This window comes from Staurois parvus, unplaced genomic scaffold (assembly GCF_062004578.1).
Source record: "Staurois parvus isolate SC_StPar_1 unplaced genomic scaffold, SC_StPar_1.0 ptg002113l, whole genome shotgun sequence".
Classification (NCBI taxonomy): Eukaryota; Metazoa; Chordata; class Amphibia; order Anura; family Ranidae; genus Staurois; species Staurois parvus.
This window is the reverse complement of record NW_028319909.1, coordinates 4,869,115-5,005,000: the sequence shown is the minus strand read 5'-3', so window position 1 is coordinate 5,005,000 and position 135,886 is coordinate 4,869,115. Positions and strand designations below refer to the sequence as shown.

Genomic DNA, 135,886 nt, shown 5'->3' with positions numbered 1-135,886 from the left:
CATGTTTAATAGCCAAATGTCAAAAATATTGTTTTTTTTCTCAAAATAGTCAGTAAAAAACGCACAGGCGATCAAATACCACCAAAAAAAAAAGCTCAATTCGTGGGAAATAAGGATGGACGTAAATTTCATTTGGGTGCAGCGTTGCATGACCATGCAATTGTCAGTTAAAGTAACGCAGCGCCGTAACACAAAAAATGGCCTGGTCAGGAAGGGGGGGGGGGGAATCCTCTGGAGGACAAGTGGTTAATAATGTGCTAGTATGCAATGCATACCGACACATTATGCCTTTACCTTGCAAGGGTTTTTTTTTCCTTTTTTTTATTGGATGTGGTTTACTACCTCTTTAAGCTGGACATATTTGAATGGTTGACATTGAAAAACATGGGGTGCGACTTGCCATGCAGCTTTAGTGTCCAAAGTCATATGTCAAATTGCACAAATGTGAATAGAGCCTAAATCAATCTAATACATTTGTAGTTTTCATTTATACTGTGCTCAGCAAAATATATAAATATTTGTCTATATTTTATATATATACTGTATATGTATATATATATTTATATATATATTTGTATATAGTCCATATATATAATATAATCTGTCTGCATAAATCATCCTTTTTGTATTTGTCTTTATTTTATATATATATATATATATATATATATATATATATATATATATATATATATATATATACACACATATATACAGTGGGGCAAAAAAGTATTTAGTCAGCCACCAATTGTACAAGTTCTCCCACTTACAAAGATGAGAGAGGCCTGTAATTGGCATCATAGGGAGACCTCAACTATGAGAGACAAAATGAGAAAACAAATCCAGACAATCACATTGGCTGATCTGGAAAGAATTTATTTGCAAATTATGGTGGAAAATAAGTATTTGGTCAATATCAAAAGTTCATCTCAATACTTTGTTATATATCCTTTGTTGGCAATGACAGAGGTCAGACGTTTCCTGTAAGTCTTCACAAGGTTGGCACACACTGTTGCTGGTATGTTGGCCCATCCTCCATGCAGATTTCCTCTACAGCAGTGATGTTTTGGGCTGTCGCTGGGCAATATGGACTTTCAACTCCCTCCAAAGGTTTTCTATGGGGTTAAGATCTGGAGACTGGCTAGGCCACTCCAGGACCTTGAAATGCTTCTTACGAAGCCACTCCTTCGTTGCCCGGGCGGTATGTTTAGGATCATTGTCATGTTGGAAGACCCAGCCACGTTTCATCTTCAATGCCCTTGCTGATGGAAGGAGGTTTGCACTCAAAATCTCACGATACATGGCCCCATTTATTCTGTCCTGTACATGGATCAGTCGTCCTGGTCCCTTTGCGGAGAAACAGCCCCAAAGCATGATGTTGCCACCCCCATGCTTCACAGTAGGTATGGTGTTCTTTGGATGCAACTCAGCATTCTCTCTCCTCCAAACACGACGAGTTGTGTTTCTACCAAACAGTTCTATTTTGGTTTCATCTGACCATATGACATTCTCCCAATCCTCTTCTGGATCATCCAAATGCTCTCTAGCAAACTTCAGATGGGCCCGGACATGTACTGGCTTAAGCAGGGGGACACGTCTGGCACTGCAGGATCTGAGTCCCTGGCGGCGTAGTGTGTTACTGATGGTAGCCTTTGTTATGTTGGTCCCAGCTCTCTGCAGGTCATTCACTAGGTCCCCCCGTGTGGTCCTGGGATTTTTGCTCACCGTTCTTGTGATCATTTTGACCCCACGGGGTGAGATCTTGTGTGGAGCCCCAGATCGAGGGAGATTATCAGTGGTCTTGTATGTCTTCCATTTTCTAATTATTTCTCCCACAGTTGATTTGTTCACACCAAGTTGCTTGCCTATTGCAGATTCAGTCTTCCCAGCCTGGTGCAGGTCTACAGTTTTGTTTCTGGTGTCTTTCGACAGCTCTTTGGTCTTCACCATAGTGGAGTTTGGAGTGTGACTGTTTGAGGTTGTGGACAGGTGTCTTTTATACTGATAACAAGTTCAAACAGGTGCCATTGATACAGGTAATGAGTGCAGGACAGAGGAGCCTCTTAAAGAAGAAGGTACAGGTCTGTGAGAGCCAGAAATCTTGCTTGTTTGTAGGTGACCAAATACTTATTTTCCACCATAATTTGCAAATAAATTCTTTCCAAATCAGCCAATGTGATTGTCTGGATTTTGTTTCTCATTTTGTCTCTCATAGTTGATGCCAATTACAGGCCTCTCTCATCTTTTTAAGTGGGAGAACTTGCACAATTGGTGGCTGACTAAATACTTTTTTGCCCCACTGTATATATACCGGTAATTATATATATATATACACACACAGTATATTTGTCTATATTTTATATATATACTGTATATATATATATATATTTGTATATAGTCTAGAAGACTTTTTTTTTTTTTTTTAGACATTTCAAATCAATAACTTTAAAAAGAAAATACAAATCAAAGCTGGGAGGCAGAAGTCGTTGTGCAGTCCAATACTACCACTATTACAGGTATATTTAACATCTATCGTTACTCCTTGGGCGCTATGAGTTTGGCTGCCAAAATCGCAGATGCTTTTTGTGGCACAACCACGTGATGCTGTAAAAAAAATAAATACATGATAAAGTTTGTGAAATTTACATTTTCCAACAAATATTTAAAAAAAATAAAACTGTAATGGCAATTTCATCTTAGTAGCACCAACACATATCAATGTGGTTTAAAATATGGCTCTATATCCTCTTGAAGACTGAAATACGTACTTTTACGTCGGTGCTTCAAATGGTTATACTGGGATGATGTACAGGCATCAGCCAGATATAGTTTTTTCCAGGAGGCGTTCAGCTTTTTTTTTGTAAAAGCCATCCAAGTGGCTGATTAGCTTTTACAGGTAGCGGAAAGGGTTGCACCCACCACCCGCCAGTGCCTCTCTGGGCTCTACATCTCACTAGTTCCATTGGCTTACCATAGAGCTTTTTGTGGAGCGGAAGGTCCCAGATAAGATCTATGCAATGGAACAGTGGTCTCCAAACTGAGGCCCAGGGACCGGATATGGAACTTTGCTTGCCTTTATCTGGCCCTTGGGGAACTATTCCTCCCTCTGACATTAACAATGGGGCATAATTCCTCCCGCTGGCACCAATGACCGGACACTATTCCTCCCACTGAAACCAATGATGGGATACAGTTCATCCGAATGACTCTAATAATGGTGCAGCATTACTCCCACTGACACCAATGATGGGGCACTATTCCACTCATTGATACCATTAAAGGGACACTATTCCTCCCACTGACTAAAATGCTGTGGCACTATACCTCCTACTGACTTAAATGATAGGGCACTATTCCTCCCAATGACACCAATGATGGGGCACTATTCCTCCCAATGACACCAATGATGGGGCACTAGACCTCTTACTGACTGAAGTGATAGGGCACTATTCCTCCCAATGACACCAATGATGGGGCACTATTCCTCCCAATGACACCAATGATGGGGCACTATTTCTCCCAATGACACCAATGATGGGAAACTATTACTCTCACTGACACCAACAATGGGACTTTGTCACCAACGCCAGGAATTTTCTACTCTAACCGGCCACAGTCTGGCCCCTCTGAAGTCTGAAGGATAATAAACTTTTAGAAAGTTTGGAGACCCCTGCTATAGGAAACTGGAAGCAACCTGCACTTTGTCACTTGCGGTTCCCCCGGAAGTGAACTGCCCCATTTTACAAAAATTTAAAGTAAGGGCCCGGAGCAATAAAAAAAAAATAGTGGAGGGCAGACATGACAGGGTGAATGGGTTAAGGATAGGTTAGCAGCAGCAGATACAAGTATACCTGATTGGGTGGTTGGTTCGGTGCTGAGTGGGGTCTTGGGTACTATAGGGAGTGGTGCCGGGTCACATGTTTCCAGTGGAGATCGTCGGATGGAGGAAGAAACTTCTGCTGTCTCCACGTAGACCCTCTTTAGTGAAGATGTATTATTTGGACCAACTGCTGGCCCAGCTGCGGGCTGCTGCTGCTAAGAGGGGCACTGCTTGGCTGTAGGAACATGTCTCCTCTGTGCTGGGGGACCGGGGATGGCAGCAGGGGGGCAGGAGTTCCTGAATGCTCTGAGGTCTAGGCCTCTGGACCATATTAGCTCAGAATCTGCCCCCAGAGCTTTGCACCAGGTTTGGAGCCCTGACAGGGACCCTTCAGGCCTGCCAGCAAGACTCTCATCCACCTCGGCCGGCACTGTGCCTGGGAGGAATCCTCTTCATAGGTGGAGCTCAACAGGTGGGGGGCCTCGGTTAGCCTTTGCCTCTCCCCTGCCCACTCAGCAGCATTTGTGGGACCATCCAGACTATTCCCCTGATGAGGTGCCTGTCAGGGAGGAGGTTCAACGTGGGAGGCAGCCTGCTGCGGCTACTGGGCTGTCACCACCTGCGGTCAGCAGTTCCCCTACCCCTCTGAGTTCCCGCTGGAGCGGTTGAGCAGAGGAGCAGCTCTGGGCTGAGAACGTCACGTGGCCAGGACACTGGGCGCTCTACCAAGAGGAAGGCCAGGATGTCAGTGGGAGGGTCTGGTGTCAGGAAGAGGGGACATATCCTCAGCATCCAGGTCTTGTTTTGGTTCATTCCTGTGGTTTCTTGTTCTTCTTTTTCAGATGGTGCGGCTTGCCGCGTCTGGATACTTGGTCACTAGTACGTGTTTTGGGGGGCCAGGTGAGCGGATGTTCTGCCCAATGGCAGGCAGCTCGGTTTCTCCAGGCAGTCGGCTTGTGTCCGCTGGATTGGCGTACCAGGAATGATGTGGAGCAGGGTCCTCCAGGAGGTGCATCGTTTTGCACGCCTGACATTTTGTTGCTGCACGTCAAATGATCTAGGGGTCAGGTCCATGCGGGAGCTGATTTGGGACGTCAAATTTGATTTCCTTCAGTTACGCATGGCATTTCCTGATATACTTGTATTGTGGTCCGACATTGTTGCCAGCACATCCTGGCATATCATTATTATACAGGATTTATATAGCGCCAACAGTTTGCTCAGCGCTTCACAATATAAAGAGAGACAATACAGCAACAATACAGTTCAATACAAGAGGGTTAGGAGGGCCCTGCTCCTTGGAGATTACAATCTAAGAGGTATATGGCTAGGTCTGTGGAGCAGCTTAATAAGGCCCACATAAAGGTTAACAAGGAGGTTGACAGATGATTCGTAACGGGGGGGGGGGGTTATTATCCGGCACTTGGAATTAGAGACCAACACTTGGTGCTATCTGGGTGGCAACAGTGTACACCTCAATGCAGTGGAGACAGACATGCGGTCTTTGGGTTTGCAGGATGGAATACAGTGAGCATTGAGGGTATGGAGGGGCACACATGGGTAAGGGTTCACCCTGGCATGCTGTGGTGGTTCTTGGTCTTGGGAGATGGAAAAGTTTTGGGTTAAGAGAATGGTCGGGACCCATCGGTGGTATGGTGTCCTCGGGTGCATTCCTATTAACAAAGGTTTAACTGGAATGTGGAGGTAGCTCACTGAAGGTAGAGTGTCTTGTCTCCAAGCCGGTGTGTTGCGGCTGGAGGCCTATTATGGTTAAGGTTCCACAGGGAATAATGGAATGTGTTTTGTGCCTTCCAACACCAACAGGTTATCTGTTTCTGTGTTAAGGAATGTTTCGCGTTAATTTCAGTTGAATTGTTAATAATGGCCATTTTACTCCACTTATGGTTTGGTCTTCTTTATTTGCAAAATGAAGAGGTGAGGGGTGCTGAGTTTTGGGAGTATTGCCTAGCAGTCATCTGCTAGAGCTTGGGGGGACATCTATTCTACCATTGTAACGGACCGCCTGACAGCACCTCTATCAGTCCCCCGGTAGAACCTCCCCAGAGTGCGGAGTCTAAGCACCGGAGCACTTGTTCACCAGGGCCCCTGATGGTGGGGATGGACTTGGAGCACTCCGGTACCAGGTCGCAACTACCAGGTATCTCCAACAGGGGTAGAGGAGTCTGACAGGGGCTCCAGAGAGCTAGGAGTCTGATGTAAGGGAGCCTAGTGATCCCTGCGGGGTGGGTGGATGGATGAGCTAAATCAGAGTCATGCAGGCCGGGTCGGTAACTAGCGGATCGGTAAGGTACAAAACGGTAGGCAAAGGATAGTCGGGTCACACGCAGGGTCAATACCAGGAGGTCAGATCTAAACGGGAACATCCAGGAGCAGAGTCAGGCAAGCCAAGGGGTCAGGACGGGAGAAGGCAACAAGGTCAAAACAATCCAGATCAGAAGTACTCACACACAGGTAACAGGATACAAAGACCATTCGGCAACAAGTGTCTGTGCAGGGCTAGTTTAAATAGCCCACCCTGCACCTGACAGGCGTAGCCTGGGTCCCAGTGCCTGCCTAGTACTGTCCAGACGACGGGTGCGCCTGGGTCCTAGTGCCCTGCCACCTATACGTCTCGGCAGACATCTACGCATGTGTAGACCCATGCGTCGCGATGGTTCCTGACAACCATAGTCAAGGATATGATTACACTGATCTTGGTGCGATCAGATGCTTTTAAGGGCACAGGAGACATCTGGGGTCTAATAGGCCCCAGATCCCTCCATAAAGAGTACCTGCCATGTGCCTATTGCTGTCACAAGAGATGTTTACATTCCTTGTGACAGCAATAAAAATGATTACAAATTTAAAGAAACAGTGTAGAAAAATAAGTAAATAATACATGTTTTTAAAAAATTGTCTGTATTACTGACCTGATGTTTTTGTGGTCTGGAGAAGGCACATGTTCTCATCCCCCTTACACTTCATCGTATCTGAAGTGTAACACCAGGTAGAGTCAGCAGAAATGCAGGATAGGCATGTCAATCCATTGGATTCTGAGCTGTCCTTTGGTACTAAGGTAAAAAAATATAACAAAGATATACTAGTATCTGATTATAAAACACCTATTTTACTGTAATAAACAAAGGGTCGCCACACTTGGTCCTTGTGACAATGAAGATGAAAAACTAAGGCCTACTTCAACCTTTAGTGCTTCCATGTTGTTTGCTGCCACGGGTGGTATGGCAATGATATTAGTTTGTGGCTAATCTCTTTCACGTACCTGGTGGGGACCAAACTAATAAGGGATCTTCTGTTGCACCTCTTGTCCAAAACCCCTGGAATTGGTCATTGGGAGTATAGGGACACGGAGTTGTACGAGTGCTGGTGTAGCAGTGGCAGTTTGTGACTGTCGGGCACATAGGCCAGATGACTGAGGACCACCTGGTCTGGAACCAACTACAAGAACACTAGGGTAACAGAGCAAGAGACAGGAACATAACCAAGACCAGGGACTTGTTTAACGTGGGACAAATGAATCAGCTGCCCCAGGCCCAGTCATAGTTGATAAGTGGAATTGGCTACCACTCAGAAGATGAGGGAAGAACTGAATGTTGGGGGCACTGGTGATTGATTGGGTGTTATGTCTACAGCCTGTGTGGTGATTAGCCAGCTTGGTAAGGTAAACCACACTGACCATTCTCCCTCACCATGTCCGATAAGCCTCAGACCATCGGCCTGCTGGAGAACTTCTTCACCAGAGGGTTTGGCGGGGCGTACCTGACATCCTCTGAACACTATCAAGGTGAAACCACTGGGTGGGGGGCAATGCAGGGGTTTGTGGATGGAGGGGAGGAGTACATTCTCTATGGCTAATCCCTTTGAAAATACTACAGTAACAGAAAAATACCTGTTGATCTGCCAAAAATCCAGTGTGCTCCTAACTTCCTGTCTTCTAGGCTCACAGCATAGTGCTTCTGCGGTACGCAAATCCCAACCAGCATTGTCAGCCTTGTCTACCCTGAAGTCCTACTAAACAGACCCATCCCCAACATTTCCAGCGTAGCAAATAGGCATGCCAGCTATATATGTAGAGGGACCAAGCCATAGCTCACTCATGGAAATCTCCCACAAAAACTTTCTCGGGTCAAAAAACAGAGCAAATGGTGCCATGGTCAACTACAAATTGATTTCAGTTGCACAATTCCTGAAAAAGTGGTCCCCACGGATGCATCACACTAGGGAAACACGTATGCTAAATTAATTGCTATCCTCATGATCCTTTCATTCCTTTACACCCTTAGCAATCCACCCCAATATGTCTCACTGTGTTCATTTATAACTGCAGCACAGGAAACTGTGTGTGGTGTGTTTCTTTGGTTCTTTTTTTCCTTTTTTTGGTGGGGGGGGGGCTGTCAAGCTGGCTGCATGGAGCCCCGTGGTTTCTAACAGCAACCTTGAGATCCGTGAGGACTGTGGTTTGTGGAAGAGCTGTGTAAATCTCAGAACTGGATGGACAGGAGTAAGTAAATCAGCCTTGTACAACATGTGTCAAGCTGTTTATAGGAAGGCAGCAGATAGAGCCACTTACGGGAAGGACGAGGCGGGGTGCAGTTTTCGCTTCTACAACACGATGTACCCGTCTTCATTCTCATATTCTGGGGAAGGGTGACACTTCCTGAGAGGTCACACTTGTCCTGCTTTACACATGACATCACATATACTTTTGCAAAGGTGGCACCTACAAGTACATTTTAAAAACATTGTATCATATTCTACAATGAAAATATGCAATATCATTGAATATTTTACCCCCCCCCCCACACACACACACACACACACCCCAAGATAAACCATGCCACTTCCCCAATTGGAAGCATTTAACAAAACCGATTTCGAATGGGACTTTTAAGGCACAGATATCAATACACAGATGATAAAATTCAGACAATATTTCAACAAATCTCATTTCTTGCCCTCCTGAGGATTTATCCCCTTTCCTGCACATGGAAGAAAAATATATTTGAAATATATTGAAAAAATATTCTTCCCAAATATATTGACATATATTTGAAATACTACAATTTTGGCCATATTCAATATATTTCAAAATATATTTCAATATATATATATATATATATATATATATATATATATATATATATATACTGCATGTTGAAATGCATTTTTATATATTACAAAATATATGAAAAATGTAGATTTGTATTTTTAAAGACATACAGTATGTTTGAAATGTATTTTTAAAAATAGTTTTCATATATTTTGTAATAAAAACGCATTACAACATACAGTATATATCAGGGGCGGACTGACAACTCATGGGACCCCTGGGCAATAGGGGATCATGGGGCCCCTGTGTCCTTGCCCACACTCAAAGCACACCCAAAAAAGCCTATAAAAAGGTACCAGGGGCATTTCATGGGGCCCCCTACTTACCCCGGGCCCTCAGGCAGTGGTCGAGTGCTTGAATGGTCAGTCCGCCCCTGGTATATATATATATATATATATATATAAATATATATATACTGTATGTTGAAATGCGTTTTTATAAAAATACATTTCAAATATACTGTATGTCTTTAAAAATACAAATCTACATTTTTGGAATGCATTTACAAATATATATAACAATTTATGTTAAAATGGCTCTTTTATATGGTAAAATCTGAAGAATATATTTTAAAAAATATATTTTTAAAAATATTTTTCATATATTTTGTAATATACATAAAACGCATTTCAACATTCAGTATATATATATATAGTTTTTTTTTAAATATATTGAATATGGCCAAAATTTTAGTATTTCAAGTATATGTCAATATATTTGGGAAGAATATTTTTAAAATATATTTCAAATATATTTTTTCTTCCATGTGGTTGACCAGGACACTTTTTGTGATACGGTGCTGCGTTACTTAAACTGACAATTGAACGGTCATGCAACGCTGCACCCAAATGAAATTTGCATCCTTTTTTTCCCACAAATTGAGCTTTCTTTTGGTGGTATTTGATCGCCTGTGCGGTTTTTAATTTTTTGAGCTATTAAAAAAAAAAAAGACAATTTTGAGAACAAAAAAAACAATATTTTTGACTTTCTACTATTAAACATGTCCAGTAAAAAAATTTTAAAAATCAATTTTGTCATAAATTTAGGCCACAATGTATTCTGCTGCATGCCTTTGGTAGAAAAAAAAGAAGAAAAATCCAAATACGTGTAAATTAATTGGTTTACGTGAAAGTTATAGTGTTTGCAAATGGCGATAGATATACACTGGGATTTTTTTTTTTACTAGTAATGGCAGTGATCAGCAACTTATAGAGGGAGGACTGCGGCGGGCATTCTGACACTGGGGGGAACTGACTGGGTGTCACTGACATCCCCAGTGCCACCAATACAGCGATCAGTGCTAATAAAAAGCACTGACATGGTACTAATGGCACTGGGCAGGAAGGGGCGATCAAAGGGCTAACTGTGTGCTGGGTGTGTTTTACTAGGGAGAGGGGGGGGTGCTTTACTGTAAGCACACTGCTTTGCATGGCTATGCTATGCAGAGCCATACAAAGCAGTGTGCAGGAGCTGACAGGGAGAACTGTTTTGTTTACAAACAATTCTCCCCCCCGTTGGAGATCCTCGGCAATCACCAGCCGCCGATGAGTAATCAATGGCCGGGACCCTGTGATTGACAGCCACGGCCGCAAATGGCAGCGCAGGTAGGGCGCGTGCGTGCCTCATGCACTCCCCCTACCTGGAGTTGCAAAATCACGTGTATATATATATGTGATTTTGCGCACCCGTGCCTCCCTGTAGCAGTGTATCTGCTATAGAGTGGACAAGAAGCGGTTAAAATCACAATAAAACAGGAGAACAGATATTTATAGCGTCCGTGATGCAATTTGGGTCTCTCATGTCCAACGCGTTTCGGCATATTCTCTTCTCCAGAGAAACGGAGCAAAATGCATTTCAGATTTGTTTGCAATGTTAGTCATTTTGTTTTGTCATATTTTTTATGTTAGAATCATTTTGGAATTTGTTTTGTATATTTGTTTTTTTTTTTTCAAATCGATTCGAAGTTTGAATTTCAGAAAATGGCTATATTTTTTTTATTCTATTCTATTCTATTGTTTTTTTTCTATTCTATTCTTTTGTTTTCTATTTCTTTCTATTTTATTCTGTGGCCAGCCTCAGAGGTGATTTGTGGTGGCAAGCAGGTGGGCCGTTGTAGGACGCTTTGACAGGATGCAGAGTGGACCGGACGGAGGTATGTCATCAAATACACATAGCATTTTTTAATTGGACATCTTACCCCGAGCCCAGGTTTCTGTATATTGAGCACCACACACAGAACCGGAAGGACAAGAGATGCTGGGGCCGGTACATGAGTCTGATAAAGAAGCGCACTCCATACAAGAGAGGGAGGAGCCTAAAGAGAGAGGAAACAAAGCACAGGATGAGTATCAACCATAGCAGCCCTGTAATATTTTACTGAATTGAGAACCCCATTTATCATTCATTTTACAGCAGTTTTAGTGCGAATTTAACATATACGTCAAACAATTTGACAATTTGTTCCCTTTTAATTGTTACACATAACAGTGCAAATTTTTAAAATCTATCTATCTACTATATTACCAAATGTATTGGGCCACCCCTTCAAATCATGTGATTCAGGTGTTCCAATCCCCTCCATGGACACAGGTGTATACAATCAAGCCCCTAGGCATGCAGACGGCTTCTACAAACATTGGTGAAAGAATGGGTCGCTCTCAGGAGCTCAGTGACTCCAAGCGTGGTCCCGTGATAGGTGGCCACCTGGGCAATAAGTCCATCCGGGACATTTCCTGGCTACTAAATATTCCACGCTCAACTGTTAGTGGGATTATTACAAAGTGGAAGCAACTGGGAACAACAGACACTCAGCCACCAAGTGGTAGGCCACGTTACATGACAGAGCGGGGTCAGCGCATGCTGAAGCGCACAGTGCACAGAAGTCGCCAACTGTCTGCAGAGTCAATAGCTAAAGACCTCCAAACTTGGTGTGGCCTTCAGATGAGCCCAACAACAGTGCGTAGAGAGCTTCATGGAATGGGTTTCCATGGCCGAGCAGCTGCATCCAAGCCTTCCATCACCAAGTGCAATGCAAAGCGTCGGATGCCGTGGTATAAAGCACGCCGTCACTGGACACTACACCAGGGGAGACGTGTTCTCTGGAGTGACAAATCCCATTTCTCTGTCTAGCAATCTGATGGATGTGTCTGGGTTTGGTGATTGCCAGGAGAACAGTACTTGCCTGACTGCATTGTGCCAAGTGTAAAGTTTGGTGGGGGGGGGATTATGGTGTGGGGTTGTTTTTCAGGGGTTGGGCTTGGCCCCCTAGTTCCAGTGAAGGGAACTCTTAAGGCGTCAGCATACCAAGACAGTTTGGACAATTTCATGCTCCCGACTTTGTGGGAAGATTTTGGGGACGGCCCTTCCTGTTCCATCATGACTGTTCCCAATACTTTTGGCAATATAGTCAGTGCGCAGAATCTATCTATCTATCTATCTATCTATCTATCTATCTATCTATCTATCTATCTATCTATCCATCCATCCATCTATCTATCTATCTGTCTATCTATTATCTGTCTATCTATCTATCTATCTATCTATCTATCTATCTCATATCTATCTATCTATCTATCTATCTATCTATCTATCTATTATCTATCTATCTATCTATCTATCTATCTATCTATCTATCTATCTATCTATCATCTATCTATCTATCTATCTATCTATCTATCTATCTATCTATTATCTATCTATCTATTATCTATCTATCTATCTATCTATCTATCTATCTAGTATCTATCTATCTATCTATTATCTATCTATCTATCTATCTATCTATCTATCTATCTATCTATCTATCTATCTATCTATCTATCTATCGATCAGTCAGCCATAACCGTATGACCACTGACAGGTTAAATGAATAATATTAATTAATTCTTTACAATTGCATCTGAAATGGGTGGGATAAGTTAGGCAGCAAGTAAACATATTGTCTTTGAAGCTTATGTGTTGAAAGCAAAAACAAATCAGTTTGTTGTGTATGGGGCTGCGTAGCCGCAGGTTGGTCAAATTGTCCATGTTGACCTACAGTGCTGCTCTAATGAGTCAAGTTTCCTTTTTCATCATGTGGATGGATGGCTGGTGTGTGCGCGTCACGTACCTGGGCAAGAGATGGCACCATGATGCAGTATGGGATATAGGCAAGCCGGTGGAGGCAGTGAGATGCTTTAGGTAATGCTCTGCTGGGAAACCTTGAGTCCTGCTATTCACGTGGAGATTGCTTGACACGTACCACCTACCTGAACATTTTTGCTGACCAAGTACACCCCTTCATGTAAGTGGTATTCCCTAATGGCCGTGACCTCTTTCAGCCACACAACAAAAATGGTTCAAGAATGGTTTGAGGAACACAACAAGGAGTTTGAGGTTGTCAGGGATCACCGCGACGCATGAGTCTGCACATGCGTAGGTGTCCGACAAGACATGCAGGTAGGCGGGCACTAGGACCCAGGCACGCCTGTCAGTGCCGGGCGGGCTATTTAAACCAGCCCTGCACAGACACAAGTTGCTGTATGGTCTTCTTACCCTGTTCCTGCTAGTGTGTTTCCTGGCTGATTGATTCGTTGCTGACCCTGCTGGATCCTGACTTCGCTGACTTCTCCTGCTCTGACCCCTGGCTCGTTTGACTACTCTTCTGGACAATTCTACTGATCTGAACTCCTAATACCGAACCCGGCGAGTGACTTGACTATTCTTTGTCTGCTGCCTTGTACCACGCTGATCCCACTGTTACCGAACCGGCCTGTCTGACCACGACTATTGCCCTGCTATCCATCCGGTCACCACTGCTCAGGCCCATCCGCCTCTTCACGTCAGGCTCTCCACCTGTACACACTTCTGGCGGATCCCTCTACCACAGGTGGGCGTACTCAGGGGCCGTGACCTGGTCTCAGTCTTCTCCAAGTCCATCCTCACCATCAGGGGCCCTGGTGAACAGCAGACTGGGGCTTAGATTCTGCGCTCTGGGGAATCCTGTTCTGTGGAGTGCTAGAGGTACCGCCAGGCGGTATCTGACAGAGGTATTGACTTAGCCTGTAAATTCTCCAGATCTAAATCCTATTTAGCATCTGGGGAATGTGCAGGAAAAACAAGTCTGATCTGTGGAGGCTCCACCTCGCAACATACAGGACCTAAAGGAACTGCTACTGAAGGCTTGGTGCAGCATACCTTCAGAGGTCTAGTGCCACGACAGGTCAGGGCTGTTTTGGTGGCAAAAGTGGGACCTACATTTTATTAGGTGGATAGTCATACAGTTACGGCTGATCAGAACATATAACAAATCCCCTGTGAGACTGTATCATAACACTTAAGCATGCCTCCAGACCTACCTCAAAGTGTTGGGATTTGTCCAGACGTTGATAGCATCCATCAAAGGTTTAATTGAACAATGTAATTAGTGTGCATGGAAGGGCGGGAGGGGAAATAGTTGTCAATTAAGCTTTAGCATTAAAAGGTCTGTTTGCCTAATGGAAGGTATTATTTATTGAAAAGGATTTATGCTTAAATGATGATTTGGCAGTGAGATTTTTGCAGCTGAGATCCTATCCCTGACCACTCATCATTACAATGCAGTTTTGCTGGGGATAATTGGTTACAGCTAGTGATTTTCCATAAGAATGGGACGAGAAGATATGTGGTGGTGTAAATGGATTTGCCACTTTGCTAAGTGTCAGAATGGTTGTAGCTTTGTTTTTTATAAAGACCTGAGGACGTTTGCGCAACTGGTTTCTCAAAGAGATAGGGGACTGAGTGGGTAGAATGAAGATTGGCAACCCTTGGCTTGAGAGACAAAGACAAACACAGTTGGTTGCACCCTGGACCATGGTAAGAGTAACCTTTCAAGAGCAACCAGGTATACTGGAGATCTTTGGTTGCACACTATGAGCAGACAATTTGATGCCATGGAAGCGAGGTTCTGATGTTCGAACAGTAAGTACTCCTCCTTATGGTGAGAATATTTTGACTCTGAGGCTATAAAGTGTGGCATGAAGCCTTAGTGTTGATAACAGAGTATTTAACGAAGGCGTGGTCCAGTGCGTTTCTTCTGCCCGTGGTGGGGGTGCTTTAGAACTACTATTTTGGATTGTTAAGCTATCTGCTTCTCCCTGGGGTTCATTGCTGTCTCAATGCATGAGCACCCCTGGGCAGTGCCCAAGGGCCCCAGGTGCATGAGGGTCCTAGGTGCATGGGGGCCGCATGATAATCTTGCAGTACATCAAACTTGCTAACTGTCCAGGATTTGCCGGAACAGTCACCCTTTTTACTAAGCTGTTCCAGGATGGCTGTGTCCTGAGCAGCAACCCACAACCTGTATTGTGCCCTCCTGATCTCATTACTGTGCCCCACTGACCCCCTCCCCCAGTACTGTGCCCTCCTGATCTCTGTATTGTGCACCACTGACTCCCTCCCCCAGTACTGTGCCCTCCTGATCTCAGTATTGTGCCCCCCGACTACCTTCCCCTGTACTTTGCACTACTGATCACAGTATTGTGCCCCCCCCGACTCTCTTCCCCTGTACTGTGCCCTCCTGATCTCAGTATTGTGCCCCCCTGACTCCCTTCCCCTGTACTGTGCCCTCCTGATCTCAGTATTGTGCCCCCCTGACTCCCTTCCCCTGTACTGTGCCCTCCTGATCTCAGTATTGTGCCCCCCCGACTCCCCTCCCCTGTACTGTGCCCTCCTGATCTCAGTATTGTGCCCCCCTGACTCCCTTCCCCTGTACTGTGTCCTCCTGATCTCAGTATTGTGCCCCCCCCCGACTCCCCTCCCCTGTACTGTGCCCTCCTGATCTCAGTATGGTGCCCCCCGACTCCCTTCCCCTGTACTGTGCCCTCTTGATCTCAGTATTGTGCCCCCCTGACTCTCTCCCACTGTACTGTGCCCTCCTGATCTCAGTATTGTGCCCCCCGACTCCCTTCCCCTGTACTGTGCCCTCCTGATCTCAGTATTGTGCCCCCCTGACTAACTCCCTCCCCCTTTACTGTGCACTCCTGATCTCAGTATTGTGCCCCCCTTGACTCCCTCCCCCTTTACTGTGCACTCCTGATCTCAGTATTGTGCCCCCTGACTCCCTTCCCCTGTACTGTGCCCTCCTGATCTCAGTATTGTGCCCCCCTGACTCCCTCCCCCCGTACTGTGCCCTCCTGATCTCAGTATTGTGCCCCCCTGACTCCCTCCCCCTGTACTGTGCCCTCATGATCTCAGTATTGTGCCCCCCTGACTCCCTCCCCCCGTACTGTGCCCTCCTAATCTCAGTATTGTGCCCCCCCCGACTCCCTTCCCCTGTACTGTGCCCTCCTGATCTCAGTATTGTGCCCCCCTGACTCCCTCCCCCCGTACTGTGCCCTCCTAATTTCAGTATTGTGCCCTCTGACTCCCTTCCCCTGTACTGTGCCCTCCTGATCTCAGTATTGTGCCCCCCCAACTCCCTTCCCCTTTACTGTGTCCTCCTGATCTCAGTATTGTGCCCCCCTGACTCCCTCCCCCTTTACTGTGCACTCCTGATCTCAGTATTGTGCCCCCCGACTCTCTTCCCCTGTACTGTGCCCTCCTGATCTCAGTATTGTGCCCCCCTGACTCCCTTCCCCTGTACTGTGCCCTCCTGATCTCAGAATTGTGCCCCCCTGACTCCCTTCCCCTGTACTGTGCCCTCCTGATCTCAGAATTGTGCCCCCCTGACTCCCTTCCCCTGTACTGTGTCCTCCTGATCTCAGTATTGTGCCCCCCCCGACTCCCTTCCTCTGTACTGTGTCCTCCTGATCTCAGTATTGTGCCCCCCTGACTAACTCCTCCTGTACTGTGCCCTCCTGATTTCAATATTGTGCCCCCCTGACTCCCTTCCCCTATACTGTGCCCTCCTGATCTCAGTATTGTGCCCACTGACTCCCCCTGCACTGTGCCCTCCTGATCTCAGTATTGTGCCCACCTGAGTCCCTCCCCCTGTACTGTGCCCTCCTGATCTCAGTATTGTGCCCACCTGAGTCCCTCCCCCTGTACTGTTTCCTCCTGATCTCAGTATTGTGCCCCCCAGCTCCCTTCCCTTGTACTGTGCCCTTCTGCCTCACACCATACTCGGCCCTTCGGGTTGATTAGTGTTTGATTTATGGCATATTTTCTTATTGTTTCAAATTTTTAATGAAAGTACTAACAAATATATTTTTAATTATTGTAAAATAATAAAAAATGTTATTACTGTAAAAAAATTGTAAATTTGATTGAATTGATTTGAGTTGCGCTTCAAAATCCCCACTTTTGATCTTTTCTGTAATATGGCTGTTATGTTAGGGCTGCGGCACATTTCAGGCAAACATGGCGAGCATTCCACAAACAGTCATTACATCCTCCCCATCTAAGGACTGGCTTGCTGCAATTTATTACATTTTCATTCTTGGGTTTAAATATAGTTTAAAAAGTCATAAAAAGCTAGAGGAATGCCTGGTTTGCACTGGGCGTTGCCTTGGTTTATAAAGCTCTGAGTTTTGTTGTATCACATATGTCAGTCTAGTCTTCTGTTTTCCTCATATGCCAGGATAGGACTCCATTTATGTTACAAAAAAAGTCGTTTTTTTTTAACGCACCAAACTTGCGTTCAGGAGTAAATTTTATTGGCGTTTCAAAAGCCAAACACTTGTTGTGACGGGAGTCACTTTGGGTGGGGGGCCCATGGAACACAGCCCCCTATCCCTATTATGTGTAAGTCACCCTATGCTTGTTAGGGGTACAGGGTGAAATGTTCTAATATTGGGGTGGGGGTTGTTCATTGTTTACTGCCATGTGGTCCCATTGTTCTATTGTGTGTCTGGCTTGAGAGCAAACTATTATGGGATGTACGTGTATTGGCTTGGTGGGGGGTGTTTCCAGCAGCCCTCCTGATGGGATTGTCTGTTGGTGTGTATCTCTTGCTATAGATTGCCCCGCCCTGTGTCATTATGCAGGGAGGGGGGATTTGTCCCCTGAGTGTATAAAAAGCCAGTTCGAGTTTCAAATAAAGAGTTCCATGTTTATACAGACTGGCGCTGTCTCGCCTTGTATGGCCAGCGGTGGGGTCCGTGGTTGGTGTTCGGACAGGTAAGCGGGAGTCTAACGGAAATACCCTAGTGCAGTCGGGGTCTGGTTCCGTTACACTTGTAAACGCGGCTAACCGAGCCCCCTCTTTTTTTTTTTTTTGGAACCCCGAAGCCCACTTGAAGAAACGCGTTGGGATCCAACACCTTCCACCAGCTACCGATTCCCTTTGTGTTCACGGAGGCCCCCCTTTTTTATTTGGAACCCCGAAGCCCCATTGAAGAAACGCGTTAGGATCCACCACCTTCCACCAGCTACCGATTCCCTTTGTGTTCACAGAGCCCCCCCTCTTTTTTTTTGAAACCCTGAAGCCCACTTGAAGAAACGAGTTCGGATCCACCACCTTCCACCAGCTACCGATTCCCTTTGTGCTCACAGAGGCCACCCCATTTTTTATTTGGAACCCCGAAGCCCACTTGAAGAAACGCGTTGGGATTCCACCACCTTCCACCAGCTACCGATTCCCATTGTGTTCATAGCGCCCCCCCTCTTTTTTTTTTGGAACCCCGAAGCCCACTTGAAGAAACGCGTTGGGATCCACCACCTTCCACCAGCTACCAATTCCCATTGTGTTCACAGCACCCCCCCCCTCTTTTTTTTTTGGAACCCCAAAGCCCACTTGAAGAAACGCGTTGGGATCCACCACCTTCCACCAGCTACCAATTCCCTTTGTGTTCACAGCCCCCCCCCTTTTTTTTTTTTAAACCCCAAAACCCACTTGAAGAAATGCGTTGGGATCCACCACCTTCCACCAGCTACCTTGTGATACAAACTATATCTTTGATTAAGGAGGGTGAATTACATAGTTACATATTTAGTCTGGCTGGAACTATATCCTATACCCACAGTTAACCCAGAGAAAGGCACCCCCCCCCCCAGCAAAGCATGATCCAATTTGCTTTAGCAGGAGAAAAAATTCCTTCCTGATCCCCCGAGAGGCAATCGGATATTCCCTGGATCAACTTTACCCATAAATGTTAGTCTCCAGTTATATTGGGGTTCACTGTACTGAAGGGTCGAGGTTTTTATGGGGGGAGGGGGTTCAACAAACCCCCTTTTTTTATTGGATCACTTTTTAGATATATTTGTGTATGAGTATATTTTCTTCAGGGCATTAGATCACCTTAAAGGTCCATTATACTTTTTCTTCTTTCTTTTTGGAATATTTAGTATATATACTTTATTATGCTCTTTGGACAATTTATTGTTTTTAGCGTATTTATTGTATATCTTTTCAATTACAAGTGCTATATGTATATTTAGCTCTGCCTATTGCCATTTTTTTTTTTTTTTTTTTTTTGCAAAATGCATTCCAATGGGAAAGTTAAAATTATTTATTTTTTTTTGTGCTTTTAAAGGTTTCAGTGGGCTTTAAATAGTTCCTGAGGGTTACAGGAAGCCCCTTTGGAAAACATTGGTCCTGTTCTTGTGCCAATAAATACTTCTTATTAGACCTTTTTTTTTTCTTCTTCTTCTTTTTGCAAAATGCATTCCAATGGGGAAAGTAAAATTATTTTTTTTTTTGTGCTTTTAAAGGTTTCAGTGGGCTTTAAATAGCTCCTGAGGGTTACAGGAAGCCCCTTTGGAAAACCTTGGTCCTGTTCTTGTGCCAATAAATTACTTCTTATTAGTCCTTTTTTTTTTTTTTTTTCTTTTTGCAAAATGCATTCCAATGGGAAAGTTAAAATTATTATTTTTTTGTGCTTTTAAAGGTTTCAGTGGGCTTTAAATAGCTCCTGAGGGTTACAGGAAGCCCTTTTGGAAAACATCGGTCCTGTCCAAAAAATTACTTCATATTAGACCTTTATTTATTTATTTATTTTCATGGAAAAGAAAAGAAAAAAAAGACATTGAAAATGACAGTAAATAACAATTGATTTAAAAAAAAAAAAACACAAATATATACTGTACATTTTGCCATTTTTTGCAAAATGTATTCCAATGGGGAAGGTAATTTGTTTATTTTTTGTGCTTTTAAAGGTTTCAGCAGGCTTCAAATAGTTAGTGAAAAACCTTGGGCCAATAAATGACTTGTTATTAGACCTTTTTTTTTTTTTTTTCACAGAAAAGAAAAAAAAAACATTGAAAATGACAGTACATAACAATTGATTAAAAAAAAAAAACACACACACACACAAACAAAAATATATAAATACTACAATTTTATGCAAAATGAATTCCAATGGGGAAGGTAATGTTTTGTTTTGTTTTTTGTGCTTTTATAGGTTTCAGCAGGCTTCAAATAGTTCTTGAGGGTTACAGGAAGCCCCTTTGGAAGACCTTGTGCCAAAAAATGACTTGTTATTAGACCATTTATTTTTTGACAGAAAAGAAAAAAAACATTGAAAATGACAGTACATAACAATTGATTAAAAAAAACACACACACAAACAAAAATATATAAATACTACCATTTTATGCAAAATGCATTACAATGGGGAAGGTATTTTTTTTTTGTGCTTTTAAAGTTTTCAGTGGGCTTTAAATAGTTTCTGAGGGTTACAGGAAGCCCATTTGGAAAACCTTGGTCCAGTTCGTATGCCAAAAAATGACTTATTAGACCATTTTTTTTCACGGAAAAAAAAAAACATTGAAAATGACAGTACATAACAATTGATTCAATTTTTTTAAAAAAACGAAACAAACAAAAAGATATACATACTGCCATTTTTTTGCAAAATGCATTCCAATGGGGAAGGTAACATTATTTTTTTGTGCACTTAAAGGCTTCAGCAGGCTTTCAAATCAAAAGAAAAAAAAAACATTCAAAATAACAGTACATAACAATCGATTGGCATATAGGTAGGGGTAAGAGGGGGGGCACAGGGAGGGAAAGGGATGAAAAGATAAATGTCTGGATGATATGCTAAGGTTTTAATGAGTATGTTTGCGTAACTTGTTTATCTGAAAAATTAATAAATATTTAAATTTTTAAAATTTAAAAAAATAACAATCGATTACAAATATATATATATATATATATATATATATATATATATATACATATATATATATATATATATATATATATATATATATATATATATATATATATATTTAATAAAAAGTTCAGGCTTTTCTGTTTTTAATAAATTGGTTCATTGTAGCTATATTAGTGCACACGTAAAAAGAGCAACTGGGTACTGCCCCTGATACTTTTTTTTTTTTTTAATTTGCATTAACATCCACATTTTCAGGACAAGAATTCATGGTGCGTCCTTTTTCTCAAGGTCCAACCAGACTACTAAAAAGGGGGACACACTTTGAAAGCTTGTCCTGAAAATTTGGATATAAATTAAAAAAAAGTATCATGAACAGTTCTTAATTGTTCTTTTAGTAAATTGAGTTAACCAATGTAGATCAGTTTTATTTATGTTGACATACTTTACTGCTGTTAATTTTACGAGAGGTTATACTTGTGAAAATTAAAAAAAAAGACAAAAATTAAATAAAAAAATCTATACATGTTATGCATAAAATATTTAATAAACTAAATTAAATTAAATTAAAAAAGTATCATGGACAGTTCTTAATTGTTCTTTTAGCAAATAGAGTTAACCAATTTAGATCAGTTTAATTTATGTTGACATACTTTACTGCTATTGATTTTACGAGAGGTTATACTTGTGAAAATTAAAATTAAAAAAAAAAAAAAAAAAGATAAAAATTAAATAAAAAAATCTATACATGATATGCATAAAATATTTAATAAACTAAATTAATTAAAAAAAGTATCAGACAGTTCTTAATTGTTCTTTTTGTAAATAGAGTTAACCAATTTAGATCAGTTTAATTTATGTTGACATACTTTACTGCTCTTGATTTTACGAGAGGTTATACTTGTGAAAATAAAAAAAAAAAAAGACAAAAATTAAATAAAAAAATCTATAGATGATGTGCATTAAATATTTAATAAACACTTACCAGATGCTACCAAAGCCAAGAGCACGCCAAAAACATGTAAGAGTGATGACATTATGAGAGCCTGAAGTACATCTATGTCTCTGTGTTTGCTGGAGAACGTCTTATTTATGCTTTTTTTTTCTCTGGATTTTGGGTGTGGTAATGTTTGGACCAGTTGGAGAAATTATTTCTACATTACAAACATTACTGACCATGTTTTTTTTTTTTTCTCCCTTGAGTTCCATTACTCTAAATGATTCCTGGATTGCCAAGTGTGAGAAGTGCATTAAACAGAGATATCCTATTACCGTTTCTTGTTTCTGGGAGACGAAAATGTAATATTCTCATCCATTAATGTTTTTATGCAGATCTAATTGTGTCCTGGGTTCGTTTTAAAACAACTAGCGTCCATGTGCTTGCAATTTGATTCTGTTACAAAAGCATGGTGAAGCAATTTACAAAATAAACAAATGTTTTTGTTCTTCCTTTTTGTTTTTTTTTGTTTTTAAAGCATTTTCTTAAAGAAAAGTATGGCAGTGCTTCTTTTCTGGGTCACAGGCAGGGGCGGACTGACCATTTGGAAACTCGGGAACTGCCCGAGGGCCCGGGATCAGTAGGGGGCCCCATGAAATGTCCCTGGTACCTTTTTCATAGGCTTTTTTGAGTTTGGGCAAGGACACAGGGGCCCCATGATCCCCTATTACCTGGGGGCCCCATGAGTTGTCGGTCCGCCCCTGGTTACTTGTGCTCAACTGTGACTCAGAGTCAGCCGACAGTGTGCTAAAGTCCACCTAGTCATTTCAGGATCTGGAAGAATCCCAACCATATTGTCAGGATCCACCCAGATACCTAGTTGACAGGCTGTTCTTATTGTGCAATGTTGGGAGCTAATCGTTGTGTAATTTGGGGGGGGGTTATTTGTTGTGCATGTTGAGGGATAATTGTTGTGCAATGTTGGGGGTTAACTGTTGTACTGTGCAATGTTGGGGGCTAATTGTTGTGTAATTTGGGGGGGTTATTTGTTGTGCAATGTTGAGGGATAATTGTTCTGCAATGTTGGAGGTTAACTGTTGTGCAATGCTGGGGGTGAAGTATTGTGCAATGTTCGGGGCTAATTATTGTGTAATTTGGGGGTTTTTTTTGTGCAATGTTGGGCGATAATTGTTGTGCAGTTTTGGGGGTTAACTGTTGTGCAGTGCTGGGGGTTAATTATTGTGCAGTGTTGGGGGCCAATTGTTGTGTAATTTGGGGGGGCTATTTGTTGTGCAATGTTGAGGGATACTTGTTGTGCAATGTTGGGGGTTAACTGTTGTGCAGTGCTGGGGGTTAAGTATTGTGCAGTGTTGGGGGCCAATTGTTGTGTAATTTGGGGGGGCTATTTGTTGTGCAATGTTGAGGCATACTTGTTGTGCAATGTTGGGGGTTAACTGTTGTGCAGTGCTGGGGGTTAAGTATTGTGCAATGTTGGGAGCTAATTATTGTGTAATGTGGGGGGTTATTTGTTGTGCAATGTTGGGGGTTAACTGTTTTGCAATGCTGGGGGTTAAGTATTGTGCAATGCTGGAGGCTAATTGTTGTGTAATTTTTTTGGGGGGGTTATTTTTTGTGCAATGTTGAGGGATAACTGTTGTGCAATGTTGGGGGTTAACTGTTGTGCAATGTTGTTTATTTATTTCAGGTACTTGTATAGCGCTGTCAATTTACGCAGCGCTTTACATACAGCACTGAGCGAACTATTTGCGCTTTATAAATACTGTATAATAATAATAATATATATTGTACATTCACATCAGTCCCCACCCCCGAGGAGCGTACAATCTAAGGTCCCTAACTCACATTCATACATACACATACTATGGACAATTTAGACAGGATCCAATTAACCTACCAGCATGTCTTTGGAGTGTGGCAGGAAACCGGAGTACCCGTAGGAAACCCACGCAGGCACAGGGAGAACATGCAAACTCCAGGCAGGTGGTGCCGTGGCTGGGATTCGATCCAACGTCCCCAGTACTGCCAGGCGGAAGTGCTAACCACTAAGGGGAGCATGAGTCCGAGCGATTCCAGCCAATACAAGTGAAGGGATCGACACTTCTCAACCGACCTCAGGAGTCAAATGTTGAGGAATGGCCTCAACTGGCCTTCTGGCCACACCCTCTGACATGTTTCACCCCTCCCACCGGGGCTTGGTCACAGAGGGAAGGGGAAAGTATACCTCATGGTGCCACTCCAATCTATGGATGGAAGGAAAAGGATCAACCCATCGGCAAGTGAGAAGATGGGAACATGAGTCTGAGCAATTCCAGTGTCAGCCAATATAAGTGAAGGGATGGACGCTGCTCAACCGATCTCAGGAGTCAAATGTTGAGGAATGGCCTCAACTGGCCTTCTGGCCACGCCCTCTGATGCATTTCACCCCTGCCACTGGGGCTTGGTCACAGATGGAAGGGGAAAGTATATCTTATGGTGCTACTCCAAGCTATGGATGGAAGGAAAAGTATTAACCTACTGGCAAGTGAGAAGAGGGGAGCATGAGTCCAAGCGATTCCAGCCAATACAAGTGAAGGGATGGACGTTGCTCAAGTCAAATGTTGAGGAATGGCCTCAACTGCCCTTCTGGCCACGCCTGCTGACGTGTTTCACCCCTCCCACCGGGGCTTGGTCACAGAGGGAAAAGGAAAGTATACCTTATGGTGCCGCTCCAAGCTATGAATGGAAGGAAAATGATCAACCCATCGGCAAGTGAGAAGAGTGGAGCATGAGTCTGAGCGATTCCAGCCAATACAAGTGAAGGGATGGATGCTGCTCAACCGACCCCAGGAGTCAAATGAATGGACTCAACCGCCCTTCTGGCCACGCCCATCTGACTCATTTCATCCCTCCCAAGGAGGCTTGGTCACAGAGGAAAGGGGAGACCTGGATACAGCAGCCAATGGAGTCTTCATCTCCGGCCATGGGGTAAGTGCCTTAGCACACTGTCACTATCATAGAAACATAGAAAAGTGACAGCAGAAAAAGTGGTCCATTGAGTCTGCCTGTGTTTTTATTTTTGGGTGGGGGTTGTGTTTTTTTTATTTTATTTTTTGGGAGTGGTTGCTAACTATTTTGTCTGAGTATAGATGTCAGGGAAAGAGAAGATCGCCGCGGCGCAGGAGTCTGCATATACGTAGGATCCTGACAAGACATACAGGCAGGCGGGCCTGAAGACCCAGGCGCGCCTGTCACCAATGACAGCGCCAGGCAGGCACTAGGACCCAGGCGCACCTGTCAGCGCCGGACGGGCTATTTAAACTGGCCATTGCAATGTCCAAGTTGCCGTATGGTCTTGATCCTCTGCTTGTGTTCTGATCCTGTGAGTGTACCTTGTTGCCGACCCCCAGCCTGATCCTGATTACTGCTGACCGTCTCCTGCCCTGACCCCTGGCTTGCCTTTGACCACTCTTCCACCTGCTCCTGATCGTCTGACCTCCTGTTGTTGAACTTGGCCTGTGACCCGAATATCCTCTGCCTGCTGCTCTGTTCCGTTCTGCCTCCACAGTTACCGACCCGGCCTGTCTGACTCCGCTACTTGCTTCACGGTGTGTACGCATCCATCCATCCTGCACGGATCCATCCTTTTACCGCTCAGGTATACCCTGCCTCTTCACATCAGGCTCTTATCCAGCTACGTCCCTCTGGCAGTCCTCTCTACTACGGTTGGGTGTACCCGGGGACCACGACCTGGTCTCAGCCTGCTCCAAGTCCATCCCCACCATCAGGGGCTCTGGTGAACAAGCAGACTGGGGCTTAGACTCCACGCCCTGGGGAATCCCGGACTGTAGATCCATAGAGCTACCGTTAGCGAGTACGTGACAGTAGATCTATGCTTGTCCCAAGAATGTTTGACCTCTACCTCTGCTGGAAGTTTACTCCAAGCATCAACTACTCCATCAGTAAAATAGTACTTTCTGAGGTGAGTTTTGAATTTTCTTCAGGTTAGTTTGAAATCATGTCCCAGTGTTCTTGATTTTGAATTCTTGTTGAAAATACTTCCCTCCTGAACCCTATTTCACCCCTTGATGAATTTAAAGGTTTCAATCATGTCTCCCCTTTACCTTCTTTCCTCCAGACTGTACATGTTAAGCTCTTGAAGTCGCTCTTGATATGTTTTATCCTCCCAGACCTTTCACCATTTTTGTTACCCGTCTCTGGGCTCGTTCCATCTTATTAATATCTTTTAGTAAATGAGGTCATCAGAACTGAACCAAGTATTCTAAATGAGGTCTAACTAAAGATCTCTATAGAGGAATCAGGATCTCCTTCCTCCCGCTGGTGATCCCTCTAGTGATATAAAGATCTATATAGAGGAATCAGGACCTCCTTCCTACTGCTGGTGATCCCTTTAGTGACATAAAGATCTATATAGAGGAATCAGGACCTCCTTCCTCCCTCTGGTGATCCCTCTAGTGACATAAAGATCTATATAGAGGAATCAGGACCTCCTTCCTCCCTCTGGTGATCCCTCTAGTGATGCATCTTAGAATTCTATTTGCTTTTCCCACTGCCTGGCCACACCGTTTGCTCATTTTGCTCACTGTTTGCTATTACTATCACACTGTCACTGTCAGCCCTAACCTGCCACTATACTACCCAAATTTGCCACTATACTACCCACTCTACTATACTACCCAATCCTGCCACTATACTACCTAATCCTGGCACTATATACTCACTCTACTATACTACCCAATCCTGCCACTATATACCCACTCTACTATACTACCCAATCCTGCCACTATACTACCCAATCCTGCCACTATATACCCACTCTACTATACTACCCAATCCTGCCACTATACTACCCAATCCTGCCACTATATACTCACTCTACTATACTACCCAATCCTGCCACTATACTACCCAATCCTGCCACTATACTACCCAATTCTGCCACTATATACCCAATCCTGCCACTATACTACCTAATCCTGCCACTATACTACCTAATCCTGCCACTATACTACCTAATCCTGCCACTATATTGCCAATATAGTGCCCTAACCCACCACTATACTGCCTAAACTTGCCACGATACTGTGAAGACCTGCCCCTATACTGTCCAAACCTGCCCCTATACTGTCCAAACCTGCCCCTATACTGTCCACACCTGCCTCTATACTACCCTAACCTGCCACTATACTACCCTAACCTGCCACTATACTACCCTAACCTGCCACTATACTACCCAATCCTGCCACTATACTACCTAATCCTGCCACTATGTTGCCACTATACTACCCTAACCTGCCACTATACTACCTAATTCTGCCACTATGTTGCCACTATACTGCCCTAACCTGCCACTATACTACCTAATCCTGCCACTATGTTGCCACTATACTGCCCTAACCTGCCACTATACTACCTAATCATGCCACTATGTTGCCACTATACTATCCAAACCTGCCACTATACTGCCCTAACGTGCCACAATACTTTGCATACCTGCCCCTATACTGTCCAAACCTGCCACTATGCTGCCCTTACCTGCCACTATACTGTCCAAACCTGCCTGTATACTACCCAAACCTGTCACTATTCTACCCTAACCAGTCACTATACTACCCTAACCAGTCACTATACTACTCTAACCTGTCACTCTGCTACCCTAACCTGTCACTCTGCTACCCTAACCTGTCACTCTGCTACCCTAACCTGCCACTCTGCTACCCTAACCTGCCACTATACTACCCTAACCTGCCACTATACTACCCTAACCTGCCACTCTACTACCCTAACCTGCCACTATGCTGCCCTAACCTGCCACTATGCTGCCCTAACCTGTCACTATACTGCCCTAACCTGCCACTATACTACTCTAATCTGACACTATACAGCCCTAATATGATACTATACTGCCCTAAACTGACGCTATACTTCCCTAATCTGTCATTACTCTGTCCTAATATGATACTATACTGCCCTACTCTATCACTATACCGCCATACTCTGATACTATACCCCCCTTATTTGACTATGCTGCCCTAATCTGCCACTATGCTGCCCTAATCTGCCACTATGCTGCCCTAATCTGCCACTATAGTGCCATAATATGACACTATACTGCCCTACTCTGACACTATACCACCCCAATCTGAAACTATACTCTCTTACACAATACTGCCCTAAAATGATACTTTGCTGCCCTAGTCTGATACTATAGCGCTGGAATCTGACATTATATTGTCATTGTCTAACACTATACTGATCTCCTGCATTGTGTGAGGAGGAGGAGCCCTGATCCCTGTGCCCAGGCTGTGTGCAGTGCAGGGATGGGAGGAGGAGCTCTGCTGAGTGCCCTGCCAAAACTTGACCCCTGTCCTCTGTCCTGCTGATCCCTGTACACTGCCCTACAAACTGTTGACCCTAACCTCTGCCCTGCTGACCCCCTGTATACTGCCCTGCTGACCTCCCATCCTCTGCCCCCCTGACAATGTTTACTGCACCCCCACATCAGACAGAATCGATCCAGCCCTGTACCCCACACCTTTACTGCAACACACAAAAAAATAACAAAGAAAATTAATAAAAATTAAATGCTAAATGCTAAGAGTTAAACATATGGAAATAGAAAAATAATCAGCAGAACACTCAAAACTAAGGAATGAAAAAAGATGATGAAGGGGTTAATGGGAATTGAATACGGTTAATAAAATATTTATATGAAGTTAAAAGGGAGCACATTTCATAAATAAATAAATGAACCCATTTACTAGTGCGGTTCTTTTAACTGACATCATATGCAAATAAAAGGTTTTCCATACTGCCCGCCTGTATGGCTCTTCACTAGTCTCGGGGATCCAAGGAACTTCCTATACCGGATCTAGCGTTTCGGCTTCATGTTTGAGTCGAACCTAAATTCGACTTGAATATGGGCCGTTCGTGTGTTCGCTGAACACATGAACAGTATGGGCGTTCAGCAAGCTGTTCACCTGCCGTGCCCCACAATGCACTGTGCTCTGACAGTGCATTGTGATTGGCCAAAGCAATGCACCTGACTACAGGTCAGGTGCAATCCTTTGGCCAGTCACAGCACAGGATGATGTCACTCCGCCCTCTTGTGACATCATGACTGTATTTAAGAACTGTCATCAGGGTGCAGCTGTCAGATGGCCAGGAGCAGAGCATTTTTTTTCTTTTTTCGTGCAGCAGCGGGCATTGTGATTGACAGCGGATCTACTTCGGGGGACATTTTTTTTTACTTTTATTTTTAATAATGGACTTGTCAAAGACTGTCTACTGTCATTTTTACACTATACTTTTTTTTGTGAATGGGTAGCAATACCATGTACCCCATACTCTTTCACATGGGGGGGGCATCTGGGGAGCCTCCTTGTTAAAGGTGGCTTCTAGATTCCGATAAGCCTCCCACCCGCAGACCTCCACAATTACAGCTCAGGGTTGTGGGGAAGAAGCCCTTATCCCAATCAACATGGGGGCGAGGTACTTTGGGGGGGAGCCCCTCAAAATCCATACCAGGTACAAAGGGCTTGGTATGGATGAGAGGGGGGACCCCACATCATTTTCAAAAAATGTTTTAATTGTTGGGCAATGGCAACAATTCTTTTGACATTCAGCTGTTAGCGGGGAACCCCATTGACATCTGAAACATGAGTGAATGGTTCACTACTAAAATACCGCGTGACTTCATAATATAACTCATGCCGGATTTTAGTAACTGAGCGGTATTTTACCACAAACTCAGATGCTAAATTGTTCGTGTTCAAAGTTTTCAGTTGAACATTCTGAAGGTTCGGATCTTTGACCGCGAACCGAACAGAGAGGTGTTTGGCCCTTCACTAACCAAATCACGTTTTAATTAAAAATTTGCGCATCTGAGAATACATTTATGATAGTTGTTCTACACATATAGGCACATCGTATTTTTCCTGACTGTAGCATCATAGATAATGTTAGTAACTAAGAGAAGACCACACATGGTCTAACAAAAAGAGTTTCACGTAGGAAGTAGTCCATGGTTCTGAGCCTCTGACCCAAAACAAGCATGGAAAAAAGTAAGTCCAAGGTCTTAATCTGCATTCATGCATCAGGCCCATCCCTCAAAATGTACTGAAGACCACACATGGTCTACCAAAGAGAGTTTCACGTAGGAAGTAGTCCATGGTTCTGAGCCTCTGACCCAAAACAAGCATGGAAACAAAGTAAGTCCAAGGTCTTAATCTGCATTCATACATCAGGCCCATCCCTCAAAATGTACTGAAGACCACACATGGTCTACCAAAGAGAGTTTCACATAGGAAGTAGTCCATGGTTCTGAGCCTCTGACCCAAAACAAGCATGGAAACAAAGTAAGTCCAAGGTCTTAATCTGCATTCATGCATCAGGCCCATCCCTCAAAATGTACTGAAGACCACACATGGTCTACCAAAGAGAGTTTCACGTAGGAAGTAGTCCATGGTTCTGAGCCTCTGACCCAAAACAAGCATGGAAACAAAGTAAGTCCAAGGTCTTAATCTGCATTCATGCATCAGGCCCATCCCTCAAAATGTACTGAAGACCACACATAGTCTACCAAAGAGAGTTTCACATGGGAAGTAGTCCATAGTTCTGAGCCTCTGACCCAAATCAAGCATGGGAAAAAAAGCAAATCCAAGGTCTTAATCTGCATTCATGCATCAGGCCCATCCCTCAAAATGTACTGAAGACCACACATGGTCTACCAAAGAGAGTTTCACGTAGGAAGTAGTCCATGGTTCTGAGCCTCTGACCCAAAACAAGTATGGAAAAAAAGCAAGTCCAAGGTCTTAATCTGCATTCATGCATCAGGCCCATTCCTCAAAATGTACTGAAGACCACACATGGTCTACCAAAGAGAGTTTCACATGGGAAGTAGTCCATGGTTCTGAGCCTCTGACCCAAAACAAGCATGGAAAAAAAGTAAGTCCAAGGTCTTAATCTGCATTCATGCATCAGGCCCATCCCTCAAAATGTACTGAAGACCACACATGGTCTACCAAAGAGAGTTTCACGTAGGAAGTAGTCCATGGTTCTGAGCCTCTGACCCAAAACAAGTATGGAAAAAAAGCAAGTCCAAGGTCTTAATCTGCATTCATGCATCAGGCCCATTCCTCAAAATGTACTGAAGACCGCACATGGTCTACCAAAGAGAGTGTCACATGGGAAGTAGTCCATGGTTCTGAGCCTCTGACCCAAAACAAGCATGGAAAAAAAGTAAGTCCAAGGTCTTAATCTGCATTCATGCATCAGGACCATCCCTCAAAATGTACTGAAGACCACACATGGTCTACCAAAGAGAGTGTCACATGGGAAGTAGTCCATGGTTCTGAGCCTCTGACCCAAAACAAGCATGGAAAAAAAGTAAGTCCAAGGTCTTAATCTGCATTCATGCATCAGGCCCATCCCTCAAAATGTACTGAAGACCACACATGGTCTACCAAAGAGAGTTTCACGTAGGAAGTAGTCCATAGTTCTGAGCCTCTGACCCAAATTAAGCATGGGAAAAAAAGCAAATCCAAGGTCTTAATCTGCATTCATACATCAGGCCCATCCCTCAAAATGTACTGAAGACCACACATAGTCTACCAAAGAGAGTTTCACATGGGAAGTAGTCCATAGTTCTGAGCCTCTGACCCAAATTAAGCATGGGAAAAAAAGCAAATCCAAGGTCTTAATCTGCATTCATACATCAGGCCCATCCCTCAAAATGTACTGAAGACCACACATGGTATAACAAAAAGAGTTTCACGTAGGAAGTAGTCCATGGTTCTGAGCCTCTGACCCAAAACAAGCATAGAAAAAAGTAAGTCCAAGGTCTTAATCTGCATTCATGCATCAGGCCCATCCCTCAAAATGTACTGAAGACCACACATGGTCTACCAAAGAGAGTTTTACATGGGAAGTAGTCCATGGTTCTGAGCCTCTGACCCAAATCAAGCATGGAAGAAAAGCAAATCCAAGGTCTTAATCTGCATTCATGCATCAGGCCCATCCCTCAAAATGTACTGAAGCCACTGGATCACCATGTCAAAAAGCTAGTATTTTCTAAAAATGAGGTCAGCAGCAGTAGCATTCATATTTTTCCAATACACATTTCTTTTAATCCATTCCCGACTCCAATTTCTACATTTTAATAGATTTCTCTGAGTTTCCCAGCTTGACCCCTTTACTACAGGAACTTCAACCAAACACTTGATCATTTGATATAAATGAGACCTTTACGCTCAACACCACCCTAACTTATAAGAGTTGGCACACTACTATCGAACCATCCCCCCACCCGATCTACCCTTCCCAGCCTATGTAAATCCTGCTTACTCAAGTTTGTACTAACCCTGAGCAGGTATAATTTTTCATAATGTTCCTCTACGTGTTCCTATTCCTTTATGGCTATACCTACAATGCCGAAGGTAAAGGTTTAGATATTGCCGGTATAGTCATTGAGGCTTTGTCCGTGACCCTACTTCTTATGTGCTCCTAACCTAGATAACTGTTGGGAGTAGCAGTCTGATACCTTTAGGATGGTGTTTATGTCATGCAAAAGCCTAGGTATGTTGAGGTAGATGTTCCTTCCTTATCAAGTTGTTGAAGCCCTCTTCCCTCTCCTTCTAGGACCATATTTATATTTTGTCATGTGTCCCCTGTAGTATTTCCTGAGATTTACATCAACTGTGGTTTCTACGTACAGGCCGTGATGTCTGTCTCTCTAATGTATTATCTGGTTGGTCTCAACGCTCGCCCAGCAGAACGTTTATGGTAATATCTCCCAGCCTTTCAACATGTCCACTATACTTGATGTACTTATGTATGATACTGGACCCCGCATGCCCCTACATAGATGGGTATGGGAGATTAGCCTCTGTATGGGGATACATGCTGCGGGCAGGGGCGGACTGACCATTTGGAAACTCGGGCCCTGCCTGAGGGTCCGGGGTCAGTAGGGGGCCCCATGAGATGCCCCTGGTACCTTTTTCATAGGCTTTTTTGAGTTTGGGCGAGGACACAGGGGCCCCATGATCCCCTATTGCCCGGGGGCCCCATGAGTTGTCAGTCCGCCCCTGGCTGGGGGAGTCCTACATTTTTCTTTATTAATAGTGTTTTTGTTGATATTCTGTACTGTGGTATTTTTTTTGTCTCATTCTAGAGAAGACATCTCATCCGCACTCCCGAAGAAACAGAACTTGATTCCAAGAAGTGCATTGAGTGGAGAGCTGGCCTCACCCCCCGTTGGATATATTTATCTTCAGGACGCCGATAATGCGGACTCACAGAACTGGGCTTTTTTACGTGGGGCCGCATATTTGCGTACCTGTCACAAAGACCGGGGTGTCACTGAGAGCCCCGGGTCCCGTTCTAATGATCAGGACCTGGGACTCCCGATTCCGGGTCACATGATCGCTGTGATAGCCTCTGTATGGGGATACATGCTGGGGGAGTCCTACATTTTTCTTTATTAATAGTGTTTTTTTGTTCATATTCTGTATTGCGGTATTTTTTGTCTTATCCTAGAAAAGACATCTCATCTGCACTCCCGAAGAACCAGAAATTGATCCCAAGAAGTGCATTGAGTGGAGAGCTGGCTTCACCCCCAGTTGGACATTTTTAACCCCTTGACGCCGACGTCACACAAATATGCGGCCTCACAGAACTGGGCTTTTTTCCGTGGGGACGCATATTTGCTTAACTGTCACAAAGACCAGGGTGTAACTGAGAGCCCCTGGTCCCGTTCTAACGGGACTCCTGATTCCGGATCACGTGATTGCTGTGATAGCCTCTGATTGGCTATCACAGTAATCAGTCACTGTAAGCCCCGCCCCCTTGGTTTTTTTTCTCTCTCTATGAATGGAGCAGAGAGATACACATTGTATTTCTCTGACTCCTGGCATAGAGAGAAAAAAAAATGTTTGTAAAAAAAAAAGATAATAAATAAATATTAAAAAATAAAGAAAAATACCTAGATCAAGGTTTGATCTAGTTCAGTGCCAGAGTAAGTGTTTGGGTCAAGGTCAATGTAAAAAGGTCAGAAAAAATTGGTATCAGTGTCAGTTAGTGTCAGTGTCAATGGGTTTTAGGCAAAAAAAAACAAAAAACAAAATTTGGCTAAAATATATCAATAAAAATCTTTGATTTGAAGTAGGGCACCTTGAAAGGGTGTGACGGTTTCACATTATTTTTCAGACTGGGATGAGGTGCCCCTTTCATATTTGATGCCCCCTCTTCTTTTGTGTTTGGTTAAGTATATAGTACATATACTGTCTCCTCCTCTCTACTCCCTCTTTCTGTAGGGGTCCCTCAAGATTCTGTCCTTGGACCCCTTCTCTTCTCCACCTACACCTCCTCCCTTGGTCATTTGATACATTCCCATGGCTTTAAGTACCATCTCTATGCCGATGACACACAAATCTATCTCTCTACTCCTCACCCCTTCAGTCTCCTCTCGCATTTCTAACATACTAAGTGATATATCCTCCACTCAGTGTCCTCCACCCCTCTCTGCCAATCCCTCCACTGGCCTCCACTCAGTGTCCTCCATCCCTCTCTGATAATCCCTCCACTGGCTTCCACTCAGTGTCCTCCATCCCTCTCTGCCAATCCCTCCACTGGCTTCCACTTAGTGTCCTCCATCCCTCTCTGCCAATCCCTCCACTGGCTTCCCATTGCCCAACGGATAAAATTCAAAATGTTAATAATAACATATAAAGCCTTATATAACTTTGCCCCAAATTACATCACCAATCTTGTCTCCAAATATCACCCAAACCGTACTCTCCGCTCCTCCCACAACCTCCTGCTTTCTAGCTCCCATGTCTCCTCCTCCCATGCTCATCTCCAGGACTTCCCCAGAGCTTCCCCCATCCTCTGGAACTCTTTACCCCAATTTATCAGACTATCGCCTACTCTGCCCACTTTTAGGCGATCTCTGAAAACCTATCTCTTCAGGGAAGCCTATCCTGCCCTCAGCTAATAATGGAATCTTCTACTCTTCCAACCAGTCCATCCCCCACAGTTATTACCTTTTCTACCACTAGCCCCTCCCTCTTAGATTGTAAGCTCCAAGGATCAGGGCCCTCCTATCACTCTTGTATTGAACTGTATTGTTGCTGTATTGCCTCCTGTTATATTGTAAAGCTCTGAGCAAACTGTTGGTGCCATAAATCCTGTATAATAATAATAATATATAAATCCTGTATAATAATAATAATATATAAATCCTGTATAATAATAATATATAAATCCTGTGTAATAATAATAATAATATAAATCCTGTATAATAATAATATATAAATCCTGTATAATAATAATATATAAATCCTGTATAATAATAATAATATATAAATCCTGTATAATAATAATAATAATATAAATCCTGTATTATAATAATAATAATATATAAATCCTGAATAATAATAATAATAAATACAATAACAATAAACGATTTAAAAAATGAGTGAATATTAACAAGATTATAGTCTGAAGATGTGTTCTGGTAACTAGAATCTGGCCACAACGCATTAGGCTGCACTGTAGTCCACGTTACTAATGGATTGGAAAGGTTTAATGTCTTATTAGCTGTCCTTTTCAAAACATCAATAACAATCCATCCTGTAATTATCCTGAATTCTACGCAGTTTGGAAGCAACAATGTGACCATTATGGTCAAATTCATCTTTCTGAGTATTCACCAATTTACTGATGTCAGAGAAAAATTGTTTACTTGTTTCCTCAAGATGTCCAATTTTCCATTTATTCTCGGATATATTGGGGAGGGGATCATCGGAAAAAATGTCCCTTGCATCTGTGGTTAATAGAAAGAATGGGACCCTTAGCCCAGGTTCGCACTGATGCGGCGCGGAATTCACAGCGTTTTCTGCGCACAGATATCACACGTGTACATATGTATCGGGGATGCGGCATGCTCTTTGGATGAGTTTATTGTATTATTTCTATGATCGGACTCAATCTGGTTGAAGGAATGATTTTATCTTTCTTTCATTTTATTGGCTACAATATATCAATAAAAATCTTTGATTTGGTGTTGGGCACCTTAAAAGGGTGTGACGTTTTCACAATATTTTGAAATCAGAATTGCACCCCGTTCATGCGAACCGCTGCGGGTGTGTATGTTAAGTTAACGACGCCCCAAAATCAGTCCGCGATATGTAGAATCGGATTCCATGGGTGTGATTACCCATGCGATCCGATTCTAGTACGGACCAAAAAAAAGGTCCTGTACCTTTTTTGGGGCGGATGCGGTGCAATTTGAGCCATACAAAATGTACGGCTCTGATCGCACCACACACAATTCGCATGGGATTTGCACAGGAATGCGGTGCGGTTCCTCACCGAATCACATGCGATATACCGCACCGCATATAGGTGAACCTGGGCAGGGGCGTCCCTAGAGTTGGTGTCACCCGGTGAGATAACACTTGGTGACACCCCTCCGACAATCCCCGCCGAATGAATCGGATCTGTGAATTGAGCATAATGGATTGGAATCTGATCCATTATGCTCCCCAATCCGCAGATCCTATCCCCGCAGGATGGATCAGATCTGCGGATTGAGCATAATGGATCGGAGTCCCATCCATTATGCTCAATCCGCAGATCCGATCCATCCTGCGAGGATCGTCGACATGCAACCTATGCGGGGTGACACCGGACCCGCTCCATGAAAAGGTAAGTTGTAAAGCAAGCCGACGATCCCCGCAGGATGGATCAGATCTGCGGATTGAGGAGCATATTGGCTCGGACTCTGATCCATTATACTCAATTCGCAGAACTGATCCATCCTGCGGGGATCGTCGGCATGCAACCTATACGGGGTGACACCGGACCCACTCCACGAAAAGGTAAGTTGTAAAGCAAGCCCACGATCCCCGCAGGATGGATCGGATCTGCGGATCGGGGAGCATAATGGATCTGAGTCCGATCCATTATACTCAATCCGCAGATCTGATCCATCCTGCGGGGATCGTCGGCATGCAACCTATGAGGGGTGACACCGGACCCGCTCCACGAAAAGGTAAGTTGTAAAGCAAGCCGACGATCCCCGCAGGATGGATCGGATCTGCGGATTGGGGAGCATAATGGATCGGAGTCTGCTCTATTATGCTCAATCCAGCGGGTCCGATGTCACCCCGTGTGGTAGGTGTCACTGTACCTGCCTAGGGACGCCCCTGAACCCGGGCTTGCAGTGGTGGTCAGAATGCCACCCTACAGACAGCTAAATGGATAATTGCTGTCATGCGGGCTTGGTCAAGGGGTCTTGGTCCTGGAACTATCCAGGAACCATCCAATTGGAGGCCAATTGGTCCCAGCTCAAGGAATCCCGAGCAACTGGTGGAGGAACCCCAGGGCTCCATGCAGGGGTGGACTGACAACTCATGGGGCTCCCGGGCAATAGGGGATCATGGGGCCCCTGTGTCCTTGCCCAAACTCAAAAAAGCCTATGAAAAAGGTACCAGGGGCATCTCATGGGGCCCCCTACTGACCCTGGGCCCTCGGGCAATGCCCGAGCTTCCAAATGGTCAGTCCGTCCCTGGCTCCATGGAACAATGGTTGAGAATGGCTGCTTTTAGACAACAAGAAAACATTTTTATTGTTTCGATTCAATTCCAATTTAACGTCTTTTGTTTAGTTACATTTGTTTAATTCCTTTTCAGAATTTGTTTAGTTTCGTTTATTCGTTTTCGAATCCGACTTTTTGTAGAGATTTCAGATCAATAATTTTAAAAAGAAAACACAAATCACAGCTGGGAGGTAGAAGCCTTTTTGGAGAGCAGTACTTCCACTAGTACAGATAAATTTGACGTCTAACGATTCTCCTTGGATGTTATAAGATAGGCTACCGAATTCACAGATGCTTTTTGTGGCACAACCACGGGCTGCGACTGAAGTGGACTGTGGTCCTGTAAAAAAAAAAAAAAATACAAATACATTTACATTTTCAAACAAATAAACAAACAAAAAAAAAACTGGAATGGCAATTTTATCTCACAACACCAAAACATATCGATAAGGTCTTAAAAATTAGGCTCCAAGTATGTCGATTTGCTGTTTTTGTTTTTTTTTTTAAATCTTGATAACTTTTCTTTTACAATTAACTTTTTGTGTTCATTGTAATGTGTGATTATTATCGGCTGGGGATGGAATTGTGTTGCCGATTTAGAAAAGGCCAGCAGAGGGCGCCAAAAAGAACGAGGGGAAGGCGCAAAACCGCATAGGATAGGATCAGGGGCGGACTGACCATTTGGAAACTCGGGCACTGCCCGAGGGCCCGGGGTCAGTAGGGGGACCCATGAGATGCCCCTGGTACCTTTTTCATAGGCTTTTTTGAGCTTGGGCAAGGACAAAGGGGCCCCATGATCCCCTATTGAGGGCCTGGGGTCAGTAGGGGGCTCCATGAGATGCCCTGGTACCTTTTTCATAGGCTTTTTTGAGCTTGGGCAAGGACACAGGAGCCCCATGATCCCCTATTGAGGGCCTGGGGTCAGTAGGGGGCTCCATGAGATGCCCCTGGTACCTTTTTCATAGGCTTTTTTGAGTTTGGGCAAGGACACAGGGGCCCCATGATCCCTTATTGCCCGGGGGCCCCATGAGTTGTCAGTCCACCCCTGGATAGGATTGATGGGAGCTCGCTTCTCTCAGCCAATCCAGCTTGCAGATAGAGTCAGGGGGCTGGGACTTTAACAGGAAGGCGGAGCTCAGAGGAAAGTGGATGTTCAGGTGGGTCCCTCCCTTCTTCAAATTTTTGTTTCGTTTTAATTTGTTGCCGAAAACTGGAATTGATTTTCATCATAGTTTTCTTCATTTGAATTACAGGCGTACCTCGGTTTACGAACGCCTCGGTTAACATAATTTTCAGGTTACGAAAGAAAATCCATTGAAAATAATGTCTTGGTTTACAAATTTTTTTTTTTGCAATACGAACGGATTAATTTTTTTTCAATGCATTTATGATTTTTTTTAATCATGTCCCTGTACAGTTTTTATGCCTTTAAAGTGCACTTTATAAAAGGTTTTGAATAGACTTTTTTTTACTTTTTTCCTACCTCCAGAATGGATTAATTGGTTTTCAATGCATTTACAATTTTTTTTTTAATCGTGTCCCTGTACAGTATTTATGCCTTTAAAGTGCACTTTATAAAGAGTTTTGAACAGATAAAAGACTTTTTTTTTTACTTTTTTCTGACCTCCGGAATGGATTAATTGGTTTCAATGCATTTACACATTAATTTTAATCATGTCCCTGTAGAGTATTTATGCCTTAAATGTGCACTATATAAAGAGTTTTGAACAAGATAATTGGTTTTCAGTGCATTTACAAATTAATTTGTACATCGTGTCCCTGTACAGTATTTATGCCTTTAAAATGCACTTTATAAAGGGGTTTGAACAGACTTTTTTTTACTTTTTTCTGACCTCCAGAACAGATTAATTGGTTTTCAATGCATTTACGAATTTATTTTTAATCATGTCCCTTTATGTCTTTTAAAATGCACTTTATAAAGAGTTTTGAACAAGATAAAACTTTTTTTACTTTTTTCTGACCTCCGGAACAGATTAATTGGTTTTCAATGCATTTACAAATTAATTTTTACATCATGTCCCTGTACAGTATTTATGCCTTTAAAGTGCACTTTATACAGAGTTTTGAAAAGATAAAATATTTTTTTTTCCTTTTTTCTGACCTCCGGAACAGATTAATTGGTTTTCAATGCATTTACAAATTAATTTTTACATCATGTCCCTGTACAGTATTTATGCCTTTAAAGTGCACTTTACAAAGAGTTTTGAACAGATAAGACATTTTTTTACTTTTTTCTGAGCTCCGGAATGGATTGATTTACAATGCATTCCTATAGGAAACCACGTTTCGGTTTATGAATTTTTCACAATGCAAAAAGTCCCGCAGAATGCATTAAATTCATAAACCGATGTACACCTGTAATTCAAATTTTATTTTTGTTTTTTGTCGCTGAAATCATGCAGCAGAAGAAAACTATTACCCTAGGTTCACACCTAAGCGTTTTCCGCAGTGTTTTGCAGAAACGCAGTACAGTCCATTTAACATGATTTCCTATGGAACACGTTCACATCTCTGCGATTTCACCTGGTGCATTTTTTGGAAAGGGTCGGCCTGGGTTTACACTGATGCGGTGCAAAATTTGCACCGGTTTCTGTGTGATTTCCGCACCGCATCATGATCGCACCTCATTCACACACACTATTGCGGGTGTGTATTTTAAGTTAACGACACCCTGAAAGCAGTTCACAAAACACGGTGCGATGTGCAGAATCGGATTGCATAGGTGTGAATACCCATGCGATCCAATTCTAGTGCGGACCAAAAAAAGGTCCTGCACCTTTTTGGTGCAAATGTGGTGTGACTTGAGCCATACAAAATGTTTGGCTCAAATCGCACCGCACAGAATTCGCATGTGATTTGCAGAGGAATGCGGTGCGGTTCATGTGTGAATCACATGCTATATGCTGCACCGCACACGTGTGAACCCAGGCTCAGGGACTTTTTTAAATGCAAAACGTTGTGCTTTTGGCTCTAAAGACTTCAATGGAAACACTACAGAAAAGCATGTATTGCGTTTTTGCTGAGTGCATTTTATGCATTTGTTTATGTGTTTTTTATACATTTTTTATATGTTTTGCGTTTAAAATCTGCCTAGCAACAAGAAAAATGAAAAAAAAAAGTGCAAAATGCATCAAAAAAGCGGCAAAGACGCAAGTGCAAAAACACAAAAGGCAAAACAAAACGCAATGAACAAACGCCTCAAACGCAACCTGCATAGGTGTGAACCTAGACTTTCATTGATGAAATTCAGCTGTAAAAATAGGAGTTCTGACCCTTCCCAATGCAGCCCAAATCTAAAATCTGCCTATAGAGATATTTAATTTTATTTATTTATTTCAGGTTCTTATATAGCTGTCAGTTTACGCAGCGCTTTACATATATATTGTACATTCAAATCAGTCCCCGCCCCTGCGGAGTGTACAATCTAAGGTCTCTAACTCACATTCATACATACACATACTAGGGGCAATTTAGACAGGAGCCAATTCACCTACCAGCATGTCTTTGAAATGTGGGAGGCAGGGGCAGACTGACAACTCATGGGGCCCCCGGGCAATAGGGGATCATGGGGCCACTGTGTCCTTGCCCAAACTCAAAAAAGCCTATGCAAAAGGTACCAGGGGCATCTCATGGGGCCCCCTACTGACCCCGGGCCCTCCCAGAGTTTCCAAATGGTCAGTCCGCCCCTGGTGGGAGGAAACCCACGCAGACACAGGGAGTACATGCAAACTCCAGGCAGATGGTGCCGTGGCTGGGATTCAAACCAACGACCCGAGTACTGCCAGGTGGAAGTGCTAACCAATTAGCCACTGTGCTGCCTATATAGATATTTTAATCTTGGTTGAAGGACAGCACCCCAATGCACCTCACTGCGTGTAATATATAGCATAATGCATAGCAATACACGTGTGTCAGCACATTTTACTGCAATGCAATAATGTAAATGGGCCCATGAGGATAAAAAAAAAAAAAAAACTTTATTAAATAACACATGTTCTGTCTGCTACTGACCTGATATTTGTGTGGTCTGGAGAAGACACATGTTCTCATCCCCCGTACACTGCATCGTATCTGGAGTGTAACACCAGGTGGAGTCAGCAGACATGCAGGATCGGCACGTCAGTCCATTGGATACTGAGCTGTCACTTGGCACTAAGGTAAAAAAACATAAAAATGAGACAATAGTATGAGAATAAAGACCACTTAAAGACCAAGACTTTTCCAGACCTTTTTCTTCACATGTTAAAAATCAGTATTTTATTCTCGAAAATGTCTTAGAACCCCCAAACACACTTGCCCTCCAGAGGATTTACCCCCCTTCCTGACCAGACCATTTTTTTTTTTTTTTTGCGTTACGGTGCTGCGACAATTGCGCAGTCATGCAACGCTGCACCCACATAAAATTTACGTCCTTTTTTTCCCACAAATAGAGTTTTTTTTCAGTGGTATTTGATGGCCTCTGCGGGTTTTTTTTTTTTTTACGATATAAGCAAAAAAAGACAGACAATTTTGAGAAAAAAAAATATTTTTGACTTTTTTTAAAATTTTAAAATTTAAAAATCTAATTTCGTCATAAATGTATTCTTCTACATGTCTTTGTAAAAAAAAAAAATCCCAATACGTGTAAATTAATTGTTTTTTATGTGAAAGTTATAGTGTTTAAAAATAGCTGGTATTTATACAGGATTTTTACTAGTATTGGCAGCGATCAGCGACTTATAGTGGCGGGCATTCTGACACTGGGGGGGAACGGACTTTGTGTCACTGACATCTCCCATGACACCAATACAGTGATCAGAACTAACAAAAAGCACTGATACTGTACTAATGGCACTGGGCAGGAAGGGGTTAACATCTGGGGCGATCAAAGGGTTAACTATGTGCTATTTCATATTATGTGCTGTGTTTGCTTTTAACTGTAAGCACATTTTTCTGTATGGCTCTGCTAGGGAGAGGATTCTGGCTATGGAGAGGATTCTGGAGGAAGTAGGCTGGGGTGAGAAGGGGCTGACCTGCATATTTGGGGGACCCTGACCAATCCCCAAACAGGAGGCTTAGCAGGGGGTAAGGGCAGCCCTTAAATGTGGGAAAGCTTGCTCAGCAGAAGGTTAGTTCATGTGGAAAATGGAGAAGTGAGAGGCTGGAGAGCAGGAGCCTGGGAGGGGACCCAGATGGGAAGGGGCTCACCTACAGGCAGAGGAGCTGGAAAGGAGAAATGTTCAGGACCTCATCGGCCCATAGAGCAAGGACTATCTGTGCAGCCAGGAAGGAGGGGCACAGCTAGAAGGCCTACGAGCAGCCACCGACCCATCAGCTCACAGACAGAGGACTAAGTGGGTAGACCTACACCCCCTGAGCCAGTAAGAGGAAGGAGCACTGTGGTGGAAAACTGGATTAGCTTTCTGCATGGGACTGACTTTTTATATAAAGTGACAGGCACTGGATCCCCTGCCCAAGGATTCCTTTAGACAGCTGGATATCTGGGGTCTGAGTGGTAGACCAGGAGAGGCTGGCTAGCTTTCCAAAAAGAGAATCTTTGCTATTATAGAGACTTGTGCATAGTTCCAGGAAGATTGTCCTCAGTTGTCATTCCTTTGGGCATCCCGTACACCCCTTACCCCATCCATGTTATTTATCCCCTTATAAAAAACCCAAGCTCAAGGACTGGTTACTGTCTCCTGGATGCAAGTCTGTTTGAAAAATGCTCATTGCCTGGCTGTGCAGAACTATAGGGACCCAAAACTTACTGACTTTGAAGGGGGTAGTGCTACATTTGCAAACTTTTATTCAATCAAAGAATAGAAACTACAAAGGACTTTTGAAATTGTGAAGTATGTCTGAAAGCACAAAGAGGAGATCATACATAGATCAATTCACAATTCAAAAAAGTGTATCACACAAAAAAGTAGGTGATCAATAAAATACAAAAAGAACATTCTAAAATGGGACTTTATCACCTCCACCTGGCTCTGGAGGTCAATGGAAGCTTCCAGAAGCCAGTGGACAGAATCGTGGAGACCTCAATCTGCTTATTTATGGGAGTCTGGCCAATCCCAGGCTAACAGGCCCTGGTAGTGTGGTAGACCAGCCCATAAATATGAGAGAGCCATGCTAGCAGGAGAGTCAGGTGGAAGATGGATTTCTGAGAGGTGTTGTGGTGTTGCCTGGGAGGGAGCCCCAAAGCAGGGGGTTCTACTTCCAGGTTGGATCCTGGAAGCTGAAGAGAAGCTGAAGAATTAATTTCCACTGCCCTGCCATCCACCAGGGAAGGACAACCAACAAAGCTTGGAGAGGAACAAGCATAGCTAGAAGGCCTGAAAGCAGTTCTATCCACAGCTGCAGGGCAAGGACAGTGTGAGTACCTCTACACCCCCAGGGTCTAGAAGGGAGATGTCTGCTGGATGCAAGTTCTTGGCAAGTCTTCAGGGGACAGTTCATAGTTTACCCAATCCCTTGTCCTGGGATCAGATACCATAGCCAGGTGGGCTGGTATTCTGTGCACCAAGGGGACCAAGAGCGCCTACACATTTTCATGGTCCTGCTACACACCTCTTGTCCAACACCCCTGGGAGTGTGAGGACACGGAGTGGCATGAGTTCCAGGGTAGTAGGCAGTACCAAATCTCTATGACTGTTGTTATGTAGGTCAGATGACTATGGACCATGGGTCACAAACCAGCAACAGGAACATCCAGATACTAGGACAAGAGACAGTAATGTAACCAAGACACATGCTGATGTCAGAAAGAACCAGGTGGTCGGTACCAAATCAGAAGACAGGAACAGAGTCGGTGATACAACCTGAGGTTGGTAATGGCCCATATAAGGCAGGAGAAAGACTGAGGTCACATTGGATAGACAAAGATCCAGAGGAACAGAGTTGGGGACATAAACTGAGGTTGGTAACAGCCCAGCAGCAGACAAAAATTCCCCATGCTGTATCCCCTTAAAGAAAATTTGCAAGTACAGAAAAATACATGTTGATCTTGCTGTTAACTTTCTGTCTGGGCTGAAAACAGTGTTTCTACTGTACTAAAATCCCAACCATCCCAACCGAACCCAATCATATCTGACCTGCTTATTGGACAACAGAACTCCACCTTTTCCCATTCCTCTCTGTCCCTCTCCCCATGCATGTTTTTTTTTCTCTAGAACAAGAGTTCAAAGATCCTTCATACACATTGTGTGTGTAGGAATAGGGCTCTTGGGAGATGTAGTTCTGAAGACATACCTATGCCAGTAGGAACTGACCTCCCAGCAGCTGAGCATGCAAGAATTTTACTGGTGAAGTCTGGTGATGATGTCACAGGGATTAATAAAATATGTTCCTCACAACAGGGACAGAATAAATGTTCTAACGCTGAGTAATGGAAGTTGACATACATTACTTCCATTTATGTCTGCTACTTCAGAATGATTTAGGATATACATGTTAAATTCAAGGTGCTGGGTACAGATTTTCAAGGGGTCTGTGACGGGAGTCATTTTGGGTGGGGGGCCCATGGAACCCAGCTCACTTTGGAGAGGTGGGGAGACCCCTATCTCAACTCCCCATATCCCTATTATGTGTAAGTCACCCTGTGTCTGTTAGGGGTAAAGAGTGAACTGTCCTAATATTGGGTTGGGGGGTTGTGGATTGTTTGGTGTTATGTGGTTGCATTCCATTGTTCTATTGTGTGTCTTGCTTGGGAACAAACTATTATGGGATGTATGTGTTTATGTGTATTATCTTAGTGGGGGGTTGTCTCCAGCAGCCCTCCCTCCTGATGGGACTGTCTGTTGTTGTGTCTCTTGTTACTAAATGTAGATTGCCCTGCCCTGAGTCCTTATGCAGGGAGGGTGGGTTTGTCTCCTGAGTGTATATATCTTGTATCTGTGTTCAAATAAAGTAGTCTACTCTGGTTTACTTCAAGACTGGTGTCATCTAGTCTTGTCTGGTCGTCTGTGTCTGTGGTCGGTGTTTGGACGGGAAAGCGGTAGTCTAACGGAAGTACCCAGGTGCAGTCCGCGGTCAGTTCCGTTACGGGGTCCATCAGCTAGCTCCAATTTAGCAGAATGGGGATACGCCTTAGAAAATGGGCGAAAACTCAGATTCAAGAATTTACCAATATTCAGGCCAATGACAGCGCCAAACGCACGTCCAAAGTTTAATTAATAAAGCTGGTTCAGAGCAGAAAAAATCCTATGGGTTCTGGGGGCAGACTGACTCCCCCTTCATCAGGACTACAAAACAAATGCAAATGAAAAAATAAAAAAAATCTAAAAAATTAAATTTATTACCATAAAACAAAAATGCAAACATTGTCTTTTTTTTTAAAAACCATAATTGTTTAATCTGCATATTAATTTTTATATTTCAGACTTTTACTTTTTTCTATATATTTCTGACTTTATGTATTTGTTTTGTAGTCATGATGAGGGGGGTTGGTTCGACCTCCAAAAATGCATTGAAATTTTCTGCTATAAACTTTGGTCTCTTGGATGTGTGTTTGGCACTTACATTGGACTGTATATTTGAGGACTGTGTCATGTGGCAGAGCTCTGTAAATCTCAGAACTGGATTGACAGGAATACAAATCCTTTGGCAGGTAAATCAGCCACATATGTGTGTTTAGCTGTTTACATGAAGGCACCAGATAGTCACTTACGGGAAGGACGAGGCGGGATGCATCCATCAGTTGTACAACACGATGTACTCATCTTCACTCTGCTATTTTTAGGAAGGCTGACACTTCCTCTCATGTCACACATGTCCTGCGTCATGCATGACATCTCATATGATCTGGTAAGAACGATACCTACAAGTAAGCAAACAAAATCATTTTCTGCAAGGAAAATAAACAAATGTTTAATGTGAAACAAAAATGGCAACTACTACTACTACTTTTACTGGCAATTGGGCAATCATGCAACGTTGTACATGTAGTGCCCTCTAGTGATAGGCTTTGTTACTTTTGCTAGTCAGCGGCTGGGTAGCAGCCTGGGATGAGTCAGCCTGGGAGTGAGGTAGTGGGTTCACCTTAGGACAGGCTGGGAGGCTCTACAGGTCAGGGCTTCTGGAGCCCTCCCAATGTTCCAGAAACTTCTAAGGGGCGAAGGAGGGAAGGAGGCCCAGATTTGCATGTTTAGGGGAACTTGGCCAATCCCCAGGCAGAGTCCGGGTATAGTGGCCAAAGTCAACCCTGAAATGTGGCATAGCTTGAACAGCAGGGGAGTCGGGTGGAAGATGGACTGAGAGAACGCTAGAGTGTGGAGTCTGGGACGGGGCCTCAGGGAGGAGGCCTACCTCAAGGCTGGTTGCTGGACAGAAGGATCTCCACTGTCTCCTTGGGAGGACAACCTGTCAGCCGGGAAGGAGCCAGCCCAGCGAAAAGCCTGAAAGCAGCTACAGCCCATCAAGCTAACAGGATAGGAGTGTGTGAGTACTCCTACACCCCCTGGGCCAGATAAAAGGAGAGGGTGGTCAGGAGCAATACCCAACTAGTACTTAATTGACAGATCTTGGAATCTCTTGCCCAAGGATATCCTCAGAGCAACTGAGTGAAGAGGAAGAACTCATCCGGGGTCTGAGAAGGTACATAAAGGGGACTTCAGTGCTCCATAAAGAGACAATGCTATTGTTCTAATCCACATTTTTGTGCAGTGTACAGGTTGACACAATGTTCCTTGGGCAACCCATATACTCCTAAACCCCATCAAAGTTATTACTCCTAATAAAAAAAAAAAAAAAAAAAAAAAAAAACAGCTCAAGGACTGTTTTACTGACTCTGTGCGTGGAGATGTGGAAAATGTGGGTTGCCTGGCAGGGCAAAGCTTTCGGGGACCAGGGGCGGACTGACAACTCATGGGGCCCCTGGGCAATAGGGGATCATGGGACCCCTGTGTCCTTGCCCAAACTCAAAAAAGCCTATGAAAAAGATACCAGGGGTATCTCATCGGGCCCCCTACTGACCCCGGGCCCTCGGGCAGTGCCCAAGTTTCCAAATGGTCAGTCCGCTCCTGGCGGGGACCCAAACAAAACTCAATAGTTCCTACGGGGGAAGTGCTACATACACAAACAAAATGCATCTAGTTTTTTCACGCAAATAAAGCTTTCTTTTGGTGGTATTTGATCACCATTGGGTTTTTTTTTTATTTTTTCTGATATAAAAAAGACCCAAATATAAAAAAAAAAAAATCCATTAGCTGGCACCTGTTGATTGGTTTCTGCTGTGTCTAATCACAGCAGAAGCGGTGCTCCAGCACCCTACAATGCAAGTGCAAAATCAAGTTTATATATGTGATTTTGCACAGATCATCCACACTGTAGCAGAAAATCTGCTATAGGACGGACTTAAAGTGGTTAATACAGTGATCACTGATAATATTACATACTGTCACTGTACTAATGACACTGGCCGGGAAAGTGTTAACATCAAGGGTTTAAATGTGTGCCTAACAATGTTTAATGTGTTTTACTGTGTGCTGTTTTACTAAACAATATGCCAGTTTTTACTCCCTGCTTTGCAGAGAGGAAAAAAAAAATCAGTTCATTGCTGCTGTATGAAGAGAGCTTTGTGTTGTTTACCAACACAGAGCTTTCTTCTGTCATTTGCCAAGCCAATCAGCTGATCAGCTTGTGCTGCAGTTCAATGACAACACAGTCTTCCGGGTCCATGCACAAATGCACAAGAAAGCCATGATGCACAGGGACGCGACCGTGCCTGTACGAGCCAGCCTGCCAAAGTACAAATGCGACGGGTCAGCAAGCAGATATAGTAAATATATACGTATGTGGAAGGTGGAAGTGGCACTAATACAGGCTCCTCTGTATAGTGCAGCCCTATGCCTCAGCTTTCCAGGCATTCGTTAAAGACTGGGATAAGTGTATAAATGTAGCAGGGGAGTATGTCAAAAATAAATGCAGTTTCCACTTCTTGAAATTTGATCTTTTAGTTATATAAACTCAAAAGTCCCGATTTGACTTGAAGGCCCCTCGTATGCCTGTATAACATCATGCAGGCTATGTCGGTCACCAGCCCCTCTGTGGTCAAGTAACCACCCAACCTCCCAATCAGCTGCCGATGTAACAAAGGGGTGAGGATGGTGGCTGATAGCATTATCCAAACATGACCCCATGACCATGTTTGGACAATGTCATTGGCCAAATATGGCCATGTGGTCACATTAGGTCAAAGATGTCACCAGCATCCCCAACTAGGGGCGGACTGACCATCTGGAAACTCGGGCACTGCCCGAGGGCCTGGGGTCAGTAGGGGGCCCCATGATATGCCCCTGGTACCTTTTTCATAGGCTTTTTTGAGTTTGGGCAAGGACACAGGGGCCCCATGATCCTTTATTGCCCGGGGGCCTCATGAGTTGTCAGTCGGCCCCTGTCCCCAACCCTTTATTACGTGCATTGCAGGGTGGGAAACGGTTTGCTATCATTCAGGGCTGTGGTTAAGTGGGCACCACCAGTCCTCCTGCCTAGTCCAGGAGGGAGGTCCAGGCAGCTGGGTGGTGAATCAGATGTGGGCAGGGAGGATGATCGGCACAGCGGGGGTGGGGACAATTACTGGAACCAGTTGCCAGTATGGCTCTCAAAGCTGGCTTCTTCACCTCTCTCTCCCACTGGCTTTCAGCCGCTGCAGAGAAAGACATACAGGGGATTGGTTCCAGTAATTTCCCCATGTCGCACCCATCACCCTCCCTATGCACCATACATTTCCCCTTTCTGCTATGGCCCCTCCGTGTGTCCCCCCCCCCCCCCCCACCCAGTGCTGCTGGCTTCCCTCCTCTCCTTCCCACTGCCAGTTTCAAGTACACAATAGGATCCTTCATGATGGAGAGTGGGGGAAGAATCTGGTAAATATGCTACATTTGCTACCTCCTTCCTTTCCCGAATGAACACAATGAGTGATCAGCACTGATCACTCACTGTGTTCATTCATGCCTGAAGCATTGTAAACTTTGTTTTTTTTTCAGGGGGGCTTGTCAGGTTGGTCCTGTGGGGCCCTGCGGTTTCCAGTAGCAGCCCTGCTATCACGTGAAAGCTCCCTGCAGAATCTGAACTGGGTTCAGCCCAAACCTTAGCTCATCACAAATGGAGACTACAAGCGGCTGTGCAGATGCTCAATGTACAGCCATGTACTGCAGTTGTCACCATCAGAAAGCCCGCCTTGAAAAATGGCATGAACAGGGGCGGACTGACAAGTTATGGGGCCCCCGGGCAATAGGGGATCATGGGGCCCCTGTGTCTTACCCAAACTCAAAAAAGCCTATGAAAAAGGTACCAGGGGCATCTCATGGGGCCCCCTACTGACCCCGGGCCCTCGGGCAGTGCCTGAGTTTCCAAATGGTCAGTCCGCCCCTGGGCATGAAGCCACCTATAGAGCACATGTACTGTATGTAGACAGGCTGGGGGGAGATCAGTAGCTGTATGATGAAAAAGGTGAAAACAACATTTTATTCAACAAAAGAAAACTGGAGCAGTTAAGGATCCGGAGGCCTCTGATGTGAACTGACGCTTGTGAAACTCGGACATAAATTACACAGCATTTTTTTTTACTGAGTATCTTACCTTGAGCCCAGCTCTCTCTATAGTGAGCTCCACACACAGAGTCAGAAGGACACGTCACTCTGGGGCCGGTACATGAGCCTAAAGGAGAAGAACACTGTGGACAAGAGAGCGAGTGACCTATAGGGAGAGAAAACACAGCACAGGATGAGCATCAACCATAGCAGACAAATTTTACAAAATTGGGAACTTAATTTATCATCTATTTTCCAACTGTGTGGATTTAACGTGTATGCCCGCCCAGACAATGAAATGCTTTTTATTTAACGATTAAATAAACCTTTACAATTTATATATATATTGTATCATATACGTCATGTGACAACCTCCCAGAACTGGACTACCGTGCTGTAGCCGCCATTTGGCTATAGCGCGGCAGTAAAGTGGTTAAACAGCCTTCCATGCTCACCACTGAGGGCAAGTGCGGGGAGGGGGGCACGTTCTGAGAGGACGTCATATGACAACCTTCCAGAACTGGACTACCATGCTGTAGCAGTCATTTATATATAGTGTGGCAGTAAAGTGGTTAAACATCCTTCCATGGTCACCATTGGGGGCACGTGGGGAGAGGAGGGGTGAGCTCTGGGAGGATGTCATATGACAACCTCCCAGAACTGGACTACCGTATTGTAGCCATCATTTGGCTTTAGCGCGACAGTAAAGTGGTTAAACATCCTTCCATGCTCACCACTGGGGGCACGTGCGGGGAGGGGGGGCACGTTCTGAGAGGACCTCATATGACAACCTTCCAGAACTGGACTACTGTGCTGTAGCCATCATTTGGATTTGGTGAGGCAGTAAAGTGGTTAAACATCCTTCCATGCTCACCACTGGGGGGCACGTGGGGAGAAGAGGGGTGCATTCTGGGAGGATGTCATGTGACAACCTTCCAGAACTGGAATACCATGCTGTAGCCATCATTTGGCTATAGCATGGTAGTAAAGTGTTTGAACATCCTTCCATGCTCACCAGTGGGGGGACGTGCAGGGAGGGGGGGCACATTCTGAGAGAACGTCATATGACAACCTCCCAGAACTGGACTACCATGCTGTAGCCGTCATTTGGATATAGCACGGCAGTAAAGTGGTTGAACATCCTTCCATGCTCACCACTGGGGGCACATGCAGGGAGGGGGGGCACGTTCTGAGAGAACGTCATATGACAACCTCTCAGAACTGGACTACCGTGCTGTAGCCGCCATTTGGCTATAGCGCAGCAGTAAAGTGGTTAAAGATCCTTCCATGCTCACCACTGGGGGCAAGTGCGGGGAGGGGGGGCACGTTCTGAGAGGACGTCATGTGACAACCTCCCAGAACTGGACAACCGTGCTGTATCCGCCATATGGCTATAGCGCGGCAGTAAAGTGGTTGAACATCCTTCCATGCTCACCACTGGGGGCACGTGCGGGGAGGGGGGGCACGTTCTGAGAGGACGTCATAAGACAACCTTCCAGAACTGGACTACCATGCTGTAGCCGCCATTTGGCTATAGCCCAGCAGTAAAGTGGTTGAACATCCTTCCATGCTCTCCCTGCTTTGTGATGTTCAGGAGGGGGCTGTGGAGCCATGTAAAACATAATAATATCTGTCTGTACGGTGTTTGCAGTTCTTCTTTATCGGCTGTAAACTAGATCTGAACACTGTCCTGACAAAGGGTTAAAAAAGTAGAGACCACCTTCTTGTTTTATACGTTAGAGGAGTCTATGTGGGACAGAGTCATTGTGAAGTTCTCAGGAATTTCTAGAATTGGTCATGCCGCCTTCTGCTAAGAAACATCTAAAAGGTATAAACCTATATTTTTTAGTTTCTTTAGGTATGCTGTGTGAATGGGGTCACCTCACAAACGTATAGTGGAGTTTTTCTCAAATTTGACACCAAAAGTGGAAATACGCTTTAAGAGCAGCAATTGTTACCAGAAGGTGAAATTGATAGCAAGAAGCCAGTTTGAGTTTACACTTTCGCTGTCATAAGCGGGAATGTTTTATACACACTTCCAACTAATAAAGCAGCCTAAAATGTTTGGAAACCTAGCAAGTTGGCTGTCAAGTGGAAGTGATCAGGTGGCATTACAGTCACCAGATCACTTTCATGCACCCGAAGCCGCTGATATGGGGGTACCACCGGTCCTCCTGTAGGAGTGTTTCAGCACACCGGGGGTGAAAAATACAGTAGGGGGAATCAGATGTGGGCAGGATGGGGAAGGAGATCAGACCGGTGCAGTGGGGGGCAATTACAGGAGCTATGCCCTGCGTGGCTTTCTGCAGCAGCTGAAAGCTGGTTTCCCCCATTTCCCTCCTACCAGCTTTCAGCTGCTGCAGAGAACACAGGGCATAGTTCCTGTAATTGACCCCCCCCCCCCTCCACAAACCTCACTGATCCCCCTCCTCTGTCCTGCCCACATCTGATTCCCCATTCCTTACTTTTTACAGAAAATTTGTGTTTGATAAACTGTCTTGCAAATATGCAATACATAAAATGCAGCACAATCACATAAATTAACGTAAAATAATTATAATATAAAAAACATAAAGCTTCTACAATCTCCTCCTAAGCGTCCATACAAATCCACCACCAGTGTGCTGTAATAGTCATCTCTTCAATTCCTCCAAGCTCTAGGTCACTGCTCTCCAGGACTGGATGCAGCCCTTTGCTTGCCTTTATCCGGTCCTTGGGGCACTATTCCTATCACTAACACCAAGAGTGGGGCATAACTCCCCCAACTGATACCAGCAATGGGACACTATTCTTCCCACTAATATCAATTATGGGGCCTTATTCCATCCACTAACCTCAATGATGGGCCAATATTCCATCCACTAACCTCAATGAGGGGCCAATATTCCATCCACTAACCTCAATGATGGGTCAATATTCCATCCACTAACCTCAATGAGGGGCCAATATTCCATCCACTAACCTCAATGATGGGTCAATATTCCATCCACTAACCTCAATGATGGGGCCAATATTCCATCCACTAACCTCAATGATGGGTCAATATTCCATCCACTAACCTCAATGATGGGACAATATTCCATCCACTAACCTCAATGAGGGGCCAATATTCCATCCACTAACCTCAATGATGGGCCAATATTCCATCCACTAACCTCAATGATGGGTCAATATTCCATCCACTAACCTCAATCATGGGCCAATATTCCATCCACTAACCTCAATGATGGGTCAATATTCCATCCACTAACCTCAATGATGGGTCAATATTCCATCCACTAACCTCAATGATGGGTCAATATTCCATCCACTAACCTCAATGATGGGTCAATATTCCATCCACTAACCTCAATGAGGGGCCAATATTCCATCCACTAACCTCAATGAGGGGCCAATATTCCATCCACTAACCTCAATGATGGGCCAATATTCCATCCACTAACCTCAATGATGGGTCAATATTCCATCCACTAACCTCAATGATGGGCCAATATTCCATCCACTAACCTCAATGATGGGCCAATATTCCTTCCATTGATAGCAATAATGGGGCACTACTCCTCCTCCAATTGACCACAGGCACTATGCAACTGAACACCACACCTGAGACCTTGTTTACTCTCACTAATGTTGGGCATGAGACCTTTTCTACTCCCTCTGGCCACCATCAGGCTCCACCTAAAGTCTGAAGGACAGTAAACTGGCCCTTTATTTGGAAAGTTGGAGACCCCTGCTCTAGGTGATACAGTATATACATCCACCCCATATGCATCCAATATGCTCACCTTCATTATTTGACCTCAATACAAATTAAGGGGTCAATGTGCTTGTTGCCCCACCATGGGCTTTTAGTTAGCTATGGCCATAGGCAGGGGTGGACTGACCATTCAAGCACTCAGGCACTGCCCGAGGGCCCAGGGTCAGTACGGGGCCCCATGAAATTCCCCTTTTACCTTTTTTATAGGCTTTATGCGTGTGCTTTGAGTGTGGGCAAGGACACAGGGGCCCCATGATCCCCTATTGCCCGGGGGCCCCATAAATTGTCAGTCCACCCCTGCTCCCAGCATAAGTTTTTGCCCCCCATCCCCCCTTCCAGCTCATATCCTCTCTCTCCCCAAATCCCCTCAGCACAACACCCCCCCCCCAAAAAAAAAAAAAATCACCCCTCACAAATCCTCACATCACCTTAAAAAATCACAATTCCTCTACCCCTCAAATTTCCCCTTCCGGTACAAATGCTCCTCTCCCCACTCAAACCCCCCCCCCAATCTGCCTTCCTAGCATGGTATGCCAACAGTGGGGGAACAAGGTCATCTAGAGCCCAGGGCAAACATGCAAACCCCCCTCAAATCCCCCATCCTAGCACAGCCCCTCCAAGTTTCCCCTCCTAGCATAAATAACCCAAAATCATCCATACTAGCACAACCCCCCCCCTCAAATACAATTTCTCCTCCTAGCACAAATCCCCTCCCCCCTCCACCATATCACCTCTTCCAGCACAAATCCCCTAAATCCCCCCTCCTAGCACACATCCTCTTCCTCCATCCCCCCTTCCAACACAAATTCCCCCAAATCACCATTCCTAGCACCCTCCCCCCAAATTCCCCCTTCTAGAACAATTCTTACCCCCTACCGCTCCCCAAGATCTTCTTCCCAACACAAATCCCCTCCCCCCCAATCTCCTCACGGCGCCCCCCCTCACCTGATACCACAATGCCCAGGGCAACTCACCCTCCTGCCACCCCTTGTCCTGATTGTTGGGGGCTCTGATTTTGGCACTAAATTTAGCATTTTGCACACTAAGTCCCTAGATCCCGTGTCTTGGAGTGCTTTGAAGGGCCAATGTCCATGTTCTTCTCGGTGAAAACTCCAACCTTCTAAAATTGTCTAAATCACTTTAGATATCTTCACTTTGTGTTAGCATGGTTTCCCAATATTTATTTTAGGCACCGCAAATATAGTTTAAAATAAAATAAAATGGTGCATTGCCATAAGGACATTTGTGAATTAATAATTAGAATTAAGAAGATCTTACCAGACGTTGTCAAAGCCAAGAGCACACCGATAATTTGGAGAAGTGGTGCCATTATCAGAGTTTGCTGTATCTCGAGGTTGGTGAAAGGAAGGACTGACTGAGTTTGCTGGACGGCTGCTTTATTTTGTAAGACTTCTGGGCGGGGACAATTTATGATTGATTATGCACAAAAAAGTCTGTATGGAATACTCACTCAGTTCTAGAGATACAGCAGGCTCTCATCATGGCATCATTCCCTGTGTGCTCTTGGCTTTGGTAGTATCTGATATGATTCTTGTTCTTTGACTCGATCCAATACAGTTGCAAGAAAAAGTATGTGAACCCCTTGGGATTACGTGGAGTTTTGCATGAACTGGGCATAAAATGTGCTCTGAACGTCATCTAAGTCACAACAATAGAAGAACACAGTCTGCTGAACATAATACTACACAAACATTAGATGTTGCCATGGTTTAATTGCACATAACATGTAAACATCATCCCCTCCAATCCCCTCCATGGCCACAGGTGTAACAAATCATCATCTAGGCATGCAGACTGCTTCTACAAACATTGGTGAAAGAATGGGTCGCTCTCAGGAGCTCAGTGACTCCAAGCGTGGTCCCGTGATAGGTGGCCACCTGTGCAATAAGTCCATCCGTGACATTTCCTGGCTACTAAATATTCCACGCTCAACTGTTAGTGGGATTATAACAAAGTCACAACAATAGAAGAACACAGTCTGCTGAACATAATACTACACAAACATTAGATGTTGCCATGGTTTAATTGCACATAACATGTAAACATTCACAGTGCAGGGAGGAAAAAAGTATGTGAGGCCCTAGCTTAATGACTTCTCCCAGAGCTAATTGGAGCCAGGAGTGAGCCAACCTTGACTAGGTTGCAAAACTCTACGTAATCCCAAGGGGTTCACATACTTTTTCTTCCAACTGTATAAATGCCAAGTCTGAAGGGTAAATACAACTTTAAAAAATTTCACTTAATTTCAGATTCAGTTGGAAGCGGGGTATATTTATCCATTTGCAGTCATGAAGCTTGATCTTTCTGTATTCTAGATACTATTTTTTAAAAAAAAATGGCCCTCAAGTTATCATATGCAAAAATCACCTTTACCGACACTTCTACAGGTTAGTGTTGTGTAATGGTGGGGTGCCATAACCTGGGCTGCATGGTCACCACATGTACTCTTAAAACCCAACTAAAGGCAAAACATTTCCCACATGGAAGAAAAATATATTTGAAAAAAAAATTACATTGGTTCAAACCCTCCCTTATGCTATACAAAATGTAAAAACCCATATGGAAGAAAAATATATTTGAAATATATTTAAAAAATATTCTTCCTAAATATATTGAAACAAATTATAAAAAAAAAATTATAGGATTGTATTATATGTATGGGGGTTTGCTTTATATATATGTAGTGATACACTCATTGAGTGGTTATTAGTGCACGGGTTCTGAAGTTGTATCAGGACATCAGGTCACATATTTTTTGAACACTTATGTTGGAGCACATTGTGGCAGTTTATTTGTATGTAGAGTGTTGTGTTTTGTATTACCTTATATTTTTTATATTCATTTGTATATTTGCATGTGTCGATTATTTTACATGTTATGATGTATGGTTATTATTAATTTAGCGCTGCACTATATCATTGGTTATTCCTAAATATATTGTCATATATTTAAAATGCTACAATTTTGGCCATATTCAATATATTTAAAAAAAATAAATAAATATATATATATATATATATATATATATACTGTATATATATATATATATATATATATATATATATATATATTATAATGTTTTAGAAATATATTCTTCAAATTATTGTTAACAGGTAAAAAAAGTCATTTTAACATATATTTTACATATATTTGTAAATGCATTCCAAAAATGTAGATTTGTGTTTTTAAGACATACAGTATATTTGAAATGTATTTTTAAAAATATTTTCTTCATATATTTTGTAACAAAAACCTATATTTATTTATTCAAAAATATTTTTAAATATATTGAATATGGCCAAAATTGTAGCATTTCATATATATATATACTGTATATATGTATATATATGTATGTGTATATATATATATATATATATTTTTTTTTTAATATACAATATATATATATAAATATATATATATATTTTTTTTTAATATATATTGTTATATATTTTTTTTATAATAATTTTTTTTTTAATTGATTTATTTTTTAAATATGGAGTATAAATACAATAAATAGCAAACTGCATTTTTGGGGGATTTGAATAAACTTGTTTGTAAAAAGTAAAGCTATACTCTCACAAAAGAATATGTTGTTTTTTTTAGGGCACTGGGTGTTAAACAGGATACAGTGGCATACGTTTTTTTTCTTTGTTATTTCCACTTTAACTTGCGTTCCCTCTTCTTGTGGTATGCACATCATGCACTCTTTGTATAGAAGTTCCTGCAGACGTGAGCAAGGCAGACCATAAGCAAATGCACCTGAACAGATGTTTGTAGTGGAACTTGGAAGCTTGCTGGTAGGATAACACTAAAAAACATAAAAAAAACCCCAACTTTTTTAAATAAATTAATTTAATTAAATAAATAAAGCTTAACTGCATTTATTCTCCCTAGCCAAGATAAAGTGTATGGGGTAATTATTTAATTCATTTTTAATTCTGTTAAGGGGAGTAATGTATTTTCTCTTGTGTACATCTTTTATTCTTTTTTTTTTCCCGTAAATTCTACTTTAATTTGCGTTCCCTCTTTTTGTGGTATGCACATCATGCGCTCTTTGTATAGAACTTTCTGTAGACGTGAGCAAGGCAAACCATACGCAAATGTGCCTGAACAGCTGTTTGTAGTCCAACTTGGGAGCTTGTTGGTAGGCTAACATTAAAAAACAGGACATAAAAAAAACAACCAACTTTTTAAAATAAATTAATTTAATTAAATAAATAACGCTTAACTGCATTTATTCTCCCTTGCCAAGATAAAGTGTATGGGGTAATTATTTTATTCATTTTTAATTCTGTTTAGGGGGGTAATGTATTTTAATCTAGTGTAAATCTTTAATTTTTTTTTTTGGTTAATTCCACTTTAATTTTTGTTTCCTCTTTTTGTTGTATGCACCTCATGTTTTTTTTTTTCTGTTCCAGTTTTGAGCATTTTTTAATGAATTAATTACAAAATAAATAAACAAAATGAATGAAAATGAAAAAAATAATTATTATTGGTTAAAAAATGGTGATAAAAAACGGCAGAGGGAGAAGAAGGAGTTACTTAGGGTTGATTAAGGTTAACTAATTGTTTATAAGTGGATAAAAGACCGCCATTGCTGACCTTATTCTCAAAATTCAAGTTGCTGACCCAAAATGAGAATGAAAGTCTGAACTCTTGTTCTGCAATCATGCTTTCCTGAAGCCATTGGATCATCATGCTAAAAAGCTGGTATTTCCAAAGTCAGCATTCATTTTCTTCCAGTACACATTTCTTAGTAGATGACTCGATTCATATTCTCAGTTAATCCACATTATGTTTTAGAAATTGGAGCATGTGCAGTATCTATGCATTGATCATTCCACGCTTTATATAAGTCTGTAGAGAGAAATTACAACTGAATACTTTGTATTAGGTATAGAGAGACTCTAGACCAGGGGTGGGCAAACTTTTTGACTTGAGGGCCGCAATGGGTTCATATATTGGACCCGGGGGCCAGACCAAGAGTAGATGAATGATGTGTATGTGTCATCCATAGCAAGTATAGTAATATTCCCCCATAGTAAGCATAGTAATTAATCCCCCATATAGTAATTCATCCCCCATAGTAATTCATCCCCCATATAGTAATTCATCCACCATAGTAATTCATCCCCCATAGTAATTCATCCCCCATATAGTAATTCATCCCCCATAGTAATTCATCCCCCATAGTAATTCATCCCCCATAGTAATTCATCCCCCATATAGTAATTCATCCCCCATGGTAATTCATCCCCCATAGTAATTCATCCCCCATATAGTAATTCATCCCCCATATAGTAATTCATCCCCCCTATAGTAATTCATCCCCCATAGTAATTCATCCCCCATATAGTAATTCATCCCCCATATAGTAATTCATCCCCCATATAGTAATTCATCCCCCATAGTAATTCATCCCCCATATAGTAATTCATCCCCCATAGTAATTCATCCCCCATATAGTAATTCATCCCCCATAGTAATTCATCCCCCATATAGTAATTCATCCCCCATAGTAATTCATCCCCCATATAGTAATTCATCCCCCATAGTAATTCATCCCCCATATAGTAATTCATCCCCCATATAGTAATTCATCCCCCCTATAGTAATTCATCCCCCATATTAATTCATCCCTCACAGTACTATTCCCCCCCAAGTAGTAAGCCAAGTCCCCCCTGTGTCAATTCACTTACCTTTGCTCCGCGCGTTCCTCTCGCCGTGTTCCCGCGCCGTTCCGGTCTTCAGGGCGGACTGTGAGAGGAGCCTAGCTCCCCTCCCCTCACGTTCGTCACGCTGCCCCGCCTACACACATCCTGACAGCCACATCCGCGGGCCGGATTAAAAGGTCCGCCGGGCCGTAGTTTGCCCATTGCTGCTCTAGGCAAAGAGTTTACTGTTTTATCTACCACAAGATTTGTAAAGCAGGCCATAGGTGATAAAATTTTCTTTCCTTCCACCATGGGTGGAAAAATAGAAAATCATTCATTTCCCCATTAACTTAGTCAGTGTTGATGGAAGATTCCCTCCCGTGAAGCTACTGTGATCTAACAACAGCGGCAGGACACAATGATCACTGCTGGCAGCCAGGGCGGGGACAGTGGGTGGGAAGGAGGGGCAGCTGCCCTGGGGCGCAATGGTTTACTGTAGGGAAGGGGGCGCTTTCCTTCTGTTGCAAGGCTGACAGGCAGGGCTGCTGTTAGAAACCACGGGGCCCCATACAGCCAACCTTGCAGGCCCCCTCTCGTTCCGAAAAAAACATAGTTTACTATGCTTTAGTTATGAATATACATAGTTAGTGATTGGTACCGATCACACATTGTGTTCATTCAGGAAGGGAAGGGGCTGATAAATGTGATGTATTTACCGGACCCTTTCTCCACTCTCCATCCTGAAAGATCTTATTGTGTGCTTGCAGCTGCTGAATGGAGAAGGAAGCTGGCAGCACTGTGGGAGTGAGTGTACAAAGGGGGCCTGGGTAGCAGGAGAGGCAAATACTGGAACGGATCCCCTGTATGGCTCCTTTATGGCCAGCAGGAGTGAGAGGAGAAGTCAACTTTCAGTTGCTGCAGAGAGAGTAATACAGGGGATCGGTTCTAGTAATTACCCCCTCCCACCATATCAATCACCCTCCCTGCCTACTTCCAATTCACCCAGCTGCCTGGGCCCCTCTGCTAGCCTGGGCCCTGTACATGAGGACTGGTGGTACCTCCTTATCCATGGCCCTACTGACAGGAGTAGTGACAATGGCATTGCTACTCCTGTCAGCCCAGTGCTGGGAGCAGCAAGGAAAGGAGATGCGAGCCGGGACATGGTGCAGACTGTGTTCTCACTCCCCTCCTCCTTCCTGAGAGCCCTCTTGTATTAACAAGCAGGTGGCGGTGTTCACAGACACACAGGAGCTGCACTAGCAGGAAGTAAGAGGGGGAGAGAGCACAGCCCGCACCACCAAGTGATGAAGTGTCCAGGAGAGAGCTGGGAGTGGAGGAGAGAGTCATCAACAGAAGCATGTGCTCAGTATTGAAACTGAGCTGCACAGTTCTTTTTGACAAGCGAAATACTGCAGGGCATAGGTTCCCCTGAGCTTGTACATCATGAATGTGGGGGGGGTGCAGTTTGGCATCTTTGCCCTGAGTGCTGGATGACCTTCTCTCGGCACTGCTGGCGGCAGGGGCAGACTGACAACTCATGGGGTCCCCGGGCAATAGGGGATCATGGGGCCCCTGTGTCCTTGCCCAAATTCAAAAAAGCCTATGAAAAAGGTACCAGGGGCATCTCATGGGGCCCCCTACTGACCCCGGGCCCTCGGGCAGTGCCCTAGTTTCCAAATGGTCAGTCCGCCCCTGGCTGGCGGCTATAACTGCTGGCAGGGATAGTATACAAAAAAATCTTAGGTTGGTTGTACTGAAGTTGATCGATGAATTGACTTCAGTACAAACAGCCTGCCCATAAATTGATCGAATCTCGGTCGGCCCCTGCTGAACTGTCCAAGATTCCATCCATCTATGGTTGGCTTAGATCTTTATATCCAGTCTCATAACTTAGGCACACTTTCATACTGTATGGCCAGACAGATGACACTTGTTCCTCATCAAGTAATTTGTCTTCCTTCTTCTGTCCAGTTTCCCGTGTCAGCTCTCCAACATCAGTTTCCCCATTGGTTCATGAACTGGGACTGTCGCTTCTGTCCAATGCGCAGGGAGCTGACCAAAGAAGCAGAGATGACAAACTGGGAAGTAAGCCAAGTGGTCCTCATGAATAGCAGAGGTGGGTGTATTACAATCATAAAGGAATGAATAGATTGATTTTGCTGCAAAATTATTAAATTCATGCAAACTTTTCTACAGCAGAAAATCTCAGGTTTGCTGATTAGGCAAATCTGAGCTGGTTGGGTGTCCTTTCCTTTAAAAAAAATGATGTTCTTTCCTGTAATTAGAGTATGCAATGAGATTTATTCTCTTTAAAGCCCAACTCCGGGAAAAGCAAAAGTCTCAATTTGCAGTGGGGTTGTGCCTGCACTGCAGGGGTTAGCAGCTTATTTAGTCTAAGGCAGCCTTTTTGAACCAGGGTGCCCAGGCAACCCTGGGGTGCCTTGAGATTTCCTCAGGGGTGCCTTGGCAAAATGTCTAAAAATTGCCCAAAACTTGTATACAAGCCAACGGGTGGAACAAGCCTGCCTTTTAGATACACAAAGCCACAGGTTTTCATTGTGCGTCATTACGACCCTTTAGCTGCCGGCGACCTGACAACCAATGACATCATCAGTTGTTAAGGAGGGTGTAAGCTGCCTCCACAGCATCGTTGTTTGCCCTTCTCCTGCCCCTCTCCATCAGTGCTGGGGTCACATTAGCTCAGTGATGGAGAAAACTGAGGGAGAAGAGAAACAATGGTATACTAGTCAGTACCAGTGTGCAAAAGTGTATTTGCTTTGGAAGAATAAATCTCCTCTCGTGTTGGGTGTCCTACATGTGTGGATGTTGCTGAGTTATATAAATCTATTAGAATAGTTTTTCACATTTTGGAATGGGGTGCCTCAAGACTATCCATCATTTTAAAGGGTGCTTTGACTGAAAAAAGGTTGAGAAACCCTGGTCTAGGGAACAGTAAAAGCAATTTAACTGCTTGGTCCTCTGTTCCCGTGTGAAATGGTGCTCCCCTATGTTCTGGCAATGGATTATCCCTCAGCATGCTCATGTCCAATGCAGGACTATGGTCTTGATGACATTGGGACCTTGGATCGCAGGAGTTCAGTGAAAATGAGGCTGCAGGAATTGGTCCAGTAGTGCGGAGGAGTCTGCAGGAGCAAAGGATTAGGTAAGTAAAACTGCTTTACCTGGTCCCCCCCGACATAATCTCTTGGAGGGTGGGTGCAGCTCTACTACTTCTCCCATAGTTCAGCTTAAGTCCATGGATGTACATTGTATAATTCACTCCCCTGTTATCTCTCGCCTTGACTATTGTAACTCCCTCCTCATTGGCCGACCTAATTGCAGGCTATCCCCTCTTCAGTCTATCATGAATGCTGCTGCCAGACTCATCCACCTTACTAACCGTTCTGTATCTGCCACCCCTCTCTGCCAATCCCTCCACTGCCTCCACTCAGTGTCCTCCACCCCTCTCTGCCAATCCCTCCACTGCCTCCATTCAGTGACCTCCACCCCTCTCTGCCAATGCCTCCACCCCTCTCTGCCAATCCCTCCACCCCTCTCTGCCAATCCCTCAACTGCCTCCACTCAGTGTCCTCCATCCTTCTCTGCCAATCCCTCCACTGGCCTCCACTCAGTGTTCTCCACCCCTCTCTGCCAATCCCTCCACTGGCCTCCACTCAGTATCCTCCACCCCTCTCTGCCAATCCCTCCACTGGCTTCCCATTGGCCAATGGATAAAATTCAAAACATTAACAATAACGTATAAAGCCATTTATAACTCTGCCCAAAATTACATCACCGATCTTGTCTCTAAATATCACCCAAACCGTACTCTCCGCTCCTCGCACGACCTCCTGCTCTCTAGCTCCCTTGTCTCCTCCTCCCATGTTCGTCTCCAGGACTTCTCCAGAGCTTCCCCCATCCTCCGGAACTCTCTACCCTAATTTATCAGACTATCTCCTACTCTGCTCACTTTTAGGCGATCTCTGAAAACCTATGTCTTCAGGGAAGCCTATGCTGCCCTCAGCTAATAATGGAATCTTCTATTGCTCCTACCAGTCCATCCCCCACAGTTGCTACCTTTTGTACCACCAGCCCCTCCCTCCTAGATTGTAAGCTCCCAGGATCAGGCCCTCCTAATCCTCTTGTATTGAACTGTATTGTTGCTGTATTGTCTCCCGTTATATTGTAAAGTGCTAAGCAAACTGTTGGCGCCATAAATCCTGTATAATAATAATAATAATATATAAATCCTGTATAATAATAATAATAATATATAAATCCTGTATAATAATAATATATAAATCCTGTATAATAATAATAATGCATGAGTACTGAGTGAGTGGGCATAGGTTTACCAGGTAATGAAGTAGCATTTACCTTGAAAGATAGATAACACTAACTAACTAACTAGGTTAAACCACAACCAAAGGAGGGGAAACAACCTTCTCCGATTTAGTTCTTTAAGAAAATACATCAACATAGAATAAAATGAGTCACATGTCTAGCAAACAAGTGTATGTGGTTAAGTAGAAACTGAAAACAGGAACATATAGTAGGAAATTTACTAAAACTAGAGCACTCAGATTCTGGTGAACCTGTGCATGGTAGCAAATCAGCTTCTAAGTTCAGCTTGTTTAATTAGGCTTTGACAATAAAACTCGGAAGCTGATTGGTTTCTCTGCAGAGCTGCACCAGATTTTGCACCATGCGGTTTTAGTAAATAATTCCCGCAGTGGTTAGTGGAATGTTGCTCGCTAACCTGTAGTTGAACTACTTCTCATGAGAGTACTTCAAAGACATGCTGGTAGCTTTGTTGGCTCCTGTCTGAATTGTCCTTAGTATGTGTATGTATGAATGTGAGTTAGGGACCTTAGATTGTACGCCCCTTGAGGGTTAGGGACCTTAGATTGTACACCCCTTGAGGGTTAGGGACCTTAGACTGTTCACCCCTTGAGGGTTAGGGACCTTAGATTGTACGCCCCTTGAGGGTTGGGGACCTTAGACTGTACACCCCTTGAGGGTTAGGAACCTTAGATTGTACGCCCCTTGAGGGTTACGGACTGATGTAAATGTACAATATATATATAAAGCGCTGTGTAAATTGAAGGGTGCTATATAAATACCTGTAGTAATAATAATAATTAGAATATTTATTTTTAAAATAGAACCCTGTGCCTGAGCATCCTTGCTCGCATTAAAAGCATGACCTACCTGGGCTCTACTGCCAGTTCCAAATTCCCCAGGGGCACTCATCTTGGGCACAAGAGGTCCATAGGCTTTTAATGATAGTGAAAAAGTCATGTTGCCCTTAGGGAAGGCTGTCAGAGCCACGAAAGACTGGAGAGACCCCCCGACCCCTTCTTGGCACAAGTAGTACATAAGCTTTGGATGGTAGTGACAAAGTTATGTTGGCCTTAGGGAAGGCTGTCAGAGCCATGAAAGACTGAAGATACCCCCCCACCTTGGCGCAAGAGGTACAGAGCTTTGGATGGAAGTAAAAAAGTCATGTTAGCCTTAAGGAAGGCCATCAGGGCCATGGAAGACTGGGGAGACCCCCCCCCCACTCCCTTGGAGCAAGAACATAAAGATGGCAGGCTGTCAGTGAAGATATCAGAGATATCCTGGCAAATGCGCCAACACCCAATTTGGACACGTAATGGCTCATCTTCATGCGCAAAGGCGCATCAGTGCACTCAAAGCGCAATAGTTGCTGGTGCCCAGTGGTATTTATAAGGACTGTAGCTCCTCTCAGTTATTTCTGGATTATTGTCAGCCTTCAGTTCCTGTGTTCCTGTGCGAGTTACTCTGCCTGATTACCCGTTACCGACCCGGCTTGACCCTGACCTGCTCTTACTTCTCTCCTGGCTATGACCTTGCTTCTCTGATCTGCTCCTGTCTATTCTTGATTGATGTCCTGTGTATGACCCTGGTTTGCTCCTGACTATCTTCTGCCCCCCAATTCCTGTTTGTAACCCTGTGTTTGACCCCCAGGTCTGGCTTCTGACTATGTTTCCTGCACTGCCTATCTGTCAAGATCCGCTAGTCTTCCAGAAAGTCATCTGCTGTATCCACTCTGCCCACGGGTGTTGTCTCATCTGGAACCACCAGGCAAACACACCATTGGCAACCTGTGCTTCTTTGAGCACTGCACCTTCTGTTACCACCTTCAGGGGTGCTTTGCACTTAACCGGAGCCCTCTCGTCACCTCAGCCTTTGGTCAGGTACGTGACACAGGCACATAGCAAGCAGGTCAATAAGATCACTAAAATAAGTACACTTGTGAAAATTATATGGCATCAGCACTGATCACTGCATCAGTGAAGCACACTTTAAGAATGGAGGAGGTGGAACTTTCATTCATTCACATGTCCTCTATTCATAGAGTGCTTTTCATAGCTGGAAGCTATGGTACAGCTTCTATGAGTGGAGGAAGGAGGCAGAAAGGGTGGGCATAATTGTCCCTCTTGACAAGTGCCTATGATAGGACCAGGGGCGGACTGAAAACTCATGGGGCCCCCGGGCAATAGAGGATCATGGGGCCCCTGTGTCCTTGACCAAACTCAAAAAAGCCTATGAAAAAGGTACCAGGGGCATCTCATGGGGCCCCCTACTGACCCCGGGCCCTCGGGCAGTGTCCGAGTTTCCAAATGGTCAGTCCGCCCCTGTTCATGGCAAGCCTTCTTTTAGAGAGAGGACGACGCAATCTCTGAGTACATGCAAAGAAAGACAGAAAGAAGGAAGGTGCCTTTGAGTGTAGACTGTCATAAATTAAAACAAAGTGGAATTACACTCACGTGATAGTGATTAAAACAGGCACATCTCTGAGTAAATGTAGTTAGTGAAGCATCCTCTGCCACTGCTGTGTATAGCCGTTGCCCTCTTGGGCAATGGCAGGCTGGATGGTGACCGGAATCCAAAATTAGTGTTGGAATGCATTTGGAGTGCAAGTGGTTGTGGCACTCAGCAAGGTGACGTCACCATCACGTCAGAGCTTGAGAAAGGAGCACGCCCGACACAATGCGTGATTTCCGGTGACGTCATCTCGCCGAGTGCTGCGACTGCTTGTGCTCCAACTGCATTCCAACACTTGTTTTGGATTCTGTTCACCATCCAGCCGGCCATTTGCTGAGAGGGCGATGGCTTACAGTAGTGGTGGAGGACGCTTCACTGATACATTTACTCAGAGATGTGCCTATTTTAACCCCTATCATGTGAGAGTAATTCTACTTTGTTTTAATAAATTATTTATGACAGTCCACACTCAGAGGCGCCTTCCTTCTCTATTTTTTTGCATGTATCCAGAAAAAGTTCAAGAAGACAACTAGTTCGTAAGAGGTGTGAAAGAGGCTGAATGTTGCTTCACTGCAGAAGACAACTGAGAAACTGACACTTTCAGGAGGGTCAGTCTCCATGGTCCACCCCTTGCTCACTGGTACCTCCTGCTAGAAGGTCACAGGAACACACAGTAATGGCCTGGAAATGAGCAGAAGGAACCAGTGAGAGCTGTGGCAGTCCATTGAGACTGACGCTCCCGGAAGTTTCAGTTTTCCAGCAGATTTTGGAGGACCATTCTTCAGTTATGGAGCCACGTTCAGCTGCGTAGGCAGCGGAAGAGATAAATAATGAGTCTCTTCTTTGCAGGTATGTACTTTTCCCACAGAAAAAAAGCAAGGGAGAATGTGCAATCTCACAACATACAATATATTGTAGATCCAAATTAAATCTTATTTTTACCATTATACCTTTTACATATTCATATTATTAAATAACAATACAATTGGCTTGACATTCAATGCTGCACAAAAATATAGTCAAAAAAAGTCAGCTCCATAATGACAAGAATAATTCTTAAGTCCATATCATATAGTTTATCACGAGGATCAAAAAGATACTTGAGATTCCAGATCTAAAGCAATAATTTCAGCAACAGAGCAAAAACACTTAATGGCATGAGGGTGACATGATGGAATCCAAGACTTCCTCTATTGCAAATGTAATTGTAGGTTGTGGTTATTCCGCTGGTGGTGAAAGTCTGGCTGGTGAGACTGCAGATACTTTTTGTGGCACAGCCACGAAATGCCAATTCAGATGTTTGATACCCTGGGGGAAAGATAGGAAATGTTGTTTACAATTTGACAATAGCATTTTTAGCCTTCTATTTGTAAAGAGGCTGCAATGTTACCTTCCAGTTCAGGACCATAAAGTCTTAATTGGTGGCATAACGCCCATATAGGCAGGCTAGGTGGGGTGTCCATGGCCATTCAATCTCGAAATGCATCGGATGCTTGACTATTACCTGATTATATAAAATACTACCCATGTGATCCCCTATAACTATAACCGCTAACGTTTGCAGAACTGTTTTCAAGATTCATGTTAAAATAAACTATTTGAAATTTTTTAAATGTTTTGTCTTTGATATCTTGGCTCATTGATCAGTGCTGCCTCATAGTCCCATTGTTTCAGGGGAACAGAATTTTATTTCATGCACTAATTTGCATGCATAAATAAATTGCCCCATTGTTGGTGTAAGTGGGAGCAATAGTGCCCCATTGTTAGTGTCAGTGGGAGCAATAGTGCCCCATTGTTGGTGTCAGTGGGAGCAATAGTGCCCCATTGTTGGTGTCAGTGGGAGCAATAGTGCCCCATTGTTGGTGTCAGTGGGAGCAATAGTGCCCCATTGTTGGTGTCAGTGGGAGCAATAGTGCCCCACCGTTGGTTTCAGTGGGAGCAATAGTGCCCCACCGTTGGTTTCAGTGGGAGCAATAGTGCCCCACTGTTGGTGTCAGTGGCAGGAATAATCCGAAAAAAGTTATAACAAAATTAATGAATGCATTTGTTTAATTCAGATGACCTCACATGATGCGATAGTAGTTTGCATCCAATCCAGATAGCGCATGGATCTGAACTTCAGTCCATTTGTTAATTAACCTCCCTGGCGGTCTGATTATTTCAGATTTTTTGTGCTGAAAGCGGTACCATTTTTTTGCATGGAAATATGTAGTTTTTTATTGTAGGCTGTAATTTTTAGGAATAACTCACTGGAATCTGTCCGAACAAGAGTCTAGTAAACATCCCGGGGAGGATAAAATTTGAAACACGAAATTATAAATTATAATATAATAAATAATCATAAAAAATAATAATATAATAATAATCAATTTAATTCAATAATATAATCAAACCAAAAACACTGAAATTTGAAATACAGAGGCAAATTCGCACATCGCTGAGCAAAGTCGCAGAATCGTTTTCAGTGTCTGATGACGAATTTCCCCCACGAATCATTATCACTCAATTCTGCAAGTGGTTCTGATTTACTACCGCTGTTCTAAAACCGCTTTTGACGTAAAGGGACGCCTTTTGGACGCCATGGACTTTTCTAAGTTTCCAGGCAGAAAGAACATTCAAAATGCAGGCAGGGCGCAGGACAAAGCAGTAGGAACAAAATATATGTGAAATGCATTGAAACAGCAATGACAGCAAAAGTGAAATTTTTAAAAAATTTCAAATTTCCCGCCGGTTCCGGCGCCTGTACGTCCCGAAGTCACAGGGACCGGAACACGGAAGCCGGCATCGGCCGGAGGAGATGGCCGGGGACGCTGCAGGGGTCACATCACGGGAGCGAAGGACAAGGTAAGTGCTGCAGGGACCCCCTGAGCAACGCCGCATGGTAAGCTGAGTGTAGCTCGGGGTTACCGCTCTTGGTATAGAAATTTTACCCCGAGCGACACTCGGGAAAACCGCTAAGGAGGTTAAGCAGCAGTTGGTCCAACACCAATTGGAGCATGGAAGTATGGGGGAGGCGCAGGAGATTTGATAATTTTGTTAAGTAGGGTGTTGAATTTCAATTGGGAGTCCAGTTTCTATAAAGAAATGGTCATAAAGCACCTATATTTCATGTTTTTCAGCGTTAGAGCATTTTTAGAGCTAAAAAACTCCTCTAGAAACCCACTAGTTCTGAATTTTTTTTCCAACCAAAAAACGTTCCAGCCAAAAAACGTTGATTACAGTCTTTGTGTGCATGTGGACATAGGATAACATGCTGGGGGGTTTACTGGCTGTAGAAAAAAACGTCAAAACACAAAAACAGCCGCTGTAAAAACGTCCCGACTAAGGCCTAAGGACTGTAGGAAGTAGGGTGTTGAATTTTAATTGGGAGTCCAGTTTCTATAAAGAGATGGTCATAAAGCACCTATGTGGTCAGTGTATGATGGACCTGTTAGGGAGAACTGACAATTTTGTGCAAGAAATACTTTTTAAAATGGTTTATTTCTTTAACTTTTTGACTCTTTTTAACTCCCTTAAGAAGCCCTTGTCTTCCCATGCCTTTTGCTTGACAATAGTGTGCTTGTTAGCCCTACGAAAGGCCAGAATTGATTAACAACCTTTCTAGACTTCAATGGGGTTCACTGCAAAATGCATGAACTTTGAACTTCAAGCAAGATTTCCAAACTTCAGTCATTCCTAATCAAAACATGTATTCCAGATGCATGTAATGCACCAGCATACTGTATAGCAATGTTGTATTATCTGAAAGGTTATGGTTGAGACCAAGGGCGGACTGACCATTTGGAAACTCGGGCACTGCCCGAGGGCCTGGAATCAGTAGGGGGCCCCATGAGATGCCCCTGGTACCTTTTTCATAGGCTTTTTTGAGTTTGGGCAAGGACACAGGGGCCCCATGATCCCCTCTTGCCCGGGGGCCCATTGAGTTGTCAGTCCACCGGACAATGGGCTACTCCTATAAATCACAAGATGCAGCGCTATAAACTAAAACATATTAATGCATGAATCAGAGAATCAATCATAAATAACTGAACAGTTAAAAGTTCATATAATAGGTGACTTTAGTGCTCTCCTCTATTTCATATCCTCCTGGTGGTCAGGCGTTGTGCAAAATAGTGCTGAAGAAGTGCACACTCACCAAAACGCACAGGTATATGAGCGTTTTATATAGATTCCCCTTTAGGATCATCGACTGGACACGCTGTGATATTAAGACCACCTCCTTCCAGAGCTCCTAGATGTTCCTGTATAATCCCTTGTTAGGTGACCTGCGGACTTCTCCTTAGGATTGGTATACGATTCGTACCCCGCAAAGAGATGGGTGACTAAAATGGGTACTCCCCACGGGAGTCAAAACAAAACATATCCATAGTGTAGTAGGTCATATAAAAGAATTTATTAAAAGCTCAACAATCCGTGTACACGGCAGTATATAGACAGTGTGGACTAACCGTCCAGTGATAAAGATGACCGCCGGAGCTCCACGATGCTCCGGCGGTATGACGTCACGGCGTTCCTGGCTCCTCCAGGAACCAGGAGCCAGGAACGCCTGACCACCAGGAGGATATGAAATAGAGGAGAGCACTAAAGTCACCTATTATATGAACTTTTAACTGTTCAGTTATTTATGATTGATTCTCTGATTCATGCATTAATATGTTTTAGTTTATAGCGCTGCATCTTGTGATTTACATTGTTTTGAGGGTGTATGGTACCTAATGTTCAGCTGCTATTCCATAGATGCGCTCGTATTTATTCTTTTTGAATGGGCTACTCCTATTTGCTCCCTTTGTTAAGACCCTGGTCGCACTGGGTGCAACTTGGCATGCGATTGACATGCCATGCGACTTGCAAATTGCATGCCAAGTCGCACCCTATTATCCGCAATTACAGCAGTCATATCGGTGCGGTTCCAACTTGGTCGGAGCCGCACCGATTTCTAAAGCAGTGCATGCACTACTTTTGGTGTGATTTGCAAGACATCTGACGCAGATGTCTATGCAAATCGCACTTCAAAACGCAATGACATCCCGACTTTGATTTCAAAGTCAGGATCGATGTGACCGGGGTGTAAACATACAGTTGAAAATGTTTTGTTATATCTATTCTAAAAAGTGCAAAAAAATACTGCTGATCTACAAAACTACATTAAAACAATTCACCTGTACAAAAGTTGAACACTCACCTGTCTGGAGGACTATGCAGCCTGTAAATAAATATCAATGTAGACTGAATTATACATGGAATTATTTACCTATATCAGTTTTAGCAAGGCGCATGCACACAGTTTCATTGCCTGCACACAGCATGCTGTTGTCAGCGGTACACTGGTCACTGTTAATTGACAAACACTGCGGACATGATAATCCATTTTGTGCGTTGGTATTGTATTGTGGTACTGCGCAAACGAAAAAGAACGAGGGGAAAATATTAATATATAACATATTGCTAGATAAGTTGATGTGGGGTAAGGGAAGAAGAGAACAAAAAATGAGAGATGGGGATGGGAAGTAAGGAGAAGAGGGGAGAGAAGAGGTGGAAGGAGAGGAGGGTAGGAAAAAAGAATGGTGAATAGAACTGAGGACGTAGAGGAAGGGAGGAGTGTGGCTTGGAAAATGAAGGGGGGGGGGGGGTAAGAAGAGAAGGGGAATGGATAGAAAATAAGGGAGGAAAAGTAGGGAAAGGGTTTGGAGGTGAGGAGAGGAGAATAGAGGAGAGGATAGAGTGCAATGGTTGGAAGGGGAAAATGAGAAGATTGAAGAGGAAAGGTTGGGAAGAAGAAAAGTGAGGATGGGATAGGTAAGGGTGGGAAGGAGATATTATAGGATAGGAGAGGAAAGAGTAGGGAGGGGAGTTGGGGGGGATTGGAGAGGAAAGGGTGGGAAAGAGAGACTAGAGGATGGAAGAGAAAAGGAAAAGAATGGGAGAGGGCAGGATGAGAAAAGAAAGGCTGGGAAGGAGAGATTATAGGATGGGAGAGAAAGGGTGGGAAGAGGAGAGTATTGGAGAGGAAAGAGCGGAAAAAGAGACCAGAGGACGAAGGAGGAAAGGGTATGAATGGAAGAGGGGATGATGGGAGAAGAAAGGGTGGGAAAGAAAAATTTTAGGATGGGAGAGGAAAGGGTGGGAAGAGGAGAGGGGAGGATTGAAAAGGAAATCATGGGAGAGAAAAGGATGGGAAGAGCAAAGAGAGGAATGAAGAGAAAGGGTGGAAAAGAGAGATCAGAGGATGGAAGAGGAAAGGATACAAATGGGAGAGAGGAGGATGGGAGAAAAAATGTGGGAAGCAGAGATTAAAGGATGGGAGAGAAAAGGGTTGGAAGAGGAGAAGGGAGGATTGAAAAGGAAATGATGGGAGAGAAAAGTATGGGAGAGAAAAGAATGGGAAGAGCAAAGAGAGGAATGAAGAGAAAGGGTGGAAAAGAGAGATCAGAGGATGGAAGAGGAAAGGATACAAACGGGAGAGAGGAGGATGGGAGAAGAAATGTGGGAAGCAGAGATTAAAGGATGGGAGAGAAAAGGGTTGGAAGAGGAGAAGGGAGGGTTGAAAAGGAAATGATGGGAGAGAAAAGTATGGGAGAGAAAAGAATGGGAAGAGCAAAGAGAGGAATGAAGAGGAAAGGGTGGAAAAGAAAGACTAGAGGATGGAAGAGGAAAGGGTACAAATGGGAGAGGGGAGGATGGGAGAAGAAATATGGGAAGGAGAGATTAAAGAATGGGAGAGAAAAGGTGGGAAGAGGAGAAGGAAGGATTGAAAAGGAAATGATGGGAGAGAAAAGAATGGGAAGAGCAAAGAGAGGAATGAAGAGGAAAGGGTGGAAAAGAAAGACTAGAAGATGGAAAAGGAAAGGGTACGAATGGGAGAGGGGAGGATGGGAGAAGAAATATGGGAAGGAGAGATTAAAGGATGGGAGAGAAAAGGTGGGAAGAGGAGAGGGAAGAATTGGAGAGGAAAGGGTGAAAAACAGAGACCGGAGGATGGAGGAGGAACAAGTACAAATGGGAGAGGGGAGGATGGGAGCAGAAAGGTTTGGAAGGATATTATAGGATGGGATAGGAAAGGGTAGGAGGAAGAGAGAGTGGAAAAGAGACATCGGATGAAGGAAGAAGAAAGGGTAAGAATGGGAGAGAAAAGGTGGGAAGAGGAGAAGGAAGGATTGAAAAGGAAATGATGGGAGAGAAAAGTATGGGAGAGAAAAGAATGGGAAGAGCAAAGAAAGGAATGAAGAGGAAAGGGTGGAAAAGAAAGACTAGAGGATGGAAGAGGAAAGGGTACAAATGGGAGAGGGGAGGATGGGAGAAGAAATATGGGAAGGAGAGATTAAAGGATGGGAGAGAAAAGGTGGGAAGAGGAGAGGGAAGGATTGGAGAGGAAAGGGTGAAAAAGAGAGACCGGAGGATGGAGGAGGAACGAGTACAAATGGGAGAGGGGAGGATGGGAGCAGAAAGGGTTGGAAGGATATTATAGGATGGGATAGGAAAGGGTAGGAGGAAGAGAGAGTGGAAAAGAGACATCGGATGAAGGAAGAAGAAAGGGTAAGAATGGAAGAGAAAAGGTGGGAAGAGGAGAAGGAAGGATTGAAAAGGAAATGATGGGAGAGAAAAGAATGGGAAGAGCAAAGAGAGGAATGAAGAGGAAAGGGTGGAAAATAAAGACTAGAGGATGGAAAAGGAAAGGGTACAAATGGGAGAGGGGAGGATGGGAGAAGAAATATGGGAAGGAGAGATTATAGGATGGGAGAGGAAAGCGTTGGAAGAGGAGAGGGGAGGAGAGTAGAGTAGAAAAGAAGAGAAGATAGAATAAGTGGGAGGGAGGTGAGAGAAAAGGATAGAAGAAGATGGAGAGACAAGAGTAGAAGGGCTGGGAATGGTATAGTGAAAAAAATAGAGAGGGGATGAAGAGGATAGGGCAAAAGGAAAGAGGGAAAGGGTGGGATTGGTAGAGAGCTTTCAGAATACTTACATGTAGGCATATTGGGGTTACATTTATTGCTTTCTGAGCAGCATGAAGTTGCCATCCTTAGGGAGCCTCCTGGGAAAGTGCTGCTTCCAGTCATGTTACATTGATATGTTGGAGAACATGATCTGAACATATTTGTAGAATGTGTTCCATCTGTGTGAATACGTGGAAAACAGAGGCTTTAGTTGAAAATGTACTATTAATCTATATTATATCTATTTTTTATGATATTTTGTGTGTTCAGGGTAGCTATAAACTGATTTTTTCAGTTACAAACTTCTAATAAAAGATAAAGTCATAATAAGAAAATATCATGAGTATTAGTTTTGTTCTGATAACAATAAAACAAAAGTGACTTCCTTTTCTTTGAAGCCATATGTGTGTTGAAGCAGTTTCAGGTTTTCTTTTTAGAAAGCCTGCCATGGTTTACAATTAGTGATGGGCTGAAGACCTCCCTGTTCGGTTCGCGATTGAACACCCGAACCTAACAAAAGTTCGACCGCAAACTTTGAATAAGTAACAATTCACTAAGCGGTATCTTACCACATCTGAGTATGCGGTAAGATACCGCACAGCTACTAAAATACGGCATGAGTTACAATATTAAGTCATGCGATATTTTAGTAGTGAAAACATTCTGTTCCAGCTATCAGCGGGGTTTCTGCAATTGTAAGAAAAAATTAATGGGGTCCCCCCCATCCATACCAAGCCACTCGGGTCTGGTATGGATTCTGAGGGGAACCCCCATGCCAAAATTTAAAAAAAATGGCATGGAGCCCCCCCCCCCCAAAATCCAAACCAGACCCTTATCCATGCAGCCTGGCAGGTCAAGAAAAGTGGGGGGACCCTTACCATTCGTGTGTTCGTCAACTCAAACATCAAGCCCAACACTATTTACAAACAAAGTAACGTAAAGGAACCATTATTAAATGTTGGGAATAAAGAATGTCCACAAATAATGTGAAAAAAGTGTAATGACCATACCACGCCACATGTTCTCAAAATGGGAGGGCACTTTGGAACAGCAGGGGGCTCCCCCCCAAAGCACCTTGTCACCATGTTGATGGGGAGAAGGACCTCTTCCCCTTAACAGTGGCTGGTGGTTGTGGGGGTCTGTGGGCGGGGGGCTTTTCGGAAATTGTAAGCCCCCTTTACCAAGGGGCCCCCCAGATCCCAGCCCCCCCATGTGAATAAGTATGGAGTACATGGTACAGCTACTCATTCACCAAACAAAAGTGTAGTGTAAAAAATGATAGAAGACAGTCTTTGACAAGTCCTTTTTAAAACCAAAATTTAAAAAAAATGTCCCCTCAAGTAGATCCAACATGAATCATGATGCCCGCTGCCACTGCCGAAAAAAAAAAGGCTTGGCTCTCGACACTGACTCCCGGCAGCTCTTAAATACAGCTCTTAGGCTCCATGTACACGGGACGTTTCTGAACGATGGAAACTGGCTGCTGGAAAACATAGGTTAAAAAAAGGCTGTTTAGCCGTGTTTGCATAACGCGTTTATGTGCGTTTGCGTGTAGAAGCGTTTTTTAAAGATAAGCACAGGAGAACCTCCCAAATGCCCAGAATGCACTGAAAAGTGATAAATTATTAACTATTTCAGATTGTTTCAGAGAAATACAGAGAGTAGAAGCAGAGACGGAAGTATGTGTTGAGATTAGCTTAGGTGTGAATTGCTCATTAACATTTCTTTTGTTTCCAAGGGTGGGAAAGGTGTCTGGTGGAGGGAGTCATTAAGGCCACCTGGCAGGGGGGTCTTCATGAGGAATTTGAGGTGTGAATGGTCATGAACATATCTTTTGTTTCTAAGGGTGGGAGAGGTCTGAGGTGTGAATGGTCATTAACATATATTTTGTTTCCAAGGGTGGGAGAGGTCTGAGGTATGAATTGGTCATTAACATTTCTTTTGTTTCCAAGGGTGGGAGAGGTCTGAGATGTGAGTTGCTCATTAACATTTCTTTTGTTTCCAAGGGTTGGAAAGGTGTCTGGTGGAGTTAGTCATTAAGGCCGCCTTGCAGGGGGTCTTCATGAGGAATTTGAGGTGTGAATGGTCATTAACATATCTTTTGTTTCCAAGGGTGGGAGAGGTCTGAGGTGTGATTTGGTCATTACAATGTGTGACAAGCTTGGTAGGAACATCCTGTGTTCAGTGTTTTGTCCATCTGAGTACCTTGAAAACACTTTGCATGCATTTTTCATGATAAAAAAGGCTCTGGACAGCATTGGGAACTGGAAGAGTTAAAAAAAATTGCAAATGCTTATAAACGTGATTTGCCACTTTTAAAAGCTTTTTGCGTTTGAAACACTAATAAAATCGACGTCTGAACGCAAGTTTGTTGCGTTAAAAATAACAACAGTAAACTCAACTGCCTGTAAATGACTGTAAACGACGATGTGTACATGGACACATAGGAGAACATTAGGGAACTGGAAGAGTTAAAAAAAAAATTTCAAACGCAAGCGCTTATAAACGCGATTTGCTGCATCTAGCCGCATTTAGCCGTGTTTACAAGCATTTTGCGTTTGAAACTCTGATAAAATCAGTTTGTTGCATTCAAAAAATCAACTGTAAACTCAACTGTCTGTAAACGACTGTAAACGACGATGTGTACATGGACACATAGGAGAACATTAGGGTGAGTTCAGGGGCTGCTGAAAAAAACACATAACAGCTCCTAAACGTGAGTTTAGCAGCTGCAGGGTACATGAGCCCTTAAATACTGTGACGACACAAGGGGGCGGGGGGTCGTGTCATGATGTGCTGTGATTATCCAAAGCATTGCACCTGACCTGTGGTCAGGTGCATTGCTTTGGCCAATCACAATGCACTGACAAGGCACAGTGCATTGTGAGGAACGGTGGGTGAACAGCCTGCCGAACGCCCTTACCATTTGTGTGTTTGTCGACTCGAACATCAAGCCCAACACCAGGGGCGGGACTGACAACTCATGGGGCCCCCAGGCAATAGGGGATCAAGGGGCCCCTGTGTCCTTGCCCAAACTCAAAAAAGCCTATGAAAAAGGTACCAGGGACATCTCATGGGGCCCCCTATTGACCCCGGGCCCTCAGGCAGTGCCCAAGTTTCCAAATGGTCAGTCCGCCCCTGCCCAACACTGTTTACAAACAAAGTAACGTAAATTAACCATTATTCAATGTTGGGAATAAAGAATGTCCACAAATAATGTGAAAAAAGTGTAATGACAAAACTGACTGACATCTGTAGTTTCCTGTTAGAAATATGGAATAACACGATATACCAGTAATTAACCACATGCCTCCCAGCCACTGTAGAAATACGGCAGCAGGGCGGCACGGCTGGGCAAAACCACGTTTTAAAACGTGTGTTTTGTAAACAGGTAGGGGGCGCGCCGCCGCCTTACCTGTCCAGCCGATCACAGCTGCGGATGTCAGTCGCCGGGTCACAGCCGGTCGTTACCGGCTATGTCCTGGCGATCGGCGGCAATTGCTGACAGAGAGCACAGCTGCAGTAGCTGTGCTCTCTGTCAGTTCCCTGACAGCTCCAGGACACGCTGATCTGGACAGAAGAGTTTCTCTCTCCCGATCAGTGGTGTCCCGTGCAGAACACACCCCCGCCCCCTAGTAAAACACTCCCCTCACACAGTTAACCCTTCCCTGAAAAATAAACTTAACCCCTTCATCCCCAGTGCCATTAGTACAGTGTCAGTGTTTTTTTTTTTTGCACTGATCACTGTATTGGTGTCACTGGGGACGTCAGTGACCCAAAGTCAGTACCCTCCAATGTCAGAATGTCCGCCGCAGTCCCGCAGTCCCACCATAAGTCGCTGATTGCCGCCATAAGTCCCTGATCGCCGTTATAAATCACTGATCGCCGCCATTATTAGTATAAAAAAAAACTAAAAATCCCAGTATCTTTCCCGCCATTTGTAAACGCTATAACTTTCACGTAAACCAATTAATTTACACATATTGGGGTTTTTTTTTAGCAAAGACATGTCGCAGAATGCATTTTGGCAGAAATTTATGACTAAATTTTATTTTTTATTTTTTTTTTTACTGGACATGTTTTATAGCAAAAAGTCCAAAATATTGTTTTTTTTTCCTCAAAATTGTCAGCCTTTTTTTTTATAGCGCAAAAAATAAAAACCGCACAGGCGATCAAATACCACCGAAAGAAAGCTCAATTTGTGGGGGAAAAAAGGATGTCAATTTCATTTATGTACCGTATTGCATGACCGCGCAATTGTCCGTTAAACTAGCGCAGCGCTGTATAGCAAAATAATGGTGTAAATTGCAGTATCTATACCATAGTTTGTAGACGCTATAACTTCACACAAAGCAATCAATATACACTTATTGGGATTTTTTTACCAAAAACATGGAGCAGAATACATTTTGGCCTAAATTTATAACCAACTTTGAGTTTACTATATATTTTTTTATAGCTCAGTAAAAAATATTGTTTTTCTTCAAAATGTTTGGCATTTTTTTCTTTATAGCGTGAAAAATAAAAAGTGCACAGGTGATCAAATACCACCGAAAGAAAGCTCTATTTGTGTGAAAAAAAGGACGGAAATTTCGTTTGGGTGCAGCATTGCATGACCGCGCAATTATCAGTTGAATTAGTGCAGCACTGAGTAGCAAAAAGAGGCCTGGTCAGGAAGGGGGGTAAATCCTCTGGAGGTCAAGTGGTTAAGTCTATACAAGTCTATGAAATGTATTATCACATTGGATACATCTATGCATTTTTTTTTTAGATTTTTTTGCATGCAAAAGCAAACCAATAATTACTACACAAGAAATAACAAAGAAAAACAAATTCATTTCTTTAAAATTTTTATTTGACTTACTTATTAGGATTTCGATGTATGTAGTGGAACATTCATTCTTGTCCGGACAGGTTACACTGTTTCCCGTACAGTCTGTGCTTGATGAGCTCGAACATTTTGTGCAAGATATAGCTCTGCCTATAATGAAATAGAATCAGAATTGGAAGTCCATTTTATCTTTCTGTTGGTTTGTCAGATTCTAAAAGTTCTCAGCATAGAGCATAGAGCCGCTAATATCAAAAACAACCATTAAGTAAAGAGCTTGCCCAAACTGGCCCTTAACCTCCTCGGCGGTATGATTCTTTCCGATTTTTTGTGCTGAAAGCGGTACCATTTTTTTGCATGGAAATATGTAGTTTTTTATTGTAGGCCTGTAATTTTTAGGAATAACTCACTGAAATCTGTCCGAACAAGAGTCTAGTAAACATCCCGGGGATGATAAAATTTAAACACGAAATCATAAATTATAATGTAATAAATAATCATAAAAAATAATAATATAATAATAATAATACATTTAATTCAATAATATAATCAAACCAAAAACACTGAAATTTGAAATACAGAGGCAAATTCGCACATCGCTGAGCAAAGTCGCAGAATCGTTTTCAGTGTCTGATGAGGAATTTCCCCCACGAATCATTATCACTCAATTCTGCAAGTGGTTCTGATTTACTATCGCTGTTCTCTAGGCGGTCTAAAACCGCTTTTGACCTAAAGGGACGCTTTTTGGATGCCATGGACTTTTCTAAGTTTCCAGGCAGGAAGAACATTCAAAATGCAGGCAGGGCGCCGGACAAAGTAGTAGGGACAAAATATATGTGAAATGGGTTGAAACAGCAATGACAGCAAAAATTAAATTTTTAAAAAAATTCAAATTTCCCGCCGGTTCTGTCGCCTGTACGCCCCGACGTCACAGGGACCGGAACACAGAAGCCGGATGCCGGCATCGGCCGGAGGAGATGGCCGGGGACGCTGCAGGGGACACATCGCGGGAGCGAAGGACAAGGTAAGTGCTGCAGGGACCCCCAGAGCAACGCCGCATGGTAAACCCGAGTGTAGCTCGGGGTTACCGCTCTTGGGATAGAAATTTTACCCCGAGCTACACTCGGGATTACCGCTAAGGAGGTTAAAGAGAACCTGTCACTAGACTTTAACCTTCAACAACAATCTTGCCTTAGATTATTTGTGCATTTAACATATTTTATGCATAATATTTACCAATGGAAGCTTCCCTTGTGTAGACATCCAAAAGCCCTGAGACTGCTGTTGGGTGCCGCCATCTTGGTGATATCAGAAGCCCCTGGTAGTCCCAGAGCTGTCATTTAAGTGACAGTCTATAGTAATCCCAATTGGCTTATTCCACAGAAAATAAATAAGAAGTTTATATAGGGAAGGGCAGAGGAGCTGGGTCAGCACAAACAGCAATTAGAAACTTCCAAAAGGCTGATGACATGCAAGCGGGAAGGGAGGTTCGCTGGGCAATTGACTCTTCCTGGAGTAGTCAAATATCAAGTTCAAAGACACATTGCAATTGAATAAAAAATGAATTATGGAAAAATGAATTATGGAAAAATAAATTATGGAAAAGTAAATAAAGTGATAAATTAAGTAAAATAAAAGTAAGCAATTACAATGCTTGCTTTTTTGTGGTTTTGTTTGCAATTTCTTAAGTTAGTGAGAGGGTCTATTTAAAGGAAAACTCAATATAAAAGAAAAGCAAGACAAATAGTTGTTGCTTTATCCATCAAAGATTTGTGTTTCTAACCATCCAGTCCAGAGGGTTACACAGCAGTTAGGTTGGTAACTGGGCATTTCTTTTCTATAGTTAAAGCGATTTTTTTTAAATTAAAATCACAAAAACATTATAATTACCTGCTTTGTGTAATGGTTTTGCAAAGAGCAGCCCCAATCCTCCTGTCCTTGGGTCCCCTGCTGGTTCCTTCCCTTTGCCCTGAAGCCTCATAGCAAGCAGCTTGCTATGTAGGCACTCATGAATGCCCATTCCCAAGACCCGCTTTGTGTGTCCATAGACACAAAAAGTGCGGCTCGGCAACGCCCCTTGCTCCATCCTCACTGGCTGTGATTAACAGCAGCAGGAGCCAATGGCCATAGATACAAAAAACAACCATAAAATAAAGAGCTTGCCCAAACTGACCCTTAAAGAGACCCTGTCACCAGAGCCAATGGCTCCCGCTGCTGTGTCTGAGTCCATAGATATCAAAACAACCATAAAATAAAGAGCTTGCCCAAAATGACCCTTAAAGAGACCCTGTCGCCAGAGCCAATGGCTCCCATTGCTGTGTCTGAGTCCACAGACACCAAAAAACAACCATAAAATAAAGAGCTTGCCCAAACTGACCCTTAAAGAGACCCTGTCACCAGAGCCAATGGCTCCCACTGCTGTGTCTGAATCCATAGATACCAAAACATGCATAAAATAAAGAGCTTGCCAAAAATGATCCTTAAAGAGACCCTGTCACCAGAGCCAATGGCTCCCGCTGCTGTGTCTGAGTCCATAGATACAAAAAACAAGCATAAAATAAAGAGCTTGCCCAAACTGACCCTTAAAGAGACCCTGTCACCAGAGCCAATGGCTCCCGCTGCTGTGTCTGAGTCCATAGATACAAAAAACAAGCATAAAATAAAGAGCTTGCCCAAACTGACCCTTAAAGAGACCCTGTCACCAGAGCCAATGGCTCCTGCTTTTGTGTCTGAGTCCATAGATATCAAAACAACCATAAAATAAAGAGCTTGCCCAAAATGACCCTTAAAGAGACCCTGTCGCCAGAGCCAATGGCTCCCATTGCTGTGTCTGAGTCCACAGACACCAAAAAACAAGCATAAAATAAAGACCTTGCCCAAACTGGCCCTTAAAGAGACCCTGTCACCAGAGCCAATGGCTCCCGCTGCTGTGTCTGAGTCCATAGATACAAAAAACAAGCATAAAATAAAGAGCTTGCCCAAACTGGCCCTTAAAGAGACCCTGTCACCAGAGCCAATGGCTCCTGTTGCTGTGTCTGAATCCATAGATACCAAAACATCCATAAAATAAAGAGCTTGCCCAAAATGATCCCTAAAGAGACCCTGTCACCAGAGCCAATGGCTCCTGCTGCTGTGTCTGAGTCCATAGATACAAAAAACAACCATAAAATGAAGAGCTTGCCCAAACTGACCCTTAAAGAGACCCTGTCACCAGAACCAATGGCTCCTGTTGCTGTGTCTGAATCCATAGATACCAAAACATCCATAAAATAAAGAGCTTGCCCAAAATGACCCTTAAAGAGACCCTATCACCAGAGCCAATGGCTCCCGCTGCTGTGTCTGAGTCCATAGATACAAAAAACAACCATAAAATGAAGAGCTTGCCCAAACTGACCCTTAAAGAGACCCTGTCACCAGAGCCAATGGCTCCCTCTGCTAAGTCCATAGATACCTACTTGGCCCGCCCCCTGCTCCCTCCTCTGCCAATTGCCCTATAGCATGCAGCGTGTTATTGGGGCACTTGTGCGAGTCCTGCTCGGCTCAGCCCCGCCCCATGCTCCATCCTCCCTGGTTGTGATTGACAGCAGCTCCCTCTGCTGTGTCTGAGCCAATGAGGAGGGAGAGAGATGAGGGCAGGTAGGTATAAGGAAAGGGGGGGGGGGTTGGGGTAGAACCTGCATGCAGAATGTTTTTTTTTCCCTTAATACAGAGAATGCATTAGGGTAAAAAAAACCTTCTGCCTGTAGAAGTGGTTAGTGGTTTACTCAACTAGGATGCCTCCTGCCTTTGGCTTTTGATTGGACAGTAAAGGAGCAGCAGCTGACAGACGGGGTCATCACTTTTAACACTTGTTAGCATGTTCCTTCCATTGCCACTCCCTATCGTAGTCTAAGTTCTACTATACAAAGAATTACAAGAGAGTGGTACCAAGTCATGTTCAGAGGATTACTCTAGTCCTGACCTTGGATACACCCTCATGACATCTGAGGTGTTGACCATGACCATGTAAGCTGAAGACCAAGCAGTGATCCTACATCTAGGGTTGAGGAGGGGGGCGGAGCTGATAACTGAAATTCCGTCCTTGCTTCTGGGTTAAGATGAAATTGCCAAATCTCAAAACCTTTCATCTTCTTTCAGAAAATTCTTACAGCACCGGGTATATGATGACCTGAGATCAGACCTGTCAAGGCTCAGACAGGGAGAGAATACAAGCAAATACTACAATCTGATCTCTGAGAGACATGGCTGCATTATCAAGAGTAAAGAATTACGAATTTCACAGATGCGCATTGGGAAAATGAAAAAGTAACTTACCAGTCGTTATGAGAGACGCCAGCACAAGTAAAGCTACTGAAAGCATTCTGGTCCAGAGGATTTCACAGTTTGAACCAAATAGTAACAAGCTATCTAATCCAACAAGCTATCTAAAGCCTACCACTGTCAGTATAAGGTGTGGAGGAGACAGTGACATGGAGACGCTTGCGTCAAAGTCGATTTCAAATAGAAAAACACATTTCAGTTGTGGGTGCAGCTGTTCCATGCAGTGTGGGGACATCTCAGTGTTGTCAGCAGTCTGGTGTCCTGACGGGGGGAGTATGTGAGTGACACTGCCTGTTATGTCAGAGACTAATCACCGTTCAGCTATGCGGCTCTGCAACTCTAACAGGTTTATCTGAACACTTGACAAGTGTCTGCATTCATACAATACTTTGTTTTGCCCCGGGGGAATGACTTTACACACCCTTGTTGTCATTTTATTTAACAAGATCCCTGGTCACACAGTAAGAAAATGGAAACCTATCTACACCTGGTCCTTCTTTTGTTTTTAGGACCTTTCTTCTTTTCTTCCATCTTTTCTTCATTCCACATGTCCTTCCTTTCTATCCTTTCTCCCTCCTTTCCTCTTTTCCTTCCTTCCTTCCTGCTTCCCATCCTCCCACCCTGCTGTCCTTCCTTCCTTCCTCACATCCTTCCTTTATAACCTTCCCCCCCCTTCCTTTCTTCCTTCTTCCTAACCTCCCTCCCTGCTGTCCTTCCTTCCTTCCTTCCTTCCTTCCTTCCTTCCTTCCATTCCTTTCTATCCTTCCTCCCCCTTCCTTCCTTCCTTCCATCTTTCCTAACTTCCCTACCTGCCGTCCTTCCTTCTTTCCACACATCCTTCCTTTCTATCCTTCTTCGCTCCCCTCCCCTTCTTTCCTTCCTTCCTCACATCCTTCCTTTATAACCTTCCTCCCCCTCCTTCCTTTCTTCCTTCTTCCTAACCACCCTCCCTGCTGTCCTTCCTTCCTTCCTTTCCTTTCTATCCTTCCTCCCCCTTCCTTCCTTCCTTCCTTCCTTCCTTCCTTCCATCTTTCCTAACCTCCGTACCTGCCGTACCTTCCTTCTTTCCACACATCCTTTCTTTCTATCCTTCTTCGCTCCCCTCCCCTTCTTTCCTTCCATCCTCACATCCATCATTCCTTTCTATCTTTCCTTCCCCTCTCTTCCCTTCTTCCTCCTTCCTGAGCTCTCTCCCTGCTGTCCTTCCTTCTTTCCTTCCTTCCTTCTTCTCATCCTTTCTTTCTATCCTTCCTCCCCCTTCGTACCTTCCCTCCTTCCTATCCTCCCTTCCTGCCGTCCTTCCTTCCTTGCTTCAAAACATCCTTCCTTTCTATCCTTCCTCCCTCCCCTTCCTTCTTTCCTCCTTCCTAATCCTCCTCCCTGCAGTCCTTTCTTCCTTTCTTTCTTTCTTTCTTTCTTTCTTTCTTTCTTTCTTTCTTTCTTTCTTTCTTTCTTTCTCTCTTTCTCTCTCTCTCTCTCTCTCTCTCTCTCTCTCTCTGTCTCCCTCCTTCCTTCCTTCCTTCCTTCCTTATTTCTTTCTATATGCCTCTCTTTTTTTCTTTCTCACTCTCTGTCTCCTGTTTCTCTCCTTTCTTTTCTTTTCTTTCTCTCATTCTCTGTCTTTCCCTCTTTCTTTCTTTCTTTCTTTCTTTCTTTCTTTCTTTCTTATCTACAAAGAAATGTAAAATTGTGAAAAATCAAATAAAAATAAAAACCTACTGACACTAGTGGAGGATTTACCAGGGTCGCTCTTTGGATTTAGTGTGGATATGTGAAAGCTGACATCTGGGAACTTTCCAAAGCTATTTGCCAGAAGGAAGCAGACAAAGGATACAAGTCTGTACTTGGCAGGAAGATATCACTTCTGTAGCTAATTCATTGTATGGCTCATGTAATGACCTGTAAATCAGCAATGAAAATCAAATGAAACTCTTGTTCCTCTGAAATATATCCACAGTGGAAATTGAAGGAGGAGGAAGGATGAGAATGAAAAGCCACAGGGGTCAGATACCGGGCAGCACATGCCAACTCAGTCATTTTACACTCTTATAAGGAAAATGTCTATATTTTCCTTCCTTCCTTCCTTCCTTCCTTCCTTCCTTCCTTCCTTCCTTCCTTCCTTCCTTCCTTCCTTCCTTCCTTCCTCCTTTCCTTCCCTCTTGCCTGCTCTCTTTCTTTCTTTCTTTCTTTCTTTCTTCCCTCCAACCCCTCCTTTCCCTTCCCTCCCTTCCTTCTCTATTTTTCTATTTTACTCATGTGCTTCAACCTTCCCTCAGCCCTTTCTTCCTTCATACTTTTACTTCCATCCCTCTCACCCTTCTTTTCCTTCCTTCTTTTCCTTCCTTCCTTCCTTCCTTCCTTCCTTCCTTCCTTCCTTCATTCCCTCTTGTCCTTCCTTTCTTTCTTCCCTCCCTCCCTCCAAACATTCCTTTCCTTTACCTTCCTTCCTTCCTTCCTTATTTTACTCCTGCCCTTCAACCTTTCCCTCCTTCCCTCAGCCCTTTCTTCCTTCATGCTTTTACTTCCATCCCTCCTACCCTTCTTTTCCTTCTTTCCTTCCTGTAAAAAAGAAAACTAAGGCAGCCATCACATCTAAGAATCAGTAATCTGTAATAAATGTTTGCTTTTGGGTTTATCACAGCTTTAAGTCTAACTTTTAATTGGATGCTGTTTTAAAGAAGAGATGAGAAACATCTGAAAAGTTTGATAAGCTGTGGTTTGGTCCATTAAAATTTAGAACCTCCAAAATTCAAAGTTTCCCATACCTCATGGCAGTTATAATGAAAATGATCCACAAAAGTGAAGGGCAGCAAATGAAGCCAAATTGTGTAGAATGGTTTGAGAAGCTTCTGGCAGTCTGTCCTGATGAGATAACGGGGGGGGGGGGGGCAAAAAACAGCAAGCCACTTCCTTAAAAAACTCATCCAAGAATATTAAGATAGGAGGGTGGACTAGGAGGCTCAACAGAATCAGATATAAAGCAGAAATATCCTTTGGATCAGTCTTTGGTCCCTTTCTCCTAGGCATTTTGGGAATCCAAACTACCAAAAATAACTCTGGAAATCAGATCTGACTTGAGTCATCAACTTTAGTTAAAAAATAGTTGAAATGGCCCCCTAATTGATCCCACCAATATATACTCAAACCTGAATTCAACAAAATGGTGACCATCTGCACACAGACACCGACTCCCTGTTGTATGAGTGTGAATGGGATGGGTAAAAGATGGCTTCAGCTCCTGTCCTCCACCTCTAGGGAACTCCTTAGATGTGTTTTGCCTTTTTTGAGGCTTAATCATAGAATTCTCTATGATGAAGCCCCACAAAGGGCGAAACGTGTCTGCGCCTCATGGAGTCAGTGTCTGTGTACAGATGGCCGCCATATTGTTGAAGTCTACTGAAGCCTGACAAGCCGATCCTATCTGTCTTGCAACAGTCTATTCACATGATGAGCAGGCTAATTCAGGTTTGGGGGACATTTTCCATTTTGAACAGAGTGATGCTTTAATTCATACATTCTGGCAATTTAACCACGTGCTGCTCAGCCACAGTAGATTTACTGTGATCGAACGGCAGCTGCAGGCTCAGCAATGTAAATAAATGTTGCAAGTTTGCTTCCGGGTCTGTGGCGCGAATGGGCTGCTGGACCATGCTGCGGTTGGACACAGGATGGTTTCGTGAGCGGGTCACGGGCAATGATTTATAGCTGAGACCTGCTGATCCGCTGTGTCCAATCACAGAACAGAGTCTTGGGCTTACAAACAACACAGCGCTCTGAACACAGAGCAGCGATCCAGCTGTTTCTTCTCCCTGCAAAGCAGGGAGAAAAACAGCCAGATCCATTAGTAAAAGCAGCAGACGTTATACATTGTTAGGCACACAGGTATCCCCTTTATTGCCTCTAGTTTTTAACCCCTTCCCAGCCAATGTCATTAGTACAGTGACAGTGTACAGTATTGATCACTGTATTTGTGTCTCTGATGTCAGGGTCAGTTAGTCAGTTAGCGTACCCCCCAGCCAGCATCAGCTAGTGCCAGATTGCCCGCCATACTATCACAGTCCCACTATAAGTTGCTTATCATCGCCATTACCAGTATGGCTTCAAAGCTACATAAATTTCATTATATATACCATAATTTGTAGATTCTATAACTTTCACACTAACCAATTAATATGCACTTATTGGGTTTATTTTTCTACCAAAGACATGTAGCTGAATACATTTTGGTCTAAATGTATAATGAAAGTTGATTTTTTTTATTTTTATTAAATATGTTTTATAACAGAAAGTTGAAAATATCATTGTTTTTCTAAATTTTCAGTCTTTTTCCGTTTATGTAAAAAAAAAACAGCGGTGATCAAACATCACCAAAAGAAAGCTCTATTTGTGTGAAAAAATGATATAAATTTCATTTGGGTACAGCGTTGTATGACTGAGCAATTGCCAGTTAAAGTGGCTCAGTTCTGAATAGCAAAACATGGCCTGGTCATGAAGGGGGGTAAAACCTTCCAGGGGTCAACTGGTTATTTGGGAAATTACTTTTTTTAAGTGAAATCAAACACAACAACATTTGACAGTCATTTTTTTATTTATTTATTTATTTATGTATTTTTACATATTTTCTTACTATTTCCAGGTTTTATATTTATAAAGACAATAGATTCTACAGTATATAATACAGAAAAAAAAACAGTGATGACAAACAAAGATGACCATTAATTTGACTTCATTCTTCCAAAATGAATACTTTAGTTGTGAGTGGATGCCGGGATAATATATTACCCATCATTTATTTATTTCACTGTTACTGGGGACTGAAGTTTAGAGATTTCTGCATCCAAGTTCCCAACTCCACCCACCAATCCCAACTCCACCCACCAATCATGACTAGTACAAGGAACCACTCCGGATTTTCATTTATATAAAGTGTAAGTTGGGGCAAAATCAACCACAACTTTTTACAAGTCCTCCTCCTGCTAGTTTTCTACATGTTGATCCCGCCAGCAGATCCACATAGTAGGAACTAACAATGGTTTGACAAAGTCTTGGAATTCACATTTAATACATATATTACATCATTGAGCAGCAGAAATATAAATAAAACTCTACAAGGGTGACCACAGACCAGCTTTAGATGTTTCATAATACAGATTTCATCAAAAGAATCAAAACCAGGCTTGGCGCAGAGATGAGACTATACAAGTGAATACTCCGACTCGTGCAGATATAATTGTATGAGGACGTGAAGCTGCTGGAGCTGAAGGATTGGTTGCTAAAGCTACATATGTCCTTTGAGGCACAACCTCTCATAGCCACTTTTACTGGTTGTGTTCCTGCAAAAAAAAAAACAAATCATACATCCTTGAGTTATATGTTAAAAAGACTGTTTTGGAAAGTTACAGATACAATCCATAGACATGGGATGACTGTGGTCTAGTCTTCATAGAGGCTGGATATAAAGATAATGGCATACTAAGGGTTGGAATGTGATGGTAGCTGAGACCATTTAGCTACTGGAGACAACCATCAGCTACAGAAGGCACCAACCAGCTACAGGAAATAATAACTGACTGAACGAGACACTCACTGACTGTGGGAGACACCCTATGAATGTAGAAAACACCCAATGACACTATGAGACCCCCCCCCCCACCCAACTACAGGAGACGCTTGCTCTAGGAGACACCTGCAGACTCTAGGAGATGCCTGCTGACTCAAGGAGACACCCATTGAGTCTAGGAGACACCTGATGACTCTAAAAGCCACCTGCTAACTCTAGTAGGCACCTGTTGACTGTAGGAGAAACCTGCTGACTGTAGGAGACACCTACTGATTGTAGGAGACACCTACTGAATGTAGGAGACACCTGCTGACTCTAAGAGACACCCATTGACTGTAGGAGACACCTGTTGACTCTAGGAGACACCTTCTGTCTGTAGGAGACACCTGCTGACTCTAGGAGACACCCATTAAGTCTCGGGGACACTCACTGACTGTAGGAAACATCTGCTAACTCCAGGAGACACCTGCAGACTGTGGGAGACACCTGTTGACTCTAGGAAACAGCAGCTGACTCTAGAAGACACCCACTGACTCTTGGAGACACCTGCTACATCTAGCAGACATCTGCTAACTCTATAAGACACCCGTTGACTGTAAGAGACACCTTTTGACTCTAGGAGACACCCTCTGACTGTAGGAGACACCTGCTGACTGTAGGAGACACCCACTGATGGTAGGAAACATCTGCTGACTGCAGGAGACACCTACTGACTGTAGGAGACACCTGCTGACTCTAAGAGATACCCATTGACTGTAGAAGACACCTGTTGACTCTAGGAGACACCTTCTGTCTGTGGGAGACACCCGCTGACTCTAGGAGACACCCATTAAGTCTCAGAGATACTCACTGACTGTAAGAGACACCTTCTGACTCTAGGAAACATCTGCTAACTCCAGGAGACACCTGCAGACTGTGGGAGACACCTGTTGACTCTAGGAAACAGCAGCTGACTCTAGAAGACACCCGCTGACTCTTGGAGACACCTGCTACATCTAGCAGACATCTGCTAACTCTATAAGACACCCGTTGACTGTAAGAGACACCTTTTGACTCTAGGAGACACCCGTTGACTGTAGGAGACACCTGCTGACTGTAGGAGACACCTGTTGGCTGTAGGAGACACCCACTGATGGTAGGAAACATCTGCTGACTTTAGGAGATACCTGCTGACTGTAGGAGACACCTACTAACTCTAGGAGACACCCGCTGACTTTGGGAGCCACTCACTAACTCAAAGAGACACCTATTAACTTTTTGAGACCCCTGTTGACTGCAGGAGACACCCGATGACTGTAGGAGATGTCCACTGACTGAAGGAGATATCTGCTGACTGTAGAAGGCATCTGTTGACTCTAGGAGACACCCACTAACTGTAAGAGGCACCTGCTGACTCTAGGAAATGCCTGTTACCTCTAGGAGACACCTGCAGACTGTGGGAGACACCTATGGACTCTAGGAGACAGCCGCTGACTGTAGGAGAAACCTGCTGACTGTAAGAGACATCCCCCAGCTGCAGGAGATACTTACTAACAGTAAAAGACACCCACTGGCTGCAGGAGACATCCACAATGCAAGAGACACTCACAAACTCCATGAGACACCCACAGGCTGCAAGAAAGATCCATCAGCTGTAGGAGGTACCTACTGACCACAGGAGGCACCCACTGGTTGTAGGAGATACTCACTGGTGGAAGACATACAGTACACTTGAAATCTGCAAGGCTAATTAATATTGCTGCCCCCAAGATAAACCTGGCACAGGGGTGTCTGTATAAACATTCCCAATTGGCCATTAGAAATAGGCACCAGCTTCTACAATCAGACCACCATCTCATGTCTACGGGGTAGAACGTAATATTCTTATAATTGTTATAAAAAAAAATTTTTTTCTTTAATGCTACCTGTTATTTGTGTGGTTTGCAGAACACATTTAGTCTCAGATCCACTACAACGAATGGTGTTGGGGGTGTAGCACCAGTCAGAGTTGACCGTAAGGCAGGACCGACAAGTTATTCCATTTGTGCTGTTATCTACATTGTTTGACACTGTTGAAATAAATAAAGAATAAAAGGTTTAAAGTTTTCTGGTGTTGAAACATATCCTCCCCTATCCTAAAAAAAATAATAATATATATACAGTATAAATATATACATATATATATATATATATATATAAAATCTGAAGCTGAAGTAAGAAGCTGATTGGCTACCATGCACAGCTACAGCAGATTCTGAGTGCTCTAGTTTTAGTAAATCCCAAATACTGTATATATATGTATATATATATATATATATATATATATATATATATATATATATATATTTAGATATATTATATATTTATTTATTAAACAATTGTTAACCTTTAACCCTGTCTCAGTGTTTTCAGGAAAAGAGCAGGTAAGTTTGCTAAAGCCCCTGTTATGTATATAAATGAAAATATCTTTTTTTTTTTTTTTAATAAAAGTGGAGTTTTTCATATAGAACTTATTTTTGGTATGTTTAACCTGTGCAAACAGTAGCAATTCAAGAAAAAATGTTAAACATGAGAGCTCACAAGCAAAGATAACATTTTTTTTAATAAACTAATAGTGATCCCCTGATTTTCTCTGCCCTGGACAGCTATCCATATTTCCCTCCCATTGTTATGCCTCCATTTTTTGAAGTGACACTTACATTTTGGCATCTCTGGATCACAACCATCACTGGAACAACAAGACATGCCAACCTGTACCGTACCATTGGGAACTGTCATACTTCCAGATATGTTACACTGATCTGGGGGTAAGCACATTCTGTACACTATGAGAGTGCTTGTTCCACCTGAGGAAAGGAGGAAGGGATGGTTAGATCATACTAAAAAATAAATAATATAAACAACAACAAAAATTGCATGTTAATACATATCTAAGCCCAAGAACAAGAAAAGAATAAAGAATAATAATAATAATAGCAATAATAATAAATATTATTTATTACTACTACTACTACTAATAATAATAATTATGTAAATATTATTATTATTATTAATAAATATGTAATACTACTATTACTACTACCACTAGCACATCTACTGTAATAATAATAATAATTATTATTTTTTATTATTATTATTTATTACTACTACTACTACTAATAATAATAATTATGTAAATATTATTATTATTATTATTATTATTATTAAATATGTAATACTACTATTACTACTACCACTAGCACATCTACTGTAATAATAATAATAATTTTTTATTATTATTATTTATTACTACTACTACTAATAATAATAATAATTATGTAAATATTATTATTATTAAATATGTAATACTACTATTACTACTACCACTAGCACATCTAATAATAATAATTATTTTTATTTTTTAATATTATTATTATTATTTATGACTACTACTACTATTAGGATTTATTACTATTATGCTACTATTACTACGACCACTACAGCTACGACTACTTATAATAATATTATAATTAATTAATAATAATGATTATTATTATTATTATTATTTAAATATTATTATTAGAACTAATACTACTAATAATTATTAGTATTTAATGCTACTACTACAAGTACTACTGCCACTGCAACAGAGGCACCAGCTACGCGACACCTAAAATTTGCCTTCTTAAAACCCAGTAAGCTCTGACATACTAGCAGCGCATGCAGTGAATGATGAAAGTGGGGCTTTCCACCTGTTAGTTAGGTGTCTCATCACACAGTAGAAGCAAAAGCGTGTTACATCACTTCCGCTCTCAAAACAGAACATGTTGTCACTTTAATACATGCAAATCATGTGTTTCCATATTTTTGTCCACCCCCTGTGTGTGTGTGTATATATATTGCCAAAAGTATTGGCCCCACCCTCCAAATCATGTGATTCAGGTGCTCCAATCCCCTCCATGGACACAGGTGTATACAATCAAGCCCCTAGGCATGCAGACTGCTTCTACAAACATTGGTGAAAGAATGGGTCACTCTCAGGAGCTCAATGACTCCAAGCGTGGTCCCGTGATAGGTGGCCACCTGGGCAATAAGTCCATTCGTGACATTTCCTGGCTACTAAATATTCCACGCTCAACTGTTAGTGGGATTATAACAAAGTGGAAGCAACTGGGAACAACAGCAACTCAGCCACCAAGTGGTAGGCCATGTCACATGACAGAGCGGGGTCAGCGCATGCTGAAGCGCCCAGTGCGTAGAAGTCACCAACTGTCTGCAGAGTCAATAGCTAAAGACCTGCAAACTTGGTGTGGCCTTCAGATGAGCCCAACAACAGTGCATAGAGAGCTTCATGGAATGGGTTTCCATGGCCGAGCAGCTGCATCCAAGCCTTCCATCACCAAGTGCAATGCAAAGTGTCAGATACCGTGGTGTAAAGCATGCCGCCACTGTACTCTAGAGAAGTGGAGACGTGTTCTTTGGAGTGACCAATCACACTTCTTTGTCTGGCAATCCAATGGATGTGTCTGGGTTTGGCGGTTGCCAGGAGAACGGTTCTTGCCTGACTGCATTGTGCCAAGTGTAATGTTTGGTGGAGGGGGGATTATGGTGTGGGGTTGTTTTTCAGCGGTTGGGCTTGGCCCCCTAGTTCCAGGGAAGGGAACTCTTAAGGTGACATTTTGGACAATTTCATGCTCCCAACTTTGTGGGATGAGTTTGGGGATGGCCCCTTCCTGTTCCAACATGACTGCGCACCAGTGCACAAAGCAAGGTCCATAAAGACATGGAGGAGCCAGTTTGGGGTGGAGGAACTTGACTGTCCTGCACAGAGTCCTGACCTCAACCCCATAGAACACCTTTGGGATGAATTAGAGCGGAGACTGCGAGCCAGGCCTCCTCCCCCGACATCAGTGCCTGACCTGACAAATGTGCTTCTGGAAGAATGGTCCAACCTTCCCATAGACACCCTCCTAAACCTTGTGGACGGCCTTCCCAGAAGAGTTGAGGCTGTTATAGCTGCAAAGGGCGGGGCCAACTCAATATTAAACCCTACGGACTAAGACTGGGGGGCCATTAAAGGTCATGTGTGTGGAAAGGGCGGGGCCAACTCAATATTGAACCCTACGGACTAAGACTGGGGGGCCATTAAAGGTCATGTGTGTGGAAAGGGCGGGGCCAACTCAATATTGAACCCTACGGACTAAGACTGGGAGGCCATTAAAGGTCATGTGTGTGGAAAGGCCGGCCGACCAATACTTTTGGCAATGTAGTGTATATATATGTAAATACATATATATATATATATATATATATATATATTTTTTTTTTTTTTTTTTAATTAAATAACAACTTACTCTTGTAAAAGAAATCATTTGAGGTGAACAGAATATAATAACCTACCTATGGTCATGTTGGTGTGCTTCATTCCACAGACGTAATTTGTAGGACAGAGGATGTTTACCCCGGAGCAGGACGTTTTATCTGCAGACACGCACAACTGACAGGAAATAGAATGCCCTAAAAATAAAATAAATAAAAAAAAAAAAATAAGCATAAAACGATTTAAAATGAAGCCAATTTGTTTTGCAAAGTTCAGTTATAATGTATCAGAAGAACAGGGCCAATCCCACGATGTGAAAATAGGTGAGTGGAATTCACATTTGATATGTTCATCCCAGGGGCGGACTGACAACTCATGGGGCCCCCGGGCAATAGGGGATCATGGGGTCCCTGTGTCCTTGCCCAAACTCAAAAAAGCCTATGAAAAAGGTACCAGGGGCATCTCATGGGGCCCCCTACTGACCCCGGGCCCACGGGCAGCGGCTGAATTTCCAAATGGTCAGTCGGCCCCTTGTTCATCGTGCTACCGCCCCCCTCTAGAGGATTCTTCAGCTGAATTGTTTTTGGTATTTATATTTCTTATAGACAAACTTTTCCTCCCCCCCCCCCCCACCACTTTCACATCTTACAACAGAAATATTGGGGGGGGGGGATTATTCATAGAGCGGATGACATTTTTTCTGACAAAGCTTTGCGTATTGTTGTTTTATGCACCTGTAGATCAGGGGCGGACTGACCATTTGGAAACTCGGGCACTGCCCGAGGGCCCGGGGTCAGTAGGGGCCCCATGAGATGCCCCTGGTACCTTTTTCATAGGCTTTTTTGAGTTTGGGCAAGGACACAGGGGCCCCATGATCCCCTATTGCCCGGGGGCCCCATGAGTTGTCAGTCTGCCCCTGATACTGTGTATTCTTAACATCTGTCATTAATATTTTACATAAAAAGATTTGTTATCGCTGATATTTTTTTATCTCTTGTTGCTGATCTCCTACAGCCTCTTTGCATCCACTTCGTGTCTACATCGGTAACAGTTCTCTGACATTCTAGATTCATGAGCATTCAACATAAAATAAATTAAAAAAATATTAAATAAAATAAAAACACAGCAAACCACAATGCACTGTAATGTTAAGTTTAGATGTATGGTTGGGGGGGTGGCTGGAAAAATGCGCGTCTGAGCTGAGTTTTTGACAGCCCCCAACTGCCTCCCCTTACGCTTCAATGGCAGTGGATGGGGGTGTGGATTCTTCGATTTAATTCTGCTGCAAAAACAAAACAAATTTGTTGCCGAACCTGACTGGTTCAAGTGAATGGGGAAGTGCTGCAAATGCTTCACAATTACGTGCAGTCGTGGCACATTTGTAGGCAAAAATGGGGTCAAAACAGGTCCTGAGAAGATAACCAATTTACTCCTCGCCAGGGGTGGACTGACCATTTGGAAACTCAGGCACTGCCCGAGGGCCCGGGGTCAGTAGGGGGCCCCATGAGATGCCCCTGGTACCTTTTTCATAGGCTTTTTTGAGTTCGGGCAAGGACACAGGGGCCCCATGATCCCCAATTGCCCGGGGGCCCCATGAGTTGTCAGTCCACCCTTGCTCCTCGCTGCCTATCAATCGCCTCTGAAAAGTGTTCCGAACGCGGATTTAGCTGTATACGTATGTGTTTTGTGTGACGCTGTGTTGCGCTCCACTATTCACAATGAATGGCAGAGCGACGCTCCACAACGCATTTTTCAGATGCATCGCGGGAATATGCAGTAATGCTGAGAGTCTCAGTAGTTCTTACACTTCCAAAGCTGCCTGAGAAGATAAGAGGCGATGAAACTGGCTTAGTTTTTCCTATATAGCCAATCAAATCTCATCAAATCTTTGCCAAAAAAAGTCCCACATACCTGTAGCAGTAAGCATTGATAGAACATAGAGGACTCCGAAAAGGGCCATCGTAGTAGAAGTCGTCCTAGAACTGCAGATCGATGGAAGATGTATGGAATGTCTGAAACAAAGTCTGTAAAGCTGAACTGGGTGTGAGAGAGACAGTGACGGCAACAGGAGGAGTGGAGGAGGAACATTGGAACAAGGTGTAACTTTACTAAAGGGAGGGGTGACCTGCAAGAGGCCCCAGGGTGACCTCATCAATGACACCTAGGATGATGTCACTCTGATGTTCTTGTAGAGACAATCCCTCCTATATCTATAGAAATCTATCTGTCTATCTGTCTGTCTGTCTGTCTGTCTGTCTGTCTGTCTGTCTGTCTGTCTGTCTATCTATCTATCTATCTATCTATCTATTATCTATCTATCTATCTATCTATCTATCTATCTATCTATTATCTATCTATTATCTATCTATCTATCTATCTATCTATCTATCTATCTACCTATCTATTATCTATCTATCTATCTACCTATCTATTATCTATTATCTATCTATCTATCTATCTATCTATCTATCTATCTATCTATCTATCTATCTATCTAATATCTATCTATCTATCTATCTACCTATCTATTATCTATCTATTATCTATCTATCTATCTATTATCTATCTATCTATCTATTATCTATCTATCTATCTATTATCTATCTATCTATTATCTATCTATCTATCTATCTATCTATCTATCTATCTATCTATCTATCTATCTAATATCTATCTATCTATCTATCTATCTATCTATCTATCTATCTATCTATCTAATATCTATCTATCTATCTATCTATTATCTATCTATCTATCTATCTATCTATCTATCTATCTATCTATCTATCTAATATCTATCTATCTATCTATCTATCTATCTATCTATCTATCTATCTATCTATTATCTATCTATCTATCTATCTATCTATCTATTATCTATCTATCTATGACCTCATCAATGACACCTAGGATGATGTCACTCTGATGTTCTTGTAGAGAGAATCCCTCCTATATCTATAGAAATCTATCTATCGCATATCTATCTATCTATCTATCTATTATCTATCTATCTATCTATCTATCTATCTATCTATCTATCTATCTATCGCATATCTTTCTATCTATCTATCTATCTATCTATCTATCTATCTATCTATTATCTATCTATCTATCTATCATCTATCTATCTATCTATCTATCTATCTATCTATCTATCTATCGCATATCTATCTATCTATCTATCGCATATCTATCTATCTATCTATCTATCTATCTATCTATCTATCTATCTATCTATCTATCTCTAACAAAGAAGTAAAGTGTTACTAAACCCACAACTGTACAATCAGTCTGTAGATGCAGTAAAGCATGCTTGTTATACTCACTGTGGAACCTAAGGGGTTAATCCTCTGCAATGTGTAAAAATTATGTTTGATCCCGACTCTCTGATCCTCCCCTTCTTCCAGTGCCCCCCTCTAATTCTTCTTAAAAGACAAGATTTGATCACCTGTGCATTTTTTATTTGTGATATAAACAAAAAAAGACCGGCAAGTTTGAAAAAAAAAACTGTTTTTCTGACCTCTTTGCTATTAAATATGTCCAGTAAAAAGATTTAAAAAATCAAATTTCGTCATAAATTTAGGCCAAAATGTATTATGCTCCATGTCTTTGCTAAAAAAAAATCCCAATATGTCTAATTTAATTGGTTTAAGTGAAAATTATAGCATCTACAAATGGCAGTATATATACTGGAATTTTTTGTTATACTAGTAATGGCGGCGATCAGCAACTTATAGCGGGACTGCGGCGGGCATTCTGACACTGGGGGGGGTGGGAACTGACTAACTGCTACTGACATCCTCAGTGACACCAATACAGTGATCAGTGCTAATCAAAATCACGGACACTGTACTAATGGCACTGGGTAGGAAGGGGTTAACATCTGGGGCGATCAAAGGGTTAACTGTGTGCTGTATCACATTATGTGTATGTAAGCACACTGCTTTGTATGTAGTGTCAGAATGTCCGCCGCAGTCCCGCTATAAGTTGCTGATCGCCGCCATTACTAGTAAAAAAAAACGAAAATCCCAGTATCTATACTGCCATTTATAAACGCTATAACTTTCACGTAAACCAATTAATTTACACGCATTGGGATTTTCTTTTAGCAAAGATATGGAGCAGAATACATTTGGGCCTAAATTTATGACTAAATTAGATTTTTTTTTTTTTTTTTACTGGACATGTTTAATAGCAAAAAAGTAAAAAATATTTTTTTTTCCTCAAAATTGTCAATCTTTTTTTGTTTATAGCACAGAAAATAAAAAACACAGAGGCGATCAGATACCACCAAAAGAAAGCTCTGTTTGTGGGGAAAAAAAGGACTTAAATTTCATTTGGGTGCAGCGTTGCATGACCGCACAATTGTCAGTTAAAGTAACACAGCGCCGTATCCCAAAAAAGGGTCTGGTCAAGAAGGGGGGGGGTAAATCCTCTGGAGGGCGAGGGGTTAATCACTTGCCGAGCCCCAACCATAAAGTACCTATACCTGGCTTTGTTCCAGGTCTGCATACACATTCGCAAGCACACCCAGAAATTTGAGCTGCCTTTCGCTGCAGCACAAGCCGATTAGCTGGTCCTAGCCGATGATTTATGGCCGAGACCTGCTGATCGGCTAAGGGAATGACAAAAGAGAGCTCTGTGTTCTTAAACAACACAGGATGCTTTACAGACAGCAGAGAAGTGCAAAGCAGGGAGTAAAAAACCGGCACATTGCTTAGTAAAATCACAAACGCATAGTAAACATTGGTAGGCACCAGGGGCGGACTGACAACTCATGGGGCCCCTGGGCAATAGGGGATCATGGGGCTCCTATGTCCTTGCCCACACTCAAAGCACACCCAAAAAAAGCCTATATACAGTTGCAAGAAAAAGTATGTGAACCCCTTGGGATTACGTGGAGTTTTGCATGAATTGGGCATAAAATGTGCTCTGAACGTCATCTAAGTCACAACAATAGAAGAACACAGTCTGCTGAACATAATACTACACAAACATTAGATGTTGCCATGGTTTAATTGCACATAACATGTAAACATTCACAGTGCAGGGAGGAAAAAGTATGTGAGTCCCTAGCTTAATGACTTCTCCCAGAGCTAATTGGAGCCAGGAGTGAGCCAACCTTGACTCCAATCAGTGTGATGATATTGGATGTGTTGCTGACAGCTGTCCTGCCCTTAAAAAACACACACCTGTTTTGGGTTTACTGGTTTCAAGAAGCACTCTCTGATGTGAACCATGCCTCGCAGAAAAGAGCTCTCAGAAGACCTATGATCAAGAATTGTTGACTTGCATGAAGCTGGAAAGGGTTACAAAAGTATCTCCAAAAGCCTTGATGTTCATGTGTCCACGGTAAGACAGACTGTCTACAAATGGAGAAAGTTTAGCACTGTTGCTACTCTCCCTAGGCATGGTCGTCCTGTAAAAATGACTGGAAGAGCACAGCGCAGAATGCTGCATGAGGTAAAGAAGAATCCCAGAGTGTCAGCTAAAGACCTACAGAAATCTCTGGCACATGCTAACATTTTTGTTGACACATCTACAATAAGGAAAACATTAAACAAGAATGGAGTAGATGGGAGGACACCACGGAGGAAGCCATTGCTGTCCAAAAAGAATATTGTAGCACGTTTGAAGTTTGCAAAAGAGCACCTGGATGTTCCACAGCACTACTGGCAGAATATACTGTGGACAGATGAAACCAAGATTGAGTTGTTTGGGAAGAACACACAACACTATGTGTGGAGAAAAAAAGGCACAGCACACCAACATCAAAACATCATCCCCACTGTGAAACATAGCGGAGGGAGCATCATGGTTTGGGGCTGCTTTGCTGCCTCAGGGCCTGGACGGATTGTTGTCATTGATGGGAAAATGAATTCCAGAGTTTATCAAGACATTTTGGCAGGAAAACGTACGACCATCTGTCCGCCAACTGAAGCTCCGCAGAGGATGGGTGATGCAACAGGACAATGACCCAAAGCATACAAGTAATTCAACAAAACAATGGCTGCAACAGCACAGAATATACCTTCTGGAGAGTCCTGACCTCAACCCGATTGAAATGCTGTGGCATGACCTTAAGAGAGCGATTCACACCAGACATCCCAAGAATATTTCTACACTGAAACAATTTTGTGAAGAGGAGTGGTCCAAAATTACTCCAGATCGTTGTGCAGGTCTGATCTGCAACTACAGGAAACGTTTGGTTGAGGTTATTCCTGCCAAAGGAGGGTCAATCAGTTATTAAATCAAAGGTTCACATACTTTTTCCTCCCTGCACTGTGAATGTTTACATGTTTTGTGCAATTAAACCATGGCAACATCTAATGTTTGTGTAGTATTATGTTCAGCAGACTGTGTTCTTCTATTGTTGTGACTTAGATGACGTTCAGAGCACATTTTATGCCCAATTCATGCAAAACTCCACGTAATCCCAAGGGGTTCACATACTTTTTCTTGCAACTGTATATAAGCCAATGAAATGTACTAGGGGCATTTCATGGGGCCCTCTACTGATCCTGGGCCCTCGGGCAGTGCCTGAGTGCTTGAATAGTCAGTCCGCCCCCAGTAGGCACACAGTTAACCCCTTAATTGCCACTAAATGTTAACCCCTTCTCAACCAGTATCATTAGTACAGTGATGGTGTATAATATTCGCACTGACCGCTGGTACACATTAGTGTGGACCGCGCGGCCTGCATTACCGCAGACACGGCAGTCCATTGATTTGCGTTGCACCAAAAATGCATCCGCACGAAAACCGCATTGGTCATTTCAACTGTGCTGTTTCCATACGGTTCTCACACCTCCGATCATGCTGCGGGATTAGATGCAAGGGAGTGCCACTCAAAATGAACAGCACCCCCCCTGCGTTTCGCAAGAGAAATGCGATGCAGCTGTGTGTGGTTGTGGGTGCTGGAATCGCATGGAATCCCGCACCCGCAACCAGCCCGCAGCATGTGGGCTTGTGTGAACCTAGCCTTATGCAGGCCATAGACGGGTCGAAAACCGGCCTTTTTTTTATAGAGAAAAAAAAGAAAAATCGGTCATTCGATCGGCCGATGTTACCACCAACGGTAAAAAAAATGGCCGATCTTCGTCCCGTCTACGGCCGGCATTTAATTTCTTCTGTCCCATGCAGAGAGCTCAGCTATTATATTTGACATGAAAAAGTCTTGTGGTTGCAACAATGTATCAATTTGTATCCATTTCGGATACAGATGTTTTTATTCGGATACAAATAGATACATTGTTGCAACCGCAATACTTTTTATAATATAATAGCAGACTGAAATTCTTCTTCTTTTTCTTCTTCTTTTTCTGCTTCTTGCAGGTCACAGCTTATGCGTAGGTTTTTTATCGGTAAAATGATCGGACGATTTGCCCATCATTGGCAGGAAAATCGGCCGATCGTCAAAATCGGCCGCAAATTTTCCAACTTTACCGATAAAAAAAAAGTGCCAAAACCCCAAAAAACAGCCGACCAATTATACCCACTAACGGTGCGAAAATCGGCCGATTCTCGACCCATCTATGGCCTGCATAAGTTAGTCAGTTAGTGTCAGATTGCCTCCCGCACTATCACAGGCCCACTATAAGTCGCTCATCATCGCCATTACCAGTGAAAAAAAAAAATTCCAGTATATATCCCATAGTTTGTAGGTGTTATAACTTTCACACAAACCAGTTTGTTTACACTTATTGAGATTTTTGTTTTTTTTAAATCAAAGACATGCAGCATGTACATTTTGGCCTAAATATATGAAAACATTTGATTTTTAACATTTTTTAATCGGTATGTTTTTTAGCAGAAAGTAGAAAATAGACCCCCAGTGACAATTTATTCCCCAGCAACAATATATGCCCTCAGTGACAATAGACCCCCCAGCAACAATAGACTCCCAGTGACAATTTATTCCCCAGCAACAATAGATGCCCTCAGTGACAAAAGACCCCCCAGCAACAATAGACCACCCCAGTGACAGTAAATCCTCCCAGCAACATTAGATTCCCCATCAACAATAGACCCCCATGACAATTGATCCCCCATCAACAATATACCACTCAATGACAAAATATACCCCCATCAACAATATACCACTCAATGACAACAGATCCCCCCATCAACAATATACCACTCAATGACAACAGATCCCCCCATCAACAATATACCACTCAATGACAACAGATCCCCCCATCAACAATATACCACTCAATGACAACAGATCCCCCCATCAACAATATACCACTCAATGACAACAGATCCCCCCATCAACAATATACCACTCAATGACAACAGATCCCCCCATCAACAATATACCACTCAATGGACAACAGATCCCCCCATCAACAATATACCACTCAATGACAACAGATCCCCCATCAACAATATGCCACTCAATGACAACAGATCACCCCATCAACAATATACCACTCAATGACAACAGATCCCCCCATCAACAATATACCACTCAATGACAACAGATCCCCCCAGTTTCATTAGTTCCCACTAGCAACAATAGACCACCACAGTGAAAATAGATCCCCACAGTCACAATATATCCACCCAGCAACCTTACATCCCCCCTGCAACATTAGATCCCCCTAAGCAAGTATAGATCCTCCCAGCAACAACAGTGCACCCCAGAAACAATAGACCTTCCAGCAGCCAGCATGAATAATACCTCCGGCAGCCAGCAACAGTAGATCCCTCCCTCAACATAGATCCCTCCCAGCAACAATTGACCCTTCCAGCAATAATAGATTCCCCGCCTGCAACAACAGACCTCCCTGCAATAATAGACACCCTTCCATTTGCAATAGATCCCCCAGCACCCAGCATCAAAGGACCCCAGCACCCCATCCACAACTCAACACCACTTGCCATTACATATATTCAGTGCTGGAGGTGCTGGAACTGCATTCCCCCACGATTCTGCTGAAAAAAAGCCCCGGGATACACCAGCAGTGAGATCTGTCCACCGGGACCACATAAGTGTTCATAGCCATTGTGTGTTCCAGCACCTTGTGTTGACCATAATAATGGGAGTCCTTCAATAATGGGCACAGCAGGAGTGTGGACCCAAACAAAGTCCCTGAGAGATGGGCCTCATGCACATTGGCACTAAGACAGTACAGTGCTTGTGGAACAAGGTCACCAAATAGACATTTATTTATTTCAGGTACTTATATAGCGCCATCAATTTATGCAGCACTTTACATATATATTGTACATTCACATCAGTCCCTAACCCTCAAGGGGCGTACAATCTAAGGTCCCTAACCCTCAAGGGGCGTACAATCTAAGGTCCCTAACCCTCAAGGGGCGTACAATCTAAGGTCCCTAACCCTCAAGGGGCGTACAATCTAAGGTCCCTAACCCTCAAGGGGCGTACAATCTAAGGTCCCTAACCCTCAAGGGGTGTACAATCTAAGGTCCCTAACCCTCAAGGGGCGTACAATCTAAGGTCCCCAACCCTCAAGGGGCATACAATCCAAGGTCCCCAACCCTCAAGGGGCGTACAATCTAAGGTCCCTAACCCTCAAGGGGTGTACAATCTAAGGTCCCTAACCCTCAAGGGGCATACAATCTAAGGTCCCTAACCCTCAAGGGGCGTACAATCTAAGGTCCCTAACCCTCAAGGGGTGTACAATCTAAGGTCCCTAACCCTCAAGGGGCGTACAATCTAAGGTCCCTAACCCTCAAGGGGTGTACAATCTAAGGTCCCTAACTCACATTCATACATACACATACTAGGGACAATTTAGACAGGAGCCAATTCACCTACCAGCATGTCTTTGGAGTGTGGTAGGTAACCCGAGGCACCCTTGAAAATTGTGGACAGTCCTCGAGGCACCCCATTCTAAAATGTGAAAAACTGTTCTAATAGTTTTATATAATCCAGCAACATCCACACACATAGGACACCCAACATTAGAGGTGGTTTATTCTTCCAAAGCAAATACACTTTTGCCCACTGGTACTGACTAGTATTCCATTGTTTCTCTTCCCCCTCAGTTTTTCTTCATCACTGAGCTAATGTGACCCCAGCACTGATAGAGAGGGGCAGGGAGGGTCAAACTAGGATGCTGTGCAGGCAGCTGACATCCTCCTCATCAACTGATGACGTCATTGGTTGTCAGGACGCCGGCAGCTAGAAGGTTGCGCACAAAGGTGCACAATGAAAACCTATGACTTTGTGTACCTCAAAGGTAGGCTTGTTCCACCCGCTGGCTTGAATACACGTTTTGGGCCATTTTTTTATACATTTTGCCAAGGCACCCCTGAAGAAACCTCAAAGGAACCCCAGGGTGTCTGGGCACCCTCATTGAGAAAGGCTGCTCTGGAATTTCAGGTATCATATAGTAGAGTAAAATCCCAAATACAGTTCCAGAAAGGACAGTGTTGACTTTATTTTTTTCTCAGAAAATTACAAACCATTTGTTAAAATAACAAACAGGAAGATAATAGGAGTGGCTGCAGTAGTAGTAGTTGCAGCATTCTTCTTGATAGTTGTACTGGAAATAGTAGGTGAGTTAGAAGGCTCATTGGAGCAGGTATATGTGATTTTTTTAGTCACCACTCCGGAGACAGAAGATGTATTTCTCATGTTGCAGTAACCTATAGAGGCACAACCTCTTTCAGATGAATACAAAGTCTGCGATCCTGTAAAAGACAGAGAGAATGATAATGTAATTATTTTTGTAAAAGGCATGGCTACTTTTCACTTTAATCTAAACTCCAGGCAGATATAAAAGACACAAATTTTCTCTCTATTCATGAACACATCATTTTTTTTTTTTTTTTAAACCAAGCATTGAATGTGTTTGGATTTGACATGATAGCATCCTCCTACTCTGTACGGCATCACTCAGAAGGGGAGAGGGAGTAGCAGTACTAGGAACCAATTAGGCGTTGAAACCAAAACATTGGGACTGGACTGAACAGATGACGCTGTGAGGATTCTTGGTGTGGCTACCTGTTAACCACTTCCAGTCCGGACACTTTTACCCCCTTCCTGTCCAGGGCAATTTTTAGCTTTCAGCGCTATCACACTTTGAATGACAATTGCGCGGTCATGCAACACTGTACCCATATGAATTTGTTACCATTTTTTTGAGACAGATAAAGCTTTATTTTGGTGGTATTTATTCACCGCTGGGATTTTGATTTTTTTTACTATGTAAATGAAAAAGTCCAAAAATTTTGAAAAAAAGTGTTTTTTTTAATAAAATTTTGCAAATAAATAATATTTCATCATAAATCTTGGCCAAAATTTATTCCGCAATTTTTTTAGTAAAAAAAAAAATCCAAATTAGTTTATAACCAAAAATTATAATTTTTAAACATTTTTTTTTACATTTTTATTTTATTTTTTTATAATATTATTTTTAATTTTTATTTTTATATACTGTCACCCTAGCAGTACAGTGTCACCATGGTGACACTGTACTACTTGTGGGGAGTGATGAAGATTTTTATTTTTTTTTACACTGATTGCTTTTACACCCATATAGGATGTAAAAGCAATCATTTCTCTTTCTCTCTGTCTGAATTCTTGCAGTCATTGAGAATTACTGAGTGAGCTGTGAGTGGTCACAGCTTGTCACATGGTACAAGGCTGTTGTGAATAGCCTTGTACCATGTGACCTCTGTGATCATTTACAGATTTCACACGTAGTAAGCAATGATGTCACAAGTGACATCTTGCTTACTACTTTGCGTGTGATCACTGATTCGCCAATCAGTGATCACATGATCGGGACCTCGTACAGAGGTCCCGTCCGACGATCGGTGTTTCACTGTGTCCGGAGGACACAGCGGGCACCGGATCGTGGTGGTGCGCGCTCCCAGGGCAGGGTTTATGAACGGCAACCCGCCCCTGGACTGCCACCGCCTGCCGTTTATAAACAGCAGGTGGACGGCAAGAGGTTAATGTCTGTAGTGTGGGGGGGGGGGGGTGTTATGTGGGAAGACAATGTTGAGACTGCACACCCTGTTATTCCAGTGCTCCTACATTTTGTGGAAATATCCCAATTTTTTCCCCAAAAAATTTTGGTGAGAATGCTTCCAATTTCACTTATTGCTGATGAGGATGAAAAACAAAACTCCAGGCAATTGCATTGTGTCTCTGCATATATTTTAGATTGTCCGGAGAGTGACATTAACTTACCTGTAGACTGTATCTGTGATTTCAGAAAACATTCGGTCTCCTCTCCGGTACACTGCATCTTGTCGCCGGTACAGTACGGTACGGTATTAGCTTGGGAACTTGTGTTCGGTACTTAAAACAAAAAATCAGAAAAGGAGAAAGATCAGTTGATACATAATTGCCTTTCTGTAGTCAGCTTTCAGTTACAGTATGTACCAGGGGCGGACTGACAACTCATCGGGCCCCCGGGCAATAAGGGATCATGGGGCCCCTGTGTCCTTGCCCACACTGAAAAAAGCCTATAAAAAGGTACCAGGGGCATTTCATGGGGCCCCCTACTGACCTTGGGCCCTCGGGCAGTGCCCGAGTGCTCGAATGGTCAGTCCGCCCCTGGTATGTACAGTGTGACTGAAAGATGGTCATGGATGGACTGAAAGACTGTTACCAACTGACATTTAGTAAGCCACCTGTAACAGGAATAGCATGAAAAATGAAACAAGTAAAGAGAAATTCCATGTATGGTAATTTTGAGATAGTTCCATTGGTCCCGCTTGGATCACTTAACGTATGTGCCTTACCTTTGGTTGATCCATGGAGGCTTCCAGGCCCCATGACTTGTTTCGAGGACTTGCCTCTTCCTCAGAGTGGCTCTGAGGAAGAGACAAGTCCTCGAAAACGCGTCAGCCTTTTGGATGTCTAAACTCCCTATTGTGGACTGTTACTCAGCGCGGTGTTGACCCAGCTGTTCTTTATGATGTGCCTTGACTATATTGTCGTTTGTGAGTACAACACCTACTTTATTTTTTATTAAACATTTTTTATGGTAATGCACTATGCCTGTGCGCCCTCTGTTTTTTCTTTCCTCATTCAGTATATTTGGATTTCCCCGGTCCATTTGAGGGCAGCAAGGTGTGCATGTTCCAGGACATTCTTAATGTGGTTGTAGCCTGCATCGAGTCCATCCCCAAGCGCAGGAGCATTTGTGTTTGCTGGTCCCATGACTTGTATCTGGCTTCTGCTTGTGAAGTTGTTCGCTTGGCATGGATACCATTCAGGAAACATGTTCCATTTTCTGATTGGACAAGGTAGAGACATTTGGTGGTGACATAATCTCCTTCTCCGATCTGAAAGCACTTTGCATTCATTGAGACAATGGAGAGTATTCTCTCAATGGCACCTGTACCAAGCAGGCAACTTCCTGTGTTTAGTAAATTTGAGGGCAGCCACTCGACACAGCTAGCAGAGATCACTGTAGTAGATGCCTACCTACAGTGACTTCTCACTTCCAAGGGGATCTTACAGGTATGCCTCATACATACTTACATTGCTTCTAGATGGACCAAAAGAACAATGGAAAAATTGCCATACTTGAAATTCAGCTTTGACCCTTTTGCTTCCAGAGTTTGCGCTTTTTTTCACGTGTAAAAAATTATTTTAGGAATAAAGATTACATAAAATCCCCAAAGAGTAGATATTTTCTGAAAGCAGACACCCAATAAATTTCTTATGCTGCAATATTAGCAGAACAGTTTATGAGTTAGCTCCGCTAAGAGCGAAGCTAACTCGTGTCACTTCCAATTTCTCGTACACACGCGGTGGAATGCAGGAAGCATTCCAGGAACATCCCTGCCTTAAAGCACCCATGATATATTTATGTTGTAAGTGCGATATCTTGTTTTTTTTATCTACTAATAAATGGTTTTATACTATGGAAGCTTCCCTTTTCTAAATTTACTTATGGTCCCTACAGAGGGGAAGAGGAATCTGCATTAGTTGATTGTGGAGTTCAGACATTACCTTCCTCCACAGGTGCAGCTCTGCTGATGAATGGGAAGAGAAGGGATGGAACTCCACAGTGATCAGCAGCCACCAGCTGGCTTGCAGTAAGGGACTGAGCCTGAGAGGAACACTGGAAGGAGCTGCAGCTCAGCTGCTACAATGACCCCAGACACCCGGCATCTTCCTTTGTCACTTCTTCCTCCCCCCTCTGCCTCCCCTCCCCTTAGCTGAAGGATCAGTCATGACAAGGCGGCATCCCACACAGAGAGAGTGCCGGCCTGCGCTATGCCCAGGTGCCCCTACATGGCAGTGAGCCCTAGGTGGCTGCCTAGTTTGCCTAGTGGAAGCACCAACCCTGGGTGTCAAACATGCTGGATACCAGGGGCGGACTGACAACTCATGGGGCCCCCGGGCAATAGGGGATCATGGGGCCCCTGTGTCCTTGCCCAAACTCAAAGACGCCTATGAAAAAAGGTAACAGGGGTATCTCATGGGGGCCCCCTACTGACCCTGGGCCCTCGGGCAGTGCCCGAGTTTCTAAATGGTCAGTCCGCCCCTGCTGGGTACACTACATTCTTTATTCTTTTATGCATCATTGTGCCGTGAGCTGTAGATGTAATGGTTTAGTAGGGGTTCCCCAAGACAGGAAAATCATTTCAAGGATGCTTCTGTATTAAAAATGTTGCTACACAGTGTAATCTTTTGGACAAACATTCTTCTTCTACTTACATTGGGGCGCTGCTGGAGTGCAGTAATCCGTGGTACAGCACGTGGTGGCTATCCTGATTGTCTCAACTCTACCCGTGTAGGATCCAGTGACATCACATTCTTCTTGTGGTGCACAATATCTCTTAAATTGTTGGAAGATAATTAATCCTGCAACAAATTTATGGAAATAAATTCTTACAATGTTTTGTTCTTTAAAGGCATAAGGTGCGAGACCCGAGAAAGACCCTCATATTCTTTACATAAAGATTCCTAATGCTGCACTAAGCCCTTGAGTTCTAGTTTATGAAAAGAGACACTATCACCTTACACCATAAAATAACTGAGTTCTAAAACATATCAATTAAAGTGTTATTAACCACTTGAGCTCCTGAGGATTTACCCCCCTTAATGACCACGCCTCTTTTTGCTACTCTGCGCTGCACTAATGCAACTGATAATTGCGCGGTCATGCAATGCTGCACCCAAACAAAATTTACGCCCTTTTTTTCACACAAATAGAGCTTTCTTTCGGTGTAATTTGATCACCTGTGCGCTTTTTATTTTTCACGCTATAAACAAAAAAACGCCAAAAAGTTTGAAGAAAAACAATATTTTTTATTTTCAGCTATAAAAAATATATAGTAAACTCAAAGTTGGTTATAAATTTAGGCCAAAATGTATTCTACTCCATGTTTTTGGTAAAAAAAATCCCAATGAGTGTATATTGATTGGTTTGTGTGGAAGTTATAGCGTCTACAAACTATGGTATAGATACTGCAATTTGCGCCATTTTTCTGCTATACAGCGCTGCGCTAGTTTAACGGACAATTGCGCGGTCATGCAATATGGTACATAAATGAAATTTACATCCTTTTTTTTCCCCACAAATTTAGCTTTCTTTCGGTGGTATTTGATTGCCTATGCGTTTTTTTTTTTTGCGCTATAAAAAAAAAGGCTGACAATTTTGAGGAAAAAAAAACAATATTTTGGACTTTTTGCTATAAAACATGTCCAGTAAAAAAAAATAAAAAAATAAAATTTTGTCATAAATTTAGGCCAAAATGCATTCTGCGACATGTCTTTGCTAAAAAAAACCCAATACGTGTAAATTAATTGGTTTACGTGAAAGTTATAGCGTTTACAAATGGCGGGAAAGATACTGGGATTTTTAGGGTTTTTTTTTTATACTAATAATGGCGGCGATCAGCGAATTATGGCGGTGTTCAGGGACTTTTGGCAGCGACCAGCGACTTATGGCAGGACTGCGGGACTGCGGCGGACATTCTGACATTGGGGGGTACTGACTTGGGGTCACTGACATCACCAAAAACACTAATACAGTGATCAGTGCAAAAAAAAAAAAACTGACACTGTACTAATGGCACTGGGGAGGAAGGGGTTAACTTTATTTAGCAGGGAAGGGTTATAGGAGTGAGGGGAGTGTTTTACTAGGGGGCGGGGTGTGTACTGGGCGGGACAAGGCTGATCGAGAAAGTGAAACTATTCTTTCTCGATCAGCTCATCCTCGAGCTGACAGAGAGGTGACAGACAGCACAGCTACTGCAGCTGTGCTCTCTGTCACTGTTTACCGCCGATCGCCGGGACATAGCCGCTAATGAGCGGCTGTGACCCGGCAACTGACATCTGCGGCGGTGATCCACTGGACAAATAGGGCGGCAGCGCGCCTCGTGCGCTCCCCCTATTTGTTTACAAAACACACGTTTTAAAACGTGGTTTTGCCTTTGAGTGTCGCCCTGCCCCCGTATATGTGCAGTGGCTGGGCGGCATGCGGTTAAACTCTCATTTTTAAGCACTTTCTGCAGCAGATTTAATCACTTAATATTCATCTTCTGCATCTCTAAATCCTTGCTTATGTTTCAGGTTAAGCTGGTGCTGTGACCGCTGCCCCTGGTTTCCTGTTTCAGGGTGGCTCCTTTCTCTTGCAGCCTATGAAGCTACCCTTGTATGCAGCTGCTAGAGCTGTGTCTCCCTATATCGTTTGCAACAATAGAAACACATAGCCCCTCATAGCCTAGGATGGCAAGACAATCCCTTGCTCTTCTCTCCTCCCAAGCTAACAGACTGGATCTAGATGGCACTGTCCACTGTTAACTCGTTCCTATGAAGATTGATAATTCAGGGAAGCAGCACTGGGAGAGCAGGAGCCAGCAGCATGGAAAACTGCTAGTGCTGTCATAAGAATTTTACCAAATAGTTTACTGGGGAATATTTCTTTTATTGTGTTCAATGTGTTAAAGTGGAGCTTCACCCAAAAGGGGAAGTTCTGCTCTTCCTCCTCCTCCCCAGTCCCAGTTTTGACAGGTACCCGCTCCAACTTTCGCTCGGATTTCCAAAAGTTCATCTTCCCCCTCCCTGCCTGCAGTATTCTGGGACTTCACAGGTCCCAGAAGGTTGCAGGACCATTCACAAAGTTCCTGCAGTAAGCCACCGACTGTGAAGCCACAGATAGTCACAGCTGGCTGCCCGCGGTTAAAAAGGCGGTGATGGGGACCAAAGACCGGTGAAGAAACTGGCCCAGTGGAGGACAGTGCTGGACCCTGGGACAGATATGTGGTGGTTTATGAGATAATTTACTCTAAATAATTAGGGCGGTGTCTGATTCCCTTAACCTCCCTAGCGGTCTGATTATTTCTGATTTTTCGTGCTGAAAGCATTACCATTATTTTGCATGGAAATATGTTTTTTTTTTTTATTGTAGGCCTGTTATTTTTAGGAATAACTCACTGAAATCTGTCCGAACAAGAGTCTAGTAAACATTCCGGATATGATAAAACTTGAAACTTGAAATCATAAATTATAATTTAATAAATAATCATAAATAATAATAATATAATAATAATAATAATAATAAATGTAATTCAATAATATAATCAAACCAAAAACACTGAAATTTGAAATATAGCGCCAAGTTCGCACATCACTGAGCAAAGTCGCAGAATCGTTTTCAGTGTCTGATGATGAATTTCCCCCACAAATCATTATGAAATGATTATCAAAACAAGACACAAACAAACTGAATGCTGCATATAAACCTCTATTACTGACAGCCGCTGCAATGACTGTAGATCCAAAAAAGACTGTGAAAAGTTGACTTTTTCCTAGCTTGCAACAAGATGTCAACTATGCCCTTTGACAGCTCCAGATATCTTAGAGACCACCTCTCAAATTCCAAGCCATTAATTTCCGACTCGTGGGGTTCAGATGGAACACCCTGTTCTAAACCAGGAGATCCAAACACCCAAACTGGGAGTGGAATTTGTTGTTCTAGCCTTATCCTCTATACAAGAGGAAACCAAGGCCAGCTCGGCCATTATTGCCCCCACTTCTCATTGTATCTTTAGGAGAAACCTTAGAATTAGAGGGATTGGAGGAAAGATGTGCACTAGTTGAAACCTCCATGGCCTGGAAAGGACATCTTGGCCCAAGGTTTGCGGGTCCCGAATTAGGAAAAGTAGAGAGAAGCTGGAATTTCCTTGCTGACATGATCAGATTCACATCTGGTATTGCCTAGGCTTTTTCTGCAACAATTTTGAATCGAATCCCCATTCGCCGCGATCTACAAAACTCTGACTCAGGCCCGTCTTAACGTTCTCTGTTCCTGGGAGGTATGAAGAAAGAGTAAATTCCCTTCTGCTCAAAGGAAGATTTGACAGGCTACTCTCAGGAGAGACAAGCTTTTGGTGCTTGCTTGACAGGGCAAGTAAGCCACTGTAGTCTGGTTTTCTGAAAGCACCTTCACCACTTTTCCACGTAACAGATACTGGAATGCTATCAGAGTGAATCGGGAAGCTACTAACTCTAGGCAGATAGGAACTCTATACTCTGCCTCTTCTGATGAACTTGAACCTGGTTAGCAAAGCTGTGGGCTCCCCCAACCCAGAGAGGGACACTGCCCTTCCGATTGCACAAAACGATCAGGTTAATAAACGGGCTATCAAACCTGGTATGAGGATCTTCTGGTTCAAAACATGATGATCCCGTTAGTGAAGGACACTGAATTGAAACTTCCTTCTCCAGCATCTGACCCAAGGAACAACTTGGATGGTGGATAACAGAAGGCTCAGGTACTGCATGCACTCTCTTGGAGATAAGCAAGGTCTGCTCATTACTTCCCTCATCTGAGTCTGGATCTTTTAAACTTTCTTCTGGGGGAGAAAGATATAGCAGGAACTGTGTTGATTGCAGTTGACTCTTGATGGTTGATTATCCACCCAAAGCATTTGAGCGTGTTACAGGTTAGAGGCAAGTGATCCAGCAGAAGACTTCTTGACAGGGCCAAGAGAAGGATGTCATCGAGGTAATGAAATATCTGAAGACCCCTGAGGCTCAGAACAGCTATAATGGTTGACAACAGCCTTGTGGAGATTCTGGGAGTGGTGCAAAGCCCGAATAGCAAAGAACAAACTGGAAAATGACCCTTGTACGCAAACCTGAGAAAGCGATAATGAGCCAGAACTATGGGGGCATTCAGATAGGTGCCTGCCAAATTCACTGAGGAACACTTGTCTTCATCCCATTATTGTCTTGGTAAAGGAAAAATAGCTTAAGCTGTTAATAATTCCTTTATATATGCGTGCAAACAATTCAGTTTATCTGGACACATTGGTACCCAAATTTCCCCAAAGTAATACTGAGGGGCTTTTTTGCAAATTCTAGCAGATATCTACTTGATATCCTGAATTCAAACATCCTCCACTTCTTCCACCCAGACCTTCCTGAATTTTACTCCCACTTGAGAGGGTCGGGTGGAGATTTTTTCCTAAGGCCTTGTCGGAAGACCTAACTGGTTTGCTTGATTTGGACTTGACTCTCTTGGGAAATGCTGCACTGACATTCTTCCAATGTCTGAAAAATGGCCCACTAGGCCTGTACGCATTGCCTTCTTTGAAACGATTCTTAACTCTTCTGAAAGAGTGAAAGGACTGACGTTGCTATCTCTTCTCCTGCAGTATAAGGCCTGACTTCCCACCGGATACCTGCTGAATGGCAGCTTTAAAGGTCTTGACAAAATGAGGCTTCCCATCAAACAGAATCGAGACAAGGCTGTGTTTAGAGGCACTGTCAGCAGACCAATGCTTTAGCCATAAGGCGCTTTAGGTGTTACTGTGTGAGCCATTAACTTTGCTGTCATTCACACTAGATCCACTGCCACTTCATCAATGAAGTCCACAGCTATCCTAAAGAATTGCACTTCTCCCGAACCACAGGACTCCATTTCTGCCACCCAAAGTTTGAGGGTCATAGGGGATGGTCCTTCCACACTGTACATCATCTTCAGATCTAAATCAATATTACAGTCCATTGGATCCCTAAAAGACACCGAACCTTCAAGTGGCTGACCAATCTCTATAAAGAGGTGGCTACTTTGGGAACTATATTCCATAATTTGCCATCCCTTTGACATTTATTTTTGGTCTTTTGGGTGGATAACTCTTTTTGCTGCATCTCTAATGCACTTGCTGTGCATGTGCAGCTTTGTCATGTGCCCCCTACCTAAGATAGGATGTGCACACCAATTTGCCCACCAATTTGAGTGGCAATGCCTCAGCTGAACAGCCCCAACAAGCCACCACTTCAGGGTGGGTTGGAAAAGAGGCTCTGGAAGAGGTAGAAGACCTTTTCCTATGCTGGCCAGAGGATTTACTCTTCTTGGAAGCATTTCGGTGACTAGATTTTCCTCGTCCCATATCCGTACACAGGGGCGGACTGACCATTTGGACACTCGGCACTGCTCAAGGGCCCGGGGTCAGTAGGGGGCCCCATTAGATGCGCCTGGTACCTTTTTCATAGGCTTTTTTGAGTTTGGGCAAGGACACAGGGGCCCCATGATCTCCTATTGCCCCCCCATGAGTTGTCAGTCCGCCCCTGCGTACAACTGCAGTGGGACACTGGTGATGGCATCCTAGAATGACCACTTGGTGAATGTTCAATCCACCCTAGACTGTGCTGGTGAAATAACTTGTCCTGGACAACAGGAGACAGGATTGCTTAGGACCGAGCTCTTGGCGGACGCTTTATTCCGCACTGGAGTCTTCTTTCTGCCAAAAAGGTACACAAATAGCACTCTTTTAAAAAGTAGCAAAAATAAATAACAAAGAAAAAAAATATCTCTCCATTAGATCTTCAGTGCTTGAAGCTGCAGCTTTTAGCAACAGCTTACGGGGGAATATAACCTAACCCACATCTCAGAGTCATAATACATGTGCATGCATCCAAGGTAAACAAGCAGACAGCTGAGGCTATCTAGAGGGAGCGGAGCAACAGAAAGACCCAGGCTGGAGCAATAGAGGGATTAGGTAAACAGGTGGTGCTCAAAGAAACACAGAAGAGTCTGTAGTAGCCACAGAGCTGCAACATAAGAGAGAGAGAGAGCCAGCCTCTAGGTAACGCAGTCGCTTCCTATGTCACAGAACATCATGGCAGCTCCATGGCAAACCGGGAAGTTCAGCACCTGCCGTCTCAGCATGTGTACCACCTAGCCTGCTCTGTAGCCGGAACAAACACAGCTGCCATGAATGTGGGGATTGCCAGCCCCAGATGCCAGCCGGCATCTGGGGCTGGCATCTGGGCGCAGACCTGCTGAGATATGGACCACAAGTGTCAGCCAGCCCACAGACCTGCTGAGATATGGACCACAAGTGTCAGCCAGCCCACGGACCTGCTGAGATATGGACCACAAGTGTCAGCCAGCCCACAGACCTGCTGAGATATAGACTGCACGGGGTTTATTTACTAAAGCTGGAGAGTCCAAAATCAGACTCCCTTCTGCATAGAAACCAATCAGCTTTCAGGTTTCATTGCCAAAGCTTCATTGAACAAGCTGAGGTTAGAAGCTGATTGGTTTCTATGCAGAAGGGAGTCTGATTTTGGACTCTCCAGCTTTAGTAAATAAACCCCCACGGGGTTTATTTACTAAAGCTGGAGAGTCCAAAATCAGACTCCCTTCTGCATAGAAACCAATCAGCTTCCAGGTTTCATTGCCAAAGCTTCATTGAACAAGCTGAGGTTAGAAGCTGATTGGTTTCTATGCAGAAGGGAGTCTGATTTTGGACTCTCCAGCTTTAGTAAATAAACCCCCAAGTGTCAGCCAGCCCACGGATCTGCTGAAATATGGACAAGTGTCAGCCAGCCCACAGACCTGCTGAAATATGGACTACAAGTGTCAGCCAGCCCACAGACCTGCTGAGATAAGAACTACAAGTTTCAGCCAGCCCACAGATCTGCTGAGATATGGACTACAAGCAGGGGTGGACTGACCATTTGGAAACTAGGGCACTACCCGAGGGCCCAGGGTTAGTAGGGGGCCCCATGAGATGCCCTTGGCAGGGGCGGACTGACCATTTGGAAACTCGGGCACTGCCCAAGGGCCCGGGGTCAGTAGGGGGCCCCATGAGATGCCCCTGGTACCTTTTTCATAGGCTTTTTTAGTTTGGGCAAGGACACAGGGGCCCCATGATCCCCGATTGCCCGGGGGCCCCATGAGTTGTCAGTCCTCCCCTGGCCCTTGGTACCTTTTTCATAGGCTTTTTTGAATTTGGGCAAGGACACAGGGGGCCCATGATCCCCTATTTCCTGGGGGCCCCATGAGTTGTTTGTCCACCCCTGACTACAAGTGTCAACCTGCCCACAGACCTGCTGAGATATGGACTACAAGTGTCAGCCAGCCCACAGATCTGCTGAGATATGGACTACAAGTGTCAACCTGCCCACAGACCTGCTGAGATATGGACTACAAGTATCAACCAGCCCACAGACTTGCTGAGATATGGACTACAAGTATCAACCTGCCCACAGACCTGCTGAGATATGGACTACAGGTGTCAACCAGCCCACAGACCTGCTGAGATATGGACTACAAGTATCAACCAGCCCACAGACCTGCTGAGATATGGACTACAGGTGTCAACCAGCCCACAGACTTGCTGAGATATGGACTACAAGTGTCATCTAGTCCACAGACCTGCTGAGATATGGACTACAAGTATCAACCAGCCCACAGACTTGCTGAGATATGGACTACAAGTGTCAGCCAGTCCACAGACCTGCTGAGATATGGACTACAAGTGTCAGCCAGCCCACAGATCTGCTGAGATATGGAGTACAAGTGTCAACCTGCCCACAGACCTGCTGAGATATGGACTACAAGTATCAACCAGCCCACAGACTTGCTGAGATATGGACTACAAGTATCAACCTGCCCACAGACCTGCTGAGATATGGACTACAGGTGTCAACCAGCCCACAGACTTGCTGAGATATGGACTACAAGTGTCATCTAGTCCACAGACCTGCTGAGATATGGACTACAAGTGTCAGACAATATATGCACAGGTAAGTCACCCCGCCTTAGAAATTTTTAAAAACATGCATAACAATCCCCGCACCAAGGGAGGTATACAGTCCAAACAAGGGGTCTTCTTACCCAGGAGAGGATGAACCTGGGAAGGCCATAGGAGAGATATTTTTCAAGGTGTCCGGAGCTAGGACGAAAAATGAATTGTGGGTGAGGGGAGACAGTTGCTCTTATAGGCTATGAAAGAGGTTGTCCTGGAGGGGTCAGAGAGGGTGGTAGGCTGACATGAATAAACAGGGGAAAAGGCACCCGCCGCATCTGGGGCAATCCACGGGAAGGGCCCGATGCACGTCCAGAACATCAAAAGGGTGCTGTCCCTAAAAATATACTTGTCATTAAAACATAATATATCAATATCAATAATAATAATGCAATGTGAAACAAAAGTCCATCAAAGTTGAAAACGGTTATTATTGTTCCGAAAACCAACACCAATCCAGTGAATGTGCTCTGTCTCGAGCCTAATTAATCTTGACAGACAGAGCGCGTTCACTGGATTGGTGTTGGTTTTCGGAACAATAATAACCGTTTTCAGCTTTGATAGACTTTTTCACATTACATTATTATTATTGATATAATATGATTTAATGACAAGAATATTTTTAGGGACAGCGCCCTCTTGATGTTTCTAGAAAGGAACATAAAAAGAAATGACTGATTTCTTTTTAGATCGATCTCTCTCAATAGGAATATTCAGTCCATAGTCAACAAATGATTTAACCAATTTGATATTTCACACTCAGGGAAGTGGATTTCGATCTGTAGTTGAAAGATTGTAACCAACAATCATATGTTATCGATAGCATCGCTGTTTCCACTATGTAATCTCAATGAAAATACAATCAGATTCATGAGCATAGCATTACGGTGTTGCCAATTTGTGCAAAATGAATGATCATTTTCAGCCCTGGCCGATCAACCTAGTTTGACCAAATCTGATCTAAACTGAGTCTAAACTGACCAGAAGTGGAGTTATGGTTTTTTGATTGCTGATATGATCGCACATTATAATATGAAAAAAGAGAAAAATAAATAAGAGATGTGCTGAAACACTGCAAATAAAATGAGTTTATTTTACACATAGGTCACCTGCATACCTGTTACAGAGATTGAATACTGAGATGCACACACGTAGCCAGATGAGCATTGTTCATTTAGAAATGGTGTGCAGGAATCTGAGTTGAATGTAAAGCAAGTACCACATGTCAAAGATTGACCTGAAAGAGAACAAATATACTAACATTATACAACTATCAGCACTGCAGTCTTTCCTTGGATTATTCTAGCATCTTGTCATTATAATAACTGCAACTTACAATATGTTACCCAAAGATAGGGGACTTCAAAACCCAAATTAATAGAGAAAGAAGTGTCTCCCCACAGCCTACACTACCAGCCTCATCTACAAATTTCACCCAAGCCATCCTCTCCAATCAACCCAAGACCTCCTGCTCTTTAGTTTCCTCACCACCTCCTCCCATTCTCACTTCCTCAGAGCCTTCCTCTGTAACTCCCTAGCCCAATATGTACGGCTGTCTCCCACTCTTTCTGCCTTTAGGCGATCCCTGAAAACTCCTCTCTACAGGGAAGCCTATCCCACCTTCATCTAATAAATTAACTTTTACTTTCTCCATCAACTCCCCCATCCCCCAGACAGTTACCACCTTTTCTGTCACTTGCCCCTTTTAGATTGTGAGCTCTCATGAGCAAGGCCCTCCGATCCCTCTTGTACTGAATTGTATTGTACCTGTACTGTCTCCTTGTATTTTGTAATGTTCTGCGCAAACTGTTTGCGCTAAATACATACTGTATTATAATAAAAGGAAATAAAGAGATAATAATAATTATATTAATAATACCTCCTCCGAGAAACCATGAAAACCAGAGTTATCATGTGAAATGTAAAAATCTAAATTGGATTATAAAGCATAATAATAGAAAGCAAAATAAAATACATACAGCACGAAAATGAAACAAATATTAAATACTGTAAAAAAATTTTTATATATATATTTATATAATGTTATACATGAGTAACATTATATAATACAATCTGATATGACATATATAGCGTATTGATATAATATATGTGAATAACATTATATAATACTAAGTGATATGATATAATGTGATCTATCTAATATATATTAATGTAATATAGTTATAGAAAATATATATATATACACGGGCGCGCACACACAGTTTCACATACCTGTTTCTGCAAGGGTTGCTAAGATGAAAAATACCAAAAGAACCATAATTAACAAAGATGATGCTTTGGGACCTATGTAAAGCAATACTCTTGCATTTTACCTCCACCTCTATATATATGTGCAGGGGAGATGACAGGTGACAGGTAAATGACTAGAAGGAGGGCTTTAAAGAGATTACAGTTTAATAAAAATGAAAGTGAATCTCTGAAATTTTGCCCATCCCTTACTAGTTCTGGTGGAAACCTTCAGGCCTGAGCGACAGTCAATTAAAAAAAATAAGAAAAAACAACATGCAAAGGATCAAAGATTATCGGGGTTTGACGCCCTTTTTTTTTTTTTTTTTCTTTTTTTAATTTAAATTTTTTTTAGCAAGGCCTAACTAAATAATAAGGAAAACAAAGAAAAATATAATAAAACAAATGTCACTAAAAATATGTAATATGTATCAGTTAGCAGAGCAGAGGACAGTGTCAGTAAAGCAGTGGATGTGGCAATACGGCAGTTGACGGTTTCAGTAGGGAAGTGGATAGTGTCAATAAAGCAGTTGATGGTGTCAGTAGGGCAGTGGATGGTGTCAGTAGGACAGTTGATGGTGTCAGTAGGGCAGAGGATGGTTTTAAGTAGGGCAGTGGATGGTGTCAGTAGGGCAGTTGATGGTGTCAGTAGGGTAGTGGATGATGTCAGGTAGGGCAGTGGATGATGTCAGGTAGGGCAGTGGACGGTGTCAGTAAAGCAGTTGATGGTGTCAGTAGGGCAGTTGATGGTGTCAGTAGGGTAGTGGATGATGTCAGGTAGGGCAGTGGACGGTGTCAGTAAAGCAGTTGATGGTGTCAGTAGTCCAGTGGACAGTGTCAGTAGGGCAGTTGATGGTGTCAGTAGGGCAGAGGACGGTTTTCAGTAAGGCAGTGGATGGTGTCAGTAGGGCAGAGGGCGATGTAATTGTTTTAAATATTTTTTTATATATATTTTTTTTTTAATCAGCTCTGTTGGGGGCTTTGGTGAGATATCAGGGGTCTAAATAGACCTCTGATGTTCCACCTTTGAGTCATTAAAAGGAAATTGAGGACACAGCCCTCAATCACCTTCTCTACAGCCTCAGCTGCACAGAATGAATGGATCGGAATAGCTCTGTACAGAGCTTTCCATTCAATCACAAACTGAAGCATAGGAAACACAGTTTATTCCAAATATATGGGAGCTCCCACAGGCCCATGGAGAGATTGGCATAGGAGGGCGCAAAATTTGCACCCATTGCAGTGCCCTGAATTTGTAAATAGAATTCATTATTAAAACTGAAATAAACACAATTTTGTGGCTTCAATATTGAACAGAGCACAGAGAGGGTGGTCAGTGTGGTGGTGGTGGGGGGGGGGGGGGGGGTAGGGGGGGGTGGCAAGTAGAAAGACGATGCCCTGTATGCAGCAGCTGGAAGCAGAGGGAGGAAGAGGGGGAGATGCTGGCTTTCAGCAGATGCATTCAGGGCATTGGTTCCTCTACTTGACCCCCCACCATAAAACCTAGTGTGACACGGACCTGGAAGCAATTGCAACCTCTGCGACCCCTGATGGCATGCCACTGTGTCATAGGCTACCTTTCCTAAAAATGTAAACACTCCCCATGTGGTTCGCTTGAGCTGCCAAAATTAAATTTTAAAATGATACAATATACCAGCGCAGATTAAGAACTTTTACAGATGATGGCCAGCAATATATTACTTCCCAAGATACAACTGATAAAAGAGAGTCATTTTTTTTATTATATATTTTATATTATTTTATATCATTTCTTAATTTTTTTTCATATTATTTTTGTATAGAGGGGGTGCCCCTTATGTCAAGAGGGCCAAGGGTAGTTACCCCTACTGCCCCCTCATAAATCCGGCACTGGAAAAGACCTCTGATGTGATAGGGGGTTTCTATTGTGAAGGTAATTTTAATAAACTGGTTGTGTGGATTATCCCAGGCTCAGGTTTAGGTTTTAGACTGGGATGACTCGAAAAGTTTCAGATTTTTTTTTAAGGGTGCCCCAAGTAAAAAAGATTGAGACATGCTAGTATAGAGAATAGTAATGACTCACGTTCAACTGAACTTATTCTGTAATGTTGAACTTAAGCTTCTAGATTCACTGTAACCTGTCAAATCTTGCAGCGCCGCTTCAAGTAAGAGTGCAGTGTCTACCCCCCCACTGGCGCTCAGGTGTAGGGGTGCGGCATCTAAGTTCACACATCCAGAGGTACCAGTAACAAGTATCTAGGAAGCCACTGTCCCAGCCTGACCCATGTGAGATGTTTGTGATGGACTCAACCAGAGCTACCCCAAAGCCCATGACTGACGCGTTTCGTCCCACCCACTGGGGCTTAGTCCTCACATGGTTCAGGCTGGGACAGCAGCATCATGAACACTAGCTTCTAGATTCAGTTTTAAAGTATATCTGAACAAGCTGAAGATAGAAGCTGACTGGTTTCAAGGATCAGCTGCTCCAGACTCTGTTTACTCCAGGTTTAGTATTCCCCCCCCCCCCCTCCATTGTTTTTGGAGGGACAAACTTTCTTTTGTCATTAAATGTGATTTTTTTTTTTTTCTGTTTTTCCCACTATTATTTTTAAAATAATTTTGTTTTACTGTAACTATAAAGTATACATTTTATTCTATAATTTGTCAGTTAAGAAAAACAGTAAAATAATAGTTTTGGTACGAAGCTATTTACAGAATTAAAAAAGTAATTTTTTTTCAAATTTGCACATTTTCTTTTTAGGTGAATGTGCACCTAAAAAAACCTCATAACAGTTAACTTGGGAGTGGTATGAAAATTAGTAGGGAATCGCCTTAATTCCAGATCCCCGCCTCTTTTCATAAATTATATACTGTCCCATCGAGATTTGCCTGCATTTGAAACAAATAGAAAAATATAATTGTATATACAGTAATTCATTGTCATTTTATTGGTTTTGAAAGTGCTTTTGTTAGTTACATATACAGAAAAAGTCTGATCCCAAAAGATCTAATCATTCTGGTGCAGAATCTGAAGTCAGACAGAGGCTAGAGAATTGATGATAAGCAGGCCTTTTTTTTATCAAAGAATTGGTGCAGGAACTCCCCTGCAAGTCACCTCTTGTCTCCTTTCCCTACCCACCGCCGAGCATCATTATTTGATTCCTCCCCTTACCTACCTCCCAGTACTGCCCCTATTAAAGAATACAGAACCAAGTATCATTTTGTGGTGCTAAGTAATTTTTATAGAATTTGGTAATGATCGCAAGGAAAGTAAAATAAATTTCCTGCAGCCAACAACAGTAGATCCTCCCACCAACAATAGACCCCCCCCAAAACAAAATACCTCTCCAGCAACAATAGTAGATCCACCTCAGCAACAATAGACTCCCAGCAGCAACAACAGATCTTGACAGTCAGTATCAATAGACCCCCCCCTCACCAGTAGACCTTCCCAGCAACAACGGACCCCCCCCCACAACAAAATACCCCTCTAGCAACAACAGAATAACCCCTGCAACAAAATAACCCAGCAGTAACAACAGATCTCCCAGCCATCAGCAACAAGAGATCCCTCCTAACAACAAATGACCACCCAGTAACAAAAGAACCACACCCCCCAGCAAACATAGTTCCTACATCAACAACAATGGACACCCCCTTCCCCCCACACAAAAATAGATTCTCCAGCGACAGTAGATCCCCCAGCAGCCAGCATCAGTAGACCCTCCAGCACATCCCAACACCCCTTGCCATTACATACATTCAGTGCTGGAGATGCCGGAACTGCGTTCACGCTAAAGAAAGCTCTGATGATAAGTTCAAGCCCTCCAGTTTAATTCTGTGAGACCAGAATACACTGCACAAAAAAATGAAATGAACACTTTTTAATCAGAATATAGCATGAAGTCAGTGAAACTCCTGGGATATGGATCTGGTCAGGTAAGTAGCATAGGGGGGTGTTAATCAGTTTAAGCTGCTTTGGTTTAATGAAACAACAAGTGCACTAGATGGGCAACAATGAGATGAACCTCAAGACAGGTGGAGGCCACTAACATTTTTTCCCTACTCTTTTCTGACTGATTTTCACTAGTTTTGCATTTGGCTAGGGTCAGTGTCACTACTGGTAGCATGAGGCCATACCTGGACCCTACAGAGGTTGCACAGGCAGTCCAACTCCTCCAGGATGGCCCATCAATATGTGCCAATGCCAGAAGGTTTGCTGTGTCTCCCAGCACAGTCTCAAGAGCATGTAGGTATTGTTCTGTCACATGTTCTGTCCCCCTTTGTAATGTACAGCGCTGAGCGAACTATTGGCGCTTTATAAATACTGTATAATAATAATAATAATAATGTAGGTGATTCTCCAAACTATGGTTGAAAGGCCAGATATGGCCCTATGCTAGCCTTTATCTGACTGTTGGGGGACTATTCCTCCCATGACATCAACAGTAGGGCATATTTACTGACACCGACAATAGAACACTATTCCTCCCACTGATACCAATGATGGGGTAGTATCAGGGGCAGACTGACCATTTGGAAAGTCGGGCACTGCCCGAGGGCCCGGGGTAAGTACGGGGCCCCATGAGATACCCCTGGTACTTTTTTTCATAGGCGTTTTTGAGTTTGGGCAAGGACACAGGGGCCCCATGATCCCCTATTGCCCGGGAGCCCCATGAGTTGTCAGTCCGCCCCTTGGTAGTATTCCTCCCACTGATACCAATGATGGGGCACTATTCCTCCCACTGACACCAATGATGGGGCACTATTCCTCCACTGACACCAATGATGGGGCACTATTACTCCCACTGATACCAATGATTGAGGTACTTTTCCTGCCACTGACACCAATGATGGGGCACTATTACTCCCACTGATACCAATGATTGAGGTACTTTTCCTGCCACTGACACCAATGATGGTGGACTGTTCTTCCCACTAATATCAACAATGGGTCACTATTCCTCCCACTGATACCAATGATGGGGCAGTATTCCTCCCACTAGCACAAATAATGGGGCACTACTCCTCCCACTGACATCAATGATGGGGCACTATTCCTCCCAATGACACCAAGAATGGGGCACTATTCCTCCCACTGACACCAAGAATGGGGCACTATTCCTTCCACTAACACAAATAATGGGGCACTATTCCTTCCACTGACACCAATAATGGGGCACTATTCCTCCCACTGGCACCAATGATGAGGCACTATTCCTTCTACTGACCACAGGTGCATTGTTACTGACCACCAAGCCGCAGACAATGTTTACCCTCAGTGATTCTGGGCCCAGCACATTTTGTACTCCCAATAGCCACAATCCGTCCCCCCTAAGGTCTGAAGGACAATAAACTGGCCCTTTGTTTAGAAAGTTTGGAGAGCCCTGCTTTAAGGTAACCTGTTGCTTTTTCCTGTGCAGGATCTCTATAAAGGTGTTGAACACTTTCCATTTCCTTCTTCGTGGTTGACTGTAAGTTTCGTTTTTTCAGCATGACACCACTCCTTTGTTCTTTTCTGGAATGCAGTTGCAATTGTAACAAATAATTCTCACCATCTTTGTAATGTGTGTAATAGTTTCCCTGTTGCCTTTCCCTGGATGAATGTAGTAACCCCCACATTCATTCCTAAGAGAGAAATAGCTGAAGAACCTTTACCCATGAGGGTTAATAGGCTAAGGACATTCGAGCAGCAACGGAATAACTATGATGGAGACGTCTGCATTGTGTATAGTTTATGGAGAATCTTTTTTTTACCATATAAATTTCTATTCGATTTTCAAAAAAAGTTGAAAAAGAGTACAGACAGTACGAGAGACAACATGTCCTCAGTCAAGATAGTCTTCAAACAATGCTAGAACCAATTGATGCATATGGTTATATTTCAAGAATACTGGAAGTGCATTCAATAGCATATGTCTATTAAGAAATTCCAATATTCTAAGAGACCAGTATAAAATGGTGACCACTTCTCTAATTAATGCACAGAATTCCCCCCCTTTTTATATGCACATTTTTTTATATACTATATGGGTACACCTACTGTGGACTTGTATCCACAACTACATGGATTTTAGCATTTTCCACTGCTGAGTTGGGTATATACTGGCCATCAGCTCAGTATGATACCACCTTGACTGATCTGAACGCATTAGCCATGATACGATCGTCCTGCTCGCTCATGCGCAGTTGAATGTGTTTCAAACATGCTTTCAAACCAACAAAATGGCCGCCGGAACTCTCGCGCATGCGCAGTGTACCGCGCGCCGACCATTTTTAGATGATTTCAATATCATCGATAACATGGCGCCCGCGCATGCGCATTAGGCCGGATAGTCGGCAAAATGGAGCCCGCGCATGCGCAATAGGCCGAAAAACGGCAAAACAGCGCCAGGACACTTTTTGGCGCAATTCTCCCTACAGGAGACGTGTTATTACACGAAGCGCGTCTAGGAGGAGCCTCTGCACGCCTTGACGTTACGCCACCGGATCAGGAGGTCCGGTGGCCATCATTTTTATCCACTGGTCAGTGCATTCAAAGAGCTCATTCACACTTTATTTGTATAGGTACTTTCACCCTGTACGTTTACTGTTTTATCATAATGATTTATACCTAATAAATACATTTCAATACTACACCATGAGCGTTTTCATCTCTATTACCTGGCACTGAGCCTCCACATCTCAGCCCAGCATTTTAGGAGTCCATCCAGGCTGGAGGATTTGGGATATAGGTCCAGACCATCATCTCTGGCAGCCGTCACCCCATTTACCACCAGAGGGCACCTTCACCATCAGGCTGTACCTTCATGGGACCTCCGGCTTCATGGAATTTCTATGTGCACATTAAATTGCACTTCCGGTGAGTGGGCAATTTTTCTACACCTTCATGTTAAGATGCTGGAATATACCCATTTGGATTGAAGTCATTTATACTCCATCACTGGAATATACCTTTTTGGACTGATATCATATTACCTTGGACTGTTTATCATTCAGTTTATAGGACTTTTTCTATTTTTGTCATATTTTGGCATACTTGTGATAGTGTGTTTTATTTGTATAGTGCTGCACACCCCATTTTTATGTCATAATGAAATCATAAGGAAGTGTATAAGAAAAGACAAAACATAAAGAAAAGGAAAATAAGAAGAAAAAAAGTATCACATTTGGATCGTATTTGGAACTGGTAATATACCATCTATCATGTCAGGAGCAGCATCAAATATGAGGGGGTGATTGTGAGTAATATTATACCTGCCTCCCTTCTTAGGTAACTGTACCTATTCATCAATTACTTCTGTCAAATATGCAATAATTAGCATGTTTTCTGAAGAGACCAAACCTTGATAAATTTAGCACAAATGCCTTCTTTATAAGTCAATGTTAGGGACCCTAATACCTAAAGGACTAAATACTGAACTAAATTGTAAAGTTTTTCTTGACTAAACAATATTCTCCTGCTATTTAATGAATGCTGATATTTCCTCACCACATGTTCCCTGATCAATATGTATGGCCAAGACAACATTTTTTTAATTGAAGCGATACTAAAGGTTAATTTATTTTTTTTTTAAATAACATACATGTTATACTTCCCTGATCCATGCAGTGGTTTTGCACACTGCAGCCTGGATCCTCCTCTTCGAGTTCCCCCTGCTCCTTGTCTCCTCTTTTCTGTTGGGTTCTGTTGGGGGCACCCAAGCATGTGTGTTCTCAAGACGCTGCTCTGTGTGTCCATTCACACACAGAAAAAATGTCACCAGCACACCGAGGATCACCAGTGTGGGTCCAAAGGTTTTAATAAACCATCACATAGTTACAGCAAGGCAACGTTTCGGAGTCTCGCAGGACCCCTTCATCAGGCATGTGACAAATTGTGATAGAAACTGGAGAACTATTTAAGAAAACCATCCACCAATCAGAGTGAAGTGAAATGAGCTTAGCCCCACCCCATGATGTCATGTTCCCTCCAAAAATATATTCAAATCAATGTAAACAGAAACAATACAAACTGCAAAAATAAACAAAACAATGATCAGATATACATAAACTGCATTCCCGGGGATATAAACATTGTGGTCACATGTGTATCATGGTACCATTTTTCATATCATCGTTCATCGTTTCGTATCATTTTTTTCTTGCTGATTTTGTTCGGTTCCAGCCAACAGTCACTGCAGCCCCCACTTATATGCACAGCCATTTTTAACGCAGGAACGTGTGCGTTTGGATCATACACTTGCATTCACACATAGAGCCGCGGCTTGGCCCCTCCCCCCGTCTGTCCTCAGTGGCTGACTGGCTGTGATTGACAGCAGTGGGAGCCAACGGCTCCTGCTTGCTGTCCCAGCCGAGGCTGTCGTGCACATCGCTGGAACGTGATGGAGCTCAGGTAAGTATTGAAGGGGCTGGGGGGATGCTGCACACAGAAGGTGCCTTTACAACCACTTTAATCTTGCAAAGACAAATTAGTGGTCTCCCCACTTTGCCATGCCCATTAGTACCATTCAAAAATAATATTTAAGTCATTAGCCGTGGTTTTATTTTAGTATATGATAGTGATGATATCCTGACACAAGAGGGCGCTGTTATAAACCATTATACAAGGGATTAGGTATTTAGGCAACAAGAGATTGATACCTCTTGCACAGTCTCTGATGGGGGTGCTGCATTGCGTGAGTGCTGCGTTGATGGAGTGCTAAGAAGAAGCAGTTAAACGCAGCAGTCTAATTATGCCTTCTCTCCTTTCACAGGTAAATGCACTTATCTCCTATCTCCGCTCTTAACTAGGAAACGCATTGATTCCTGCTGCTTTTCTCTGGGTAAATGCACCTATCTCCTATCTCCACTCTTAACTAGGAAACGCATTGATTCCTGTTAAATTCAGAACAAATAGTGTATTTATATTTGTGTATATGTTGACCAGTTCTCACCTCCCGCTGCACCCGTTTTATGACTATAGTCTGTTTCCTGAGAAACATCCCTCACTATTCATGTGATCCTTATCAGCTTCTAATTGGGGTGGAGTTGAATGTTCATTTGAGCATCTCCCTGTAAATTTAGATCAGCTCATGGGGGGGAGATCACTTATGGGGGGCACAGTCTCTGATGGGGGTGCTGCATTGCGTGAGTGCTGCGTTGATGGAGTGCTAAGAAGAAGCAGTTAAACACAGCAGTTGAACTCAAGCAGGAGAACTCAACCAGCTGGAAGACACAACAACAGCAAGAAACTCTACTGCATGCTAGACAGACTGCAAGCAAACATCTCTTACAAATCTGAGTGCCACTCCGAGTACCTTTTTAATATGTCCCCTCTACTCCTCCTTTTCATATCATTTTCTTGTGTTCCCAAAATCTCATTTCTTTACCCCTCTGCTCCACCCCAAAACTTGTACATCTCACCCTCACTGCTACCATCTCCCTACTACTGCTCTCATCACCTCCTGCTGATACTTCACTCTCCTGCTGACCCAAACACCAGGCCTGAAAGGCATGTGCACTCGTGTACATCCCGCTCCCATGTTACTTTCCTCACACTTCTTCTTCTCCTAACCTCTGGGGATATTTCCCCAAACCCTGGTCCTTCACCACCTCACTCACCCACTAGGCACCCCCCTACCCCCACGAACCGCCGCAACCCCCTCAACCTTATACCTGTCCCCCTCCTCCCCGCATCCATCCCTCCACTCTCGGTTGCACTCCTGAATGCCCGATCGGTTTGCAACAAGCTCACCGCCATCCATGATCTCTTTAGCTCCCGCTCCCTAAACCTCCTAGCGGTCACTGAAACCTGGATCCAAGCCACTGACTCCGCCTCCCCTGCGGCACTCTCCTATGGAGGTCTCGTCTGGTCCCGTTCACCCAGACCGAGCTGCCGTAGAGGTGGTGGGGTTGGTGTGCTCTTGTCACCGCTGACCACCTTCCAGGTCCTCCCAAACCCCCCCTCTCTATCCTTCTCCTCCTTCGAGGCCCACTGCATCCGACTCTTCTCTCCCACCCCTCTGAGGATTGCAGTAATCTATCTGCCTCCTGGACCAGTATCCAGCTTCCTTGAGGACTTTTCCGCCTGGCTGCCCTTCTTCCTCTCCTCTGAGCTACCCACCATCATCTTTGGAGACTTCAATATCCCTATCAATGTCAACAATCCGGCTACATCCCAACTCCTCCATTTAACCTCTTCTTTTGCACTCACACAGTGCACACAGTCCTCCACCCACACCAATGGAAACACCCTGGACCTCGTTTTCTCCCATCTCTGCACCCTCCACAACCTCACAAACACCCCTTTCCCTCTCTCTGACCACAACCTCTGACCATATTAATATTTATATATTTAAGGGTAATGCACTATAGTTTATTTCTTTGTTTTGAGGTTTTTCGCTGAAAAATTAGGATTATAATCCTTCTTACTGGATGGAAGTCTGGAATTTGGACTTTTGGACTTTGTTGGACACATTTGAATTGAACACTTTATGATTGTATTTGGTGAATTTTATTGATTTATTTAATTTTACACAAAAAGGTATTTTATTATATTGTACTTTCTAGGGAGAAAGTGTGACTTTTTGGTGGGAATTGAGTTTAGGAGGTCATTTATATTCATTTTAAAACATGCAATGGGTAGGCAATATATCACCTCCTCACCAGCTGCCACCATGGATCTTATTTCAGGAGGAAAGAGAGAAAGTGAATTGAAACACACTATAAATGATTGTAGCACCACCCTCCCCACAGATTCCTATTTGTCTTTAGTAAATCCACCCCATTGTCTCTCTCAGCTACAGAAGTGATCTCCTGGCATTGGATAAAATCTTATCTCCATCCCTTTGTGAAATAGCCTTGGGTCCTTAAAGGGTAATTCCAGTTTTGCACTAAAATAGGCAAATTTCCTTGTGTAGGTGTTGTCAATGAAGTAAAAAAAAATGTCCCTGTGTTGGTGGTGTCAAAGGAGTAAAGCAATGTCCCAGTGTTGGTAATGTCAATGGAGTGAAATAATGTCCTTGTGTCAGTGGTGTTAAAGGAGTAAAAAAAAGTCCCAGTGTTAGAGGTGTCAATGGAGTGAAAAAAATCCTTGTGTTGGTGGTATCAATGGAGTGAAAGAATGTCCCTGTGTTGGATGTGTCAATGGAGTGAAAAAAAGTCCCCTTGTTGGTGGTGTCAAAGCAGAAAAAAATATCCCCCTGTTGGAGGTGTCAATGGAGCAAAGAAATGTCCCTGTGTTGGTGGTGTCAGTAAAGTAAAATATGTCTCAGTGTTGGAGGTGTCAATGGAGTGAAAGAATGTCCTTGTGTATGAGGTACCAATGGAGTAGAAAGATGTCCCTGTGTTGGAGGTGCAAAGGAGTAAAAAATGCCCCTGTTGTTGGTGGTTTCAATGGAGTAAAAAATGTCCCTGTGTTGGAGATGTCAATAGGTGTCAAAGTAGTAAACAAATGTTCCTGTGTAGGAGCTCTCAATGGAGTAGAAAAATGTCCCTGTGTTGGAGGCGTCAATGGAGTAGAAAAATGTCCCTGTGTTGGAGGCGTCAATGGAGTAGAAAAATGTCCCTGTGTTGGAGGCGTCAATGGAGTAGAAAAATGTCCCTGTGTTGGAGGCGTCAATGGAGTAGAAAAATGTCCCTGTGTTGGAGGCGTCAATGGAGTAGAAAAATGTCCCTGTGTTGGTGGTGTCAAAGGAGTAAAAAATGTCCCTGTGTTAGAGGTGTCAATGGAGTGAAAAAATTTCCCTATGTTGGTGGTGTCAAAACAGAAAAAATTTCCCTGTGTTGGAGGTGTCAATGGAGCAGAAAAGTGTTTCTATGTAGGAGGTGTCAATGGAATAGAAAATGTCTCTGTGATGCTGGTGTCCATGGAGTAAAAAATGCCAAAGAAATATTTTACTTCACTAGCGGGACCCACATTACTGGCTAATGAAAATACAAGATCCAGTTTTGTCCCTAGTAATTTGAAGAACAAATCCATGTTCAACCCAGCTAATTCAAGGAATCAGAACGTGGATGTGTTCAAACAAATGGTTATTGAGGATCTATATAAACTTGATCTATGGAAAGTTAGGGAAGAAGAATCCCTCCACCAAGGTTTAAAGGCACTTAAAAATAAGAAAAATATTGTCATAAGACCGGCGGATAAAGGTGGAGGGGTAGTGGTGATGGACAGAAGCCAGTATGAAGAAGAAATTAATTTTATTTTAAGCGATTCAGACACATATATAAAAAATTTTTTAAAAATCTGATTTTATTATATAAAAAGCAGTTTAAAAAATTGATTAGTAAAGCGAAGGAAGATAAAATTCTGAATGAGAAGGAAGCGTTATACCTAATCCCCTCACATTGCAGAGTTCCTTTTATTTATATTCTACCAAAAATTCATAAAAGTTTGACCAAACCCCCAGGAAGACCCATTATCAATGGGATTGGATCCATACACTCAAGGATTGTGGAATATGTAGATCTGTATCTACAGCCAATTGTTGAAGAGATGCCTTCATATCTAAAAGATAGCCAAGATGTTATAGATTCATTGGAAGGGGTTGAGATTTCACAGGATACTTTTCTTGGGACTATAAACGTAAACTCCCTCTATCAGTATCAAGTATCAAGCATAATGATGGTATTGAGGCCATTAAATGGGGTCTAAAGAATTTTACGGATTTGCATATTAAACAAAAATAATTGATCCTGCTATTATTGGAATTTAGTATGAGGAAGAATTATTTTTGGTATAAATGGGAATTTTATGAGCAGAAAAAGGGTGTGGTGATGTGCACCAATTTTGCCCCGAGTTTGGCCAACATCTTTTTGCCCAAATGGGAGGATAGGGTTATTTTTGGTAAAAGATGGGATGGTTTAAAAGTTTGGAAAAGATATATAGATGACATCCTGCTGATTTGGGAGGGTACAGAGACTAATTTAAATATATTTTTGGATTTTATTAATAAAAATGAATATGATCTGAGTTTCACGTGGAATATTAGCACAGATTCGGCCAATTTTTTAGATTTGAATATTTTTAAGTTTAATTCTAAATTATATTTTAAAACTTTTTTTTAAAGAAACTGATAGAAATGGATACATTCCTACTAACAGTTGTCACCATCCCCAGTGGATCTGGGGAATTCCAAAGGGGCAGTTCACAAGGATAATGAGAAACTGTTTGAGATTAGAGGATTATATTTCCCAGTCGGAAGTGATAAAAGAGCGATTCATATAGAAGGGATATGACCCAATAAAATTAGAAAAAACAAGATTTAAAGTTAGTCAAAATTACATAGGAGATGGGAAAGTGAAGAAAAATAAGAATATAAAGGAGGAAGGTAGTAAAAAAGCAGAATTTGCATTCCTTTCAAAGTTTAATTGTCAGTTTAAGGAAGTGGAAAACATTTTTAAGAGATATTGGCCAATTTTAAAGAAAGATACGGTTTTAGGATCAGTTTTACCTAATAAACCACCATTCATTTATAGAAAAAATAATAATTTGAGGAGTTTATTAGTGAAAGGTGTTATCTCACCTTCCAAAAAAGGTTTGCGGATGTTCAATTTAAATGGGTTTTACCCTTGCAGGAAATGTAAAATGTGCAAAGTTACGGGGATTACGGAAAGGAAAATATCAAACTTTAGATCTTTTGTAACTGGAGAAGAATTTACTATAAGAAAAATGTATTACGGGCAATACAAAAGTACGTCACATATGTATTAGAGTGCCCTTGCCAATTCCAATATGTAGGAAGAACTAAAAGAAACCTGAGTGCTAGATTAAAAGAACATGTAGCGAATATAAAAAAAGGCAAAAAAGACCATAGTGTGTCTTGCCATTTTAAGGAGTTCCATACGTCAAAACCAAGTAAGATTAAATTTTGTGGGATTGACACAGTTGATACTCATTGGAGGGGTAGTAATAGAGTACAAATGATTTCGCAGAATGAGACATTCTGAATTTATGGACTTCACACTCTGAAGGCAAAAGGTCTTAACATTGAGTTAGATTTAAACTGTTTTATCTCAGACACTTGAGATGAGATTATGGTATTTAGTATAGAGGTTGCTTTTTTTTTTTTTTTTTTTTAGATAGAAAAATGTAGTGTAGTTTGGTAGATTTTATATTAATTTTAGCGTTTTTTAAGGGGTCTATTTTATTTATATATTATATTTTATATTATATAATTTATTTTATTATATATATCATATTTATCATAATTTATGAGATAGTTTGGGGGATATGGATTAGGTTTAGTTTGTGTCTGAGTAGATTTAGATTTTACTGTTACAGGTATGCATAGATTGACCAGTAGAGGGCGCTATCACCTTAAGAAGTATAAGATTGTTATTGAATATAGGTTTGCTATATCTATATACTTATACATATATATATTTAAGAAGGGTTTATACACTTGCCACTACTTAGGGGGATTCATAGTATATGTTTATCCTTTTAATATTTTATTTACATGAATATTTTATTACATGGGGATTTATATCAGGTATGGCGGCGTGTGCCTATTAAGAGGAGTTGGGGGGTATTATGATGGAGTTTATTACGGTATATTTACACAGTTATATGTTTATAGTATAAATGGTATGTTATTTAAGTGTTCTTATAGGGATTGCAGTGCTCGTATAGTGAATGGGAATATAGATATACATGCGGCCGTTTTTCCATATAGTAAGATGGCAGTTTCGATTTCCTGCCTTTGATGTGGGACAGAATATAAAGAACCGCCTCTCAGACGTCTTGATCCCTTGTGAAAAAGTCCAGGAAGTGACGAAACGCGTCAGAACACGTGACGTCTGACGCACTCACGCAAAACCGGAAGTGCTGTCGTGGCCATTTTGGAAGTGGGAACATGCGGTTCTCTCTACACAGGACTACACCAGAGCTGTTTTGAATGTTGGAAGCTGATATTCTTCAATTTTAATGTAAGATATTTAATAAAGATTTATATATTTTACTATATACCGCTGATTATATCCTATCTCACCTTATGCGGAATATGGAAGAGTGGCAACAGGAACATTAGGAAGCCTGGAGACTGCTACTATCCACTGGTTTTTAAAGTCTGTCATTTATTTCCAGAGGGTAATTATCCATTGTTGCACCAGTTGGAGGAGATCACTTTTAATTTTTCACTAATATTGAATTTGTAGTGCTCACTATTAGAGATTTGGGCATTATTCATTTTCACAATTTGGAGGGGATCACATATGTTTCATCGTTTGGAGTTGGAATGGTCACTATTTTGATTATTGTCACGAGTATATTTACTTATTGAGAGATTGATATATTTGTATAGAGATTTTTTTTTTTGTGTTTATTCACATTTGAGTACACGTTATGCAGTTATTATTATTATACAGTATTTATATAGCGCCAAAGGGTTTGCTCAGCGCTGTACAGTAGCAAGGGGGACAGAACATGAGACAAAACTATAGCAATGCAATACACGAGGGGTTCGAGGGCCCTGCTCTTTCGAGCTTACAATCTAGGAGGGAGGGGGTAGTGGTACAGGAGGAAGTGGCTGTGGGGCATGGAGTGGTAGGAGAAGTGGAGGAGAACGGCTGTTAGGTGAGGGTGGGGTAGGCTACCCTGAAGAGATGGGTTTTCAGGGTGTGCCTGAAGGTGAGGAGGGTAGGTGACAGTCTAATGGATTGGGGTAGTGAGTTCCAGAGGATGGGGGAAGTCCTGGAGAAGTCATGCAGTCGGGCGTGGGAGGAGGAGACCAGGGAGCTAGAGAGTAGGAGGTCTTGTGAGGAGCGAAGGGCACGGGTAGGGTGGTATTTGGGTATCAGGTCAGTTAGGTAGTTTGGGGCGGCGTTGTGAATGGCTTTGTAGGTCAGAGTTAGTAATTTGAATTTGATGTGCTGGGCAATCGGGAGCCAGTGAAGGGATTGGCGGAGGGGGGAGGCAGATGTGGAGCAGTTGGTGTGGTGGATGAGTCTCGCCGCTGAGTTCAGGATAGACTGGAGTGGGGATAGCATTTTTTTGGGTAGGCCAGTGAGAAGGGAGTTGCAGTAGTCCAGGCGTGAGATGACGAGGGAGTGTACGAGTTGTTTAGTAGTGTCTGAGGTGAGGAATGTGCGTATCTTGGAGATATTGTGGAGGTGGAGCCTGCATGACTTTGATAGTGATTGGACATGAGGTTGTAAGGAAAGGTTTGAGTCTAGGGTGACACCCAGGACTTTGGGTGGGAATGGTGGTGGGGTTGCTAGTAGTGATGGAGAGGATGGGGGGGCGCGGGCTGGGGGGAAAACCAGGAGCTCGGTTTTGGAGACATTTAGCTTGAGGCAGTTGGCATGATACACTGTTTTCACAAGTTTGCATGTATGTTCAGTTAAAAGGTAATACACTATCATAAGTTTATTTCTTTCAGGTTCACGAAGAGTTTTGGAAATTCCATAGTGAATGATTAAAGAGTGATACGAGTTTGCTTTGGAATTTGGAAAAGACATCTTTACAGAGACACTTTGGACATTTGTTTGGGATATGTAGTT

The 135,886-nt window shown here is 43.1% G+C and overlaps 4 protein-coding genes across 4 annotated transcripts; all 4 read right to left on the bottom strand.

Moving 5' to 3' along the window:
* Positions 1–2,280: 2,280 nt before the first annotated feature.
* Positions 2,281–22,078, bottom strand: LOC149432770 (uncharacterized). The gene is made up of 5 exons (XM_089664999.1): positions 21,942–22,078; positions 11,143–11,259; positions 8,406–8,555; positions 6,748–6,888; positions 2,281–2,601 (listed from the first exon to the last, which is right to left on the bottom strand). Exons 1-5 carry the CDS (start codon positions 21,991–21,993, stop codon positions 2,429–2,431), a joined length of 633 nt encoding a protein of 210 aa, XP_089521125.1. The 5' UTR covers positions 21,994–22,078; the 3' UTR covers positions 2,281–2,428.
* Positions 22,079–37,513: 15,435 nt separating this feature from the next.
* On the bottom strand, positions 37,514–55,176 carry LOC149432769 (phospholipase A2 inhibitor gamma subunit B-like). The gene is made up of 5 exons (XM_089664997.1): positions 55,075–55,176; positions 50,089–50,205; positions 46,178–46,327; positions 41,542–41,682; positions 37,514–37,849 (listed from the first exon to the last, which is right to left on the bottom strand). The coding sequence occupies exons 1-5, from the start codon at positions 55,124–55,126 to the stop codon at positions 37,656–37,658; spliced, it is 654 nt and encodes a 217-aa protein (XP_089521123.1). The 5' UTR covers positions 55,127–55,176; the 3' UTR covers positions 37,514–37,655.
* Positions 55,177–67,151: 11,975 nt separating this feature from the next.
* LOC149432768 (phospholipase A2 inhibitor gamma subunit B-like) lies at positions 67,152–83,611 on the bottom strand. The gene is made up of 5 exons (XM_089664998.1): positions 83,337–83,611; positions 79,059–79,175; positions 74,224–74,373; positions 71,515–71,658; positions 67,152–67,571 (listed from the first exon to the last, which is right to left on the bottom strand). The coding sequence occupies exons 1-5, from the start codon at positions 83,380–83,382 to the stop codon at positions 67,378–67,380; spliced, it is 651 nt and encodes a 216-aa protein (XP_089521124.1). The 5' UTR covers positions 83,383–83,611; the 3' UTR covers positions 67,152–67,377.
* A 4,300-nt stretch (positions 83,612–87,911) lies between these two features.
* LOC149432767 (uncharacterized) lies at positions 87,912–119,553 on the bottom strand. Its single transcript, XM_089665040.1, has 11 exons — positions 119,408–119,553; positions 118,293–118,412; positions 108,843–108,989; positions 106,356–106,466; positions 104,621–104,848; positions 98,670–98,686; positions 96,092–96,305; positions 94,261–94,377; positions 91,581–91,727; positions 90,807–90,950; positions 87,912–88,675 (listed from the first exon to the last, which is right to left on the bottom strand). Exons 1-11 carry the CDS (start codon positions 119,451–119,453, stop codon positions 88,482–88,484), a joined length of 1,485 nt encoding a protein of 494 aa, XP_089521166.1. The 5' UTR covers positions 119,454–119,553; the 3' UTR covers positions 87,912–88,481.
* Between the last annotated feature and the right edge of the window lie 16,333 nt (positions 119,554–135,886).

What these genes read in the sequence shown, in the direction of transcription:
- LOC149432768 (XM_089664998.1), bottom strand. Translation starts at nt 83,382, where the DNA reads ATGCTTTCAGTAGCTTTACTTGTGCTGGCGTCTCTCATAACGACTG. An exon ending in GGCGTCTCTCATAACGACTG is followed by an intron (nt 79,176 to 83,336) that starts GTAAGTTACTTT and finishes ATTTCATTATAG; the next exon opens with GCAGAGCTATATCTTGCACA. An exon ending in ATACATCGAAATCCTAATAA is followed by an intron (nt 74,374 to 79,058) that starts GTAAGTCAAATA and finishes GTATTCACACAG; the next exon opens with ATGGAACACATTCTACAAAT.
- LOC149432770 (XM_089664999.1), bottom strand. Translation starts at nt 21,993, where the DNA reads ATGTCATCACTCTTACATGTTTTTGGCGTGCTCTTGGCTTTGGTAGCA. An exon ending in TACAGAAACCTGGGCTCGGG is followed by an intron (nt 8,556 to 11,142) that starts GTAAGATGTCCA and finishes ATGTACTTGTAG; the next exon opens with GTGCCACCTTTGCAAAAGTA. An exon ending in CCAGACCACAAAAACATCAG is followed by an intron (nt 2,602 to 6,747) that starts GTCAGTAATACA and finishes TTTTTTTTACAG; the next exon opens with CATCACGTGGTTGTGCCACA.
- LOC149432767 (XM_089665040.1), bottom strand. Translation starts at nt 119,453, where the DNA reads ATGGTTCTTTTGGTATTTTTCATCTTAGCAACCCTTGCAGAAACAG. An exon ending in CACTCCAGCAGCGCCCCAAT is followed by an intron (nt 106,467 to 108,842) that starts GTAAGTAGAAGA and finishes TTTTGTTTTAAG; the next exon opens with TACCGAACACAAGTTCCCAA. An exon ending in ATCACAGATACAGTCTACAG is followed by an intron (nt 104,849 to 106,355) that starts GTAAGTTAATGT and finishes TGTCTTTTACAG; the next exon opens with GATCGCAGACTTTGTATTCA.
- LOC149432769 (XM_089664997.1), bottom strand. Translation starts at nt 55,126, where the DNA reads ATGGCACCACTTCTCCAAATTATCGGTGTGCTCTTGGCTTTGACAACG. An exon ending in TAGAGAGAGCTGGGCTCAAG is followed by an intron (nt 46,328 to 50,088) that starts GTAAGATACTCA and finishes GCTTACTTGTAG; the next exon opens with GTATCGTTCTTACCAGATCA. An exon ending in CATCCCGCCTCGTCCTTCCC is followed by an intron (nt 41,683 to 46,177) that starts GTAAGTGACTAT and finishes TTTTTACCTTAG; the next exon opens with TGCCAAGTGACAGCTCAGTA.